This window comes from Erigeron canadensis, chromosome 9 (genome assembly GCF_010389155.1).
Source record: "Erigeron canadensis isolate Cc75 chromosome 9, C_canadensis_v1, whole genome shotgun sequence".
NCBI lineage: Eukaryota > Viridiplantae > Streptophyta > Magnoliopsida > Asterales > Asteraceae > Erigeron > Erigeron canadensis.
The window spans coordinates 37270148-37413223 of record NC_057769.1 but is presented as its reverse complement, the minus strand read 5'-3'; the positions used below and the strand labels follow the sequence as shown (position 1 = coordinate 37413223).

Sequence of the window (143076 nt, the reverse complement as noted above, 5' to 3'; positions counted from 1 at the left end):
CCCATCTCATGTAATAGATTGTAAATACTTTCATGGCGATGAATGACAGCAATGTGAAAGATGCTTTGTCCATCATTATTTCTCTTCCATATGAGATCAGGATAAACACGAATCAGTTCAACTAAAAAGTTGACATTGCCCATTTCCGCGGCAACAAATAGTATTTGGGAAAGGTATGTATCCTTTTCTGCTATTCCAACGACCGGTCCATTTAGTATTGCATCAATTTTATCCTTAGGCTTTACCACAATGTTTCTCCATATCTTTCTTAGTACTTGTGTAGCTTTACCGTCCTTTAAGGAAGGTCCTACCTTCAAACCAATGACTACCATTAACCGAACACAACTAATTAATTAAGCTAGATAATCTAATATAGCTATAGTCTGCATAATTGTAATTGTATATGTTAGCTGATGAATGCACAATACGGAAAGAAACTCACGAGAATTGAGAATACCCACGATTGAATCTGGTTGTTTATCCATAAATGCATAAGGCTTTTGAGCAAATACCTGCAGCATTTTCCTTACACGCTCATCATCATGACCGAGTACAGACTTTTCATGGTCATGTAATATTCGTAATGCAACATCTACAAAAGATTTGAAATTAATTAAGGACTAGCCATGAGGATGAGAAGCATATATATACAGAACATCACAAGTAATCAAGCAATACGTAGAAATCAGGCCTATAGCTAGCGTACGTTGAAACATGAAAAGAGGTTGGGAATGTGTACATGGATTTATGAAATCACATACCGAAGAGATCAGCCTCAATGCATTGCAAGAATATGTTGCTCCAGTCGTCTTCTATCCAATAATAATTTGGTATATGTTGATACTTATCATAGAGATAATTCACCATATCATGTTTTCCATCAACTACGGCTAGATAAAGTGGCATCATGTTCCCACTGCCACGAATCGTCAACACTTCTTGATTCATCTGAAGCATATATTCAGCTATTTTAGTATTCCCAGTCATTGCTGATAAACAGAAGGCGGTGTTTCCCTCTTCATTCTGCAGTTCCAAATCGTCCTTGTCCATCATGCTTAAAAGATGAACAACATACTCGGTGCATTGGGCCATCGCCGCAACATGTAGTGGTGTTTCCTTATTTTCAGTGATACTATACCGCACCAGATATTCATGACCCTTAAGGATGTCTTTTGCAGCTTCCCAATCACCTCGGATTGACGCTTTATAAAGAGGAACACATATATTAAAATAGTCTCTTCTTCTTGATCCTAGTCATTCCAAAATTTAGATATTAGAATCCAATGTTTCCCAAGGTAAGTGCTATATATATATATACATGCCATATAGAATTTTTTTTTTTTGCATATAATGCAAGTAATTAAAATATTCCGATACCAGCCATCAATAGATGTATTAGTTTTGGATTCAAATTCGGGTGCATGAGCAAAATGCTCCCCAGTGAGAGGTTTTCCCATTAAATAACCGGGTTAATTTACTCTTGATGAATTATTAGAGTCAAGTATATGAACATGCAATGTCGTTGAACCCAAATCTACTTTAAAAAAAAAAAAATGATTGTAGTAACTTACCATCGAGTAGATCCCCGCAAGGATGATTATATGTTGGTGCATATGGAGGAATCATCTATATATCCAAATGCTTGTTGCCGTGGACATTCATACTACGAGTATTTGTTACTAAAATGGACAATGGAAACATATTTGTTAATTAGTTATGATGATGAAGATAATCTATCTGTAATTAGTTGACTAATGAGTTTTATAATCATAATAATCTAAGTAGAAAAAAATATTAAAATGATCAGATCGAGTTGTAAGGAATCCAATGAGCATAAAAGCAACTAGGCATTTAAATTGAAGCATTGCTCTTTCATGTAGTTGTAAGCCTCTACAACTATGAAAGGGACATTTTGAGGCTATTTGGTATTTTGGTGTTTATAATCGGGCCGATATTAGTGATGTTTCTATGGGCTACTTGCAAAGCCCAACAGTTATCTTAACATCATGTTTTGTTTACAGAAATCATGAATAACATATTTAGGCATTTAGCCAACAATACTCTCTATAATTATGATTATGACAAGATGAAATATACACAGAATTGTAAGAAATATAAGTTTACCTTATCTCTGTATAATAATAATAATAATATAATAATAACTTAACTTAATCTAATTTAATGCTCTGTATCTTTCTTCGGTAGTAAGAAATAAAACAATTCAGATGACAGACTACATTTTAAAACTTAGTCAATGACAGATACAATATTATTTTCTTAATCCCTTTTAAGAAGAAACGTGTTATATATGTTTTAAAGAGAATAAAAGAAAAAAGCATATTCTTTACATATCCGATTTTTTAGTACAAATGAAGTGATTTTGTTTACGTGTCATCTCTTAAATTTATATATTTATTAACTTTTAGTTATCTTAGTTTATAGTTTTTGGGCACCAAAAGTGGAATTTTGGGACAAAGAAAAAAGGATGTTTGTAATCGCACGTGTTAATATATTGACGTGTCTCACATTCGTGCGCACTATGATACCCGTGTTTTTCCTTCATGAAGACTTCTTTTCAATGTTCACCACCAAAGAGTTAATTTCACAAATTGTCCTTGTAGTTTTACCAAAAAATCACGTTTCATCCTTTAAACTTCAAAATGACACTGGTAGTCTTTTATACGTGGATAATGGTCACGTTTCGTCCTTTAATCTAACAGATGATGATCACGTTTCGTCCTTTAATCTAACGGATGATGGTCATGTTTCGTCCTTTACACAGTCGACTAAAGGACGAAACGTGACCATTATCCGCGTATAAAGGACTACCAGTGTCATTTTTAAGTTTAAAGGATGAAACATGATTTTTTGGTAAAACCACAAGGACAATTTTTGAAATTAACTCACCACCAAGTAGACCAGAATTTTATTTTTTTTCGACCATTCAGTCGGTATGCAACATCAGGGAAACCTCACCTTATAATGGTGAAGCCTTACACGTATCCTAGACAATGAGATATTGACTATGGGCCGTTACAAGTAGTCGGAGGAAAAAACCCCAATGTTTATCATCCCTAAGGATCGAACTAAAGACCTTGGGTAAAACCGGAATTACAATTGTCATCAGTGCTGCTTTCTTAATATATTTGTCGTTCTGTCTTACCTTTGCATTAGACAGAGCGACAAATAACACAACAATTAATCATGGCATAATCACAAGTGTTATTGTTATCATTGTGGACTTTTAAATACTAAAATACATGAACTTAACCGGTTATTATATAATAATAATAACTTGATTCTATTTAAATTGATAACGCAACTTAAACACCAACTGTAGAGGAGCGGAATTCAATGAAACCCTTAAAATCTACTTTGTTAAAGGGGCTAGTTTAAAATATAAAATTATTTTTAGATATATTAGAAAATTAGTATTAAAAAATAAAATTTCATAATATTATAAACTATTTAAGTGGCTTTAAACGAGATTAATTTGTGATTTTTTTGAAGTCTTCAACAAAAATTCTCCTTTATGTGAATTTTGAAACCAGCAACAGAAAACAAAAAAGTTTGTAACCGAGTAACTTATAAAAAGCTAATCTATTTTTTGTACATAGATGTGAAAATGTTTTAAATACTTGTATAAAGGTTCATTAGCTTTTTTGTAAGTGAACTCTTTCATTAAATTTTCTAAAATAAATTTTATATAATGAACAAAATAGTTGTTCATGTATATGAAGAGACAGTTATTTTTGTGATGGTGAAGTTTTAGTTGTTAGACCTTAAAATCAAATTAGTTATAAGAGAAGTGCCGAATAATATTTTCAATCTAATACGAGTCGTATCAAAATTAAAGGCTTTAAAGGCCTAAAGGATCGCATGGTCATAACTCATAATGATGATTTTCATGTGAAGGTTAATCTAGCCGGATAATTATCTTTGATGGATAAAATATGGAACTTTATATATAGTGAAGGGACAACTTTTAATAATCTTATATTAACAACTCATTAAAGGCACTTCCAGAAGCCAATACCTTTGTTTCAAAACCGGGACTTCTCTGCCGTCACGTGCTAAAGTTTGAATAAATCCCCCAGAGTTTTGGAAACATTAAGTTCAAATCCTTTAACTTTGCACAAGCATTAATCTCCTCTATAAAATGCTTTTTTGCTATCCATATTGGACAATTAATTAGTAAAGATTTCAAAATAGTAAAATAAAATAATAATCATATCAAGCTTCTAAATATCCCAATGAGCATGGAAATTGTTATTACTTTAATTTAACGATTATCTATAATTCTATATGAAATATATATTAAGCTTTTACTGCATATTGCACAAATACCTTAATTTGGAATAAATAATAATTCATTGACTATATATAGAGAAATAAAAATATATAGTTCTTAGATAAGTTTGGGTATAAAGTATCTCACATCTTGATAATTTAATCCATAAAAAACATAAATAGTCTAATAATTTATCAATTATAAATTAAATATTAAAAAACAATGAATGAAATTTGATCTCCAATATATACAATGTATGCTAAATAAATTAAATCATCTCGAGAAAATATCAAACTTATTTGCTTCTACACTTTTTTTTTTTTATCATCTTGTATCTACCAAATGTATCAGCTTTTTTACTTTTAAACTTGTTTTGTATAACGTTGTTTTTCATTTTTTTTTTAATTATAAAAATATCAATACTAACTAATTTTGTCATCTTAAAGTGATTTGGGAACTTGTTTGATAAATTGATCAAAACATGAGGGGTGCAATATACAAATAGTCAAAAGAAACTTTCCCTTAAAATGTATTCGTTTTCCAAATGTCACACGTCACGCCGCGTCGAAAGTCCAAAAAAAACGGAGGTAACTTTCCGTGTTTGCATTTTCAAAGTACGCCGTCTTTCAAAGACAAAAACACAACAACTATTTAAATTAATTGCCCAACACAAAAACATTCTCAAAAAAAACAATGGTTGCAAAGATGAAAAAATGGTCACCTTGGCAGCATAATAATAATAATAATAATCCACAACAATCCGCCACATCAAAAAAGTATAGAGTGAAAGTGGAAAGAATAAAGCTGGAAGGATTATTTGAATATGGTGGTGGTGAGAAAGTTATGGGAATTGAGGTAAAATGGAAAGGCGGTGGTGGTGATCAAAAGAAACGTCATCATCAGGGGTTCGGGTTTCGAAAGAAGGCGGGCGGGTCGTCGGGAGAAAGGACGTGGTTTAAAGAAATAGTTGTGAAGAAAGGTGAAGTTGTTGTATGGGAAGAAGAAGATGATATCAATTTGGAGAATGTTTGTCAGTTTTTGAATGGTGATGGATTTAATGATGATCAACATTATAAGCTTTTTCCTTGGATTCTCAAATTCAAATTCACTTATGTGAGTTTACATTTTATTTTTATTTTTAAATATATTTGTTTTTCTTGAGATTTTGTTATTTGGATTGCTATTTTTTGACTTTGTAAACAATTTAGCTAGATGTTTGGTGTAGGATATGATTAACATTTATAAATAATTCTTAAATTTGGGAGATGTTTGGTGTTTTGGGCTAACTTTATTGTTGCATTTGGATTAACCTAGAAGCAATCTAGAGTGCCTGTTTATATGATTTAGCTTAATTATTTGAAAAAATATTACAATAACTTTTTTAAAGGATTAAAACTTGTTGAAATGCTTGTTTATTATAATTAGTCGCTTTTTAAAAATATATATATACGAGTATAATATATATATATATATATATATATATGTCCTGTAATAAGTTAATCAAAGGGGTATTGTATTTGGCATAGCTATGTATGGGTTTAATGAAGCCAACATTGTGACAAATTATTTAGCCCAAGCTTTTTCCAAACACCCATCAATTGCTAATATAGTAATATATATTTTGATCTTCTTGATTGTAACTGAACGATAAATGCGTGCAGGGAGAGCACAACAAGGGGAAAATGGCGGAGATAGGAAAAGTGTCATTGAATTTGGCTGAGTTCACTTCAAAAATAGAGTCTCCAGTTATTGAGAAAAAGCTCCCTGTTGATCTCCAGATTGCAGGATTGACAACACAAGCTACGGTCTCAGTTTTACTAAGTTTTGTGGAAATTAGGGACTCTGGGGAACTTGTTCCTGAGCTGACTCTGGCGGATGATTTTAAAGCTGTAACAGAGAAGAAGAAATTGAGTTTGGAGGAGGTGTTTCTGTCTGACTCGGATAACTCAGTCACATTTGACTCTGATGAGTCTTCTGAGTCACAGTCATCATCTTCGGTTACTGTCCAGGCAGGCCCAGACAAAAAGGCTGGGTTATTTGATTGGAAGAGGCCAAGATTAAACCTTAAACTGAAGAAACCAAAAATCAAGGATTCACGACCACCCACATTGTTCTCAGGCGACTCAAGAGTCTCTGGTCAAGAGCACAAGACCTTGACCCATAACACATTATCAAATACATGGGAAACAAGGGAATTCATTAGTCGAGATAGAGAATCAGTGCTCAATACACAATCATTTTTCGCTTCTTTTGATCAATGTAGTGACAAAGCCGCTGGACCAAGTGCTTGTACAGCCTTGGTCACGGTCATAGCCCATTGGCTAGGGTCAAACGACTCGACCACCATGCCGACAGTTGAACAGTTTGATAATCTCATTATTGATGGTTCATCCGAGTGGAGAAACCTTTGTGAAAATGTAACCCACGTGGCTGAATTCCCTGACAAACATTTCGACCTTGAGACTGTGTTACGGGCAGGGATCCGGCCCATATCTGTTTCTCGAGAGAATTCTTTTGTCGGGTTTTTTAGTCCAGAGAAATTTGACTCTTTGACAGGAGTAATGTCATTTGATGATATATGGGATAACGAGATTAGTCAAAGCCAAGGGGTTTACATAGTGAGTTGGAATGATCACTTTTTCGTGTTGAAAGCAGATGAAGATGGTTATTATATCATTGACACATTGGGTGAACGGCTCGTTGAAGGATGCAACCAAGCATATATCTTGAGGTTCGATAATGGATCGTATATGACCCACAACCGGACTGGGAAAGTAATTTGCCAAGGGAAGGATTGTTGCAAAGAGTTTATTAAGATGTTTTTAGCTGCAATACCACTTAAAGAGCTTGAAATTGAGGAGCAAAAACAGGCTGTTCCTTATTACTCATTGCACCACCGTCTGCAGATCGAATTCAACTTCTGTAGTATGGCGTAGCCATTAGCTTGGTTTCTCTGAAGTGGTGGACTTGTATATTTATGTATATATAGTTGTGTATATAACAGACTTAGTGAATTCTAACTTGTTATGATTCTGTTGATTAATGAAAACATAAATCTTGAAGGTTCCTTTACTTGCATCTAGAAATTTCTGGATATATTAGAAAAATGTTTGATGTTTGATGATGAGACTTTGTTTCTAGTTGGTGGATTACCAACGAATTTGCAATATTTTCTACATGTGAAGTTGCAGTTTCCATATTTGGGATAACCGTGATTCATAAGTATTTGTATTCCTCGTGATATTTTGAACTGCAGGGTGGACCCGTTACTGGTGACTGACCCACAGCAGCTTGTTGTTTATCAAGCACTGAAGAGCAGATATGAGCATCTAGTAAGTTGAAAAAGAGCTGTTTCCAATTTGGACCCATCCCATGTAAGCGGGTCAATTTTGGTTATGTTTCTATCTTGAATGGGTCAAAAGGATAGGATTTAATGTAGTAAATTTGAACTGGTATGGTATGGGTGAAAGTTTCCCAAACTGTAATTTGAATCAAAATTTCACCTAAATCATATTATTTATTAAATTAGATAATTTTTGAAATAATTTGATAATACCATACACATCTGTTTAGTTTTTGTAATTTAGGACATTATAGATACTTGAGTATACATTGCCTGACTTTAAACCATTTGACCTGCTTCTCTTTATTTTTCTGAAATTTTCTAATTTTACTTGTTTGACTTTGACCATCTGCAGTTGCACCTTAGTGTCAATGATCCATTGGTGCCTCTATTTGTTTATTCATATTATCTTGACGCTTACTCTGATCCTATTGGTGGCAGCAATCAAAAGTCATACACATGGCAGCTGTGGTTAAACCATTAATGGATTACGTTCATGGAAGCGCTGCATTAACAGAACTGGAAAGCGGAAGCTCTAGCTGGAGAAGCCAATGGACCATCACATGGTCAAACCTTGGAACCAGCAAATCCCTGAGATTAAGCCACCAAGGTACGTAGATATCTGTGCATGTTGTAAATTTTCAAGTCATTGCTCCAAAAATGGCATGTTGTAATTTTGGTCTTATAAAATACGCTTTTGATTTATAGGTGTAAAGAACTAAAGATAAATTCTGGGCTTCATATAAACGGATGACTATATATGTTCTGATTTACTAAGTAAATTCAAGGTCAACCTTTTGATCTTATCAGCTGACACTTTGAAATAGCATTTGGTTGCAACCCAAGTAACGTGGTCATCAGTTGGGATTATTGGATACTTGATCAGTACCTTTTGATGGAAAACACATTGAAATAGCTAGCATTCCTTAATCAATCACAACCACTCATATTTCACACTATAACACATCATTGGAAAAATGACTTGGCTAGCTACAGCTTTATTTCACTTTCACTTTTACAATGAGACATTGCTCCAGTCTACGTACCTCCAAGAAACGTTTCCCTGACAGACTGCAGTTGATCAAAGACATTGCTCATGTCTATCCGAGCTCTGGGCGATTCCATGGAGCAAGAAATGCCAATTTGATAAACTGCAGTTAGGGACTTCTTGATTGATCTATGAGTTTCATGATAACTTGTATTTTCCTTTTGTCTGGTTTCCAAAAGTTTGGGATCAGTTATCTCCATAACTCGATCAGGTAAAGCCATCTTCACAAAATCATGAAGACTCAGGCCATTGCTGAACATATCGTGAGTAGGGCATTTGGCTGTAAAAGTCTCTAGTATGAGGATTCCGAAACTGTAGATATCTGCATATGTTGATGTTTGACCTCCCATTCCATATTCTGCATGGTATAGACATGAAACTATAAAAGAGATATCTTTATCAAGAGCGGATTATATTTTGCAAAAAAACTACCATTATATAGATGAGGAAGAAAAATTACCAGGTGCAGCATAACCTATTGTGCCTATTATACCAAGGGAACTTGTGTGGCTTGCAGAAAAATCATGGGAGGTATATTGAAGAAATCTTGCCAAGCCAAAATCACCAAGATGAGCAACCATGTCAGCATCCAACAAAATGTTACTAGGCTTAATATCACAATGAACCATCGGTGATCCACACTGGCAATGAATATAGTCAAGAGCTCTAGCCACATCGATCACTATGTTCAACCTCTGAAAGAAGTTTAAACATCTGGTTTCCTCCTCGATCTCTAGACCAACTACCGGATATTGATGCAACCAGTCTTCCAAACTCCCATTCACCATATACGAATAGATAATTGCTTTAAAGTCATTTCCTTGAAAATCAATACCTGAACAGGAAGTTATGATTTTCACAAGATTCCTGTGTCTGATCTTTCTCAAAGCTTCACCTTCGGCAATAAAAGTCTTGTGAGCACCATGAACCGCAAGTTTTAGTACCTTCACAGCAACAACTTGTGGTCCATCTTTTTGAGACAGTACTGCCTTATACACAGAACTGAACTTTCCGGAACCTATCAAGTTTTCGGAAGAAAACCCATTGGTTGCTTTCTGTAAGTTTCTATAAGATACGTGTGGAAAACTTTCGATGTTGGAGTCACTCCCTAGAGATGTCTTCTTACCATACTTTCGTTTATATACCCAATAAAATGTTACTGCTATGATTAGGAAACACATCACACTTACAACTGGTATGATGATTCGTAAGGAATGAGTTCTTTTTTTCCGTTCTGGTTCTTCAAGAGTACACTCATGCAAATGAAATTCTTGAACCCCGCCACAAAGGTTAGCATTTCCAATAATGGAAACAATGCTTGTGTTCTTAAAAGCTCCCTGTTCTGGCAACTTTCCCTCAAAACCGTTGAAAGATAAATTTAAAGTGCTGAGAAACACAAAATCTCCGAAGTACGAGGGAATTTTCCCTATTAAGTTGTTGTGGGAAAGATCTAGAGCTTCTAGTCCTTTCAGTGAGCTAAATGTATCTGGAATTTCCCCCTGAATTGTATTTCCGGACAAGGATAAATCAACCAAATTCGTGCATTTTCCAAGACTAGATGGAATTACCCCCGAGATGTTGTTGTTTGAAACAGAAAACTGTTGCAAATTCTGCAAGTTGCCTATTTCCAAAGGCAGAGGACCCACAAAATGGTTGTAAGAAAGGCCAAGACCTAATGTCAATGAAGATAGACTGAAAATCTCTTTAGGTATGGTACCATTGAGGTTATTATAGTCAAGTTGCAACAGCTGCAACTCTCTACAGTTTGATAGACTATACGGTACAGTCCCCTCAAGATTGTTGTAATATAAATCAAGTATAACCAATAGTGAGAGATTTCCCAAGGAGAAGGGTATGGAACTTGATAATGAGTTATTTTGGAGTGACAATACTCCCACTTTTCTAAGCTTCCCAATTGACTCGGGAATTCTACCAGTGAATTGGTTGGAGTGTAGCCTCAGTATCTCAACGTTAACTATCTGCCCGATTTCAAAAGGGATATTACCAGAAATTAGATTTGTATGTATAAGTAGCTGAGTGAGTTGGGTAAAATTAAACAATGATTTCGGCAAGACACCTCCAAGATTGTTGTTATCGAAAATCAAAATATTTAAGTTAGTACAGTTGGCCAAAGATGATACAAAGTCTAGATTATTAGGATTTCCATCCCCAAGTAGATTATGACCAACCGCAAACCATGTCAATCTCGTTAGCTGATTGAAACCTGGCACAGTTCCAGTGAATAAGTTGTCACCAAGGTCCAGGAATTCAAGATTCGATGCATTAGTTAATGAAAGTGGAATGGGTCCAGTAAATTTGTTTACTGGAAGGTTCAAATATTCAAGTCTAGAGTATCTTTGTGCAATGTCTGCAGGGAGATTCCCTCCAATCTTATTGTCAAGCAAACTTATCAAAGTCAATGACGAAAGATTGAAAAACGAAGATGGTAAAATGCCTGAAAGGTTATTTATTGGGAGCCCAAAATACAACAAATTGGACAACTGACCAAGAGTATCTGGAATGCTTCCATGGAAATTATTTGACCCACCAGATATATACTTAAGGGACGTAAAATTTCCAATAAACTTGGGTATTTCTCCTGTAAGGTTGTTAAGGTGGAGGTCTATGACTTGAAGCTTAGTGAGTGATTCAAACTCATTAGGAAAAATCCCTATGAACTGGTTCCCACTCAGATTAAGAGCCAAAAGATTTAGACATCGAGATATGTTCGAAGGAATCTCACCTGACAGAGAATTGTTGGAAATTCCTAGCCTCCTTAATCTTGATAACCTGCCAACTTCCTGTGGGAGGGTGCCTGTGAAGCTATTGTTGTTAAGGAGAAGCTCCCTAAGAAAGGACAGGTTACCAACTGCGGGTGATATTGAACCAGAAAGGCCACCAGACCACAAATTCAGGGTGACAACTCTCTTGTCTCTTAGACTGCACGCGATACCTGTCCAGTTACAGAAATGGATCGAATCGTTCCATGATCTCATGATTTGATTTGGGTCCAAGCTTATGTGTTCTTTGAACGAGAGCAAGGCTAAGCGGTCTATCTCATCACCATCAACGGCAAAAGAAACTGAGGGAAATATACAAAACAACAAAATGCAAGGAAGGAAGATGTGCATCTTATGTTGGATATTGTTCATGGGTATAATGCTGTTAAAAATTGTCATTTTAGTTGAATGGGGCATAACGAGAACATTAATAAATACTCCGACTCTATTGATATATATGATCAAACACGTAGGTTCACTGGTTTAAAATTGCAATCGTCACGTATATATTTTCTTTGATTTTCTCCCGTTGTAATTGTAGACGACTTGAATCCATGTGACAAATGCAGCATATTTTTTAGTTAGCTAGTCTTTGGTTGAAAAGAGTTTAATATAGATAGAAGTCATGTCATGATCATGTCACTATATGGTTGTATCATAATCAAGTGTATCCGATTAAGGTTGACTATTTTATGCTGTTACATATTTCCCTAGTTTAAGCTTGAACAATAAGTTATGTATTGTAATCAAGTGTATCTAGTTTAAGATTGACAATTTTTTTATTGGTAGAAAAGAAGATACGATTTCCCTTTTGTTCACTTCCTAAACTTTTTCCTTTATCCCTTTTTGCGTTATATATACACAGAATCCAGATATTTCACTTAATACACACACATATATATATATATAAAATATATATATTCATATTCGATTATACGCACAATTAAGCTCTTTAATCTAACCAATCTACACAATTATTACATACATATATAAGTTTGCAAACCCAAACATCACTATTTTGCTTGTTTGTCTTCTGAAAGTCAAACTCCATATAATTTGACTTTAACAATTCAACACTTATATCTCATAAAAACTTCATCCAATCGCTAAAGTCATTTTAAATATAAGTTTATAAAAAACTTGAACATAGCGGCAACCTGTCCAGCACAATGACTTCCACATGACCTCCCAAAAAGTTGCAAACACGACTAACTTTTGTATGTTTTCACTTTGCAGGCTCCCCAATTAACCATTCTTCCAAAGAAGTTACAGTAATAAAAGACCACCAACATCACAAAGTCATAAATAAATGAAATTAACGGCCTATTTCCCTTTTGTTTTATTTTTTTTATCCTCATTTGGGTTATACACAGAATCGAGATACTTCACTTAATACATATGTTCAATTATTATTATAAGCTTAATAATAAAAGTCTTCAATCCAATCAATCTACACAAATACGTACATATATAACTTTTACAAACCCAATCATCACTACATTGCTTGTTTGACTTTTCAAGTCAAAGTAGCTCGATATGGTTTGACTTTGACAATTCAACGCTTATATCTTTCATTAAACTTATAAAAACTTCTTTCAATCGCACCTGTCACTTTCATAACTTTTATAATCATTTTCTCTAACAACCATAATCATATGGTTAAACAGGAACTAATCAAATATAGGCTCATCCAGACGGTTTTATACAATTTACTCTTAAACTAATATCATTTGTGTAACACTGTGACCTTGGTGACTTTGTTACACAAACTTTAGACTTCATTAACACATAGTTTCCAAAAAAAAGAAATATTAAGCTAAAAAAGAATAAAAAATTATGTGGCCCATTCTTTTTTTGCGGGCCAAGTTTCTTAAGTTGATATTTGGTTCATTTTTTTCATAAGTTATATTAGCTAAAAGGGCCAACGTTATTAGGAGTTAATTAGCGTTAGGGTTAAGCCTAATCTTATTCTTTGATTTTGTTCGAGAGGCTGCAGGTATACAACATCTTTCTTCTAAGCTTAGTTAAATTAATTAATCTACAAATATATATATATTCTCTCATATGATTTCTGGTTGTTGCTTATATGTAATTCTAATTGTTAAAATCACGAAATTCTATAGCTGTTATTTGATAGTGCATAAATATGGCGGGCGTTGATAGACTACCCGATGACATACTTGACAATATACTTGCTCGACTTCCCACCAAGCCATTGATACGGTGTAGATGTGTATCAAAACATTGGAACCATTTGATTAGAGATCCTAACTTTATCAAGTCAATTAGAGCACGTCGAATGATCATCTTAGTCACATCCAATAAACATCTTAATCTTGTAGATGCCAATGTGTAACACCCCGAGCTAGGGCTCGAAATATTACGGAAATTATATAGCGCACAGTGGAATTATCGTAGAACATAAACTACATGAAAATAAAGGATTCGGTGAATCCAAACCAACATTTAAGGTGCAAGATACAAAGTAAACAAGAAGTCATGAATGAGAAATAGACGGGTCATTACAACTAATTTCATAAGTACCAAGCATAAACCTAAATGGACAACGGATCACGGATCCATGGGAGTCCCAATCCAAGCTCTAGCAGAAACAACAAGTAGCCAATCAATACTCCAACTTCACATAAATACCTGAAAAGTGCACTAAACAAAGTCAACACTAGGTTGGTGAGTTCGTAGTGATGGATCACAAGGAGCCATCGACAATAATCACAATACATATAAGGAAGATCCAGCATACAAGTAGCCTTCACGTACCACACTATCAACCCATCATGATTTCACAATCTAAACAAGCGTGTGATGGTAAACACATAATATGCCAATGCCAAATAGGAATCGTATGCAAGTCAAAGTCATAATGCGTATGATATGCATGCCAATGTCGAATGCGTATGATATGCATGCCAAAATCCAAAGTACTCGTATAGTGGCCTTACGGTTCAACAACCTGCCTTTAGAACCATTAACAACCAACCAATGCATCCCAAATGCATTTCCCCAAACCGCCCCAAACCTTGATTTACCACAAAGTCCCATAAACTAGCCAATATCCATATCGAAGCTTAAGTGTGTTGCCTCTATCACAATTCCATCAATAATCATCCATCAATCCAACCAACCGAAACCATGCGTACATACACTTAAGAGGATTCTACTTCCAACGAGTTCTCGATGCTTATATATAGGGTCACCCGCAGCCTTCCCACCACATACCAAACTCTTTGAACGTATAATCGACATCCATGTATGCACAACTATCCTAATAACTACTATAATCCAAACATATGCATAATCAATCAATCAATTCATCAAACAATTCATAATTCAATCCACAATTCAATCAACATTTAATCACACAATATTTAATCATAACAAGTGCAAATAAATTAATTAGAAACCATCAAACCATTTATAAGTCAATCAAACAAACAAACACGTATGGGTGCACTTTCCAGCCCGAATCTCGAGCGAGTAGGGAACTACGGAACTCACCTTGGTTTCCAAGCAAAACGACAAGTTAAATTTGGGCTATAAACGTTCAACGATTGCCACGTGTCCACAACCTATCAATGTACATCACATTACAATCAATTCCAACTTTTATAACCTTAACAAGTTGGTCTAGCAAGTTCAAGTTGAGTCACAACCCCACTAACGCTTAAACAACCTTCTCGGGTGTAAATAAGACACTTAGACTCGACATTTTTAGAAATGGGGGAGGTCTCATCCCAAATGAGGGTCATTACAAGAAACTAGACTCTTTCACGAATCCAACGGTAGGTCACACGTCTTGATTGGGCTTACGGTTTGAGAGGTACGACTATTTTAAGAACAAGTGAGTTTGCGATGTTCAGGGGTCAGGTGCGGCGCACCAGAAGGGTGGTGCGACGCATTTTTTGTTTAGAAAACTCACTCAGACCCTGGTGCGATGCACCTATGCCCAGTTCAGTTCCAGATCATCCAAACACGAACCAAACTCGACCCAAACTCAATTTTTGACCTAGAAATCGATTTAGGAGGCTTCAAGACTCATTTTGAAGCATAATTAAACATGCCTTAACATAAATAAACATAACCCACCTTACAAATCCATTCCATAACTCAAATCAAACTCAAATTCTTGAATTAACTTCCTAAAACCCTAAATGACACTTGCAAGCTTTTCAACTCGATTCAAGACCCGAATCCACTTGACATCAACTAGAAACAAGTAAACCAAGATAAAATAAAGGTTATGGAACAAGTTTAGCTTACCAAATCTTCACCTAGCACTCAAACCCGAATCTTGACCCGTATGGGATGTTTTCTTGCACCTTGGACTTCAAAACCCGAATTTTTGATATGATGCTAAGAAGATGATGTTGATTATTATTCTAGTTCTTAATCTTGCTTAAGTTTTTATAAAAGTGATAGAAATATAGAGAGAGAGAAGTGTGTGTGTTCTTGGAAGAGAGTTAGAGAGAGAAAGGAGATGAAGAATGAGTGGGTGGGAGGGAGGAGATGAGGATAAGGGGGTGGGGTTGGGTCATGGGTTGACCCGCTTCACACATTACTAGCTTAATTAAATCGTCGTCGTAAGTCATCTAATAACGTATTGTTCAACACGTAGTCACGTGACCCGTTAAGCGTTTTGCCCATCATTTAATCTCAAAGGAGCTAAACCCATCATTAATTCAATTTAATAAGCATTTTTCAATTGATGCTTAACGTTTGTGCTCCTAATGCATCTTGGAGGCATAGATATCCTGAGGTCAGAGTTGTTGGAACAATAAATGGCATAGTGGTTTTGCAATATTATGGTGGCGTACGAGCAACTCTTCCTCATACTTGTGCTGGTGATTTGATGCTTTTCAATCCCTTTACCCGTAAGTACTTAAAACTTCCCCGTAGTGAGGGGCAATATTGTATACAACCTCCCTTTAGTTTCCGGGGTGGCTTTCCCCACAACATAACCAGTGCATATGGATTTGGCTACGGTAGTAGTGCAAATGACTTGAAAATAGTCAGGTTTAAAGAGTACAACCTGGATTGTCATAACAATGGTTGTGGCGGTGATGTTTGTGAGATCTTTAGTCTCGAAGAGTTTATGTGGAGCAAGCCACGAGACATGAATATCAAACATATTCGGTTTGAGGAAACTGTGGGTACGTTTGTAAATGGATTTTTGTATTGGATTCAGAGTGGAAACAAACTGGTTGCCCTAGACGTTGCAAAGATAGTAGTTTCGGAAATACATTTACCTTCCCAAACATCATATGATGAAAGCCAGAGCCGGCTCGTTAGTTGTAGAGGGTTAGGCATGGGCCTAAGGCCCCCAATGTTTAAGGCCCCTAAATTTTAGTTTTTTAGGTTAGACATACATTGGGCTTCTTTTTTAAAGCATGTTTATTTAGAAATTATAATTACAAAGAGCCTCCCATCTTTCTATGAACATGAACGACTTTAACTCTTTCCAAACATCATCACTTTTTCTTAAGATCTAAGATACTTTTATAATTGAATATTATACTTGAAGTACTTACCAGTAGAGATGCATCAAAATTTGTGGTTAGTAACTTAGTATCACTTGTTTCTTTGTTTTTTTTACTTACTAGAAATGCATGTAATTTTGTTGTGTATTATATTTGTAGCTACTTGAAGCACATTGTAAGTACTTTTCCTATCAATCCTAATGTGCCAATTATATTAAAAGGCTTTTCGGGTCAACCTTAGAACCTACTACGCTTAATTTGTATGCCAATGAACTAGGCCTCCAAATTGGTCCAGCCTAAGGCCCCCAAAAATGTTAAGCCGGCCCTGATGAAAGTAGACGTCGATTAGGTACCATACATGGACGCCTTTGCTTGCTGACAAGGACCAATTATGACGATGCCGATGTTAAGTTTTGGGTGATGAACGAAAACCACTCGTGGTGTTCAGTTACGTTAGCGTGTACATTAGTTTTACAGGATGTTGGTTGGGCATACCATCAGCACCATATGATTTGCATATTGGATAACGGAAGGATTCTCAAGAGGCAACAAGAATAACTTTATATTTACGACACATTAGATGGTTCGTCTACGTTGTTGATGGACTTTTTGATGACTGAGAACATTACATTGAGCCATACAACACATGGCATAGAGTACGTAGAGACCCTAGTTTCACTTTCAGATATCTCTTTTATATGTTAATTATACCTTCTAGCTAGCTAGCAAGGTTTCCCTTTGAATCTAATAGTAATGCAATTAATTAGTTGTCATATCGATCGCAAAAGCTTCGATCAAATTGTTCTTCAAAAATTAGAGCACTAATTATTTCTAATTGCAGCTCTTGATTAATATTGTGGTTGGCCGGGTGTCTCTTGTATTTTTTTTTTATTGGATCTTATAAGATAATGGCCTATTTAATTGTAAAGTCACTCAACTTGTTCCAAATATCTTTTTTGGGTCCGAACAAAAAAGTTATCTATTGTGAGAAACAAAACCGGTTAAAACGTCTTTAAAGGGTCTGTCATCAAGTAACCAGTCACTTTCTATTTTGAATTTCATTTTGATTTTTTATTGTTAACCATATTAATGACGTGAATTTTTCCACCTCATTTTTTATTTTCTATGTAATTTCTCATATTTTGGCCTTAGGTAACCAACTAACCATCAACAACTTTACAAAAAAAAAAAAAAAAAAAAAAAAACCTAACCATCAACAAAAATTCATATTCATATAAATATGGATAGATCTACAAATTCATTTTTCAAAACCCACGTATATATTATGATATTCACCCACAAGTTTATTAATCTTAAATCCTTACCATCCCCATAACCCAGACATCATAATCTAATTGGGGTTTTCATCGACCAAGATCAATGGTGAGTAAGGATGGTGGGTTTTCATCAGCACCGAGTCAAACTCCATCTCGGGAGACACCGTTTCGAATATTGAAGTTTTTTTGACGTAGTAGGAGGCGACGGCAGATGGCTGTATTTTCTCCGCCTCCACATCCGATTTCAAGATCTCTCCATGGCTGTGGCCAAAAGTTGTAAGCTTTACTGGGTTGTTTGTTTAGCATCATCAGTTCTTTGGCGTCAAAATCAACACCATCAGCGTCGCCACCAGTTCGGGCAACAAAACCTAATCCCCAAATAAACAAAATCAAGCAAAACCCATATCATAAAATCAACAAATTAAAGCTAAATGATATGTACCTTTTTAGAGTTATATAATCTTCTTGGTTCTTGATTTTCAATTTCAAAAAAAAACCCATACGATTTGTACATGTTGTTGTTGATTTTCCAATTTAAACTTCATTATAAATATTGTTGAGCATCTAAGGCCAAAAGTCAACAGATAGCTACCATTGGATTCTTCTTTTGTACACTTTCCAAAGTTTTGTATTCTCGATATTCACATACATATACAAATCTATGTTTCATGAATAATTTTCATAAGAGTGTGACAGTGATGAACTGAGTTTTCAAATGTAAATTTGTATTACAATTTTAATCGTTTTCTTGATACAGAAAAAACTTTGGTGTATGATGTATTTCTAATTCTGGTGATATCCTCAATGTTGTTGAGAGTTCTTATCTATTAGATTTATTATTATTTGTGTGGATTAAATTTATTATTTTAATTATTCATATAATAAAAATAATGTCCATAAGGCTTCTACGTGGTAAAAATAAGCAACAACCGGATACACATCATCTGTCAGCCGGTAGAGACCCTTTAAAGATGTTTTAGCCGGTTTTGTTACCCACAATAGAGAATTTTTTTGTTCGGGCCCAAGAAAAGATATTTTGGACAAGTTGAATGACTTTCCAAACTAATAGCCCTAAGATAATGTAGGGTGTCTTTTAAGACATTGAGAGATCAAGTTTCATTGTTATTGTTACGAATATGGTCTAAAGTAATTTGGTTGCTAAGTACGGGATATTATGATTTATGAACATACATTGAAATCGGTATTGATGCCATATTTTGGTGATTTGAAGGATCATTGACGATATCAACCTGTAACATTCGCGAATTTTGACCTATTTGACAATGTGATTAATTGTAACACTCGTGGTGATGGACCCGTTGACTTTCGTTAATTATGCAGGTAGCATTTGCCTTTTCTTTTCGGATTCATCCTTCATGTGTATAACTCGTGTTTCTAGTAGACTAAATGTGGCGAAATCAGAAAATAGACTAATTCCCAGAGTAATAGTCTAAATAGACAGAGTGAGACTAATTCTTGGAGTAATAGTCTAAGTGTTGGAACCCCACACCCCCTTATCTTAGACTTATTTCCCTTCCACCCATCTCATTCTATCTTACATTTCTCTCTCTACACTCTCTTTTCTCCTCCTTCTCTCTAGAATCCAAAAACCAAAACACCTTCTTAACATTTGTTGTAGATTTTCAGATTTTTAGGTTTGGGTTATCATCAAAAGTGTTAGTAAATTATGTTATAATAATAATATCCTTCCAAAGTCCAAGATCTACTTGGTTTCAAAGTGTTCATCCTCCTCCTAGCTCCAAATTTGGATTTTATGCTCGTAGGACGAATTGGTAAGTGAAACCTAACTTAATTTCTCCATTTCATGTCATTAAACATGTTTCCTAGTCAAATCTTATAGGTTCTTGCTTGATTTCGGGTCAAAAATGGATTTGGGTCAATTTAGGGTTTCATTAGGGTTTTGGTTGAATTTGAGGTGAATCCGGATTTGTATGATGTTATGAATCGAATCTATGATAGGGATTTTGTTTGTTTATGTCAAATGATGTTGGTTTGTGCTTCAAAACATGTCTTGAACCTTCCTTGGTCGACTATGGGGTCAAAATGGGTGTTTTTGGGTCGTTTATGGTGATGAACTGCTGCTGTTGGGTGCAGATTCTTCTCACTGCGGCACAGTGGGAAGGGTCAGACCCCACTGCGGCGCAGTGGCATTTTTCTGGTCACATGTCAATTTCAAACGCTTATAACTTTTGATCCGTAAGTCCGTTTTAGGCATATGATCTATCGTTGGAATCGTGAGAGAGTCTACTTTATCATGGTGTAATCCTTATAGCTTGAATCCACTGCCATTTTCAAAAATGATGTGATAAAGTGCCCTTCTTCATATTCGGTTGAACCAATAAGACACTTTAGGGTTGTGACGTAACCGAGTTAAGTCCCAATTGCCCTCTAGGGTTGATTTGATTTTCTAAAACCTACTTAGGGTTTGACACGTGATTTGTAATGTATATGTTTATAGGTGGTGCACGCTAAGCGATTGTTGGACGTTATAACTCGATTATAACTTGTACATAGCTTGCACATCTAACGCTAAGGTGAGTTTCGTAAACCCTCCCTACTCAACTGAGATTCGGGCTGAAAAGTGTACGTGTTTGTTATTGTTGTTTAATCAATCGATTGATTGTTTGATTAACGTATTGACTTGTTGCTCAGTTAATTATGCTTCCGTTTATGAATACTTGTTGTGGTTTGGGTAGTTGTACATACATGGAAGACGGTTATACTTTCAATGAATAGGAGATGTGGTGGGAAGACTGCGGGTGACCCTATATATAAGCATCAATGATTCCTTGAAATTAGAATCGTAAGAAGTGTATGTGCATTGTGTTGTTGATTGATGGAAAACGTTTTGATAAGGATCGGGACATAGGATCTCGCATGATAACATTTTCCCCCTTAACGTATTATAGATTTGTGATGGTGATAACGATTAAGTCCATGTTGATGGCATAACGATAAGCCACGATTTGTGGCATAACTTTGTTGTTAACGATATTGTTTAACATGTATATTGAATATGAATGCTTAGTTGTAACGTAACGTTGATATTACGCATTTGAAATATATGTAAGTCGTGCCTTGATATTACGCATTTGAAATATATGTAAGTCGTGCCTGGAACGTATTTTACGCATTTGAAATATATGTAAGTCGTGCCTGGAACGTATTTTACGCATTTGAAGTATATGTAAGTCGTGCCTGGAATGTAGTTTACGCATTTGAAATATATGTAAGTCGTGCCTGAAACGTATTATACGCATTGTTTATCATGTAAGTCGTGTCAGTTTATCGCGCATTATTTATTATGTAAGTCGTGCCATTATAACTATAATTGAATGTAAACGTTGACTTGTATTGATTTGTGATAACGTGAAACCTTTTAGAGTTTCCTTGGAACGTGATTAAGTATCCTAATCCTCGTGTATCGCTAACGGTTGTTATCCCAACATACTTGTTTCCTATCACTTGTCCCTACGAACTCACCAACTTTATGTTGATGTGTGTTAGTACACTTTTCAGGTGACAGGTTAGCTCAAAGATGTATTGGATGATTGATTGCCTGATTTTGCTGAAATTGGATTTGGACTTGGACTTCTTGGATCCGTGATTCATTATTCCCGATTAGGGTTTATGCTTAGATGTGATCCGGTTGCTTGCACTACTAAATGGTTCGTACGGATTTACTTGATCCTTTTATGCATTTAGTTTACTCTACATAATTTCTATGTCGTGCTGTGCTTTTCTTGTGATACCCCATGATTCCGCCTTGTTGGGGTGTTACACAACCACACACTCGTCTCTATTACTAAGTAGTTGATGATGCGAGTAAGTGACACCTATTTTGAACGATAGTTTTGACTTTAATTTGTATGTGAACAATAGTTTTGACTTTTGAGATGAAGAGAGTATTATGCTAGGATTTAGAAATTGATGGTTCAATCCGCTTTAATAAAAATTTGTTGTTTAATAAAATATTAGGATTTATAACATTCAAATTTATTTAAATTTGAATAAGTTCGGCTTATTACATGCGAAAACTTAACGTTTATACAAGTACATATTTCATAGACTATAGACACACTTTTATAATGATTTTGTCACCCGGAAATATACCAACAATTATTTTAATATTTAAATAAATTAGCGATAATAACAAACACAATTTTATATACCCATGTTGAACTCACCTTTTGATGCATGCACCAGATGAAGTTTACGAATATGATTTAAATTTTTTGAATCACTCACTTTTACGCATGTAATAAGTCGAACATATGTCAGTCAAAATCGTGTTGATCCACACGAGCTCGTGTGACCCGAGCTCGAATTAGTCAATCTCGTGTTGACCCTAGTCGAGCTCGTGTGACACGAGGTCGACTGATCAAACGAGTTGGCACGGTCCGGTCCATGTTTAAGCCTATATATAAATATGCTAGGTTAGGTTTTTTAAGAAAGTTCAGGTTGCAACTTGTGAACCTCTCATTCGTATTGTCGCCCGTATTTTCATATTCTAAACTCAGTGTATTACTTTTAATTGCATTTACTGAAGTAATATACGGTTCTAGTTCATATATTCTTATTCATATTTGTGATCCTGTTGTTGATTTCTTTTGTATAAGAGTTCTGCACTTATACATTAGTTACTTAATCTCGTTAATCCGGTGTCAAAGGGACTTACAATAATTATGTAATGTAGTTAATATATAAATAAAAGATATAAATGTTAATGCTAATCTTTTTAAATACAAATCTGAATCAATTTCATATATTAACTTCAATTTCAAATAAAACCTGATTATTTAATTAAAGGAAAAAAAAAACCTTTTTTACTAACCTTACATCAGGATTTAAATTCAAAGATTTAAAAGTTTTAAATTCTATATACCAATCTATAAATGAATAAGTTACTCCTATAGATTATTACTAGATTTTAGACTCGTATATATACGGGTATATATAAAATTATATATTTAAACAAAACTAAAATAAGTTTATGACAAGTTGTGAAATAAATATATGAAGTAACATATGTTTGGTTTGTAAAGATCAATTTAGAAATGTATAGATAAAGATATACAATAGATTATTCTATTAGATATTTATTAGTTATTATTATTATTATTATTATTATTATTATTATTATTATTGATATAATATATTGAAGTTATTGGTTAAAAAAAGTATAAATTAGTGATTGAAAACAAAAAAAAAAAAATTAAAGTCATTTTTCAAAGAATCGAAATTTGTGATTGGTCGATAAATTACTTAAACAACTGCCTTTTAATATATAAACATATAAAGATTTTATAATAATTATAACTTAATTATTTAATGAGACCAAAATGTGTATAATATGAAAAACAAAAAGTGTAAATTTATTTTACAAAAAACAATATAAATATTAAAATATTTGGATAAAAATTATTAGGATGTTTAGATCATAATATTTTAGTTTCTTTAAAAGTTATTTTATGTTAACACTTGTGAGGTTTGAAATTACCAAATGGATTTATAACTATACTGTATTTTGAAAAAAGTTGATACGAATTTTGATAAAGATTTTTGATTTAATTTAACTGTCTTATAGTATACGTTAAAATTAAAATATCTATGTATGTGTCAAAATACATGAGTTGTTTATGATTATTTCAACCTAAGATGAATTGTTAAGTATATAAATTTAAATTTGAAAAATGTAATTAATTTTTTTTTTTTAAATTTAGTTTCAATCCAGACGTGCTAAAGACAATTTTAATTAAAATCTAATTAAAGAATATAAGCCTAAACATTGGACAGTTATATTATAATTAACTTTTTGTAATTTTTTCTTTGTAAACATTATCCGTTATTTTTTTTAACATTAACATTATTCATTGTTTTTTGAACATTAATATTATTCATTTATACATATAAATTATTTAATTACATGTTTCGATTTAGTTATCAAGCTGAATATATACAATGTAAAAGAATAAACATATCTGTATTTATATTATATATACATAGCAAAACTACGTACTAATTTCACTTTGAAGTTGGTATACAAGAATAACCCACTCTATATTTTTCTTAATCAATTAATATTAATATGGATAGATAAACTCTTATAAGATATTGGTTCGAATAAAATGGGATAACTTTGTTGATAATGTCAATAAATCATAGATCGATTAATTAATTAATATACAATACTAATAATAAAATATTTTATTATCTACCAATATATATATATAACAAGGTGATAAATTCATTCATAAACAAACAAGAACCCTTGGATGGATTCCATCTTTGATTTATAACCATTAGATCAAATTTAATTATTTCATCTTTGTTAAATGACAATATTAATACTTTTACTTTATATAATTTGTCAAAATATACCTTTCTTAATTTTAATAATATACAATAAATAATATATAAAAAATAATAATATACTAGATTTTAGGCCCGTGTTTAATACACGGACTTGCGACATTATCAATATTTACATGTGTTAACATATTAAAAAGATCTGTATATTAATACTTTGAGTTTATGTTAAAATATTATTTAAAAATATGCGCATCGAAGTTGTTTACCGTGACATGCTTAACGATATTTAAATAGTACAAAATCTTAATATGTCTATCGAAGTTATAGACCATGACATACTTAGTGATATTTGAAATTTTGAATATTAAATTCACAGTATGTAACTATTATTTTATTAGTTTTATTGTTACACTTGGTGTATTACATTCTTATTTTACATATTAAAAATATTTTTTTTTATTTTTAAATGAAAAATATGTTAGATATTTTAATTAGAATATGCCAATATTGTAGGTATTTCCTATAAAGTGACAATTTTACATACTTTGTAATCTTATATGTATCATGATAAATAATAATAAAAAAATTAGAAAAAGATAATTTTATAATTAATTATAAAATCTTAATATATTTACATTAGTTTTTATTTATTATTTAATTCTTTATTTTCTATTTATAAGATAAATAGTACTATTAAGATATATATATATTATTAATCTTGATTTATTATATTTAAACTATTGGTTAAAAATTGTAAATTAATGATAAAAAAATAAAAAGTGTAAGTGATAGTCAAATTGAAAACAAAAATCTAGTACAGAAAATCCCGAACTGCATTTGTCGATAAGTTATTAGAAAAGGATTTAACGTTTAACAAATTTTTTCAAGTTAAAAGTATAACAAACATAAACATTTATATTAAGTTGTTCCCGTTGCATTATTTTAAAAATAATAATAATGTTTGTTTTGGATATTAGTTATGAAAAGATAGATATACATTATTTGTTTTGGATATTAGCTAGCTAAGTAAGATTGATAATTATATGTTTATCTAATAGTTAAATAATTATGATTATTATATGTTAAAGATATCTTTTTCCATGTTGTATTAGGATTGGATCGACATTTTTTTTGCAACTTTTTTAAAGATTTTTAATTAATATTAATTATGACATCATCAATGTTTAATTTGATGAAATTGAACAATTTGATTGGTTAATAAACTATTAGATCAGTTGTCTTTTAGTATGCTGCATTTGTCGATAAGTTATTAGAAGAAGATTTAACGTTTAACAAATTTTTTCAAGTTAAAAGTATAACAAACATAAACATTTATATTAAGTTGTTCCCGTTGCAATATTTTAAAAATAATAATAATGTTTGTTTTGGATATTAGTTATGAAAAGATAGATATACATTATTTGTTTTGGATATTAGCTAGCTAAGTAAGATTGATAATTATATGTTTATCTAATAGTTAAATAATTATGATTATTATATGTTAAAGATATCTTTTTCCATGTTGTATCAGGATTGGATCGATATTTTTTTTTGCAACTTTTTTAAAGATTTTTAATTAATATTAATTATGACATCATCAATGTTTAATTTGATGAAATTGAACAATTTGACTGATTAATAAACTATTAGATCAGTTGTCTTTTAGTATGTATAAAGATATCGATTGTCCAGTTCGAACTCTTTTAAGAATTAGTTTACGTATTGTACTACTAGATGTAACTTAGGATTGTATGGAATTGTAAACTTATGAAAATTATTTATTTATTTAATGATTTAATAATTTAATGAGGGTCTTTTATTTATCTTATTTTTGTTAACAATTTTAAGTTATTGTTTACTTCTTAATTAAAATAAATTATAATTATAGTTATAATCTATCTATTAATATATATATATATATATGTCCATGAAATGCATTGATAGATGGTCTTATAAATATGATATTTATACTGACATTATGTTATGATTATAAAATCAAATTTTAGGTTTTTTCCAGTTTTAATCATTGGATTATTTTTTTACAGTTTGGTTTAATACGTTTTTATCTTTTTTATATCACTCAAAATATTTTTTTTATTGTAAATAATGTTTATAAATTAAGTCAGATAACATAGTTATTAAATTAAAAACCATAAAATTATGTAAAAATTGTAACTGACGTTTGTTTATAATATTAATAGCATTTCAAACAAATATTTTAATTGGTTAGGTTATTAATTACTTAGGAAAAATATATTTTAATATATACATATATATATAAGATAAAAATATAAATAAATTTATTTGGTGGTCATCATTGTAGAAACATCGCAACAATTTACACTTTTGGGATAACAATGCAGCAAGCGATGACCTATTTTATATTGTAAATATTTTGTTTCTTTGGATTAGCACATATCATAACTATTTATTTTCTTAAACCGTGTAGCAAATTAGCCCAAGTCATTTGACGTAATTTTTTCTTATTTTGGTGCCTTGTCAGAACATCTAGTAACAAATTCAGTCGTTTTAACAGAATTTATCTAAAATTGATACCTTTATTATTTTAATATCTCTTATTTATATTTGTCAAAATATTAGTTTATCACATATTAACCGTTTAATAGATTTATTTATATTCTCTCGTATTACGCAGGAAAATAATTTAATTTTATTAAATAATGACATCATCAAATTGTAATTTTATTAAATTGATTAATAAGAATGGTATGTTACGTTACGAGACTAAGCACGAAAAATATATAAACTACTTAAATGGTCAAAATCCGAAGACGAGAAAATTTTGCCATTGGACTTGAATTGTGCATATCTTGTAGACTTTTATTCTAGAAAAACTAGTAATATATAACCGCACTATTGACTCTCCACCATTAACTTTTCTTCATTCTTGTTAAACTCATTGAACACATGCATCAATTCTATAATACATTCATCTTCTCTCTAATTAATATTTTAACAACCTTCTGTTTCCCTGCCAGATTAATTCGCAAACCCCCCCATCTCTCTCTCTTTCTATACTTTCTCTTGGAAAATATAATAATGCAGTAATTGATTCAATTCTTACATCATCAAATCAAATATATATATGTTCAAGAGAGAGAGAACAACTGATCATCATCAATATATATACATTCATTTTCTAAATATTGTCGTTGCGCCTTGAAACCAGTGTTACGTAGGTGCATACGTACATATATGCTCTTTTGGTTATCTCTTTAATATATATATCATATAATGTATGTATGTGTTTTTGTATTTTAGGCGGGGTTCTCCGTTTTTTTTGTTTATACCAGATAATCCCTTAGAAATTGATTGGTATATATTGTTGTAATTTTATAGTATACGTACGTAACCATATCTTATTATAACTACATATATAAGTTTTTTTTTAATATGGAAAAATAAATTCTGAAGCTAGCTTTAAGCTGATTTTACTTCATAATTGATTATGAATTATATGATTTAAGGTTTTGACTAGCTACATGATAATAAACCCTACACATTCAAATTACCAAACATGCCTAATGCTACTTAAGATGTGGATTAGGAGACCACTTGTATGATGAAAGTGTTGGCAGGGCTGTGTGAGTTTGTTGTAGATTTCACTAACTGTCTTTATATGAGGAAGTTTCTAAGGATTAAAATACGTGTTGGAGTGACTTAAATAAATTATGTGTTATCACACGGGCCAAAACGACCCAAATGTAGGTTATGATTGAATCCCAAGAGAGAACAAGACAAGTGTCATAACAGTTTTGTAATCTAAACCAGGGTTTATGCTACATATATTTATTGCGAAAAGTTTTTCTTATTGTAGTTTGCAGCATGAGCAGAACTTTTTCACCCTACTTTGATCCCGAATTTGAATCCCTCTCAGAAAGGATAAACGGCCCATCGTAAGTGATATAATACATTACATGTTTACATACTTAAGGATTGCATTTGTAATGTGATTATCATTGATTATTGTTCGACTGGTTGGCATCAGTTGCAGAGTGACCTTTGACAATGAAAGCATAGATGATTATACCATTGTGAAGGTAATCGAATTTGTGAATCCATGGCAGATAAAAAAAAAAAATCAAATGGGACTAAATGAGCCATCACTAGTTAAGGTCCCACCAAGATATGGACTTAGAGCTCTGCTCATTTAGCGTAAGAAAAGGACATAACTGATTAATTGATCTTGTCTTTTGTATTTGCAGATAGATTGTGTAAAGAAGCAAGACCAACTTCTGGAAGTAGTGCAGGTTTTGACAGAAGTCAACCTAACTATCACAAAAGGCTATATATCTTCTGATGCTGGGTGGTTCATGGATGGTATGTCACAAATTTTTGAATTTCTATATTTAAATAGTCTTTTTTCAAGATGCAAAGATAATATCCATGATTTTAGTCCCCAAACTCTTAAATTGTTATATCTACCAGAATACGTCTTTAACTGGCTCAAGGCGAGGAAACAGGCCAAATTTACCCGAAACCCAAGTTTCTGAGTCTGAACTCCCTTTGGTTTTATATATGGAAGAAGTCCCACGTTAAATTTCGTGACAATCTGGCAACGTTGTCTCATGTTTTTAACATATACAAAGCACCCAAATACCTCCCAACACGTCCTTCCCCTGGGAAACGGGCCCATTTTGACCGCATAAAAAAATTAACTATTTTAGAATCCATTTTAAATTTGACAATTGGAAGTCAAAGGACTAACTTATTCTTTATAATACCTTTTAAAGAGAAGCTTTGATCTAACTTTTAGTATATCCCAAAATACAAACTTGATGTTGTTGATAAGAACTAAATTTGATCTGCAAAACGCATTATTAGCATATAAGAACTTTTATGAGCATATAAATTTACCTCATTTTTGAAGTTGACGGTTTAATTGTGACTTTGATCCTAGTAATATTGAAATACAGAACTTTTTCATATACTTATATGGTTAATGTACTACTATTATGCTATATAATACTTTGCAGTATTCCATGTTAAAGATGAGAATGGTAGGAAAGTCTCCGATCAGAGAGTAATCAACTACATTCAACAGGTAATATTCATACGAGTATAATTTAAGTCAAGACAGTTCAATATGTAGGTTTGGAGATGTCAATTTATGAAGCTCTATTTTTTGGTGTTTTGGTAAAGGCTATGGGTTCAAAACGAGTAGCTGCGTCAAAGATCACAGGTCAGACAAGTAAAGCTCATGACACTGATTTTCATGGAGAGCCGACAGCTATCGAAATGACTGGTACAGACAGGCCAGGCCTATTTTCTGAGATATCGGCAGCTCTAGCAGATCTCCATTGCAACATTGTCGAAGCCCATGCATGGAGCCATAATGCCCGTTTGGCATGTGTTGCCTATATCTCAGATCAATCCTCTGATACACGCCTTGGTGACCATCGTCTTGCTGCAATTGAGCACCACCTGAACACCATTTTGCATGCCTCTAACACACCGGAAAACGCTAGCTCAGATATCCCACAACACAAGGATGTCAAGTTCACTGGTCTTATATGCACAGGAGGTAGCGAAGGCACCATGACCACTGTGGAAAGGCGGCTGCATCAACTCTTGCTATCAGTTCAGGACTTTGATGTGCCATCTCAACGGCCAGTCTGCCCTCCTGGCACCTCACGGGGACAGGATTCAAAAGGCAAGAAAAAGGCAGAAAAGGCGAGTGTATTGATAGAAAATTGTACTGAAAAGGGATATTCGATTGTTAGTGTGAAATGCAGGGACAGGAGAAGGCTTATGTTTGATACAGTTTGCACACTTGCAGACATGCAATATGTGATCTCCCATGCTTCTGTTGATTCTCGTGGAGGCCATGCCTTTCAGGTATGTCACCATCTGACTATTTCATTTTAATTGAACCAATATAACACATGACTTGTGTATATATGGTACTGGGATGGAAGCTTGACGGTTATCATGACTGTCGTGGAATAACTAAAATATAACTTTTTTAACAGGAATATTTTGTAAGAAAGATTGACGGGGGTGCATTGCGCACAGAGAGTGAGAAGAAGCATGCTATGAAATGCCTAGAGGCTGCTGTGGAACGCCGTGTATGTGAGGTATGTCTTCATGTTGCAAGTTAAGTTAAGAAGGTCTCTTCATGTTGCAAGTGTATCGGTGCTATCCAGAAAAGCATATATAATTCTTCAAATTTGGTTATACTTGCATGTGTGTGCAGGGAACCAGGATAGAACTATGTGCAAATAACAGGGTAGGTTTGTTATCAGACATAACTCGAGTTCTTCGGGAGAAAGGGCTGGTAGTACTGAGAGCAGATGTTGCGACAAAACTGGATCAAAGTGTGAATATTACATTCTACGTGAGCGATGTAGTCGGAAACAATGTGGATATGGAGATGGTGAAATCCATGAAGAGAGAGATGGGTTTAATAGATCTAGCAGTGAAGAATGAGAGAGTTGTGAAGCCAAACTCGCCACCTGCTGTGAAGCCCCAATTTTCCATCGGAGATATCTTCAAGTCTCAGATTGAGAGGCTTTCACATATAGTCTTGTGACTTGTATGTAAAATAACTTGCTTCTTTAGGGTTTTGTTCTGGATTTGCCGATTCTGTACATAAATTATAACAAGGTTATGTTAGTGTTCATTTGGTTAGTCATTTCTGCATGTTTATGGTATTTTCTGGATATCTTACGACCTTGAGAAGGAACCTCATTTTTTTTTGTGTAAGGCTACATGTTAGTTGATTAGAAAGATGCAAAAATAGTCACCGATGTTACAGACATATTACAACAAACAGAGGTGGTTTTCAATCTTTCCAATCTGTTCTTGACCAGCCAAATGATCCATATAGCAGTTTGTACTGACACGTCCGTCATCAAGGAGGAGGATTTCGGAAAGGAGCAATATTCAGCCAGTTATTAGCTCAGTGATGGAGTGTTCATGGCACTCGAGGGAGAGGTGTTAAAGGTCTCAATACTATTGTCACAAACAGGAGAGTGTGAGGTTAGAATGAAGGTCAACAGTGTTCAAAGTTTAAATCAATCTGACCCAATCATTTAAACATAGCAGCCCAACATTAAAGTCAATAAGCCTACAACCAAATTAGCCTAACCAAAGATACTCTTCCCCTGCTCAAAACACTTCATGTGATGCTTAAAGATTTATTATGCATCATATACATATATTATAACTTTTGGGACAAGAATATATAAGAATCATTCTTAAATGAGAATAAAAATAGAGACAGAAAAATGAAGATGGAGCCAGAGTCAGAACAGGGGATGTTGCCATCATCTTCACTAGTTAGGTTTAAGTTCACATATCCTAGGTCGTATCCGTTTACATAGCAAAGAATACGGGATTTAATAACCGCCACTGGACTCAGTAAGCAGAATAGGTTTAACTCCACGGAATCTTGGTCTCATTCCGCAACAACTCAGATATATAAACAATATCTAAAATCTGGTGTATTCGCCGCTTACATAGGAAAAATACTCAGCTCCTCTTAATAACCAATATTATGTTTTCATATAATTGGATGTTGGGACACATGACTGTTGGTAATAATAGAAGGATGAAACCGAGTCCAAGCGAAAACAGAGCAAAACAAGAAGTTGTGTTGACCAACATTAAACATTTTATGCAGCAGTCATAGTTTCCTTAACTATAAAACATTTTATGCAGCAGTCATAGTTTCCTTAACAAGCTTCAGTTGGTCTATGACGTTGTTGATGGCTGTTCGTTGTCTGGGTATTTCCACTGAGCAAGCAATCCCAATTCGGTAGACTGAGATCAGGCAATCCTCGATTGGCACGTGTGTTTTGCAATCATGTGTATCTTTAGTCATATTTTCCTCTTGCTTCGACTGAAAAAGAGCAGGATCAGTTATCTCCATAACCTGGTGAGGTATGGCCATCTTCACAAAATCATGCAGATTGAGGTTGTTACTGAATATGTCATTAGTAGGACGTTTGCACGTAAATAACTCTAGTATGAGAATTCCAAAGCTATAAATGTCGCCAGAAGGTGACGTCTTACTGCCCATTCCATATTCTGCATAATTTACACATGAAAAAATCCTAGGATGAACAACTTTACTCCTTTACTTTTATTTTATGCCTGGTTATATTGGTAAACCTATTCAAACTATCTCAAGAAAGACATAGATCTTTAGAATTAAGCATTGCAATCAAAAGATGAAGAAAGTTGAGTACCAGGAGCAGCATATCCGATAGTTCCTTTTATTCCAAGGGAACTGGCGTGACTTGTAGAAGAAACATGTGTCGCTTGTTGAAGTAATCTTGCCAACCCAAAGTCACCAAGATGGGCTACCATATCAGCATCCAACAAAACATTACTAGGCTTAATATCACAATGAACCATTGGTGATCCGCAGTGCTGATGAATATAATTCAGAGCACACGCCACATCTATCAAGATATTCAACCTTTCCAAAAAGTTTAGACACCTGGATGACTCATTCTCCGGACCAACTAGTGGATAATTATGCAACCAGTCCTCCAAACTTCCATTTATCATATAAGGATAAACAAGAGCCTTAAAAGCATTCCCTTGATAATCAAGAGCGGAACAAGCAGTTATGATTTTCACAAGATTCCTATGTCTGATACTTCTCAAGGCTTCACATTCTGCAATAAAGCTCTTTTCAGCACCACGAACTTCAAGTTTTAGTACCTTCACAGCAACAACTTCTGGTCCATTTTTTTGGTACAGGATCGCTTTATAGACAGAGCTGAATTTTCCAGAACCGACTAAATTTTCCAATGAAAATCCATTTGTTGCTTCATGTAAGATTCTATAAGAAAGTTGAAGTTTTTCATTGTCCGAACTAGTCCCCGCAGAAACCTTCTTACTATATCTTCGTTTCAGAATAAGGTAAAAGATCAGAATAAGGGCTAGAATGAAAATCACACAAAGTATTGGTATAATTATTATCAAAGACAGAGGAAGTTTGTTGTTCTTTGATGATTCTTCAAAGGAACACTTGGGCAACTGAAATTCTCTAAGACCACCGCAAAGCTTAGCATTCCCTTCAATGGAAACTTTACTTATATTTTGAAAAGCTCCTTCTTCGGGCAACTTTCCTTCAAAACTATTGAAAGATAAGTTTATACTTTCTAAGAACACAAATTCTCCCAGGTAATCAGGGATATTACCGGTTAAACTGTTGTGGGAAAGATCTAAAACTTCTAGTCCTCTCAATGAGTTAAATGTCCCTGGAATTTCTCCTTGAATGGTATTCCTTGAGATGGACAACACAGCCAAACTGGTGCAAGATCCAAGACTAGATGGAATCAAACCCGACATCATGTTATTCGAAATATTAAAAGAGACCAAATTCTTCAAGACACCTACTTCAGAAGGAAGAGAACCTACAAACTGGTTGTCAGAAAGGTCAAGAGATATTGTCAAGGACGATAGACTGAAAATTTCCTTGGGTATGCTACCACTAAGATTATTTCTAGAAAGATCCAGAAGCTGCAACCCTTTACATTTCGATAAACTAGAAGGTACAGTTCCTTCTAGACGGTTATACTGTAAAAAGAGCCTGCTCAGTAAGGTGAGATTTCCCAATGACGATGGTATAAATCCTGATAATAAGTTTCCTCTAAGAGACATTGCACCGACATTTCTCAGATTCCCAATCGAACTTGGAATCGTACCACTTAATTGGTTGGAAAACAGAAACAATCTCTCAACGTTAACTAATTGCCCAATCTCAGAGGGAATATTACCAGATATCAAGTTCCTTCCTATTGTGAGCTCGGTAAGTTGAGTAAAGTTGAATACTAATTTTGGCAAGACTCCTCCAAGATTGTTGGCACCGAAACCCAATGAAGTTAATCTGGTACAGTTGGCTAAAGATGATACAAAGTTTAAGTCATCGGATTTCCCAAACCCAAGGTCATTATTATTAACTGCAAACCATGTCAACCTTGTTAGCCAATCAAAGCTTGGCACGCTGCCAGTAAATGAGTTTTCATTGAGTGCCAGCACTTCAAGATTCGAGGCATTAGATAATGAATCTGGAATGGGTCCGGTAAATTTGTTTATTGGAAGGTTTAGAAATACAAGCCCAGGAAATCTTTGTCCGATATCTGCTGGCAGATTCCCGCCAATCTGATTATCAGGCAAATCTATGTTTGTCAAGGATGAAAGATTGAAAAACGAGGGTGGTAAGGTGCCGGAAAGGTTATTCTCTGCAAACCCAAAAAACCATAGATTGGACAACCGACCTAGAGTATTAGGAATGCTTCCATGGAAATTATTGCCTAAACCAGATATAAATGTAAGGTTCGTAAAATTTCCAATAAACTTTGGTATTTCTCCTGTTAGGTTGTTTGAGTGGAGGTTTAAAAATTGAAGCTTATTTAACGACTCGAATTCATTAGGAATAGTACCAATGAAACCGTTTCCACTTAGATCAAGTTCTACAAGATTTAGACACTGAGATATGTTCGAAGGAATTTCGCCTGACAGATCATTATTGGAAATCCCTAGCCTCCTTAATCTTGATAACCTGCCAACTTCCTGTGGGAGGTTACCTGTGAAGCTATTGTTGTAAAGAAGAAGCTCCCTAAGAAATGAAAGGTTACCCACTGCAGGAGATATTGAACCAGAAAAGGCACCGGACCACAAATTGAGGGTGACGGCTCTCTTGCGCCTTAGACCACATATGATACCTGTCCAGTTGCAAAAATGGATTGAGTCGTTCCAAGAAGGCAGGATCTGATATGGGTCAGATCTTATATATGACTTGACCGAGAGTAAAGCCAAGCGATCTGTCTCATTTTCAAAATCTGCAGAAGTAACTGAGGAGATAAACCAACAGAAAACGATACAAGAAAGGACTAGATATGGGGTATGCGGATGACACATGTTTGCCATTGACGTAAAGAATCTCAATTTTTTGTACGAGACAATGAAACAAGAACACCGATTATATGGTAAGAGTTGGTTGGACTTTAGTTACTTAACATAATATATAAACTTGATTAATTCATAATTTCCTAATACTATACTAAAAAATTATGCTAAGTTGTCAATCTATCATTTTAGAGACCAGAAAGTTTTGTCTTCATTTTCTTGTAGTCTAATAGATAGTTCATTGCCATATGTCTTCGTGTTGCTTTCTTTTCATCAGAATGTCAAGTTCACAAGAAAAATTTGGCATTGATTTAATAAGTGAATAAGACTTCAGGCATCATGAAAGTGACATGCAATATTTATCCAGCTGGTTTAATTCCCATGTTTGACTTTGGAAAAGAAAAGCCCAAAAAATTGATGCATAACTTTCATCTTTGACTCTTTCAACTATAGCAACTTTATTTTGGAAAAGAAAAACTTAAAAACTCTTAATTAATGTATTTGAATATACTATGTTTTTTCTTTATTCATATATGAAACGTTATAAAAATATATATTATAAAAGAAAGTTTATTTCAAAACCTTATATATACTTGTTTGATCACATGTGTAAAAATAACATAGATATAGTTATTCACAAGTTCACAAAAAGCTATTTTGAAGATTTTTTTTAGAAGTTTGTTTTACAACGTATTTTTTTTATATCATTTCACATGTGAATGAATAAAAAAAAACACGTGATCCAATCATAATTTGAGAGTTCTCATGAATCTTCAAATATATATATGTGTGTGTGTGAAGTGTTCATTTGAAAAACTAAAATTTCTGTGAAACTAAAAACTAGTCAAAACATACTGTGATCAAAATCTAATATAATGTGTTTTAATTGTGTTTTCTAAAAACGCAATGTGTTTTGTGTTTTTATTGTGTAATCTAAAAACACATTTTGTTAAGTTTAAATCACAGTGTGTTTTTGATAACGCGTGAAAATCAGAAAATTGTTCAAACACACTGTGATATGACCTTAACACAATGTGTTATCTAAAAATTAAAATTAAAAACACGCTGTGTTAAATTCAGATCACAATGTGTTTTGGCCAGTTTTCTAATTTTCACAAAAAATTTAGTTTTCAAATGATCATAACCTATCGACTTGCATACATGTGCTCATAGCACTATCCATGCACATGTGATCATAATATCTATTCTTCACATAATTGTGATAATAATCTATGTCTATACATAATTGTAAAATCTAAAATTACACCAAAATAACTCAAAACAATTAAAAAAAATCATCATGTAAATGATAATCAATGATTAGGCTTAATTTAAAAAGTTCCTAAAGGTTTCTGCTTTTTTAAGGGTTCCTAAAATAACTTTTCAGTATATATATATATATATGTGTGTTTTTGACTCAAAGTAAATACTTTTAAAAATATATTTTGATAATTATTTTTATGTTTTATTGAATAGATGTATAAATATATTGTGTTTTTGAACCCATTAATCTAAAATAATTCGGTTGGTGGGTCAAATGGATTGGTGGGTTAACGGGTTGATTTCGGGTCAAACGGGTCATATGTGTATTGGGTTGACGAGTTGATTTCATGTCAAATGGGTAGTGGTTTTTGGGTTGTCGGGTTGGCAAGTCAAATAGATTGGTGGGTCGATCTATTAAAAAAAACTAATATAAACTTAAAATATTTTTAGTTGTCAGTTTGACCTTTTAATTTAAAGGGTTAATGCGAACCTGAACCTAAAAAAAACTCAGTGTAGTAGGTTGTTGACAAGTAAGAAAGTCAACGGGTTGGAATTTCATAACCCTAACCAGGTTTATTCGGGTCAGGTTTAAATTTGGTCCAGCATTGACAGCCTTACTCAAGATGTTATTGTTGGTTATGTAGTTATGTTTTTGTTAATTGTTAGCCAATCTTATTAAATCTAATGTAATTACCAATTACTCTGTAATATATAATATATAGTTTAAGTTTATGTATTGAGTAGATGGTGCATGGAACCTCGGGAAATACCATTTGTTGATCAAATTAATCAATCTAGTTAATCAAATATGTATACCAACCAAATTAACCACCTCTTAAATCTTAAGGGGTGTTTGGTTTGTAGTAATTTCATAAAAATTTATTGGATTCCTTTTCATATTTGGTTGGATGGTTAATACATTTGAAATCTAAAATATTTCATCAAATTCTTTTAAACATAAAACTTTGAAATTCTTTCACATATTTGGATTTGAAATTCCTTTCTTTACGACAAGCCATACTCTGAAGTTTTATGTAATTATAATTTTGATAACTGGGCCCTGATATAATTTCACTGTTGTTGGGCTTGGGCTCCATTCCTAAATTATAAAAACCCATTTAGTTAAAATTGAAAATGATTAGCCCATGGGTCTTACTGGACTCAATGGTGGGCCGATCTGCCTCATTCCTTGAGAATCGATAGGTGCTGTTCTCTGAGTTGGTGCCTGGTGGTATGCATTATGCATAATTGCATAGTGTGTACTTGACAAATCAATAGAGGAAAATACAACTTATTACAAGTATCTAAAGATATGTTGTTTATATTTAGGGTATTTTTGAAGTGTGTGGTTTGGGTTTTGAAAGTGACGATAACAATCACTTGATGTTCAAATGTGTAGAAAACTTTTGAGTAATGATATATCTTATCGATTCGGTAGCTCTATAAAAATTTGATACTGATATATGCATAAGTTTTAACTCATTGTAGTTTTTAATCTTACCCTTAACCTTAATTTTTGATAAGTGATGTTTTAGACATATTTGTATTGCTTTACCAAATTAGTTACATTTATTATTTTTCAAAACTTTATATGCTAAAATCAAGGAAACTGACACTAATCAATCACAACATTAAATAATTGCTTTTAAATTTTGACATTTGTGTAGGTATATAGGTCGACTAGCATTGAAATGAATGATCTAAATTGTGAAAAGTTAGATTATTAATCTTGGAACCTAAAATATCTATGGGAGAGGAGTCATGGCCTCCTAAAATTTCATCTCTCCCAAATCCCACCAATCAAATACCTCCAATTAATTTTTTCTTTTCAACCCTCCCAACCATTTTCAATGGCATTCATATCTTCTCAACCCTTCCAAATTTATTTATTTTTTTCCATCAAACTTCTTCTTTTTTAATAAAAAATTAAATATTTCATTAAAATTAAACTAAACATTGCATAAACATGAATTAAAAAGTACATAACAACATAAGCCGAAACTAAAATTCTACATGATAATTAAGACAACTAAATCAAACTCGCAACTGATGGTGGCTGCATCGCTGGATCGTCAAGGTATGATAAGTCTAAAGCCGATACATGCGCTGTGAGATCATATCGGAGCCGATGATACACATTCTCGTCCATTAACTCCCGATTTGCTTCCGGGTTATAAACTCTTGGCACCGGTGGATCCATAATATGAACTGGTGATATTGTCCGCCCGTTGTCTTTGATGATCATGTTGAATATTTATAGATAAAGAGGTAGGATTTTTTTTTTTTTAATTAGGTTCAAACGGTCAAAAAGTGCACCTGGACCCCACCTCGCACGCTCCCCCCAACGATCAAATGCTCCAAACCGCGCAGGGCTTTTAGCCCGTTGAGACCCATGTCGTCTTCATGTCTGCGGGTTGGCGGCGGTGTTACTTCGGCTGGCTAAGCATGCTGCGTCCTCCACTCCTCTCCCCCTCAGTAGAAAAAAAAAATAACATAAGTTTTTTTATATGTCATAATTTATGAGAGGTTAAAATATAGATAATTTTATCCCTTTTTAAGGTAGAGAAATTTTAGCAACTCAAAATTAATATTGTTATTAGTAAAAAAAGTAATTAAGACGGTGCATGGGGAGGTTGAGATGTCTACAGTTTTCTCCTTATACTTAGGTAGAAAGGTTACTTCTAGTTTCCATCTAAAATAGAAAAGGATTTTTGGCCTTGTAAGACATAAGGATAGATACTTAGCTTAACTTATATTTCAAAGACAATGATATTAATCACTTGATCTAACCTTATTGACTTATTGATTATTATTATAAATATATATAAATCCTTATAGATACCAAAAACAATTTGTATAAATAACTACTACCTCTGTTTTATTTTAATTGTCCTATTTTGACTGATTAAGTCTTTTTATTCCAATTTTGATCATAAATATCTTCATTTGTGTTATATATTAGTTGATAAATGTCATATCAATGAAAAATATATTTAAAACTTAATCAATTCATATATGTTATGTCAAGTGTTATATAACGCAAACAAAAATATTTACGGTCAATGTTGAAAGAAAAAGACCTATAAAGTCAAAATCGTACGCTTAACAGAGGGAGAGAATATTATGTCAGTAGCGGCTCAAACCATGTTGGGCCTAAAGCAAAACTAAAAAATGAAGTCTATTTATAACTAAAACTTATTTAAAAAGGAGAAAAAAAGCCCAAAACATATTACAATTCATTTAATCAAAAGTCCTTTTAAACTACACTTAATTTAATTCTCTTAATTTTAATTTTTAAATTTTTTATATGATTTTTTCACTTCATGCATTATATATAAAATTTGAGGCAATAACACGGGCCTAAAACCCGTACTCCTTGAGCCACCACTATATTATGTAAACAATAAAGTGCATGTATATAGTTTCGTTAAAAATGTCTTGATAAACCATGTACTCGAGACACCGCGCGTGTATTTGCCTCTTTTACCAGTACTGTTTTTTAGAATCAAAATTAATTAATCTGTCATTATGTGTATATAAACTAACGTTTATCAGAGAAATATCTACTCGTATCAAAGAACCACCACTTGTTTGCATGATTGGCTAGACATTTTATTTTATTATTCATTCAAAATCTTTGTATGCAAACGTTGACTAGGAAATAGTCAAACAATAAGTATTTAAACAGTAAATGTGAGGGTGCCTACTTACCAGTGATTACTTCATATATGTGTATGTAGTTATTACCATCCATTTTAGGGCCTTTGAAGTTTTATAACTATAACTTCATACCATACCACTAGCACTAACACTGTCATGGCAGATAGTACTCCAAATCATTTCTTCAAGTTCATCTCCCCTGGCTCCAAGTTTAACCTGGTATGTAAGCTTTACTTTCATGATCAATGCAACTCCATCATGTATATATATGTTTTAGCACACACACCACGTTATTATACATATATGCATGATCATGTATGTATAGTATATGCTTTAGTACTTATCTAGCTTGACACGTATAAAAGTTTTATTCTTTTATGACCTTTGTAGATTCATCTCATGAAGCTCATCTAGTGTTTTACATTACAACCTAGTAAAAATATTGATAAATAGATATTTACTGTTAGTAGGATTTGACAATGTCTGATATATCCATTCTTGTCGTATACAGATATTTATATTTTTATTAAAAATATCTTACTCACAAAAAAATTAATTGGTATATATATGCATGTTTTACAGTCAATTCCAAGTTGTTTTTGGACAAAATTAAGCGGAGAGGGACGCGATAAACCGATATTGAGACGTGGGTGTCGCGAATGGCCAGTGGACATTAGCGACACAGGGGTTTTTGGTGACGGTTGGAGGAAGTTTGTGGAAGACAATGGAGTGCAAGAGTTTGACTTTGTTGTGTTCAAACATCAAGGAAACTTGGTGTTTGACTTTATTGTGTTTGACCAATCTTTATGTGAAAGACAATATCCTGAAATGAATGTAGACGACCATATTACAGAATCTGACTCGATCCACACATTTGGTAAGCTCGATTTTACTGTACCCAGTACAACGTACATTTTGTTGTTATAAAGACGCGATTTAACGGTGATATATGACTAATTTGGTGAAGTGGTCAAATACTCGAATGATTTTATAAACTCTGGGTTTCATTTGAACCACCTGAGTGTTTTGATAAAGAATCCATGTAGTTTTATGTACAAAATAATTTGAAGTTAATTTTAAAAAATCTACTATGGGAATTATCTATTGAACCACCTGAGAGTTTTGATCGAACGTGTGTAGTTTCATTTCGCTCTGATTTTTTTTCTTTGTTTTCGTTTTATCCATTTGGTATATATTTAAAGGCTAGGGAAATATCATTAATATGATTTCACCGTTATATAATGTTTTGTGATAAATTTGATCAGAGAGGTCGAAGAAGCGGTATTCATCCGAAAACATTGACAAGTTTCAACTTGATGATCATTGTTCTTTCGTGTCCAAAATGACGCCTACTAACATCAGATCGTCAAGAGTCGTAAGTCCACTTCGCCTGTTGACTGTTGTATGTCATACGAGTTCATTAGTTTTTGCATTTGATATGGGTTTTATACTACTTTTGTTAAATATCATTCCACTAACCCTGGGATTTTGAATATTACTTGAACTAAAACTTTAGGAAACTGCAAGTAAGATTGGTATTTAACAAAAGTACAACTAAAACGGTTAATGTACTTTATTTCATGCAACTGCAAGTAATCTATATGCACGTTTTGCAGCACGTTCCTATGGAATTCGCTAGGTCAAATGGATTAATTACCGAAAGCACGCATACAGAAATTGTTGTAATGGATGAAGCCCAAAGGACTTGGCCAGCAACACTCAAACTCACTAAAGCTCAAAGTTCGTTAATGGGTTGGCGAGAACTCAGAATACAAAACCACATACAAGTTGGGGACTCGTGTATGTTTAAGCTTGTAAAACATGCAGAAGCAGCCGTTTTCCATATCTATAGTATGTTATCTCTCCCACTTTCACTATATATATTAAGTTTATAACAGTTTACTCATAACAAACTGAGATCAACTGTTACAAACTAGTCTAAAATAGCCACTGCTATTTTGTAGATTTATGTTTCAACTTAATCATCCAGATCTAGGGAAGAAGCCTGTTGAAAACCATATTCAAGTAAAGAATGAGGGTACTAGTACTTCAAATCTTAAAAATCATCGATACTTCACTTCTACTCTGAAGCCTAAAGATGACCGCCCTGATTACATTGGTCAAGTGAAGTCCTACAAGAAAGACAACTTTCCATGTAACGATGATACTTGTTTTGTGACCACAATGACACCTTATTATATCAGATCATCAAGATTGGTAAGTTTTTACAACCTATCTTTTGTGTTAACAGATGGTATTTGGAAATGGGTTGCTTAAGTATGTTGTGGTTTATCGCATTTCTTATAACACAAAATGCACTTTGTTTTAATTAGCTTATTTTGGAACAGGTTTGTTTAGTGCTTATTTCAAATGCGTTCTAGATTATAAGCACTTTCGGAATATGCAACCCCAGACACTGATATGCATTTTTGCACATTAAACTTGAGTGTTTGTGTGTTTTAAGTGTGCCACAATTTTCGTTGTTATAAGTTCAGAATACAAATGCTGTTTTCATTAACAAATGAATATATACAAGTTTTGCAGGCTGTTCCGATAAGATTCTCAAGATCCAACGGATTAATTGTCAAAAGAAAGCAGAATCAAACAGCTCATACAAAAATAGTTCTTATGGACGAGGAACAGCGGACTTGGCCAGCAACATTAAAAGTCGGTACAATTCCAATTCGCTTAACAGTTCCTTTAACAGATTGGCGCAAACTCATAAAGAAAAATCACATCCAATCTGGTGACAGTTGTATGTTCGAGCTCGTGAAACACAGACAAACGCCTATCTTCAAAATCTATAGTATAGTCCTCTCTTACCCTTTTTATGACATTTATGAGATCACAAATTCACAATGATAATTTTTTTTTTTTTTTTTGCCATTCCTACCTGAATGAGATATATAGAACATGATATAATTTGATGAGTTATATGGCATAATGTTCTAACATAATCATACAGATCTAGGAAAGAAGCCCGTTCAGGTTAAGGAGACCAGTTCAACACATATATATACAGATCTAGAAAAGAAGCCTATTCAAGTGAAGGAGACTAGTTCGACTCGTAACCATCATCCTTACTTTATTTCTACTTTGAAGCCTTGTACCTTCAATAAGTTGTGTCTGGTAAGCTTTTATTAACAACGGCCCAAAGTTTAATGCTAAAACAAGGAACTAACTGTGGCTGTTCTCATTGTAGTATCTTCCAGTTGATTTTTCGATACCAAATGGTTTGAAAACCGGGAAAGCCATTCTTACAGACAATAAAAGAAGATCATGGGATGTTCAGCTGAAAAAAAATAGTGGAAAATCTTTTTATCTTACAGGGTATGGTCTTAAAGCTTTGTGCAACGCGAATGGGTTTAAGAAAGGAGATGCGTACAAGTTTGAGCTTGTAGAGAATAAGAATGACAATCCCCCAGTTGTGAACTTATCGTGTACGGTATTTTTCTTTCAACCTCCCATTTAGTTGTTAAATTCTACAAACGTAATTAAAAAAATATGCCCAAATCAGCAATAAAACATATATCAGCACAGGCCTTTTGATGTTAGCCTATTGATGAGAAAAATCCGTTAAACTTAACTTTTTTATATACTGTAAAAAAATTAAAATTGTGCTGTCATAGAGAAAGTCAATTGGTTATATCTCATTGTATGATTTCCAGAATTCTAAACGGTGCTTTTAAGTGATGGAGAAGTCAGAAAATTTTCGACCTTTATTGACCATTATTCCTTTGTGTTAATAGGCATGAAACTGTTCTGATACTTAGATACAGTTGATGTTCATATATATATATATGTTGCAATGATCGTAGGCCCAAGTACTACTTCTGGAAATGATGACTGCAATACTTCATCAACGAGTGAACCCAACGCTGGTGATTAAGACATTTAGTGTCATTATAGGGATCAAGTTCGATTTGCAACGAAATTATCTGTCTCAGACTTCAATAATGTTGGTACTTATTTGGTGTGAACGGTGATTATGATGGATCATACAGAGAACTTAATTACCGCAAGCTCTTTTGTTGTATGTAGTACGTACATTGGATCGATATTTTTGTGTGTTTCAAATGGCTTGAAGGAAGGGAAGGGGTTCTTTTCAAACTTGATTTCTGCACTTTCCAAAGGTCTATCTAACATCAAGTACACTAAAAGCACATCAGTGATCAGTCTAGCCAAATGTACGTAGAAACGAAGTAACAATGACACGAGTCGGATCAAGTTGAAACCACCATACTGGATCATGTTGAGATATTGTAGAGTGTTAAATGAAAACTTAGGCCAACAACTAACCAAAATAATTAAAGGGTCGTTCTTTCGAATTCCTCTTGCGAAACAACTTGAACGTAGGTTTTAACTTGACAGAATCTTAATCTTTTGATGGGATATTGGGATGGGCCAGTCTCCTGTAACGTTTATTCAAATACTAGATGATTATAGTATAATAAATAATGTAAGACTCATATTTCCATCCTCTAGTTTCATGTCGAAAAGATACATACTCTATAAAATCAAATCAGCATGTCATTAGAAAATTGCTAGCATTATATTCAAAGTTTAATTTAATACGGAATATTACTTTTTTAATACACAAGTTTTCGTCTAATTAGCTCAAAGAAACAAGTGTACGATGTACTAATTAACGAAAACAAACATGTATTACTAAATACTAATGATCTACTATAAGAATTGGGCTTGAAATCGAAGCACCGTATGGTTTGAGAAATACATCGGGTATAAACTCTTTACCCCCTCAAGAATTTTTTGTACAGATACAACGAAAATCAAACCTTTTGGTGTAACTACGAACTGTTGATCGAAAGTTTACAAAATTACGAAAACCGGCGTCTAAGACACCGGTGTTAACTTTTTTGGGCAAAGCCGGTGTCTCAAACACCGGTCCTAACATACGTGGCAACCCAAAGTCGGTGTCTTAGACACCAGTCTTTAACTTTCTGACAAAAACGGTGTCTTAGAGGCCGACTTTCATTCTTTTTTCTCCTTTTCTACCAAAGACAAAAACAGTTAATTTTTTTTTGTGAAAGACGACGGTGTAAATGTTGATGTCATCCATTTAGACGGAGAGGTGGAATGTGTTTTTGACTTTTGAGTGTGTACCAAAACTACTGTATTTTTTTCCTTATGTCTACATTGAGGTATGGTAGAGCTCCGGCGGTAGAAACGGGGGAGGAAGGAGATGGTGGGTTTGCGGGAAAATGAAAAGGGTGAGAGGATTGTGTTGTTTAATTGAATATAGTGTTGCTTTAGAAAGAAAAATAAAAGAGTTAAACTCACAGTATGACAGTATGGCCTCATGGGTGATTTTTTTTTTTCCATTTATTTTTTTAAATAAAAGACAATCCAATTTTTTTATTATCGGTATATAGATATAACAAATGTGTAAAACTTTATGTTAATCCTTAAATTTTATTATCAAATTTTTTTATTATCGGTATATTTGGAGATGGGGTTAAAAGTTGGGCTTCTATTTCAATACATGTTTTTATTTTAAAGATCTTTCAGAACTTTTAGCTGTTGAAAAACCAAAAATACTCATCTAATTTAACATTCACCACCATCTCCGCGCTTATCACCGCCCCTACCACCGTCTCCGTCTCCGTCACCATCACCATCACTGCTACCGCTGCCGATACTATCGTCGCGACATGTCGCCTCCACCTCCACCATCCGTTGCTGACACTACTATCCCTACCGCTGCCGTATTATGCGGACATATATCTAGTAATCATAAATGTATTAAGAATACATGTTTGATAATTAAATGATAGAAAATAAATTTTTAAATGTATTACAAATTATGTTGTTTGAATTATTTATGACGGAAGATGAATATATAATTACAAATTGAATTGAATTAGTAAGCTAAACATTAAGCTAAACACTAATATATCTATGATTTTTACAAACAACCAAATAACTTTCAAATCACCAATAACTTTATATTTTAATCTTATTGTTTATATGATACTTTTTAAATATATAGTTTATAATAATATAAGAGAGTAAGTACCCGCGCATTGCGGCGGTGAGATGCTAGGTCATATAGTGTGATATGTCATATAGTGTGATAGGTCATAGAGTATGATAGTCAAATGTCTTAGCCGTACGGGCTCCGCATCGGATTTAAAAATTCGTCGAAAATATATCGAATGACATCTCTAATGAAAGAACATGAAATTTTAAGAACACCCATATAATTTTTATAATTAATCGATATACGATTTTTGAGATAAAAGATTTTTAATGAATTGGAAGAATAAATGATTTATGTAGGAGTGAGAAAAAAAAAAGATTTGTTGAGATATGAGGAGAGAGAAAGAGTATTATAGTTATTTTAGGTAAATATATAATAAATAGCAGAGACATTTTGGGAAAGTACTTAAAATCAATATTGAAAATCTAGATGTTTTTTGCTTTATAATATAGTATAGATATATATAAATAAACAAAAATACAACATGGCTTATCTAGTGCTATTATGTAAGTTATACCTAGGTTTTTTTTTTTGAAAGGTGAATTTCGCTGAAAACTTCATGTCGCGATTCGACAGCGGAAGGTATAGCATACGTTGTCTTAACCGGGTTCGCGCTAGAGAGCTCCCTCGAAGTAGAAATGCCTCTTTCAAATACCCGATGGGGGGGAAACCCCATACTAATCCGCCCGAAGGCACGACGATCAATAGGGGTAAACCCTGCCCCCTCAGACTTGAACATGGGTATAACCAAACCAAACCCTCATAAAGGGACTTTCTTATGTCCTTCCCAAGGCTTGAACTTAAGACCTCATGGATAAGGGGGTGATATTTCAACCATGCATTGAGCTAATGCTCAAGGACAAGTTATATCTAGTTATCTAATATAGAAGCATCGTTATTATTTCCACTTGTTAAATTAAATGTATTTAGTTATTGGGGAAAGGTTAGGTAAAGCATGCGGTACATATCTTAGGTAAAGCATGGGGGATTATGTAAAAGTCAAGGGGCTATGTATGTTTATCAAATTCAAATGTTTAATTTATAACTTTTTATAAAGTGGTAGTACCTAAGCTTAGGTAAAGTCTGCAGTACGGATCATTTTCCCTTAGTTATTAGACGATAATGCTAAACGACATTACTTAAAAAGAATGGGTTTCTTGGAAAAACTTTAAAAACAAAACAAACTATTTTGTCATTGTATTATTGATTATTTGATTGTCTTTTCTTTAAAAAAAATAAAGTAAAAAAGAAATGAAAATAGAAGCAATCACCCATGAGGCCTGTGAGTTTGACTATTTTATTTTTCTTTCCAAAGCAACATTATTCAATTAAACAACACAACCCTCTCACCCTTTTCCTTTTCCTGCAAACCTACCATCTCTTTCCTCCCCCATTTCTACCGCCGGAACTCTACCATACCTCGATGTAGACATAAGAAAAAAAATCCAGTAGATTTGGTACACACTCAAAAGTCAAAAACACATTCCACCCCTCTCTCTAAATGAATGACAACAACATATGCACCGTCGTCGTCTTCCAAAAAAAAAATCACCATTTTTGTCTTTGGTAGAAAAGGAAAAGACGAATAAATAAAAGCCGGCCTCTAAGACACCGTTTTAGTTAGAAAGTTGAAGACCGGTGTCTATGACACCGGCTTTGGGTTGCCACGTGATAAGCCTCAAATTGTACATGTTTCCCTACACCGAATTGGACGTTTTGTACTAGTTTTATAGTCATTTATACTTGTTTTGTGGTGCGTTATGGTATTTGCTAGTGGTTTCAGGCCTACAGCAGGTGTATTGCTCCCAAATGGTAGAAAATAGCTCAGAAGTGGTCCATATGCAATAACGGAAGAAGAACGAAGCTGAAACGGCAACCCCAGGCAAGACCTCGCGGCACGAGGAGGTTCTCTAGCGGCGCGATCTGAGGAAATTCAAGTCAGAACTTTAGCCTGAAGTGAATAGCGGCGCGAGGAGGTGCTCTCGCGGCGCGAGCCAGGGTATTCAACCCAGTAGCGTCACGACCCGAGATACTAGCGGCGCGATTTTTCTGTTTTTCGGACAGAATTGCTCAAGAACACCTCTAGCGGCGCGACCCGAGTTCCTAGCGGCGCGAGATCCATCTGACATCACCATTTTCTCTCTCCTAGGGTATAAATACCATCCACCACTCCATCCAAACCCTAGTCTTGGACACTTTAGCTCACACACTTTTACTTCAGTCGTCTTTCCAAGGTTTTCAAGAATTTTTCACTACTCCAACATCATTTGAAGACTTGAAGATTAATTTTAGCTATTGTTACTCATTGTAGCTCGATTGTAACTTCGGTTTGGATTTGTTCTCTATATTGGGTACATTATGTCTTTCTTTCTATTTCAATCTTTAGCTTTTAACATTATGAGTAGCTAAATCATTATACATCTATGAAGATGAAGTGAAACAATTAGTTATAGTTGCATAGTATTTTGAATTCAAGTTGGTTTTACTTAACATTTTGTCAAGATCTTAATGAAGTGATTTCTTCTACTTAAATTTATGTTCTTGGTGATATTTGTGTTCATCAATAGTGGTACTAGTTGAATGCAAGTATTATTTTAGTTGTTTGTCTATGAACAACTTTTGCTAGGTCATGGTATGATAGTAAAGAATATAAGTTTAATAGAAATTACTTTGTTAAGTGAATTTAACGGTTGGTGGTATCACATTTCTTTCACAAAGATAAAATTGTTATTTAGATAATCAAACAAACTAGTTAGTTCAAAGAATTGTAATAGGGTTGGTGGTACCACTTGTTGCAAGAAATTGGGTTGATTAGGTGATTGAGTGAATTCTACAAACGTTGTACACCCGTTTGTGTTTTGGACTTGTCACGATTATTGTCACCAACATTATTGAATTTTGAGCTTAAACCATATGCAACCTAAACTTCTTGTGTAGCGGATTCGACATAGATGGCTTTTTAATTATTTGTTACAACTCAAACTATTTTCGCATACTCTCGATTGACACCGGTTGAGTATTTCATTTATTTTACTTGTCGATTAATTAGCTTTCTGAAACGCAAAGTGACAACTCGGTCACGAACCAAACTTTCTCTTGATTTACATTTTTACAACCTTAAGTACAACATTCAGTCCTTGTGTTCGATCCTGGTCTTACCAATTAACTATATTACATACGAACGGGTACATTGTCCGTAAGTGTGTGGTAATCAGTAAGCGGTAGATGTCGTTATAAATTATTAAACTCGATTTCACACATCACCACGTATGCTAGGACCGGTGTTTGAGACATCGGTTTTGCCCAAAAATGTTAAGACCAGTGTCTTAGACACCGGTTTTCATAGTTTTGCAAGCTTTCAATCAAAAGTTCGTATTTGCACCAAAAGGTTTGATTTTCGTCATATCCGTACAAAAAAATTCCCCCTCAAAGAAAAAGAAAAATAATGGAATTAAAATTTGTTGATTGTAAACGGCTAAAACTAAAATTTGTAATAGTTCAGGGGGTATGTATAAATTGTATTCATTGGTATAAATAATCCCTTAACTTATATATTTGAAAGACTTTACCCATAACTCTCGTATTATCATATTGAAAATCTCTATTTTCCCATTTTTATATCTAAAAAAATTTCATAACTAATACAAAATTTAAAATCTTAAGTAATATCAACACTCGAATTATATAGAAAGAAAAGAGTGAGTAAAAAAACCATACAAAAACACTGATTAATATTTGATTCTAGATAAAGGTTGATTTTCCAATTCTTTTTAAGCTTTAATTAAGACCTTATGTACATGTTATAAACTAGCAAAATTTTGGACTCGCGTTGCGGGGCATTAGTTGTCGTGTTGAAACGATTGTGTTAGTTAGTATACCTGGGTTGAGTTAACAAACATTTTGTCATTGATAGGTTTATTTAAGGGCAAAACCATGATAGTCACTGTCTGCACGTTGCACGGTTTCAATTAGTTCAATTACTTTTTGTTATTGATGATTTATATTTGTTAAAACTTTGACATATAAAATATATACTTATTCAATATACCACAAAAAAATAATAGCACAAGTTTGTAATATATTGTTTGAAACCTGGAAACGATGTTTTGTTATTGATGATGTGTCGCTATATATGTTTGTTAAAATCTTTGACATATAAAATAGATATTTATTCAAAGGCAATACCACAAAAAAATAATTTTGATATACTATTTGAAAACCCAAAAGAAAAAAAAATATGTCAAAAATCAAGAAGTAACCCGTAATTTTAAACTTGATTTGTTACAAAAAAATAAACGTTTTCAATATAATTATTTGAAAACCCGAAAGAAAAAACATATGGAAAAAACCAAAAAGTAAGCCGTATTAGAAACCTGAACGAGACGCGATTTGGCAAAATCTAAATAATGATGCGGATATAGCATGAACGATGTGTAATTATAAATTATAATTCCTTAAAAAGTATTTATATTCAAAGACTAATTTAATAAATGACTGGTAAATTAAGAAAAATTTCTCTAGTTGGATTATCTAAGGGATGATGAACCATTTTTTGAACTTAATGTACTTACTGAACCTTTTTCTTTTTTGAGCAGTTTCACCTATATCTCTGGTATCCTAAAACCTAATTTAAACTTACTTATTTTGGTGAGAAAACGAAAGTGATTAATCTTCCTAACTCATCCTAAATATATGATCATGACACGTAACATAACCAAAGAATGAGATTAGAAGATTACATTTAACATAAAGTTCATACATTAAGAGGATTATTAAGAAAGATTAATTAAAAGGATTTATTTTTGTCCGTGAGAAAAACATGACTCCGTCCGTGTGCCTAGATTTTATTTAGACCAAATGTTAACGCAATCCAATTCACCCCTAAACCTTAATTGACACATGCTTAAAATATCGAGCTATAATTACCACAACGTGGTAAATTAAAATTGAATCAAAAGTAGAAACAAGAAACATGTGAAACAGTTTTTAAAAAAAAATTTAAATTAAAAAAATTCTATCACAAATTTAAATTTAAATTCTCTCACAAATATAAACACACAAAAATACCGAAATACCACCGGCCTTTGGTTTGGGTGCCCAAAAGAAAGAAAAAAGCCCAGATCGGTGTCTACAATCAATCATCATATATAAACCAAAAAAACAACACAAGAGAGGGCGTCTGTCCTGTTTTCCTTCTTCTTCATCATCATCATCAACGATAATTTCAGTATGTACATATATATATAGATAAATCTTGTATATATATATGTATTTCCAATTATATCGTCATCATCGTTAGATGTTTTTGATGTTTTCTTTTTTGGGTTACAAATAAATTATGTTATTTTTCTCCGGTAACATTTTTAGGGTTTTAGAATTGACCCACTTTTGTTTTCTTGGTCTTTCTTGATTTCTATTAATCAAAAAAGTTTATAACTTTAGCTGTTCTGTTTGTAGGGTTTTGTAACACTTGCTTCCATACATTAAATTATGTTATGTTTATGTATATATATCTGTATATGTATGTATATATCTGTAGAGGTTTAACGGAAAACCAGTCACCGTACTGGTAGCCTATGGGTCTTGGACATGCAGCACAAAAAGAAAGGCCAGAGTTTCAACTCTTGGCCTCGTGTCCTTTTATCCGTAGTGTTTACAGTGGGAGTGATAATTGGTTGGTTATCCGTAAAGGTGAATCAAGAAAGTTTAAGAATTGTTGAAGTTGCGTAATTACGTGTGAAAATATGTGCAAAGTTTAAACCTTTAGATGAAAACAAAATTGACAACTTTTTAAAATACATTGAACGGATTAAGTTACATTTGTATTTGTTTCTTAGTTGTTTGAGTTTCTGTATGTATTTAAATGTGAATTACTCTGTATCATGTCATTTCGTGGTTCTCCATCAAACCTATCACTTATATAGATTTGTATGCGTATACACACCCAACTTAAGTTGCATTGTATTCTATGCATCCAAAACATGCGTTTAAGGGAGTTGGATGAGAGCAAAATACAAAGTTGAAAACCTGTTAAAATACTTGTTAATTGATCAAATTACATGCTTTCTTGTTTGTCACTTGTTTGAATTTCCACATATATTCACATGCGAATGATCACATATTTTGTGGTTCTCATTGTTTTCTTGGTTCACCTCTAAACTTACCAGATACATAGATGTGTGAGTGTGTGTGTCCACGCGCCCAACTTTAGTTGACCTAAAACATTCATTTAAGGGCGTTGTATATTATGAATCTGTATCTTGGCTTTGCAACTTGATTTCAGGAATATATAAAATTCACCATCTATACTGTATGTCTATGTGTGTGTGTGTGTGTATAGTTTTCTATATTCATGTTAGGCTATGCATAGTGATTTTTGTACGGATTGCTATCTATCTTTTATGATTGTTATCCTTATCGTTAATAATTTTCTTGGGCATGATATTTAGACTATGGCAAGCAATCATGGTGGTAAAGATGCTATGGATGTTGAAAGCAGTGAGGGTAATAATACCCAAACCACTGTTGAGATAAAGATAAAGACTTTGGATTCCCAAACATACACTCTGCGAGTAGATAAATGCGTAAATACTATTTCTCTTTCTTTTTTATGTCAGTGTCTCTTAGGGATGAGCCGAAAATCCCAAGTCCTGAGTCCCATACCGGTACCGTCCCGATCCCGGTACCGGGAAGTGGTACCGAGTCCCAAGTGGGATCGGGACCGGTATTAGAATTTGATGGTTTTCGGGATTGGGACCGGGACGGGACCGGGAAAATCCCACGAACTATGGGATTTACCGTCCCGATCCCGCCTTATTTGGGACCGGGACCGGTACCACATTTTTGGGATTTTCGGGACCGGTCCCATGCCCATCCCTAGTACTGTCTCTTGGTTCCAACATGCTATATGCTTCCTTCCTTTTTCTGTAACTTTTTTTTAACTGAATCAAATATTTGGCTCATAGTTTGTAATTCCCTACATGTGTATATGTTCAATTGTTTATATAGGTACCCGTTCCTGCACTAAAGGAACAGATTGCTTCTGTTACTGGTGTAGTATCTGAGCAGCAGCGTTTAATATGTCGTGGCAAAGTTCTTAAGGATGACCAGCTTCTTTCAGCTTACCGTATACTTCTCTATACCTTGATTTTTCATTTAATATTTGTTTGTTTGCAAATGTTGCTTCTAGTTCATTAAAAGTTACTTGTTGCATGTTGATACTGAAGCTTGTTGTTGATTATGGACTGTAGATGTGGAAGATGGTCACACACTGCACTTGGTTGCCCGGCAGCCGATTAGCCCATTAATAGATCATGCAGGTTTGTGGTTCTTTAAGCCTGCTTATCTTTCTTGTCAAGTATAGTTTGCATGAGAGGATACTCCATTATGTTTGCACAAATACCCTATATCATATCCCTATTTCCTCATAAACTAGGTGAAAGTCTAGCCCTTAGTTTCCTCTACCAATCTTCTTAAGTTCTTTTCAAAATTAGAAGGGACGAATAATGCACTACAGAATACAGATATCAACTAGTAAGGTCACTAATCTGTGTTGGTGAGAAATTGGTGATTTGTCAAAAACAAAAGCAAAAAGAAGAACGCTAACTCTTTTGTTTGTGCTACCATGTCTTGAAAGATGAAAAGTCTGTGTGTATTATATAAAGACCCTAAATCTAAGTTGCTTTTTATATAGGTTGCTGCCCTAGATATTTTCTTACTATGTTTTTCATGTTGGGCTTCCTTCTATACTCTTCTTTTTCTCTGACATATTCTTCCTATTGCAGCCAGTGATCCAGCATCAAGTACTAGACAATCTATGGGTAGCCAACATGGGCCTAGTGTAGTGCTTGGGACGTTTAATATATCTGAACAAGGTGATGGCAGTGTTCCGGATTTAAGTCGGGTAAGACTGTGAAAAGTTATCATAAGTTATTAAAAACATTAGTTAGACGCGTATCTGAAGTAATTTGCTTATGATCTCATTTAATATGTAGATTGTTTCTGCGGTCCTTCGTTCCATTGGAGCTGCAAATGCCTCAGGTGGTGGTGAATCTGTCAGTTTGCAAGTAAGTGACAACTTTATAATTTCATTATTTTATGATCATGGTTTAGTACTGTTACTTTGAACAAATACCCGCATCTTATTAATTTTCAACAGCAACACATATCTGAAAGCCTTTCACGTATACCTGGTCTAAACGAAATAAGAAGTTCCAGCGGACAACCTGAAGAAGCTTCTTTTACACTTCCAGCTGATGTTTCATTGGAATCTTTGCAGCTCCCTGTAATTACTAAATTTTGATTGTTATATGCATTGTATTAGACACTTTTGATTATTTATATAGTTATATATTGGATTTAATAATCTGTCTTGCAGGTTATTCCTGATTCTTTGAGTACATTGTCCCAGTATTTAAGACGTTTGAGGAATGAGTTCAATGAAAATGGTCAGATATCCTTTGTCTGAATATTTTATACACTATCGATTGTTTATTCAATTGCTTATGATATGATTTTGATATTTGCCACTGGCAGTTGGACTACAGGGCAACACTTCTCAGTCTCTTGGTGGCGGGAGTGTTGGAGAAGATTCACATGCTGCTCCACATTTAGCCGCTGGCCTGGGATGTTTACCTACACCAGCCTCCCTGGGTGAAGTGACCCAGTCTACCAGACAATTGCTAATTGAACAAGTTGGAGAATGCTTGGTGGTATGCACTAAACACATGACACAAATTATTATTGCAATTCGACACACTTTTAATCTGGTCATTGTGGCAGAATTTGACGAGACAATTAGGGGATCAAACAAATGTCAACAATCCAATGATACGAGTTCAGATGCAGTCATATGCTTTGAGGACAGGTGCTCTTTTGCAAAATCTGGGTGCTTTTCTGCTGGAGCTTGGCCGCACCACTATGACACTTCGATTGGGACAGTCTCCGGTGTGTATTAGGTTTTTTATTATATTTGCATGAGACTAAAGCTATATATTGAACATGAAAAATATTATGTTTATTTCAGACTAATGCCGTGGTCAATGCTGGACCTGCCGTCTTCATATCCACATCTGGTCCTAATCCCATTATGGTTCAGGTAAACCGGTAAAAGTAATTTTTAGAAGTGGCAATTTCAACCATCTACTTATGGATATATATAAGTACACACACACACATAATCACACACACACACACACACATACATATATAGGGGTGGGTTAGATTAGGGACTCCTTATTTTAGGGATTGTTAGGGACTCGATCTAGACCGTCCATTTTCATCAGATCTGATCACCACTCATCATCTCCGGCGACATCTCTGGCCATATTCATCTCCGCCGACATCTCCGGCGAGACTTACACATGTGTAAGTACAACTTACACATGTGTAAGTTGAATAAAAATTATGATTCGGACCGAGCTTCACCCTTAAGGATTTTATAAACCAAAGCTGGTGGAGGTGATAGGTCATAGAGGGTGATAGGTCATAGGGGTGACCGGTGATGGTGATCTACCTAAAAAAAATTGTACTTAAGACATGTGTAAGTTACTTACACATGTGTAAGTCTCGCCGGAGATGGTTGCCGTCGCCGGAGGATCATGGTGGTGGTCGGAGATGATCATGGTGGTGGTGGTCAGAGATGACGGTGGTGGTGGCCGGAGAAGGAGGTAGAAGGAGTCCCTAAAATAAAGAGTCCCTAATTTAACTTTTCCCTATATATACATATAGAGGAAAGTTATTTGTAGTACATGTACTTTTTATAGTATATGTGTAACTACATGTGTAACTTAACTTACACACCTCTTCTTTCTTCTTCCTTCCATCTCCGACCACCACCACCACCACCACCATGAGTGTCTCCGACCACCACCATGATCCTCCGGCGACGGCGACCATCTCCGGTGAGACTTACACATTTGTAACTAACTTACTCATGTGTAAGTACAACCTTTTTTTTTATAGTATTTTAGCGTTTAAAATTTCTAGGTTTTTTCCTTCGCGAGACAACCACCACCAGCCACCATCATCTCCGACCACCCAGCGCCGGCGCCAGCGTCGGTAGCAAGGGCGGAGCCCGTACCGTAGCACACCGCCACCATCTCTTGGATCGCCGCCCATCAAATCCATACGATTCCCATATGTGTCCCTTGACGGTTAAGTATAGAACGGATAAGGGCCTCTGGCCCGTACCGTAAACACCTGAAAACGAACCTGATTCTCGCCGGAAAGTTAACTTACATGTGTAAGTTTCGCCGGAGATGGTCGCCGGAGTATCATGGTGGTGGTCGGAGATGATCATGGTGGTGGTCGGAGTTGGAAGGAAGAAGGAAGAAGAAGTGTGTAAGTTAAGTTACACATGTTACACATGTACTATAAAAAGTACATGTACTACAAATAACCCACCCCTATATATATATATGTCTGGGTTGGCTTTCTGTGACGAGTCAAATTTTACGGATGGGTCAAAAGTCACTTGAAGTGTATTTTTGTGTGAATACAGCTTTCTGATTTTTTTAAACAATTAGATTAAAATTGTAGTGGTAATATAGTACCACTTTTGTTTTTTGTAACAAACAAATAATTATAAAATATATCAGGACAACTTTAGATATTGTTTGCGGTCAAACCCACCTAGCCCGTTTGAACCTTTACATAATTATACATTTTTGATCCCATTATTCAACCCAACCGATTCACCCATTTACCACTCCAGTATATCTGTCTCGCATGACAATTTTAGGCTTCCTTTGATATTTGTTTTTCATAGTGCAGCCTCTACCCTTTCAACCGGGAACTAGTTTTGGAACAACTCCTATGGGTGCAGGCACTAGTTTTCCTGTTGGTTCTGGTTTACGTTCTAGGAATATTGATATCAGAATACGTACAGGTATCAAGGACCATAATTACTGATTTTGAGTTTTGCTAAAAAGCAAAGATTTACACTTTGTATGCTCTCCAGGTTCGGTGTTGGCCTCAGGTGTTGATCAAAGAGATGCACATGATGGAGAGCGCCCAGCAACTGAATCAGCAGCTTCCGATGGTGGAGTTTCAAATAATCAAGCTTCTCGTAGAACTTTGCCTCAGAGCAGGGGTGGTTCTGATGTGCGGGTAGTTCCCATTAGGATATCTTCTCTGCCTCTTGGACTTGCACCATCTGGATCAACTCGAACTTCTATGAGTGTAGTATATCCAGTGCTAGCACGAGCTCAGCATGTTGATTCTGGAAATGTTAATGGCATTAACGGCCGCGCATCAAATGGAACTCACACTGAAAATAGAGCACATGTAGTCTTTAATTCTGCCGCTCAGCAACAACCTCCTGAAGTTCCTGGACTTACTGGTATGCTACATGGATAGGGTCTACATGTGTTTCTGCTTTATTTGGTTATTATATCTTTACGGGTGCTCTTTGCAGGCTCGTCTCATGGTACAATGCATAATGGTGATAGTTTTTCTACAGAGGTTCCCCATGGACTTCATCAACTGCTGAGAAACTTCTTTCCTGGGGAGTCGATTGAGGCCACCGACATCATCTTTGAGGGAGTGAGCAGTGAACCTGTTGGAACTGCTCAAACAGCTGTCAATTCTCAAGAAACATCGACGGTTACTGATCAAGGAACATTTTTGGCTAATTTGCTGCACCAGATAATGCCTGTTGTGTCTCAGCACATCAATGGTGTAAATGATGGTTCATCTGTACCAAGTGTTGATGCAGAAAATGGAGCTACACAACCTTCTTCAAACGTAAGTCTTACTATTATATAGAGATGGCAGTTTCAAACACTTACTCAAATGGGTCATTTGTGTTTTGAATCTAGTGGGGAATATAAATAAATAAAATCTAGCTGGAAAGGGCAGAACCTCCTTAAAATCTATATATTAATGCATTTACATTTTTTTGATTTTTATTAAAGGTAATATATTTTTTCCGCAATCTTTTTGATGTTTTGGCAATTGACACTGCTTACCGAGATAACAGAATTTAAATTTTGGACTAAAATGATTTGGGTCAGCCCAATATGACCCAAACTAAAGTATCCTTTTTGACCCGAACCAGTTTTTTACCCTTAAGCCTCATATTACGTTAGCTCTGCTGCTATGGAACCATTATTGTCACTCATTTGGTCATTTGGGACATCAAATGCAAAATATTTTTCATTACAATTCTGATGCGCTCCATATACATGTAGGTTGAAGAGAGCCAAGGTAGAGGTGCATCTTCTCGACATCCAGGTGGCCCTTCATCTTCTCCAACACCCAAACGGCGAAAGGTACTCCGTACATTTGCTAGTAGTGGATATCTATTAAATTTTAATATATTTATTTTTCTTGTGGGAAGAAGGTGGGGAATGGATGTTGAAATGGGTCAGATTTGATGCATGGAATAGTTGTATTTTAGAAGATTCGTTTTCTATGCCCTTAGCTTGTTAAACATGATATTAAGAGTGGTTATTCCATAGTTCTACTACTTCTAATAAAAAATGATTTTGGAGATTTTATGCATTTAAGTTAATTAAAATGAATGCCTTTGACCTAAGGTAGATTTAGCATGACTCTAAATGACCCATTCACAAATTATGGTTGAATTTGATTTCTCTAGAATTGCCATTCTGAACAATTTTTCTACTCGTGATGCAGACAGAATAAGTAATCGCAAGGCATGTCGCCATCCTCTGTTTCTATGGCGGATACCATGGTCTGCATAGCTAATTTGGCTTGACCGGATTTCAGTTGGCTGCTGATGGGTTATGCAGCGATAGACAACAAATGTGTGATCAATACATATAGTCCTTCCCTTGGACATCTCTGAATCCTGTCTACAAGGCAATCTTTTTGGGTTGAGTAAACAATTGCATAGTAAAACTTTGTTGAATGTCTCATCATTTTATTTATATATAATGTCCAGAGAAATTTTATTTGCCTAACTTTTGTGCTAAGAATCTGAGGGCAATTGGAACATGTGCATTTACATGATCCTTCCTGGGAATGGCTATTTATGTATAATGTGACTTATCATGGTCGAACTATTGGGGTATATATCATTAGTATTCTCATTTGATAGCACAGCTCAATGATGTAGGAGGGCGTAGTATATAAGCACTTTGAAAACTATATACGAAGGTAAAGTCATTTTTAGGTCACAATGCCATACTATTATGTCATCTCATCAACTCTTTCTATGATACGAGTACATTCGATGCTATATTTTGTAAGAGTATGGTATCTGGTTCATGACTACTATATTTTTCCCATGTCCCTTCAGTATAACTTAGATACAATAGCCATGCAATTCATTTTCATAGATGCAATGTAAAGAAGAAGGTGGTTTGGATGCGGGAATAGGAAGACTATATAATTGTTAATTTGCCCAACGAAATCAACGACCTATAAAACAACCATCTTTCTTTTCTTTTCTTTTTCTTATTTTTTTAATATACTTTTTTTTCTCTTTCTAGCTTTTAAATATCTAAATTATGTTTTAACTTTTATTCAACCCGTTTATCCGATATAACCTTAAAATATTATTTAATCTCTGTCTACTTGAATTATCTTTCTCAACAGTCGACATTTATCAATAATATTCTTAATGAAGTTGTTCACAACATATATTCCTCGACCTTTAAATAACACTACAACATATTTTTAATGAAGTTGTTCACAACATAGAGGCGATTTATTTTGGATCTAATCTTTTGTGATGTTTGGGGCCCTGCACCCGTTAAATCATTTCATGGTGATTCTTATTTCTTATTGTGTGTTGATCATTTTACCCGTTACATGTGGATCTTTCCATTAAAAAACAAGTCTGATGTTTGTGCTACCTTTAAAACTTTTCATGCTATGGTTGAAAGACAATTTAACACCAAACTCAAATCTATACAAACAGATTAGGGAGGGGAATTTCGATCTCTTTCTCCTTTTCTCTTTTCCTTGGGCATTATTCATCGTCTCTCATGCCCTCATACTAGTGAACAAAATGGTTTTGTTGAGAGACGTCACCGCCACGTGGTGGAAACGGGTCTTACTCTTCTTGCCCAGTCAGCTGCTCCTAAACGGTTCTGGAACTTTGCCTTTGATACGGCTGTCTATTTGATTAATAGGATGCCTTCTCGTGTTGCTTCCAAAATCTCTCCTTTTGAACATCTTTTTAAACGGAAACCTGATTATTCCTTTTTTAAGGTTTTTGGTTGCCAGTGTTATCCTCATCTTCGTCCTTACAATCCTCACAAAATGGACTTTCGTTCCTTACCTTGTCTTTTTCTTGGTTACAGTCCAGCCCATCATGGTTATCGTTGCCTTGATCTCAAAACAAATCGCCTCTATGTTGCGCGCCATGTTCGCTTTCATGAACAATATTTCCCTTTTCTTCATTCGTCTTCTCCACAGTCTACACACACTACACAGTCCCAACCTGACCCTTACTTTTCCTCCTTTCCACTCTCATGTTGCTCTTCCACACAACCTGCAACAGAATCTGTTTCTGACCAACCAAATCTGCCGTTTCAGACCTGCAAACCAGCCCGCAACCAGCTCAACCAGACCTACCAAAACAGCCCGTTTCAGACCCACAAACCAGCCCCGTGAATACCCAGCACGCTGCACAACTATCCCCGTCTGTTCCCAGCCTACAACCGGCCCTCTCACATAGCACAATCTCTATAGAGACACAGCCGAACCACCCTATTCTAAATCCCTCGACATCCTCGGTCTCTATCCCACCTACTACCTCCACCAGACCAGCCCATCTTCGCCAAAACTCTCCTAAAACTAAACGTTTTGATCCCTCGGCTTATCACACCACCACTGAACCAACTGTCACCGAACCCACAACTTTCACCGTTGCTAATAAAGATCCCAAATGGCAACATGCCATGTATGAGGAATACAGGGCTTTGATGAAAAATGGTACGTGGACTTTGGTTCCGCCTGTCTTAAATGCTAATGTGGTTGATTGCAAATGGGTGTACAAACTCAAACGAGACCAGCATGAGGCTATTACACGGTACAAGGCACAGTTGGTTGCAAGAGGGTTTAATCAACAGGCTGGTGTTGATTATCATGAAACCTTTAGTCCCGTTGTAAAACCAACCACCATTCGGGTTGTTCTCTCTTTGGCAGTTACCTGTGGGTGGTCTCTTCGTCAGTTAGATGTGCAAAATGCATTTTTACATGGTGATTTAAAGGAAACCGTTTATTTAAGACAACCACCTGGATTTATGGACCCAGCTAGACCTGACCATTTATGCCTCGTACATAAGTCCTTATATGGCTTGAAACAAGCCCCTAGAGCATGGTTTCAACGTTTATCTAAAGCTTTACACATCTTGGGTTTCAAGGGGTCTACCACCGATCCTTCACTTTTTATCTACTCTACTTCAGGCACTATTATGTACATGTTAGTTTATGTTGATGATATTATCTTAACGGGCAACAATCAGACAACCATTGATCATGTTGGTAACAACTTGAGTTCCACTTTTGCCCTTCAAGACATGGGTGCCCTATCTTATTTCTTGGGAATTGAAGTTAAACGTGTCAGTTCAGACCTCATACTTTCTCAGCGGATATACATCTTGGAAATCTTAACAAAGGCTGGTCTTTTACACTCCAAACAGGTTCCCTCTCCATGCTCCACTACGACTCCCCTTTCCCTTGGTGATAGTCCCGGTTTTGATAATCCGGTCCGTTACAGTCAGGTTGTAGGTGCTCTTCAATATCTCACTTTAACACGGCCTGACATTGCCTTTGCCGTGAACAAAGTTTGTCAGTATATGCATTCCCCGACAGAAAACCAATGGTCTGCTGTTAAACGCATTCTTCGATATTTACAGGGCACTTTGAATCATGGTCTTCTCATCAAACGATCATCTGGCTCTACTTTGCATGCTTATGCTGATGCGCATTATCGGTCCTTTAAAGCATATTCGGATGCCGACTGGGCTGGCTGCCCCGATGATCGGCGATCCACGGGGGGATATGCTATTTATCTTGGTTCTAATCTTGTATCCTGGTCGGCTCGAAAATAGAGAACTGTCTCTCGATCATCAACTGAATTTGAATATAAAGCGTTGGCTGACACGGTTGCTGAACTTACCTGGCTTGATTTTCTTATGTGTGAACTTCGAGTGCCTGTGCAATCTGCTTCCGTCTTATGGTGCGACAATCTGGGAGCTACATACCTATCTGCAAATCCTATTTTTCATGCCCGTACAAAACATGTTGAAGTTGATTTTCACTTTGTACGAGAGAAGGTTGCTCAAGGTCGACTTTCTGTTCAGTTCATCTCTACACATGACCAGATTGCAGACATCTTTACAAAGCCATTGCCAACGGACAGATTTGTAGCTCTACGGGACAAGCTACAACTTGTTTCCCACGCTTAGCTTGAGGGGGGATATTAGACAAGTTACATATACTTTTGTTATTGATTTATATTAGAGGGTATTAGAGTGTATTTATATAATCTATTTATATGGTGTAATCTTTTATTCACAAACGTAATATACAATACAATCTTTTCATTGTTTATCTTATGCGGGTGATATATGGTGGTGACAACGATGAGTAATAACGGAGTTGATAGCGGCGGTGTGGTGATTATTAATGTAAAAGTTTTTGATACAAAAGAAGGTATTGTAGTTATTCTATGGATTGAGGTATTATATTTACGTGGATATAAAAAAACAATCATTAAAGGACAAAATACTTTTTCTAATTACCTTTTATAGGAAAAATGGAGGGGTTCCACAAGAATTATAAATTACAGGATATGTTACCTTTACATTAACAATCACACCACTATTGTCATCGTCACGACCCTTCACCTGTCGTCTCCATGATTCCATCGCATCACGCGGGTGTCGTTCTAGTATCTTATTAAAAAAAAGGATAAAAAAATGACATAAATATGTATTAATTTTCAAAATAGCTTTATATATTTAGTAGCTTTACCAAAAAACTTAAAAATTATTATTATAAATTTAAAAAAAATTGGATATAAGCACAACATAGGTCAGTCCACACCAACAATCATTTCCCTATTTTTCAACACACAAAAACACAGAGTGGTGGAGTGTGTGTGTGTGTGAACTTCATTCAGCTACCCCCACCACCACCACCTGCTGCTGCTATGACCTGATGTTTGAGCTGCTGCCGATATGGATAACAACAACAACAACAACAACTGGCAGATCAACAAATGCTCTGCTTCCACGTGGCACCCTTCCACTGACCCCTCACCACCTGATTCTGGACCTCACCCACCATTTGATTCTTCTTCTAGAAGCTCGGTATATAATATATTACTTATTGATCTGCAAAGTTAGGTCGCTCATTTCTTATAGAATGTGTGTAGATATCTCCGAACCCAAATATGTTTAGTTTGACATTAGGATGTAATCTCTTTTCTATTCTTGAGAAAATTGTTTATCGTAATGATTTACAAATGTAAAAAACTTTAGTAACACCCAATGAACTCTTTTAGTATGTTTGTAGATCGTTTAATGTATGAAGTTGTACATGGATGGCTATGTTTGTAGATCGTTTAATGTATGTATGTGTTTCAACTGTTCATATTGTCAACATTTTTCCTAAGATATTGTCAACTTGCTTCAATACAAGATGCTAATACATCTGAACATTGGTTATGACTGACATACAAGTTTGAATTAATTTTTATTATGGTATATATGTTTTTGTAGATGGTCGGTTCAAGTCATTACTCTTATCCACGTATCGTTCAAGAACCAAGTTCATCAACTCGCAAAATGATGGCTGATCCCTTGTTTCAAAGCACAAGTTTCAATTTATACAACTCAAACCTGTCAGCGACTGGAGCACCATTTTTCACCCTCCTTTCTGTACCACCATCTTTCTCGCAATATGATTCCCAACAGGTTTTGAGCTCAAAGGCGACCAGTAAAACACATATTTACAATAGCAACTTTATTGTTGGTAACAACAAACATGAAGCATCATTTGTTTCCCCGAAGCCATCATCCCAAAACATTGACATCTGCAACCTCAAGTCCAAAGTTGATATCCGCCCAATTGTTCCGGTCAGGACTTTGGCAAGTAATGGTGGAAACGCTGCTTCTTGTTTGAATGATGTTGTGCAGGCGAGAAAAGCTAATGGTCCAAATGTAGAGCTTGCTAAGGCAGCCAATCATCTCACTTCTCATGGCCTTCAACAATCGAATGGTTTCCGTCCTCTAAAATCTGCAGTTGTTTCTAGTCCAATGCCACCCACTCAGCGTGGGAAGCTTCACAGGCCGTCTGTATCTCATCAATTATCTCCTCATGCAAGTGGTTTATCGCGCGTGTTCTGTCTGTATGCAAGTGAGTGTTTACACCATTGTTGTAACAGGTTTTGCTTATAAGCTCTAATCATGGTTTTGTATATTTTGAAAGGCGGTGATCTGTTTCTTAGCAATAGTGGACTCCTTGGAGTTGTTTGCTCATGCCATGGTTTCCGCATGTCAGTTTCGCAATTTTCAGAGGTAGTATCAAGATGTGATTGTGGATTAATAATGTGATGCTATCAAGATGTTTGTGTAAATAAATTTTATCTTGGTTTATTCTGCTTTCTACAGCATTCGGGTTTGCGGGATGTTAATCCTGGAGATGCTGTTCATATGGACAGTGGTGAGACCATAGCTCAATGGAGAAAGGTCTACTTCACGAAGTTTGGGGTAAGCTTCCTGAGAATTTAATCTCTATGTCATGCCAGGTTGCTGATAATTTTTTTTGGAACAACTTATTCTAAATGAAAATGTAATTTTGTTTATGTGATACATTCATACAACAATCTTATAAAATTACCAAATTTTAAGGCACAAGACGTTGCCTTGTTCCTGTCATGTGATATTTTGCTTCTATCTTAAATTGAACATTGTATTTCTTATTGGCATGTTATTGAAGCACCAAGAACACTGGTTGGTGTTGTTTTTATCGTGCTTTAGATTAAAATTCCAGAAGATCATCATGGATGGCATTGGCCTGAAGGATTATCCACAGCAGCTGATCCGGTAAAGAGTAGCGAGAGAGTACCCAAACCGATGAGAAGTTCTAATCTTTCCAGTTCTGTTGGTCCTCCTAAACCAATTGCGGCATCCACACCATTGAACAACATGGTGTTTCCAAATGACCATCATTCAAGTCAAAGTTTAGTCAATGAGACAAATACTAGAGTTTCCTCAAATATCGAGTTGAGACTAGGGCAGCCTTCTCATCAGAATCAGACGTTAGGGATGTTACAAGTACCAACTTCTAATACTAGTGTTAGCAGAGTTAGCCATCTGATGGAAGTGATTTCCATGCAACCTCAAATTAATAATGGTGAGTTTTTCTGCGTTGTAACTTGTTTCCTCCTTTAGCTTAGGTGGCAATTGTGACCCATATACTTGTGAATGGGTCGATTCTGGTTAGGTCTTATCTCTAGCAGGTCAAAAGTTGCCACCCAAAGTGTAATATTTAAAGCATAATACCTTGTAAATCATTCTTATCAAAATAGTTCATTATTATTGGAATTAAAAAGATTTGGTTTTTATATTTGATATGCTTAAAAGTAAATAGAAAATATTTTATTTTTGGCAACGAAGTGTTTTGGGCCAGCGATCATTCAACCTAGCCGCTGGCTCTAAGCTTTTTGATCTGGTTACCCAACACACCCATTTTGGCACCTGTTGTTCTAATGTATGCATGTCTTCGAGTAGGCAATAACAGAATTATAGAGCGAAGCAAGCAAGTTGTTAACTGTGCTGCTCAAGCAGTAAAGTCCGGTTCAACTGAAGGTAAAAACCTGCTGGGATTATCTAATCTCGGGTTTGGAGCCTTTAGCACAAGGATGGCTATTCAACCCGAGCAGTTGAAAAACGATGAAGTTTCAGGTTCAGATAATTCCATGCTATTTTCAAAATCGGATAGTTCTAAAGTTAAAAAGCAAACTAAAGATTCCCACAGTGTTGCTAATAACCATCATGTTATGCCTAAGCAACATGATGCTGAATCTCGAATCTCCAAGCTGGGTTTAATGAACTTTGGGTGCAATACTGATAACTCATCCAAAGTAAATCGCAGTTCTATTAATATGGAAAGCTACAAGCTTGTGGAAAGAGAGAAAGGAGTAGAGCATGCAAACCATGGTTTCTCTAGACCAGTTACTATGCGACCTGTGACTCCTAGACCACCTTTGACAACAGGATCTCCCTCAATTGTATATACATCTATGGTTATGAATTCTTCTCCTAGCATCACCTCAACAATGTCAAAAGAAAAGGCTACCAGTGTATTGAATTTACACACATCCTCATCTAGACAAGCTGTGCATTTTCTATACCAGGATAGTGTTTCTTTTTCTCATGGATTTGACAAAGACCAAAATATACTGGGTAACCCCTTGAATGAAAGTTTAAGGAGTTCTAACAATCTTCCATCCTTATTAACCGAAACAAGGGATGAATACGGAGTTCACCTTCCAGAACTCGCAACAAAAAAATCTGTTCATTCTGCCACTACTTGGAATGCTGGCAGTGGAGAAAAATCAGCTGTGTTTTCTGGTAAATGCTTCTTTACCAATTTTTTTTAGTCTCCCATTTCAACTTCGCACCTAGATTTGAATAAGTAATGGGATTTTTCTGCAGTCACACAAGAAACACCATTTCAAACATGGAAAAGTGGAGTGCAGAGCAACCTCTTGTGTGATCCATATCAAACTGGTCCTCCACTCTCAAGGTGATTTCCCTTACTGTGACTTCCCGGGTCATGCACTCAATTGTGGCCTACTGTATTCACTTTTCTGTGTTTCTTATCTTGTCTTAAGAAGCTTTATAAATTCAGGACTTCAAAGGTTTAAGTAGGTGAATTCCCCCTTGCTCATAGGCTGTAAGGCTTAAGCTACGGGGTAGACCTTATTAGAATGACTAACCCACATTTTATTGGCTATCTATACATTTTCTTATGCTTCCTTTTCCCTATTAGACAATGAACTTGTATGCCATCTTAATGTATCAAAATGAGTAAGATTAAAGAGCATGCTTAAACTTTAAAGGGTCATATTACCTGTAAGAAATGAATCTTACTGGCTGATACCTTACCACCACTGCTGTAAAGATGTGAACACCCTTACATTTCAGGTTGTTTTCTTTTGCTTTAAAGTTTATGTAGTTTGTTTTATATACACGTGTAGCATCGTGATATCAACGATAAGATAATTACCTGTAAGATTAAAGAGCATGCTTAAACTTTAAAGGGTCATATTACCTGTAAGAAATGAATCTTACTGGCTGATACCTTACCACCACTGCTGTAAAGATGTGAACACCCTTACATTTCAGGTTGTTTTCTTTTGCTTTAAAGTTTATGTAGTTTGTTTTATATACACGTGTAGCATCGTGATATCAACGATAAGATAATTACAAACAAAAACGCTTCTTACTTGTTTATATATCTGTTCATTCATATTGGAGCGATTAACCACCATGCTTAGCCTTTTGTTGCAAACATGTTGTATGGCTTTTGGCTCAGTTCATGCTGCATAATTTTATGCCCTCTGCCCTTCATAAGATGGTTTTTAACTATACCTAACCATCATCTTATGATATTTGTAATTCTAGGATTCATAGAATTGAAGATTTTGGTTCATCATCTACGCATGGAACCTGTTGTCATGGGACATCTTGCACATATGTTCCAGACAAGTGCAGCTGTTGGGTGCAAAAGAACAGTATGATTAAAAACTCCACTCTTGAGGTTAAGAAATTCCTAAGTGCTTTTGGGGAACCATCGCAAATCAGAGCCTCTACTTTATCTGCTTCCAACTTGGATAACAGCTGCACTCTGCATGATAGATCTATTTCTGTCGGTCAAAATGAAGAAAAGGTGAAGCCAAGGTTGAAGAAAGTTGAATTTAATGCTTTTCAGTGGAAAGATGTGCCTAGCAAATTGTCAGGAAGGTGCCACGTGCCATGCGGAGGAAACCTGACTGGCAAGGTTCCAGAGGAAAGGGTTGATGTCAATGACCAAACTTCTCATGTAGCTCCCAAGTGCTTTGATCAACCTACTATGAAGGTTGATTGCATGAAGGAGCAGGTTATGTCTAATATATCATCTAAATGTTCTGCCCCTGCTCTTACCCAGGCATCTGTCAAAAACAGCAATGGGGATTCATGGACTGATGATGCACAAGACACAGATTGTGCAAAGAACTTTGCTATAGATGAAGGTTCAGGAACTCGAAAGAGCTGGTCCCCTGATGATGCACATGCCAGTGATAGCAACTCTGGATTTGATGGTTTTGCTTATAAAATCAATTCCAAAAATGAAACACGGTCTGGAGTGGTTTCTGAACGACCGATTCGTAGTCTCGTTGACGAGCTTAGGGTTATAGACTCTTTAAGACCGAAGAAAGTACAGAATCAACTCCATACTGGACTTCCTGAAAATACTGGATTAAACAAAACCATTGACAAAGATTCCACAGTTCGCAAGAGAAAACGAGAAACAAAATTCAAAATGCTTAGCAAGTCATTCCCTGCCTCCGCTGTTTCTTCGGTATCTACTGGAAATTCAGGGCTGTTCTTCAGCATGGAAGACATAGATAAACTCGATGAATGTACCAAGGAATTTCCATGTAAGACACCAAGAAGGGTATATGATGATTGTCTCAAAATTCCTGAATCTTCACGTGAAAAGAAGGTAACATTGAATTTAGAATTTTCAAAAACAAAGGACGTTTGGAAACAAGAGCTGCCTTGTAGAAGATTCACTAGGCCAATAGTATCTGGCAGGTATGGTGTTATCTCAAATGGTGATACATCTAAGCCAGCTAAGATATTTCCTCTGAAGAACATTCTTAAAACTGCCAAAAGATGCCCCCCTGCTGGAAAGAAAGCGGTTAAGAAACCACCTGTCAAGACATTACAGAAATCTGTCATTAGAGTAGGCAATCGACGCTCGGGAAGACATTCTACTGTTAAGAAGAATAAATACCAAATACCTCAAAAAGCTGTAGTATTCAGTGATGATGATCCTATGGAAAGCTCAGACAGTGATTTAGGCACCAGAACAAGGCATATGAGTAAGGAGATTCGCAAACGCAGCATACACGAGTTAATTACAAAAGGTGTATTATCTCTACACAGAACACCTGGAATTTCCATTATTCTTCAAACAATCTTATTCTTGTGCTATCTGATCATCAGGAAATGATTCTGGTTTTGCTACAATTTCGAAGAACATGGCTTCTATACATCAAGATAACTTGACAAATTGTGGAGCTAGTAATGATCTTCAAGAAGTAGACCATGTATCCAGGTAATTATATTTGAATGCAGAGGGCTTGAGCAATTATAGAATATCTGTCTATTGGGCTGTATAAAAAGTTTCATGGCCTATTGTTTAGATACCCTAAGGTGCTATCATGCAAGTCAAATTCAGATGTGAATACATTCTGCAATGTTTGCGGAAGCTTTGACGATGATGAAATGAATTACTTGTTGGAGTGCAGCCGATGCTTGATAAAAGTATGCAGCTTTTCCTAAGTATAGCGTTAGTTTTCTTAAGAATATCACATATAAAGATGTCAAGAATCTTGTGTGGTGTAATTCGTAGGTGCATCAGGCCTGTTATGGCATTGCAAGGGCTCCCAAAAGTTTTTGGTATTGCAGACCATGTAGGGAAAATGCAACTAATATGGTAAGAACCATTACTATGTCTTAGAAGTTTTTGCTTGACTGCTATTAATGCTGCAAACTTAAGTTCTTCCATTGCTATATATCGATAAGTGTGTTTTTTTTGACAGGCGATATTAACAAGTATGATGTTTAGCTACTTCAGTTTCTTCATGTTTAACTTATAAAGTCATAATAATCATAGTTTTTTCGGCATTTAGGTATGCGTTTTATGTGGTTATGAAGGTGGAGTCATGACTCGGGCTCTTCACAGTAGCAACATTGTGGGAAGCCTTCTGACTACATGGAATGTCGTTGCAGAATCACAGGAATACCCAATTGATGCACCCCGCAAGACTTCATTTGAACAAATAAAGGCATCTTCGGTAGCTGATTCAATGGTCAAGAATTCGCCTTATCCTATCAATGAGTCAGTGATGCTTAATAGTGTGACATTGGGAGTTTTTGACTCTACGGTCAAGCAGTGGGTACATATGGTTTGTGGACTTTGGACACCTGGAACACGATGCCCAAATGTTGACACCATGAATGCTTTTGATGTGTCTGGTGCTTTCTGTCCCAAAGGAAATGTGGTAAGAGCTAACCTAATAGGCTTTTCATATAAGAGACTTCTAAACTTTCATGATTATGCTGTGTATCATGTATCCCAGATATTATGATGTTTGTACAATATAATAAGTAATTCTTGATGTTATTTTACTCCCAGGTTTGTTCTATGTGTAAACGTCCTGGTGGTTGTTGCATAAAGTGCAGAGTCATTGACTGTGCCATTTACTTTCATCCATGGTGTGCCCATCAAAAGGTCTTGCTTCTCAAAAAAGCTGGATATGTGTTATATGATTTGATTAGTAGGCTCATTTGAACATCACTAATCACTTACATATTAGTGTTGTTATCTGTATGCCTCATTATGGGTAAGTTGGGTAATAATGGGTCAAATTGCATAACCTTTTTGGTTCGGGTTATCAGATATGCCGGGTTGAGCCGAAATACGGTCTAAGTTGTATTTTTAAAGTATTTGTATAAATAATTAGCATGTCAAATATGATGCGTTAAAAAGTTATTGTGTTTTCGTAATTAAAGCTATCTAATGGATATCATACAGTAAAAAATCCTTCGGCTGACTTTTGGCCCCAGTTGGCCTGCTTATTTCCTAGTTTCTTCAGTAACTTACCTCTTTGACCATTTGTAATACAATGTTAGATAAATCGACCCTTTCGTTAGTAAATGAATTGCGAAAGGTTGATTCTCAGTTTTTCTTTTGTTTCCTGCCAATATAGTTTCATTAGTAAATGAATTACAAAAGGTAGATTCACAGATTTTCTTTTATTTCCTACCAATATAATTGCTGTTTTGGAAATAGGGATTACTTCAAAGTGAGGTTGAAGGATCTGAAAACGAAAAGGTCGGTTTCTATGGGAGATGTGAGCTTCATGCAACAGAAGACCATTGTCACTCTAAGACTATATATCAATGCAAACAAGTCGCAAGTCTTCATAAAAAGGAAACATGTGCTCGGACTGAGGTTTGTCAGCTTAGTTTATAACATGTAAAGATCTGACTTTATATTCTAATTTCTTAACATCTTGGTTAGGTTTATAAGGGACGGAAAAGAGAAGGTTTAAGACATGATAGTCAACAAGACTCTAGTGGTGCTGGTGGATGCTTGGTTCGCCAAGAGCAAGTAGATGCTTGGAATCATATAATAAATCGTCAACGATTATTCAAGAAACAACTTCAAAGGATTCCCCTACTGGTTCAAGATGTAGAATATGATGTCCGGGTATGTTGAAATGAAGGCCATTGATTTCTGTGCATACTTAGCTGCTATTTGAATTTGCATCATGAAGATGATTATCTGATTATTTGGACTTGAAGTTACAATAATCAGTTTTTTAATGTTGGGATATACAAATTTAGCTTCTGATTACTTACGAGTCAACAGATAAGTTTTGGATAATCAGTCTTATATCAGCTGTAGCTGCAATAAAGTAAAATTACCTAGGTGTACCCCTTTTTTGAAATTGATGTGAAAGACTTGACCTCAAATCATATAGTGTCTCCTTTTCGTTTCAAGTCCTTTTTGTTGGGGGTCATTAAAATTTGTCAAACAGTTGTAGCATCTGCTAAGGCACACCCGAACACTATTTTCTACTGCCCGCGTTTTTTTTTTCCGCTGATGTGAAACTGATTATCTTATGTTATCATGGGAAATCTGTTCTCTTATGTCATATTCGATGTTGCAGAAAGAATATGCTCGATATAAACAATCAAAGGGTTGGAAGCATCTGGTTGTATACAAATCAGGCATCCATGCTCTTGGTCTGTACACATCATTGTTCATTTCACAGAGTACAATGGTATGATCGTTAGTAACAAATTTTCATCATTGTTCAAAATTACAATAGCTAAACAGAAACCTGCTTGTCCCTGGTTATACTGTAACAGGTCGTTGAGTATGTTGGTGAGATAGTGGGACTGCGTGTAGCTGATAGAAGAGAGAAAGAATATCAGTCGGGAAAGCAGTTGCAATATAAGAGTGCTTGCTACTTTTTCAGAATTGATAAAGAACATATAATTGATGCAACACGTAAAGGGGGGATTGCCCGGTTTGTAAACCATTCATGCCAGGTATATGTCTCCCCTAGGCCCTATCTATAATATAAAAAAGGCAACTCTTCTCTCTTAAATTTAACTGTTATTAGAAATTATAACTTCATTATTTAGTTATTACATCTTCCTTCTCGAGCTAACTTGTGATTACTTGTTCTTTATGTCCAGCCAAACTGTGTTGCCAAAGTGATAACCGTGAGGGGTGAGAAGAAGGTAATGCCTACTATTTGTGGCTTTTAAAGTGAATTGGTTTGATGTAGGCCTGTTAATGGGTTGGGTCTGCATCTGGATCCGAGCTGATCCAGCCCATGGGCAGAACCCTTAATCTATGTATAGGTTTTGGCGTGAACTGGTTTCGTGTAGCCTTGTCAATGTGTCTACTCTTCACCTTGATCCAACTACCAGTCCTTGCCCAGTTAATCGTGCCAACTAGTTTCGTGTAGGCTTGTCAATTTGTCTACTCTGCACCTTGATCCGACTACACTAGTTTCTTGTTCTATGTATAAAAGTATCTATCTCTTATTTTTTGTTTACGGTGTTTATATCCAAAGAAATGTCGATTTTCAAAAAAAGATATATTTATGATAGATGTTTCAACCACATGCATCGGTTTCTTGTGTATGTTGGTCGCCTATCTATATGAGAGTATCAAGTTTTTTAATTTCTTATATGCAGGTTGTCTTCTTTGCTGAGAGGGACATATACCCGGGAGAAGAGATAACATATGACTATCACTTTAGCAATGAAGATGAAGGTAAAAAGATTTTGTGCTCATGCAATTCAAATACTTGCAGGCATTATCTCAATTAGAAGAGAAAATGTTAGGCATTGCTCCATTGTATAAATTCCACATTCTTCTGTGTACAGTTATTGCTACATTTGTGATATTAGCAACTTTTAAGGATGCTCGTGTTTATGGAAATAGAAAGTAACTCTCTCCTTTCATGTACATATATTATGGCTGCGCTTTTGTTCTCATTATCTTCCTTAAATTACAAATTCATGAGTGACATGTCAGTTAGAAAGGTTTACATATGGGTGATAAGGTTTAGCTCATTTTGGTCTTTTAGATTCGATGAGTATCATTAAAAAATTTACATCTGGTTCAGTTTTGAGAATAACAAAAAAATGTTTGATATGATCACAAGTAAATATGTCTTCTATATAATCAATAGGTGCTTACAACCAACTTCAAGTCAACTTGTTCCCGGTGGCTCATCTGTGACATGTGCAAACTTCCAAAGATAACTGGTGACATGTGCAAACTTCCAAAGAGATTTGATTACTTCCCCTCGACAGCTGCTTTGATACTAGGATAGAGATTGGCCCATCTTGAGTATCCTATGCAATAAAGATAACAAAAAAAGAGCAAACTGAGCTTCTTCTCAGTCAAAAGAAGTGGAAATAAATAAAGATGTGATTCTTCTGTTTTAGGGACTTTCAACATGTTCCCCATGTTTCAATTTATAAAGATAACAAAAAGTGCATACTTAAATTATTATCAGCCAAAAGCAAGAATATATTGTATTCTTTTTTAGTCCAAATGTCCAATCAAGAATATATTGGGAACTTTCAACATATTCAGTATGTTTCAATTTTAGCAGCTTATTTATTTTCCCTTTTGATCAGGCCTTTTTGAGTATAAATGTGTTTAAAATGCCACTAAGGTAAAAGAGGAAAGAAATGTACAATTAAATGTGCAATAAATTTCTCGTTAACAAAATATTGAATTGACTAACCTGAGACAACTATTTGAAGAAGATCTGCTTCCGACTCGCTATGCTGAATAATCAAAATTCGAAGGAGGACACGTTAGGCGTGAATATGACATGTTAATCAATAAGATGAAAAATCAAGTCAAACACCAGATAAGTTTCACTAAAGCCCCACACAAATTACAACCATCGTTTACCATTATCCTTAAAAGCCAAAATGAAAAAAACTTATCCACCATAGTAAATATCACCAAGGAGGTGTTATGACAAGGTGAAACACACAATTCCACCACAAAATTTATCCTAGATGGAAATAAATGCAAGGAGAATCCCAAAAAGGTAACTCTTGCAGCTAGCATGGAATGGAAAGGGTAACAGAAAAAAAAAATAACATAGGAAATACTTGATGCAAACAACTTACTTTACCGTGCGACGCCATACTTCGTCTCATGAGTTGGGATAAACTAATGAGATTATTATGGTTGAAGAGCGGCCTCCCTAAAAGAACTGCCTCACATGTCGAATCTAATATCAAAGCGCAAATGCTTGAAGCCATCATGGTGGTAGACCAGTCAGGAGCATCCTCTGATGAACCACAAGTTAATTAACATCAAAATTGCTTTAATTAATTAAAGCCATATGTAAAAATAAAAAAGCTACAAGACACCTACCTGCCCATGATGACAGCACGCCCAATAGCTTGATAAAACAAGTATCATCCAAATGGAGCTGAATCTGATCACTCTAGCAAAAGGTAAAAAAAAGGACATAAACATATAACACATGTAAGCACTTCAACTAGACCATTGATCATAACAATCACGCTAAAGTTGAGATGCCGTAATACGGAAAATAATGTACCTTCAAAAGAAGATTTAATATTGTATCACAGGCCAAAAAAATTGGACCATTTTCCTCGATTGAGCCAGTATCTTCCGAAAGCAACTTAATTAGGCATTCTACAACCTTCAAATTGACAAAATAATATATGGAAGAAATCAGTAAGCATCGTATGTTACATTTCTTTATATAAATAATGGAGCATCTTAATTAGCAAGTATATATAGTTCCCATTTTCCTCTAACAAAGTGACTTGTCATCTAAATAATGACTTACTGCTTTATACACTCCAGAAGAGACGATAAGCCGGCATCCATCAATCTCCATTGTTATTTGGCATAACATTGGAACCAAGAAGCAAACAGAAGAAAAGGGGCTGCCATTTGCAAGGACCATTATAAGATTTAACCTCCAACTATGAATTAATTGGATATAGAATCATATTAATCAACGAAATGAAAAGTAGAGACAAACAAACCTCGGTTCATCTTCACCTTGAATCATAACCATGTACCCAAGAAGTTCCATAACCTTTTCACTGCAAGCAGCTGGAGTCTCAGCAAGGTAGCTGCAGAAGAAAGGTTATAAATGAGAGGGGAAAAAAAGGAAAAAGGAAGGTATATTACAAAGTGATATAGTTATATAGAAAAATGAAATGATATCAAAAACTGTACATGAAGATTACCTTCCGACAATCCTCACTGAAGCAAGAAAATCATTCCCTATATTTTTTCCATGATCCTGCAAAAAACAACAATAGTCAACCCATGAATTCTATGAAAATGTAAAACCTCGAACACATGAAAGTAGTACCAATTAGTATGCTATTAATAATACCTTGGCATCTCGAAGATACTCTAAGATGAGACCAACTGTCTCGTTAAGCCCAGTGATGAGCTTCGTGAACATTGTGTCACTAATAATATTACCTGTGGAAGATAACGGAGAGCAAAGACAAAATTAATATCAGCTTCTTTAGATAAAAGGTTAGTTGTTAAAACAACTGAGTAAAGTGGACCAATCACATACCTCCGTCTTCAGCAACACTTGAAATTAATTTGATTGTCTTCTCTACTAAAGAATATGAAATGCCGAGATTTCTTTGCTTTACAATAATGGTTTCCACATCCAATAAGTCTTTGGACTTCTCGTACTTCAAATAGGCAAGATCATTGAGAAGAACTGCAATTTCCACTCTAGATGATTCCAGAACAAGCAATGTACACCTGAAAATGATGAAGCTAAGGTAAGGAGAAGTGGAGAACTGGAAAAGTACTACCTGATCTGACAAGAGACAAATGATTTTTGATAACTTAACATGGGCAGCATACCTGTCAGCTGGAATAGAAACTTGTGTTTCGGGCAAATTCGTTTTCCCGATAAGCCACTGTTCACCAGCAATACACATAACAGACTCGGCCAATATAAGTGCCTCCAGCCTTTGATGTGGTGCTGGATTGGATATCAAATTCAATCAGATTGGTGATCAGATGTAAGTATATAACATTGTAAAAAGGAACAATTTTATTACATTAACACAAAAAAACGTGTGAAATGGACACAATTTTTCTACAGACTTATGGCATGTGTTAAATTGTCTAAGTTGTTCATCCTTAGCATATAAAATGAAGTTCAAATCACATATAATAACACTATGAAACATAAACACAATCATAAGCAATTTTTCGCTTGAATTTGTTCAAAAGATGTTTGCAGTGATAAATGTGCAAAAGTTATAACTTGTCTACACTTGAAATGCTAGACATATTTTCATGTATCTGCGTATTGTGCGGAGATTTTCTCCTACATTTTTGTCTTTCTCTTTTCTTATGAACGTGAAGATCGTTAAATGTCTAAGTGCGAACACTAAGACGACTAATTGATTTCCTGACAGAAAAGTGCCTGCAAATCACATTTTTGTAGTAGTGACTCGAAATAAAAGAAATACATATTTAATTTGTGGGTGCGCAACAGGTCACAATCAAACACACAGTACCTTCAACTTACCAACACGATTTTGCAGAACTGCCACAACACCTACACGCGCATAGGTTGTCCAATTCATATCGCTCATTGTATGGAGAGCTTCATGCAAAGGTGCCTGCCAGTACCAAGCAAGCAATTACTTTACAATCAGAACCAAGAGCATCAGAGTGCCTCTTTACATTACATCTCCGCAAGCAATGATCTAACCAATAAGGCAATAACAAGGTGATATGAAATAGGGCTCAAATAATGTAATCATGGCACATCTCAATAATGAAGGATACATACAGCATATGTAGAAGATAGGATCGATGATAAAAGGTGTAGTGCCTCAAATTTTAGTGCATTGTGAGACAACGCAAACTGCTTTGCTAGTTCCGTCACCTGCAACAAGGAGCAATGGTCAATGGATAATGAATAACAATATAATTTTCCAAAAGTGAAAAACACTATGACGTCCCCATGTTTTGTGCTTACCACTGATGACAATTCTGAACAATACTCCTTGGTAATCCGGTCCAAAGAAAATTGACTTATATTCAACTGAAGGAGCTTCATAGTTAGCTCCATAATATGTGAGCCTACACGGGTTTTAGAATTATAAGTCCATATTCACATCGATTAAAAACCGAACACTTTTGTCAAAATTGAAATGAAAACAGATTCTAACTTGAAAAATATCTTGAACATGGAAAGAAACAATACTTTCTAAATCATACCATCTAGTAAATTACACATCTGTGAAGCTAGAACTGTCATGCCTCCAGACTCGTAGAAGATTCGAGTCCCCTCCTTGTGGGCTGTCGACACCAAGTATAAAAATTCAAAGCATTCTTCGACCAGGGTTGGTCCTAATCTGTAGTGCCTAACGATAGCATTAAGTGAAACGTATAATTAGGAAAAACATCATATAACTGCTGAATTATTTGCAAGATACTAAATACATTTGTATAATGTGAACATGATTGAAGATAATAAAACAAAGACATTCTTCACTGCTTACTCTCTAGAAAGAACTTCAAGTATGATTGGAATCTTCTTGAGCATATCATCAGAAGAAGCAATACTAGGAACCCGACAGAATGCGGATAAAATTGTAACAGATAGCTGTAAGTAAGCATCTTGGTTATCTTTAATATTCTCAGTTGAGCTTCCTTTACCCATCCCTGCATAAATACACGCAAAAAAGCATACTGAATACAACATTCGTATTTTCGCCTTCATCTTAACAAAAAACAAAAAATGGGTATGCTTACCAAAACCCAATATCCAAACATTATGATTGATAATCAACCAAACACTCCCAAAAATTAAACTTATTTATTGGGACTGACCAACTAGCCTTGTTGGGTTTTGGGTATGCCTTTTAAAACCATTCACTTTTAACTAACAATAATCAAACCCATTCCCTCATTCCAAACCCACCAACCAAACACCACTAAATCTTTATATTAAAAAATAATAATAAATTTACAAACTTTAATCAAAATCTTCAATAATCAATCAAACCCCAATGAATTAATACAAAACCCACAAACCAAACACCCCCAAGAATCATAAAAAGACAAAATTTAGTACCGGTACGAAGAAGGCGGTCCAAGAAAGTGGGACCGACAGCATTATAAACCCTGAAAATAGATTCGACATCATCGTTTTTGCAGAACTTGGTAGCAAGAAGAAGACCCGCGAGCCGCTGTTCGTCTCGGTCTCCTTTCAAAAGCTTTAAACAGTCATCAAGTGATGGTCCAGATGTTTCTGCTTGCTGTTCCTGCAATATATATAAACATATAAATAAACAATTAATTAATAAAGAATATTGATTTATGGGTGTTTGAAATTTGAGACTGACCATGGATTGATTGTAGCAAAACAAAAAGGGGGGTTGTGGAGAAAGAAAGAAAGAAAGACAGAAACTTCGAGAGGGAACAACAAAAAAGGTTTAACACGTTCGGGGGTTTAAGCGTTTACAAGATTTTTTAAGAGTTCGTGGGTTCGGTTGAAAATTATTATTTAGCCTCGCTTATATATAAGGACACATGAAAACGTATAGAAACAATAAATTATATGAATTATTCCTTAAATTGTGTTCTTATAATGTAGACAATTAATCCACTGGTTACTAGTCTAGTGATAAAAGAAGCCTTCAATGAGTGTTTGAATTTGGGGCGACATACGTTTATATTTGAAGGGGTAAAGTTTTTCTCTAATATGTTTTTAGACAGACTATTAGAAAGTTTTCTCTTCTTAGGGATTTGAGGAGTTTCCACTCTAATGTGGACCCGGTTAAGACAACACAGTATACACCTCCTTCCAAAAACAAATTAACGTAGACAATTAGATCAACGGGTTTGGATTATCCCCGGTTTTATCCAAGGTGACGAGTTCGACTTTTTATAGTGACCTGTCATGAGATTTTTCCTTTGATACATTTGTAATGACTCATAGTCTATAAATCGTAATCTAGAGTACGTGCAAGAATTCACTATTGTATGGTAGAATTTCCTCAATGTCAAACATAGGGTATATTTATAAATACCAACAATATCAAGACATTTTATAGTAACAATCACCAATGATATTAAAAAAGTTAGCTCTCAAAAAAAAAAAAAATGATAGATGAAACAAATTTGAAAAAAAAGCCCACACCACTATATTCAAAGTCTAACGTTCTCCCATACCTTTAGAAACTTGCATTTGTTGCAAATCCAAAGGTATGAGAGATGTTGGACTAGAGGGAAGATAACCTCACAGATAATCTTAAGAACATTCTTTTTATTCGAGTGTACTCATCTCGTTTAGGTTTTGATAGAAAAAGGCAATATTGTAAACATTAGAAGGGCTAATAGTTGTTAATAAATATATTTTACTTATGTATAAACGTTATGTACTATTATAACTTCTCAATCTTCATCTTCGAACTAATTTTGATTTTTTTTTAAATATATTGATCAATTATTTTATAGATCACGGTTCCACTGCTATAGTTTTATTTTTTATTCTCAATTATATTGACAAATGTTTATTAATTAGTTATGCCAAACACATATATCTAAAGATATGTCTAATGGATTTAATGTTTGACACATGTATCATGTGTTTTCTCTTTCTTAATTTTTACCACTCATCATTATTTAATTTTATTTTTAGGCATACCAATTAGCTTTATTAATCATTATCCTAAATCTTGGTTAAATCTAGGGAAGATTGTTATGTGCAAAATGCTTAGTAAGTTTTGAGTTTATTCAAGTTTTCAAAATGAGAGAGGTTTTTTTTTGCGCCTGACATCCCGATCATATTTTTAATAATCCGACCAGACTATTAATGACAGAGGGTCCGCTTTTACTCTACCAGATTTGTCATTACAGACATGGGGGCCCACACTATTTTGAAGCGATATGGTCGAAATACCAAAAACTTTGGTTGGGATACACCATCCGTTTTTTTTATAATGAATCTTTTTGAGATCGAAATTGGATATATAAATCCATAGTACCTTTTGAGGTTCAATTTAACAAATATGTCATAACCAAATAGTACCTAATTATAACCATCTTAATTGATTGGTTAATGAGATTTGCTCATCGTACGAGGATTCAATGTTTTATAAGTACAACATTGTAATAACATGCACACTCACACACATGCACACATATTCAACTTATATAAATACTCGTATATATATTTACCTTATAGAATGGTGCAATTTATTTACCTGGGTCAAATGTAACAATAACTTCAATATGAATAAAGGTGATATACAAAAGTCAATCTGACTAAAAAGGATATATAGACTAAAATAGTAAAATAAGTTGGAACTTGGACCAACAATTGCGATGCTTTAAAAAAGGCTAATGCAATACTAAGTATTTTAAGAACGAAACAAAAAACAGAGCGCCATGGTAGGCGAAGGACATGGTTTCATGGCGATGTACTCATATACATGACTCGGTGAATTGGTGATAGATAGACCTTAGACAATACCATGTACACGAACATGATAAGGAGGCCCTCGGCAGACGATTGGCTCACCAGGTGAAGTACAACGTGCACGAGCTCTGAGAATGTCATTTGGGTCATCTATTACCGCCGCAGCTAACAATGTGTATTCACCCGGAACCATGAAATAAAGAGAGAATGAATGTTTCACTTCCTCAAGTGGAGGAATTTCCACCATCACACCAATCAATGTGCCTGTCATAGAGAGCAAAACCAAATTCATAATCGTGCGGTAATCAACTATCAGTCTTATTAGGTTAGACTAGTTACTATCGGAATATATGAGACTCACAAAAGAAATAATGGGACGAACCCTAAACAAACAACATATGCAAATTGCATAAAAAGGGAATGTACAATAATTCGATTTTTAATTGGGTAGTGAGAAAAGTTGCTACTCATTATTTAGCCCAATCTTGTGTGTTAACCCGCTTTAATTTGCATATCAGCAATCATTATGGGGGAAGAGGTCAACAGCGCCAAATTTACCAACACATCAGCTTCAACATTTTTGTTTTGAGAGGGTAATCGTTCGGATTACTTTAGATCAAAACTTTTGAAAGGATGGCTACATTAAATCAAAAAAATTTAAACTACATTACATTTTTATGGTTGGAAACAACCTTTGCCATCCGAAATGGTAATCCACCTATACGGCTATACCATGTTACGTATTTATGCAATTTGCCCATTTTGAAATTTAGATAGTGCTTGAAGGTGCGCCTTACCGGCCCATAGTACTGTAGGATTTTTCCCGTCAATGCAGTTTTCACCTGCAACATCCCGACATGTAATGCTAAGACTCATGTTAATAGAATCCTTTGTGTTATTTCGAACCAAAACTTCCATGGGAGTCATGTCATTAGCCAATATAGAACCTTTAATTGTTGGAGAATCAACTTTTGTTATGAATTCTTTATCAACTTCTCGTGAACGACTTTTAGCAAGTCTGAAACCAAAAGTTAAAGGATCCGGTAGCAAGACGTCCATTATAGATGTTTGAAGTGCTGCTTGTGTGGCATCCTTGATATGCAATTCTCCAGAGCTGTTTCGCCCCGAATGCCACCTCACCTTGATCTTGGCAATCAAGTCTTTAATAGAAGCACTAACTTCTGCTTTTGTTCTAACACCTCCATTTAATTGTGAATTGTTATTAATTAAAACGGAACCATCAAGTATAGGTAATTTAAAGTGCTCCAATGGTATGAGTACTCTTGAAGTATAATCTCGGTCTATCCTTGTTTTAGGGTAAGTGAATTCAGATGGCTTCTTGTTATTTGTATTCTCCAGCTGGACAGAAACACTGACCTCAAACACGACATCAGTAGGATTATGTAACTCGAATTCAAGAAACTTTAGGCCCCAACTTCCCCTGTTAGGATCAATTTTCATCAACCTACCAATATGGGTATCCAATACATTTTCAGAGTTTTCTCCAACAAGGGCGGGAATTTCCATTGACAGCAAGCGAGCTTTCATAAAAGATAGCCCTTGCAATACACAGATGTTTAAGGGAGTGACTAGGCAGCGACCCGGGGGCACTATACCACCATCTTCTGGTAGCTCTCCACTGTTTTCAGTAGGCCCTGATAGAAAAGAGAAAGGAAGTGGGGTTGGGTAGGATGTGAAAAAATCTGAGCTAGAGTAGCAACACGGATCATCTAATGTCAAATTTGTGGGTGTCAAGGTAACACTTGGATGTGGTCACTTGGACTCATTTACTTATAAACGGCCTCATCAGGTTTCTGTATTATCTCAAGCTAGATCATACAGATCAAAAGTCGCCTAGAGTGTAATTTTAATGCCTGACATCACCTAATCATTTTCATATTTGGTTTTTTATTGAACTTAGTAATGTTTGTGACCATTTATGACAAACTAATTAGTCAAGACAACCGAACGGTTGTCGTCTCAAGTACTGTTTGGGACGAAGTGCGGCAATAATGTAAGAATATTTGCCTTTCCAAACAATTACACATAAAAATCATCACTTTTTTGGACAAATACTGCATTGTTTCAACCCAACTTGTTCCAAAAAAAAAAAATTACTCATTGACCCGTTACCCAAACTGCCCTCCAGTCTTCCCACCCCAAGTAAAGCATTTAAAAGAATGGGAAAAATAATAACCTGCATAATATATAGATAAGACAGGGCTGCTTCCATCTTTAACTTGACTAATTGCACTTATAGATATGCTCCTACTCGCGGTATCAGGATCCAACCCAACTTGCCATGCTTTCAAGGTGACAGGGATAATAATTTGAGCACCAGGCTTTAATGGCAGAGCTGATTCCAAAGTTTCATAACCAACTGATACAACAGAATCTTGATTTTTCCCTGACAATGAGATATGTGCCTGCTCAACTGGAGCTGTGCCAGCATTAGACAAACTAATCCAAAGATCACGAATCTCACCTTCATATAATATTATAGCATTATCACCACCAACAATGTGTGAAACTAATAATGGCAGTCGAGGTATTACCATAATATTTGGAACAATAACATTCTTCATCTTTAGCGACCCACGACAATTGAAAGGGTCACAAATAACTAGCCCTTGTGCCGCTCCAAGGAGTAAATGGTTAACATCTTTAAAAGAATGTTCAGTAAGAACACCAAAACAATGGACGATGCATCCAGGTATACTCACTGGGCCTTCTTTAGTAGGAACACCGGATAAACTAAGTACTTTGGAAGAATTAGATGGAAGTGTTAGACTAACAGGAAATGCATCAAAATTTCCAGAATGGACCGAGAGAAAAATACTGTTGATTGTTAAGTCAAAACCGCAGGGGTTTGCTAATTCCACCAATACCTGGACTGGTTCACCAATAACCCAAATGAGATCTTGCTTAGTGGGGAAGATCAAATCCTTTTTTCTAAATGGTGTGTAAATAAAAGGTCCTGATGGAGCTGATCCCGCCCACCAATCTTCTCGTTTTGGATTTCGTTTTATGATTTCCGTTTGTAATGAATGGAGTGGAAATGAATGCAACCTGGCAATCAAGACTAACATTTAATATTTTTTGCTTTATGTAAAAGATGTTGATATACAGGGCTAAGTGCATAATCAAGGTAAAATCTTCCAAATTTGTTCCATTTTGGGTGATTGGTAGACTGAGCATGACAACACCACCTACCCAAAATAGATTATGATGTAATTGGTGTATGTTCAAGTACCTTATGAAAGGTAAAGCGGGATCCGGGCAATGAGTACCAGAAGGAAGGCGTCCAGCTGAATTGTTAAGGGCACTTGCAAGTCCGTTTTGGCCTGGAGGTGTAATCAAAGGATAATAAGATCTTATTAGACGAGCAGCTGCACTCCATGCAGCAAGAGGATCTCCTGCCCGAATAGCAGACAAAAGTATCTCTTTTAGTACAACCATTTGTAACGTGCTCCATTGAGACTCAAATAGAGATACAACTAACTCATTATGCATCTTCACACCATCAGTACTAGTTTCCTTGTATAATATAGATAAAAGTGAGCCAACTAAATACTAAACGTTCAAGAAGTATCACAAGCAAATTGAAACAAAATGGTGTTATAACTCACATTCAAAACATTGTGTTTAGGAATGGAAGATCTACTTTGAACACGGTAAACTTTTGTCGTGAGTGCCAATACTTGCAAGGCGCTAGAAGCAGACAGATTACTTTGCTGTTGATGATATAACTGAGCCACCTGTCTGGAGAAAAAGGCGGCTTTTCTTTGATAACCAAGATTTCCATATAATCGAGCTATCTCAACATATAGCGTCAGTTTATCATTTATATCAATCAAAGATTTTCCTCCATCTGAGGCATTAGTCAACAACTCAACTACTTCATTAACCAGTTCCGGTCTGCACAACACAAGAAACATCGAATGAAGTTTCATATGGCATATCAAGATATAAACATAGCACAGTACCTGCAGATGAATCTTGCCAATTTCAAAGTAGCTTCAATTTCAAAACTGACAGGCGAGACCCTGCAAACAATAAGTGCTATATTCCATGGTAAGTATGCTGTTGTAAGTACACTTATTGTGCTTAACGATGCATTTATTTATATTCAAACATCAGGACAGTTTGTTTCAAATGCTGTAAATATCTTTTGTATTTAAATAATATAATGTAACAATAGTATATACAAAGTACCCTTGAGGATTTTCTTGTATAACCGATTTCCGATAATGCATGATGACACCATTGTATCGATACTTGACCTCATTCTGTAAGCCTGGATCCTTTTTCCCAGCTTTACTCATCTTTTAGACAATGTGATCATAACAGAACATGTATTAGTGTCAATGATAAGCCAAGATCTTAGACTAGCACATTTTACAAGTGAATAATATAAAAAGCAGAAACGTTTTCGCCTAAATTCAACTTTGGTATTGCTTAACACAATATACATGGATCTTAAAGGCTTTGCTTATACAGCTTAGTTGTGACCGAAAAAATCATGGACGTATTGGCTTCAAATAACAACAAATCTGATTTACAATGTTATGTATCTTTATGTGTTGAGTGTGTTTACCAGAAAAGCACAAACACCACCTTCCAACGCGCCAGCATACCAGAAATAATCACCAGTCATTCTAGTAAGTTCTAAAGCAGTAGAATAATGGGAAGTGGCATCAAGGGGTGATCCAGCAAGTAGACAATAATCGCCTATGGCTTTCTGAGCTCGGGCATTTTTTCTTTTTTTGGCTTTGATTGCCTGAAAAAATTGCTGATAAAAAAAAAAAAAAGTTTGTGTAAGTTACTGTTCTAAAGAAACTTCTCGAGTAAAAAGAAAACGTTCTAAAAAACGATAGTGACTAGGACACCTAAAACAAAACCTCCTCTGAACTAAGACTGGCTTGTGAATCTAAAGGTGTCTTTAGAAGGGTTCGACCCGATTCTGCTTCAACGACCCACTTCTCAAATTCCATTAGAAGTGAAGCAGCAATATCTTGCATCATTGTCTGCAAGTGAAATTCCTGAGCACGCTGATTCGAAGGAGGAAATAAAACCAGTTTATTCCCTTTATTACGTTCACCTTCTAACTGCAATAGGAGAAAACTAAAATAGTTGAGCTGATGACTAATGCCTCTTACACACACACGATTTGAAAACTGATCTAATGTCTCTCATCATTTCTCATCCATAAACTATCAAATAAAAGCATGTAATACACACGAACACACACGGTAATCAACATAGTAAAACTAACAGCTATAGGAGAATTTCCACATACATTGCAAACAAAAATCAATTGTTGACCACAATGAAATGAAATTTAGTCAGATTGTCGTTATATGAAATAAACCATGTTGTTAATCTTTTGATGTAATAAACGTTTATCATATATCAATATATCATTTATAAATGTTGACACCCGCGTCCACATTTTTACAAGCTAATGTGCTATCGAATTTTACCTACACATATCGGTTAAAAAAAAAAGAAAAAGTTGTTTCCTTATGGTCATTTCATATACAATTTTGTGCAATTCACTACATTTTAGTACAATAAACTTCATGTTGGCTTGTGTTTTCAATACTATATTTTTGTCACTACCCTTCTGATGCAACAACCATTTGTTCTGTTATCGATATAGTAATCGACCTAAACCTGTATGTAAAAATGCTGATAGGCACGTCAACGTTTACCTACTAACATGCAATAGAATGTCACTTGGATAAATTGGTCAATGTAAACAAACCGTGTAGGTAAAAATGTATGAGAAAAAGGTTTAGCTCATGCATCGACAAATTGGTGAAGACCATTACATTTGGTTGTTGTTCATTAGTACAATGTAATTGTATATACGTACAACACCTGAGAATCGGCTGGAGAAAAGGCAAAACAACGAGAAACGAGAGAAGAAGGGAATTCTTTACAAGCCAAACCAAATTGAACAGCAACACTATCAAGATCGGGTGAAGAAGGACAATGACATATTCCAATCACACCATGAATTTTCCTGTAAGCATGGAAATCCTCCCACGGACACGGTGGTGATCCACCGATAACGTATTTAAAACGAAGGGTGCCACCGGTATCCCAAGGTAGTTGTGAAAATGGTGATTTATGGCTTTCTGTATAGAATGAACTAATGGATGAAAGTTCTATAATGTGGTGACGTCCAAGCATTGAAATGTAGGTTCGGAAATGGGTCGGGTCGATCGTTCCGATCGGGATCACAGCGATGCGGATCATAGAACATGTTTCTATACTCACATCTGGTTCCATTGATTTGATGTTGGTGAAGGAGATGGTGTTGAAGAAGAATGGTTAAAAGAGAAAGACAAAAGCTATATTTTGACGTCAAAGGATAATAATCTAAAAGTATGCATGTATGCATAATACAGACACATGAATTTCACATATTCTCTTTCATGATCTTTATTATTGGATTTGTCATGTGTTACTCCCTCCTTATTAGGCATACTTGGCCCATATTTTACGCATATTAATATTTTCCTTTGTCAAACTTTTACTTACTACTCATTATAATCGTTTAGGCATGTGTCCTAACCATAACCACATGTCTTTCTTTTCTTTTACAAACTCTCCCAAATTAGTATATATTTTCGTTTGTCAAATTGTAAATGATAGGATCTTTGGTACTTGCTATATTAAAATTTTTAGACACGAATAGTAGTTATCAACGTGTTTTGCTTTTTTTAGTAACTTTCCCAATATGTATTTGTTAAAAGAAAATAAAGAAAGAAAAAATCGGCATACTATACTATTTTATTCAAGGTAGACTTAGGGGGTGCCTGAGATTGTTTTTTTTAACAAGATTATTAAATTATTATGTTTTGAAACCACAAATAATCTATTTTAAGCGTTTGGTACAAAAATCCAAAAAAATTAATTTTTCACGTTATCAATTGCTCAAAACGCAAAAATTGAAAAGTAGATGTCCTCTACTGCTACAAATCACAGGTAATATAGATTGTTACCCCGCCTTTAATTTTACTTTGATACGCTTTTAACTTTTAAGCACTATCCTTTACACACTTAATTTTACTCATAATTTAGCACCTAATTTTTAAGTTTCTAGCATTCTCAATACACCATCAAAAGTAATGAACTTAAAAGTTACCGTACTTAATTTATATTATGCTTAACTTATTTATTAATATACAAAGCTAACGAAAATATAATATTTGAGGATTATTCTTTCTTGATCGACAACAAAGTTTGAGGATGAATTATACTGGCCTCTTCTTTGCTATTGACTTTGCACATTTCTTATATATTACAAACTTATTTACTTGATATTTGAATAATTTTCATTACTTTATATTATCTTCGACTTATATTTTTTGTTATATCACTACTGCTACCTGTTTTTATGCCATGATAATTTGTTAAAATTGTGTCTTAATAGCTTATATTTATTTATGATAATGTGTTTTGATATCTATTTTTTTATTATTGTCTTTTTTAGTCATTTGACTGGTTTAGTCACCAAATTATAACTTACCAAACATTCAAAAAAACTAATTATTTGATTATGGCTATATTAAATAACTTAATCAGTTCCAAAACACTATAATTTTCCAAACACTATAACTCTGATTATACAAACAACATATTCTGATTATACAAACAACATAATCTATTTTTAAGTTTATAATAGATTACATGATCGACATTTGTCTTTATAAGGATCTACTATAACACATAAGAGCTTTAATGGGGATTGTGAACATAAACGTAGTAACCAACCCTTCGCTTTGGGATCCAAAAACATGTCTACGTTTGAAGATAGTCAACAAACTAAGGCTTCTTTTGTTAGTAAACCAGGGCATCAGAAGACTAAGGATTAAGAATTTGCGATTAACGGGTCATGTAACCGAGCTTATATACGCTTCAAGATTGGCGGATAACGAGTCTGCCGTGATATTCATTGCTTTTTTTTGTGTCATACGGCACTTCCTATCATTCTAGGGGACATCTTCCTATCATTTTAGGGGATATACGCTTCAAGACGATGTCTTTATATGTCGTAGTCATTTGTATATCGTAATCCATAAGCCAACCAGTGACGGGTAGCCCAAACATCTACTTTTTAATATGTGAAAATAAACATAGATTATATACTTCACTTGTTGCTCAAAAGAAATCAAACGATTATTTAGTTCACAAATAAGCAATGAATCCTGTCATAAGATGGAAGAAAAACGACAGGAATACTTGTACGGACCGAAACAAATAAGTCCAATTTTCTATATTACCCTGGTTTAAACCAAGCGTTACAAATATCAAAGAAGCATAAGATTAAATGTTGAGGTAAACTACCATTTGAAAAGTAACAAATGTTACAACCACTTTCTGGTCAAAAGTATTTTTTTTTTGTCCTGTTAACTTTGGGAAATTTTTGTGTACTGTAACTTTGGGAAGGAGGGACTGAATAAAACACAGGCCATCCACAAAGACGAAAATAAATCACCATTCATCACCATTCATCCACAAACACATACAAATCTGAATACTAAACAAAACCATCTATCCACAAAGAAGAAAATAAGGTGATGTCAGCCATACATGACCAAAAGACTAGTACAAAGTTTTGTGATTAAAGTCTCAGCCGCTATCGTCTTATTTAAGAAGGCGGGGTTAAAGGAAAAGAACAATCACAAAGAAAGAAAAAAAAAAAAAAATCAAAAAACAGCTAGGATGTTCCTTACAACTCGTAGAGAATGCAGGTTCAGTCTCATTCTCGAGCGGGACGCTTTGAATCGTTTACCCACCAAAAGGGTCAGCCTATACATTTTACTTCCCTCCTTCCTTAGAGCCACCTTTGGTAGATTTTCTTCTACCACGGTTACCAGTTGGCTTTGCTGGTGCAGGCTTGGAAGGACGACCAGCTGACAAACTATGCCCATCAACCAAAGCAGGGAACCCAACAGCAGGGATTCTGCATAATAATCAAAAGTCAATACAAGCTTCACTTCTAGACAAATAGCAATTTCAACTCAATGCCAGCACTGTCGCTTTAACTTAATAATACAAGTAATATAAAATGAAATATAACAATAAAAGTGCAAGTTGATCACAAAGCTAATAAATGCAATCAAAGTAACATATACTTCAAGTTGATCACCAAAGGCTTCACATGGTTACATTAAAATCCCCAATTATGTCATGTTTTCAATCAAAAAAGCATACAAAGAGCATAAAATTAATCCTAATATTATTTTAAGAACTCCAAAATTTGACCCCGAGCTTTTAGCAAACAATGATAGGCAGTAGCATATGATAATTATAAATTCCCTCCTAATATACAGTTAGTCATACTCCATAACCATAATTAGATAAGAAAGATCGAATACCAATCAAATTAAACTCACTACGGACAAAAAATAGAATTCACAGCCATAATAGCAGGCATGATGGCACTGGTGGGAAAATTAAAGAGACGATAATAATATATACAGTGTGTGAAATAGAACATACCCAAGAAGAGCACAGCAGACTCCTGCTTGGTCATGGAAGCATTGAATGCCTTAATACTACTGGTACTATGCAATGAAAAACGCAGTGCTTGATTTTCTGCCATGACACATTGGAGCAACGACCCCAATCGCCTGCATTCCCCTTCAAAGTACCTACTTTTCATCTCAAGATCCTTTACATACATTTTTTTCCTCTCTCGAGATTTTAGAGCCGCGTCTTTGTTCCTCAATTGCCTGAGCACACAATTAATTTTAGCATATCATATAGCATATATCACATACATAACTACCGAAAATCTCAAATGTCATTTTAAATTCAACATTAACATTTTCTTAGTACGCTGTCCATTTCAACTTGAGTTTAAGCATCAACATGATTCTCACTTAAAGGCTTGAACCATAAGCACCATATATAATCATATATCAAAAAGGTCAAACTATAAAGTAGATTTACCCATCTCAGCATGAATTACTATTTTATAGAAAGGGTTGTCAAAATCAGCTGAATTGGCCAGGAAATCAGGATCTGATCAGGGATCAACCATCTCAGGAGACGATTCAGACCGGATCGGACTAAAAAAGGTACTATATGACTTGTTTATAGACGATTCCGATCCCGGGTCACGAGTTCTCAAGTTCCCCAAGACAATTATATATAACAAATATTATTCTTTAAATCCCACACCCCTATTTCTTCCCAAATTTTTTTGAGGATCTTGTGAAGCTTATCCTATTTTTGAGTGAATAATCTTACCGTTTTCACACACTTTCACTCTCCAGAACACAAGTTCACACTATCAACCATATATATCTACTCTCTAGAACCTAGACCACAACCATCTTGTCTTGATAAATAAGACGATAGCAGAATATCTACTTAAGTAATTAAAACCTCTTTATATCCATTTAGGTACTTGTAACTTCATTTTACCTTAACCTTTATCGTTATAACCGTGACAAAACACATAATCTCAACACATGAACCATTGATAGATGAGTATAAAAAAAAACTTGAGTAAACATTAGGTTTTATCCAGTCAGATAAAGTTTTAAACTTTTAACAACCTATCAAAAGAAACCAAAACCCCAATAATCCACTAACAAGCTATTTACAAACTATCCATATTTATATATATAATTCGGTAAGTAATTAAAAAAATGACAACCTTTTACGCTTTTTGGCAAGAGGATCATCATCATCATCATTAACAACAGTTTCGTTCTTGTTTTCGGAATCATCGGAAACATCGACAACTTCGCCACCGCCGCTACCGGAGGAATTCCCGGCCTCTACCGGAGAATCAACGAAAATATCATTAAAAAAACCATCATCAATATCATAATTCAACGCATCTCGTCCGTTATCGTCGTTAAATAGTAACTGCTCTATTTCATCAACAGATAACGGAGGAGCTAACGATTCATTTATATTATTATTATTATGATTTAGTGGAAGGATTATAGAGGAGATGTTGTTGTTTGTTTGAAAATCATGATTATCATCCAAGGATAATAGATTGTTCCAATCGATTTCTTCTTCAATTTCCATACAAAATAGATATATTAAATTATATATGTACAGATTTTTGATTAATTGATAGAAGAAATTGGGGTTTTTTTTGGATTTAGGGTTTGGTCATATGATTTGGTCGTCATATTTGATTTATCGCATATATTTATATTTTTATTTTTATGGGGGAGAATAATAATAAAAGTAAAGAAAACGCGTGTAAGCAAGGCTTCGTCATTCATCCAATCAGATTTCACCATTTCTCAATCTCATTTACTTTCGCACCGTTTTCCTTTTCCTTTTTCCCTTTTTTTTTTTTTCTTTAACTCAAAACAAATACTCCATCCAATGGTTGGCGGTACTCGAGTTATTGAGCTTGAGCTCGTTTAAACTGAATTACAAGTTAATTGTTTCGAGCTCGAATTGAATTTTTGAACTTGAGTGATTAAACGGACGGGCTTAGAACATGCAAAGTATAGTTGAGAATAGTCATAGTCAAAGGAACCCATGCAGTTCGATTCACGACGACAAGTCCGCACAAGAACCTTGAAACGACCTTGACCAAAGTTTATGATGTTCTAAAGTTTTGTACAACTTATATAACCAAAGAGGGTGAAATTATGGAACAATGAATTTGATGATTTATTATTGATGCAATAAGGGCTTTAAATAGCCAATTACAACTTATTCTCCAAGCTAAACATTATTAAATAAATAGAAGATAAAAACACACATATATATATATATATAACATATATTAAGTAACTTCCTTAATACGCCCCCGCAAGATGGCGGACCCATCAGTCACGCCCACCTTGGATCTAAACTTGAAAAATGGACCTTTGGCAAGAGGTTTCATCAGTGCATCAGCTGGTTGATCAACAGAGTGAATGTGAAGAAATTTCAATTTACCGGCAGTTACTTGCTCACGCACAAAGTGATAATCAAGTGCTATATGTTTCATCCGAGAGTGATAGACTGGATTAGCACACAAGTAAGTGGTGCCAGTATTGTAAAAAAAAAAGTCGGGGAACATATGAGAGAGGCACAACAAGTTCTGTAAGTAATCGTTTAATCCAAGTAACTTCGGCTGCTGCATTGGCAAGAGCTTTATATTCTGCTTCTGTAGATGACCGTGAAACTGACCTCTGGCGAGAAGATCTCCATGAGATAATGTTGGAGCCCAGATAAACTAAGTAAGCTGAGGTAGATCGCCCCCCATCGGTTATGCCACCCCAGTCTGAGTCAGCAAAAGTAGAGAGTGACATGGATGAACCACGACTGAGAAATAGACCATGATAAATGGTACCTTTGAGGTAACGCAAAACCCTTTTTAAAGCTTGAAAATGGTTCTGAGATGGTGAATGCATGAACTGTGACAAACGATTGACTGCAAAAGAGATGTCGGGACGAGTAAATGCTAGATATTGAAGTGAACCCACGATCTTGCGGTATAGAGTGATATCAGCCGTAGGAGAACCATCAGATGGAGATAACACTTCAGAGGACCCAAGTGGAGTAGTAACATCCTTAGCACCGTCCATGTTAACATCACGCAAAAGATCATCTATGTGACGGTGTTGAGACAGAAAAAGTCCAGAGGATGTCGGAATGACTTCTATGCCAAGAAAGTGATGAGGCATACCAAGATCATTGACAGAGAAGCGAGCGGCAAGGGTACGAACAAAATGTTCAATGAAGGAAGAGTCATTTCCAGTAACAAGTATCTCATCAACATAAACTAGGAAATAGATGAGTTTGGAGTCACGATTGTATATGAAAAGTGAGGCATCAGAACGAGATTTGGCGAAACCAAAACTAAGCAAAAACGAAGTGAGCTCAAGATACCAGGCACGTGGCACCTGTTTCAATCCATATATAGATTTACGCAGATGACAAACGTGAGTAGGAAATTGCTCATTGACATAACCTGGTGGTTGTTGCATTTAAACCTTTTCATGCAAGGTACCATGCAAGAAGGCATTATTGACATCAAGCTGTCGAAGAGACCAATTCTGAGAAAGTGCAATAGAAAGCACGAGATGAATGGTAGTGGGTTTGGTAACTGGGCTAAAAGTGTCAAAATAATCTTTCCCATATTGTTGGTGAAAACCCTTTGCAACAAGACGAGCTTTATATTTATCAATGGATCCATCGGGTTTGCGTTTAATTCGAAAGATCCACATGCAGCCAATAGGTGTATGAAAAGAAGGTGGAGTAAGTTCCCATGTGCCATTAGCAATGAGCGCGTTGTACTCAGCATCCATGGCTTGACGCCATAAAGGATTTTGAACAACTTGTGATACTGTACGCGGCTCAAGGGAGGGTGGGATTGGATGAGTTGTGGTTGAGTTGACAAAAGACTCATTGTAATAACGAGTATTTGGTTTGCGGGTACGAGAAGAAGTGACAGGTTCAGTAGTAGAATATATTGAACCGGAGTTGGGGGAGGAACAAGGACAGTTGCTAATTCAGTGTTGGAAGGAGGACCAAGGAGAGAGGCAGTATGAATCGGTAGTGATGTACCGGATTCAGAAGAGGTAGGTATGCTTGTTGAGGTTGATGGAGGAGGAATAGGTGGAGGCGGTGCAACAGTAGGAATGTAAAGAATAAGGGTAGGCGTTTGGCTAGATAATTTGGATGATTGTTGTGAGGTTGAGAGTAAAGGTAAAGAGGTTGGAAGACTATTATTGGTTAAGTGATGGAAGGGAAATTTGTGTTCAATAAACTGAACATGACGAGAGTGATATAGACGGTTTGTGGTGGGATCAAGACATTTGTATGCCGATCTAGAGTTGGAGTAGCCTAGAAAAACACACCTGATAGATCGAGGTGCTAGCTTAGACGGAGAATAAGGTTTAAGCCATGGGTAACACTCACAGCCAAAGGGTTTGAGTTTAGTGTATAATGGAGTGGTGCCATAAAGGGCATGAAAGGGGTAAACGATTGATCAGATAGACAGCAGTTTGAAAGGCATGTGGCCAAAAATGAGTAGGGAGGCCAGAATAGTGCAAGAGAGCTAGACCATAGGGCAATGTAGACCATAGGGCAATGTATTCTCCTCCATTGTCAGAAAAGATAGAGACAAGAGGATGTTGGAAATATTTTTCCACCAAAACTTTGAATTGTGGAAAGAGAATATATTTTTCCACTTTTCCACCCCTATATATATATATATATATTACACATTATCACATAGCACATAAAAGCTGATTGGAATTTCCAGCCAACTTCAGGCCCTAATACAACAAGGAAGGAGTCTTCCCAAACCTTAGCAGCAAACTACAAAGTTGTAGCCCATTGAGATGTGAATCTACTGTAAAAAATAGAGCTCCTAACTCTTTAGGTTTGATTTTTACGAATTTTTTAGTGAACATGTGTCAAGAGGGCAAAAATTAAAAAAATTTAACCAAGCATGCATTTAACAAATTATAATCATCGGATTTGCATGTAATATAGATAATCATTAATTCAAATTAATACGAGTAATTACGGTAATCAAGTCAATAAGATTGATTATGTAATTAATTACACTATACGATGGCTCGTGATGCCATTGTTGGAATATAAACATATTAAACTAGTAATAATTACGAGTAAACACAACGGATATAAATAGATCACGTATAGCATACATTAATTAACATAATCAGTAAATAAATAGATAAGATTGCTTACCTTCTATTGTCGTGAATTGATCAAAGAAGCCTCAAATAATACCCGGAAATTGCTAGATCTTGAATCACCAAAAGCCAAAACTCCTGGCTTGCGGTTACTTTAAATCTGTCGAACACATAGAAAACGAAAACTATGTTTCCTTTGAACAAACTCACTCAACAAATAATGCAAATTAAGCTAGTGTTAATATTATAATATATTTGTTCCACGGATGGACCAAGTAATTCTTTGGGTTTCCAGTTTTGTTCGATTGAGAGAAAGTTCATACCATGTACTATATATATACATATGCAACTAGAAAGTGGTCAAACCGTGCAAATACAAATTAACATGCGCATCTAAGGGCTCAGCCCTAGAGGTGCAAAAACAAGTTAACCGGTTCCGGTTATTATTTCTAGTAACCGAAATCGGTTTTTTTTTTTTTTAAAAAATTAACCGAAATCGGTTAACCGATACCGGTTAATAACCGGTTACTGTGCATAAAATCTCAAACCTATATAACCGATTACGGTTAATATTAACCGGTTAACCGGTACCAATTAACCGAAAATAGGTTAAAATTTACCTATGCTATAAAACTGATCGAATAAGCATTGCAAACTTGGAAAACTCGACCTGTGTAATCTATGGACTTTGCAAACTGATCAAATTAGAAACTTATGAACAAGCAGAACAAACAGTAAGCAAAATATAACAAATCCAACAGAAGGCAGTAAGCAGAACAGAAGGCAGTAAGCAGACCAACACATGTTTTAATAACAAAAACATAAGTAGCAGCAACATAAACAGAAACATTACACTCATAACTGAAACATAAGTAGCAGACATAAAAAACCGAAATAGCAGTAACGGAAACATAAAACTAAAGAGTAGCAGCAGCCAGCACTGCAAGCAAGCAGCAACAACATCAGCTGCATCACAAACACAAACAAAAACTTACAAATTGCTTTATCTTTAAACAGAAACAAACACAGCAAGGCAAACAAAATAGCAAAACATAACTTACTCATCAAGTTCATCATCAGAAAGTGGAGCGGCCTTTCCTTGTGATACTTCATAGAGATGTATGGGTTCTTCTATGGCAAGTTGATCTTCAAGACTAGTCACATGTTGTATACGTTCAGCGGCGTCCAAGTAGTCTTTCAAGCAAATGCACGTTTCAAGAGAAGTTGGAGTGAGCCTTGTTCTTCTAACCGATAAAACCCTGCCACTAAGAGAAAAAACTGACTCCGAAGCGACCGTGGAAGCTTGAACACTTAGTAAATCACGTGCCATGGCGGCTAAAACGGAAAAGTGAGCTTCCTTTTCTTTCAACCAAGCCAAATTATCAAAGTTTGAAAACTCTTCGGGAAGCATTGTGGCCAAAAAGTCGATTCCCATATACCTTCCGAGTTCACTACTTGGTGTGTTACCCCGAGACCGTTTATTACTAACATTTCTCAAATTATTATACAAATTTAGCTCGCTACTCAATCTTGAGCTTGATGACTCTGAAGCCATTTTTTGGCGTATGTTTGATGTGGAACCATATTTAACCAAATACAGATCAAACATATCTTCCAAACATTTTTTAAAATGTTGAATTGCATTATCCGAGAAATTGGGATCCTTATCGTTCAAACCCAAATCATAACATATGTTTTCTAGTAACATCTCCACACCCGCAACATTTATACACGGGTTTAACGCGGCAGCACAAGTAATTGTGCAGGGCATTTCTTCAAAATATTTTTTAAACTTTGCTTTCATTGGAGCTATCATTGTTTCATAAACGTTACCCCCAAACTGAAAGTCGTTTAATTTTCCACACATCGAATATAAATGTTTTAGTACCAAACTACTAGTGGGATAATAAACTCCGGACAAAATAGTGGTTGAGGTTTTAAAAACTTCAAGTAACTGGTTTGATTTTACAATACTATCCCAACCCACAGTAGGAAATTGTTCGGCCAAACCTTTCGAAACAAGACCGTCATGAAACAATTCTAAAGTAGCTCTTTGTTGAATAGCACTATCTAACATTTTCCAAGTGGAGTTCCACCTAGTCGGTACATCCCAATTAGGACCAAGACATGGTTTCTTTAAATCCTTACATAACTTCTCATACTCCTTACGTCTTCTTTTAGAAGTTGCAAAAACATCTTTTAACATTTCTTTAAAAACCTCTATTACCTTCTTAATTGCGGGCACCTCTAGTCCATGTTGCACAACCAAATTAATGATGTGTGCAACACATCTACTATGATAAAAACACACCCTTCAGAATAGGTTCATACTTTATCTTCAATTTTTGAACTGCACTTGTATTATTTGAAGCATTATCAAAAGAAATTGAAAATATCTTTTTTTCCAACTTATAAGTTTGTATTACTTCATCTAAAATATCAAATAAAGCATTTCCGGTATGTGGATATCCAAAAATCTCAAACGCAATTGTGCGTTTCATCAGTTGCCAAGTTTTTGGATCAACCCAATGTGCCGTAACACAAAGATACGATTCAGGTAAACCATGGGGGGCGGACCAAACATCAGTGGTTAAATTAACACAGGTTTCTAACTTTTCAAAATCCAAAATTAATTGTGCCTTAGCTTTTTTCCACATGTTTATACAATGCTTTCTAAGGGTAGTACGACTTATATGAGTATAAGAAGGTTGGAGTGTCTCACGAATCAACAAAGTCAATCGTTGGTTGTCAAAGTGATTGAATGGCAAGCCCTGTTGAATTACAAATTCAACCATCCTCTTACGAACCTTTTCCACACTGTAATTAAAAATACCCCCCTCTTTCGATATTTGTGATTGACCGGAAGTTGGAGTGATTTTCAATACCTTGCAATGGTCATTAATATGCGAATTTAAAGTGGAATTGGCACCGGGAGCCAAAAAATTTCCACAATGTTTGCATCTGGCCTTCTGCTTTCCATTAGACATCTCACATAAATCAAAATGTGAACATGTTTTTGGGTTCCTCGTGCAGGGTAATATATTCACCACAATTAGTTCACTTGTGGAAGCAGCAACTTCACAAGAATCGTTAACACTTGAGTCAGTGACCATGGAAAACAAATCGATTGAATGATTATATCGATTGAATGACTGGATAATTAAATCATTCGATCAATCGATCGACCGATTTGGGAATTTAGATGTATGGGTTATTCGATCAATCGATCAACCGATTTGGGAATTTAGAGTGGGATCGATTGGGAATTTAGATTGGGAATTTAGAGTGGGATCGATCGACCGAGGGTTATTAGGTTATTAGGGTTATTAGGTAGATTGGGATCGACCGTGTAATAATATAAATAATATAAATAGTATTAATAATATATAGATTAACCGGTTATAGGTTTTTTTTTTTTAAACAAACCGGTTATTGGATAACCGGTTATTAACCGATTCTTGTTTTGAAAGTCTTGATCGGTTACTAACCTACGATTAATAATAACCTATAACCGGTATAGTAATAACCGGTTAGTAACCGGTTAGGTTAATCGGTTTTGAAACGAATCGGTTCGGTTAACCGATTTTTTTGTCCACCTCTACTCAGCCCTCAAGCTATCAATTTTATATTTTGCTTAAAAGGCCCATATAGCCCAAGAGGAGAAAGTAAACCATTAATTAAGCTGTACAAATTTGATCAAGTAAAAAAGATGGACAGAAATACAACAATTGTCGCTCCAATTAAAATTAAAAATTATTGTCAATGATGGCTAGTTCAACTGGGCAGAGGCATCCCAGGTTTTACCTAAGGTCTTGAGTTCGATACTTGGGATGACAAGTTTTGGGGTTTTTTCTTCCGAATAAACGGTTCATAGTTAACATCTCGTTGTCTAGGATACGTGCAAGGCTTCACTATTATACGGTGAGGTTTCCCTGATTACGGATACCAACTGAATGTTCGGAAAAAATAAATAAATAAAATAAAAAATTATTGACTATATGAGACGCACGCAAAATCAATTGTAAACAATTATACAAGCATAAGATAACGCATAGCAATTGTAAACAATTATATGAGAATGATATGTTACTGATATAAATAACATAACTTCGATAATTTTATTATAATGTGTTAGGAATATATAATAACATGTAGCAATAATACAGATAACATGTGAAAACAATGAGAAAAAAAAAATACAAATAAAAAGAATAACAAACCAAAATCTAGAGGGAAAAAAAAGAGGCTACAAAACAAACCGATCAACCACCTTCTTTTAGTTATAATATTATTGTAAAATATTGTAAATTTGAACTTATAGGAAAAGCTCTAGGAAACGCTTTCTAAAGTCTATATTAATTACGATAAATGATAAATCCTCATAATTCATCCTCCTAATTCATGAGATCATAACATATGTAAATGATGAAAGAAAATAAGTACATTACACATGTCAAATTTTAAATCAATTAGAAGGATTATTAGGCTAAAATTCAGGATTATTAGGCTAAAATTCAGGATGATTTATTAGGCTAAACTTCGAATTAACAGATTGCTTGGTAGGATTTGGGAATGCAGATAGTGTGGCAGAGATGGGGCAATGCAGATAGTGGTGCCAGCATTACAAATTAGGTACTTTCCTCACTTTCATAGGGGCGTTACGGCTTTCAGCCTTTCACCACTTAATATCATTATTTTGCATTGCAAAGTTGCAGCAGCCCACAGTAGAAGTTGATTTCTTGAGGACAAAAACTTGTATTATTGATAGACTTGATTTGAAGAACTTTTGACAAAAACTTGTATGACATAACAATGCCTAAAAACCATTAACCAACAGTCTTGAATGATTCTTAGAAACCAAGACACCTAAAAACTGCTTGTATTCATTGCATAAGCACATTCTTAGAAAACGATAACTGAGTACATGCAAAACGATAACACGGTATTATAGAAATAAAACGGTCCAAAAACTTAAAATTCGACGGTAATGTCTATGAAAAGATGTTCAAAATATAGGTTAAAAGGATAACAATCTGGTAGAAAATGATGCCGCACCGAGATAATTCACTACCTAACAAATTTAATTTTCACCCTCCTCGATCTTTGCCTTGTCACTCACATAGATACCATCAAGAAACTTACGAATATCTTTGTTCTTCACATGGCATTTCTGCATATAACACAAAAACCATCAATGGCTGAAACATGCAAAAAGAAAACATACAAGCTCACATGTAAACAGATGCAAGGGGATCAATGATATACCTGGTTAATAAGAGCACAAGATCTCGAGACAAGTTCAATGTCATTTCCATCAAGTACAAGTTCATCCTTCACCTTCTCAGACCTAACAACAGTGACTCCATCAAGCAGATCAACCTTCCTCACCTGTTCATGAACAAGAATGATACCTTAAACAACTTTTACACAAAAAATATATATTATTAGCCGTTTAATCACGGCAAACTGTAAATGATAGAAAATAAAAAAATCAATCATGATTTTCCACAACCAACAATGCCCAAGTATGAATCAGCTACAGCAAAAGAAAACATCAAGCATACAAATAACTACAACGGTTAAAATATGTTTCATATTAATTTCAATACATCCTGCAATCAATACCCTAACACAAAATAAGTAAGTTTAAGCAAGACTCCCAACACAAACTAAGTTTCGAATAAGATTAGACTTCCACCAACATTTGGGTTTCAAATTGATTTCAATACCAATCAGTGCATCAGCAAGCCATTAATAAATAATACATACAAAGGAATAAAAAAGGAAAACTGATATAAGAAATGTCAGAAATCTTTAAGAAAAAGGGCAAAAATATGATTTGAAACACATTGGAAAAGTCACGGATTTGATTGCAATAACTTAAAAAGGAGATAACGTCAAACACAGAAGGATCAAAACTAAAAATATTAGACTGATGAAACCAAAACATGACAAAAGTTGTATTTAAGAGCATAAAGCAACACTAAAATGTAAGTAAAGAAACACAGCATAAAACAAAAAAATAAAGTAAATCATTTGCATTTCTATTATAACATCATATCATAAATATAAAATTAGCTGATAACACATACAAAACAAAACCTAATACTATACCAAAAAAAAATATAAAAGGACAACATCAATAAAACATGGCATAGCAGTGTATCATGAAAAAAACAACCTCAATTATCACAAAACAACAAAGTCTTCTTAAAGAAAATCATCTAAAACATAACAATATTACAAGAATGAGCCAATAGCAGAAAATCATCACTAATTTACAGTCTAATGTAACCAGACCTTGAAGCATAACTACAAATTGCCTGAAAAAAGGTAAGTAAAGTAACACACAAATCACAATACCGTCAAACACGGTTATGGGTCCCAATAGCGTCTTCCATAAATTACCTATACATATATAGACGCTATACATATAAACAAATTCAAACACATGAGCACTAAATCAAACATACCCATATGACCAAAACTGAGCATATCTTAACATCAATCAAACAATTCAACAGAAACCAAACAACAGCATAGCTATATGTATATATAAACACATAGAAACACCATATTAAAGAGACCAATCAATAAAGGCCTATTTTATCAAGGGATACAGTTTACTGTCAAAACTGCTTCTTCATCATATTACTCTTATTTACATGTAACTTACCATAATGTCTGTGTATTCAACAAGGTGGACTTATTGATTCCATAATCTTGTAGAAGGAATCTAAGTATAGTAGCAGTAATAATAGAATATAATGTGACAATATGTAACCTAATCAAAGGGTAAAAAATTAAACATATAGCTAGCAACTAGTCTTTTATTTTTGTTCAACTCATACATCCCACCTGTCTCTATAATTTTACTTCTCTTTAGTAAGAAAAAAAAAAATCCAGTCCAAACTAACCAAAACATATATGTTTTCAAAAGGGCCTATAAAGAAACAACCGAAACAAATAGATACAAAACAAATACAAATATAAATCAAAGAAAACACCAAATGAACACTAAATTCAACAGACCCAGATGACCAAAACTAATAATTCAACAAAAGATATAGACACAGAACAATATATACATACATATAAAAACAATCAAGATAAAAGGTTAACACAAAAAGAAGGTACCTTTTTTTCACCCAAAAAGTTCCTGATCTCAATAGCTTTGTTATTATTAGTAATACTAGCATTGATAGGAAAATGAGCATACACAAATCTCATCTTGTACCTAAACCCTTGAGTAACACCAATAATGAGATTGCTGACGTGGCTCAAAGCAGTCCTAATGGCGGCAGTAGTTTTTCTTGACCCAAACCATGCATCAACTTTGAGCTTACGTTTGCCATCTTCATCAGTGATGAGCATGAAATCAAGATTCAAGTGTTTGAAGTTGCGAGTGAGAGTGCCACGTGGACCAGTGACTTCAATGATCTTTGCTTTTATTTTGATTTGTATCTCTTCTGGGATGTCCATTGTTTCCGATGACAAGATGGTCTTCATGGTGGTGGGTGGTTTGTGAGGTGGCGGCGGCGGTGGTGGTTTGGGAGGTTAGGGTTTTGTGGGGTGTGTAGAGAAAGAGAAACCCTAGTGGGATATATGGATGTATATATCATATGTATGTATAGTATAGGTCAGGTGGAAATGAATTTGGGCTTTTTGAGTAGGTTATCGGGCCTTGGTCTTTTGTTTTGTATAAGTCCATGATTTCAAAGGTTTATTTTCATAGTTCAAAAAAGGAGTTTATTTTGACATTATTTTTTTCTTTTTGTCATACATAACAAAGTTTTATGTTTTTATAACGTTTTATGCTACGTAATATGGTCTTTGTGTTGATTTCCTATGTTCATAAGTTGTTTGTCTACATATTACTTGTGTTAGATTTTTTAATATTTATGAAAGTAAGAGTTTAAACCATATCCTCATACTTAGGGTAACAGGTTCACACTATAAACTCTGACTTTTAATAATACATTAAATATAATAGAGTCTACTCTTCAAATTGCGCCTCTAAACTTACTATCTCGGACCTTGCTACTAGTAGCGCCAACTATCGAATTCTACGTCCATAGACAACCATCGTCAAAGAGCCTTGAAAACTCACAGACCACCAAAAATTGCCATAAACTATGAATCTCTTATTAAAATTCCATCATATGTGATTGAACGTAAATTGAATTAACATACGATTAATTGTAACATGTACTTTCTTCTCAACGTAATCTTGTGAACCAAATGTATTGCAAGAATCTAAACTTACAAAGCACCCAAAAGCCAAAACATAATGAGTGGATTCTACTCCGTATCACCAATCATATATTCATACAATCATACCTAGTTTTTTGGCTTTTAAGCCTTTCGTTATTGTGTTGTATATGTTTGAGCTTTTGCTATGTCAAAAGCAATCGCACTAAAACTTATGTTACAACAGTGTAAGTCTTTACTTTTAGCATATGAGGATGCTCCCAAATTATAATCACAAGTCACTGTTAGAATATGAGTACATAAACATACATAATCACGAGTATGCTCCCAAATTATAGTCACAACACATATAATACAACTTAAAAAGGTTGAAAAGTCAGGCAATAGGAATATTATGTTCCTGAACATATCCAAACTAAAGAAAGACTAGCATTGTCTACCTAATTCTAGCTAACCAAAAAGCTTTCGGATGCACGTTAACATTTCATGCCCTCCGGGAACACCACCTTGAGAAACATCATTAGTTTTTCTTCTTAATTTTTTTTTTAACGTATATATAGCAGGCTTCATAGCGCAACCAATTCTTCGGAGGCTGGGCTCTCATTTAAATCTGGCAACACAAACCGCCTCTTCCCTGTTTCAACTTTTGATTCACCTTTGCAGGATGTTTGAATAAATATGTTGTTTTCCATCACGGGGTTTTGATGCAAATCAAGCTGCAAAATAAGAGATCCTTATAAAAACTTTAGCGATAGTACAACAATGTATTGTGAAATCAACATATCAGCCAAATAAATCAAACAAAAGGTTTCGATAAAGATTACATTATTAAGTTTACAATTCATTTCAAGGTATAATTTTCACCAAAATTTAAGAAAGATACGAAACAAAGGGAAAAGACAAGCCTATTAATGAGAAACAAACCTTTCTTTTTCTTGTGTCGATAAAAGTGGTTGAACCACCAACCTGCAAAAGTTTATTCCAAATATTACAACTTTAGTCAAATAAGGTAATCAGCTACAATTTCCCTTTATTTACCGTTTAATAACATTTGTTTAGTCTATATCCAAATAAATATTTACATTTACACCAAAAACACTTTCTCCTTTCTACATTTTTAAAAGGTAGACCGACACAAATTTCTTAATAGAATTAACTAAACATTATTTTCTCAAAATTTTTGAAAACACCAGTCTATACTCATTAATACAGCAAAAGTCATTTTTTTTTTTCTTTTTTGAATTTTTAAGCCTTTGGATTATCTAATATATCTTTACTCTAATAACTATTACTATTCATTAATCCATTGAATGTTCCAAAATACCTTATCCCCTAACCAAGCTTTATCACACACACAAACAACAAAAAACAATAACATCATCTACAGTCATCACGATTATATACTCACCCACACAACCACTCTCTTCACTCAACCGACGACTAATCAATTAATTGCCGCTTTTAAAAAATGTTGTCGCAATATGCGGGTAGCCTTCTAGATAGGATAATATTAAAGATGAAATTGGACCAATAAAGGATCCATATATATATCCGAAGGATCCATTATTTATATGTTCTTAAAAGTCATGTCTCAAGCTTCCTTTTTTTATTTATTTCTAAACTAGGTTTTTATTATAAAAAAATCACAAAAGAAAAAACCTACAAGATATCCAAAGCCAAAGTGAAGACTCGTTCTACTTCATTGTAATCCCAAACCAACATCAGGGCCCTTCTCAAATAATAAATTCCCACTTTCCAAATTCCAGAACAACTAGGCAGAACCTAAATAACAAAGATACCCTTTACTAAAATACCATTATTTATATCACTACAAAATATTTATTTATAATGAATTTTCTAACTTGTGTAAATGAAAAATATAATAATATTTATTTATTTATTTATACTTGAAACAAAAATATTTTTAAAAAATGAAAATATGATAATATTCTTTTTGATAAATAAAAAAATATTATAAAATTCTTTTTAAAATATTTGTCACAAGAATCTTGGCACTAAATTTTTGTGCTTGAGAAGCTTTACCGCAAGCTGGATCTTTGTAAAAGAAAAAAAGTAAGTTACTAGCTGATTCAAACAATATTTAACCTTTTCTTTTTTCATCATTGAAACCTTTGAGAAATTCCAAATAATAATTACTTACCATTTTACTTTCCAAGTATAAATAAATTTACCTAAGTATAGTACAAAAAAATGAAAAAATATATATGCTTTGGACAGAAAATTAACTAATGCTTTATATTGTGTACCTCTATACTTTTCAAACAGTAATAAAAAAAAAAAAAAACAACCGGAAAACTGACTTAAGCTATATATGGCAAAAAGAAAAAGAAACACACCTTAACAGATCTATCACTGGGGGAATTCCGGCAAGACTCGCCGTCACCATCACTTCCACCACTCCACGAAGAAAAGGGTGTGGTGGGACTCCTTTGCTGCTGATGCTGCTGTGCTTTGGAGCGAGACTTCCGGTCACCCCAAGTATGACCAAACGGCGTCGTCGTAGTGTTGATGAGTATAGTTTGTGAGGAAGAAGATTGTTTGAGACGTAAGAGAAGATGAGCTACTAATGCGTCGGTTGAGAAAGCTGCAGCTACCCATCCTTCCTGCTCCTTCATTTTATTTATTTAATTACTACTATATACGTGTTTTTTAATACATATGATATATCTTCTATATTTAATTTAATAAGACTATATATATATATATAGGGGCCATATATATATGTAGATGGAAGTGGCGATGTGGGAAAAGGAGAAAAAATGGATTCTCTGTGAAGCAAAGACAAGTGTATGTTTGTGTTTGTGAATTGAATGAACGTGAAACAATCAACATCTTAGTGTGGTTCTTGTGGGGTCGGTCTATGTTTGGGATGTTACGTAAAATTTTGTTCATTAATCACATAGAGAGGGATTCTCTCATATTAGTCTAACATAACTAAGTTATGTTTGGAAAATGAAGGGTCAAGATTTAAAAATAATGATTGAATTTTAGTCCATGATTTTCAATTAAAGGTCAAGATATTCTCAACTTGACTCAACTTATAAAAATAACTTGAGAAAATTCTTTTCCAATCAAAAAATGCTATTCTATCTCTATTCCTCTATATAAATTATCTCATCTTACATTTTTGAAAAGTATTATACTTTAGTTAATTACGAAGGTAATGAATTATCTTTAATGAACACCTCTTTTGAAAAAAATTATATTATAATTGACCTCATCCATGCTTAATGAACTAATTTACACCTTACACTTTTATGAATTTATCGCCGATACTATTAAATCGTCGTCGCCATTATTATCACTAAATTGCGCGGATAGTATAACTAGTTTTATTTTAAAGAGGTGAAATGGTGTTATTGTCTAGGTATTGTCTGTCTTATAATTTTTATATTCATTAATTGTATCTAATAAATAGCAATAAAATGCTTTATAAAAATGCTACAATCCTTTCTTAGGACACTTTACATCACCATATCTATGTTCTAGCCTACGAATAACAAACTTATTAGCTATATAAATAGGAAAATGATAAATCTCCTTAAAATTATAAAAAAAGTGACATGCGTTATCTACTAATTCTCTTTGCTAATTTTGCCCCTTGATTTTTTCACATGTCATTAACTCATAATTAGAAAGATCTTTAGGCTATTTAGTTGGGAGGATTAATTATTTCCCAAATTAAATATAGGGAAATGATTAATCTTGTTAACTAAATAGCTAAATAATCCTCCTAATCATGAGATGATATGTGAAAAAATCAAAAGGCAATATTAAAAGAGAGAATTAATGTTTTGTCTGGTTTTTGTTCCATACGTGATACGTCCATCTAACCATTTCCATCATTGCGTACGTGGCAATCAGTCTTCCGATTAATTTGTTCCTTTATTTTTGTTCCTTAGTGTTTTTTAGCAATCAGCCCATCACACTTGCACAATCTGAAACAAGTTGTTAAAAGTTAACATTGTATGAATTATTAACTAAACGAAATATGTCAATATGATATTTAAATGTATATATTAACTGACACTATGTATTTTTAATCAACAAAACTTTTGAATATGAGTACATCTCTTGTTCCTTGTATATATAGTTGAATATTAGTTTTCATCCTTCCTTTATGTGTTGAGCTTCGTCATAAAAAATTCACGCTTTTTATTTTAGCCAATAATGGGTCCTTTAAACAAAACTGAAGTAACAAGACCAATTATAGAGTATTTAACTTGATAGCACGTTGGTACTATATCGTTAAGTAGGATTACGGATTGTGTTAGTGATGATCCAGTGGATGCATCTGCAAGATCAAGACACATGTGATCCATCATTTTGCGCTCTGCATTCTTTGACACATCACATGCTATTCTTGCGCTGTTTCTACCCCAAGCCCGGCTGGATAACCCGACCCACTGGTAACCGGGTTTTTTCCCCCCTATTTCATTCAGGATTTACATACGTTCTAAACCGATCAAAAACCATAGCTTTTTTCCAAGTTATGAGACCATAGATATTTTATTAAATGTCAGTTGCAGTTGAACCATAAGAACAACTTAGGGATGTTTGGAGACTGATCATACAATTGCAAAAGTGTCAATTCAAATACATTTATCTCACACCGAGTCCCCAAAAAAATAATGGCACATACAATATACCTATATAACTACTTTGGTAGTTGATTTATACAAACAATGTAACTCCAACCGCCCCCTGCAATATTCCCAACAATACCTTGCTACTTCGTCAACCAGTATATCAAGATTAGAAACGTGCAAACGGAAGCGACTAATGAAAGAATGATTGTGTCCATTGACTTTTTCTTCTTTATTGCCGAGAGGATGTTATTCACCTGTATGACCAATGAATAAGTAAGTCTTCATTACAACATTAACTACAGTATTCCTTCACTTTTTATGGATAATGGCGATGCGTACAAAATAATTTTTATCCATACACAAGACACCTTATATGAATAGACTATTTACCATCATGCTAAATTGTGTACACAAAATAAAAAGTATGGGAGATACAGTCAAATTCGTAAAGTGTCTCATGTATGGGTAAAACTTGTGTACATATCACCTCCCTGTATTTATGTGACATTATACAAAATTACAAACCTAGCTGGAGATAAGGTTAAGAACACTACTTTAAAAAAGTTTTACTTACAGTTGGGAGACGACTGCTAACATTGGTAAGCTTTGAATTGATGCCACCAAATGTTGAACGTTGAAACATAAGAGTACCTAAGGTTTCTTGTGCTTGGGATATTACACCATCCATCTGCAATCCACATTAATAATTAGCAAACAATAAACTCCACGGATCTTATTCACTAACAATTTTCCTTCATTTTCTAATAATATTAGCCCCCTAACTTTATTTGTTATTACGTAAAGTAAACAGGACCCACAATATTAGCCCCCTAACTTATTTGTTATAACGTTAAGTAAATAAGACCCACAATCTCGTCATCGTTTTTTCTTACACGCTTGTAAAAGAGCCTGAAAAAAATAAGAATATACAAGATTAACCTGATGTAGTTACACACCTGGCCCGTACTTCTCATGAGAGTAGCTCGTTCCTTTAGTAGAGACTCCTCTTGAGATGCACCACCGTCTTCAATATCTAATCTTGTTCTGTCAAATTCCCTGAAATCCTCGAGGAGTGACGCATGCTCTCTCTTTGCTCTAAGGCTAGACCGAAGCCTATTGAACTCCTGCAACGATATAAAATATAAGAACGAATATTGACATGCAGTGGGTCCTTGGTTTTAAAAGGCGATAGGTGCACAAAAGAGATAGGGTCCATTTCAGAAGTGCAAAAGCGGCAAGCTTTTCGTCCGCGAGGTGCACACTTATGAAAAAAAAATTATAAAATATTAATATAGTATTTATAACACATAAAATACTAAAACACCATTAGTATGAGCCTCCTTTAAGTCCAGCTTTAATCAAAGTTGATGTTTGAAAAGAAACCCCCAAACGATTGTTGGTTTCTTTGAGGAAGAAGAAAGAACAGATCAATCTTGTTGAGAAAGAAAAGGTTAGGAAAAAAAATTTACTCATTTATGAAAAAAATCCTCTTGTGTACAAAAAGCTCACGCTTTTTAGCGCCTGGGCTCACAAAAAAGCTCAAAAAGCGAATGCTTTTTGTACACCATGCGCCTTAGGTACCAAAAAGCTCTAAGGCTTGCGCCTAGGCGCGCTTTTAAAAACCAAAATGGGTCAGATATATATTTTGAAGCCTTGAACCCGTGCCAACATGTAAAAATTAATATCAATTTGAAGGAGTACATACACGATGAAAGTTGTAATCGTGAAAAATGATGTATAATGCTGACAAATTATAATGAATACAATAAACCAAAAAGATAAACCTAACAATCAAAAAAGCTATACGAAAGCTGTTCTTGAATCTCATCATTTTAGGGTGAAAGAAATAGAGTATTTTCATCGACAATTCAAGATCACATTTACGGTGATCGGGGTGAGCAAAACCCTAAAATCCTAGTCATTAGTTCATTGGAGTAGCTTCCTAAAAAGAGCCTAATTGTAGATCATAGTTCATAGATAATAGTTTAAAAACACCCAATTTACTTCAAGACATTGCAGTCCCTGCTTACAAATAGTTAAGTATTAAGCCTACGGAACGGACATCAAGTGATCCAACATTCCAACTAGCAAATGAAATCATTTTTAAGCCTCAACTGGCCACTTTACTTGTAGCTGATATAGACATTCAACAAGATTTAAACATTTCTGCTCTTAATATGACTTAATCAAGTCTTACGAATGAATATACCAATGAGGTAGCTGAGAAGAAAGTTACCTGACTAAGATCATGATGAATTTCTTGATGACGAGTCAATGTATGAGAAAATATTTCTGATCCTCCCGATGACACCCATGCTTGCATTTGTGAAATTACATGACGTAATTGTTTTAGTAATTGTTCTATTCCTGATCCAAGATCATTCTCATTACCATCATTAACTTTTGTTGAAACTAATTTACGATACAAATGCATTTGATCATCCAACTGCGCCTCAAGATTCCTTGCCTACACACAAAACATATAAAAAATTGGACTCAAACCATCAAGAAACATACCTGTGTCAAAATGAAGTATTTTGCATAATCTAAGGAGGTGTTTGAATATACATTCACACTAACTATTGCAATCCTCATAATGACTAATTTCTGGTGTTTCGGTAAAACCTATTATGATTCTGATCCAAAACATCCTATAATCCATACCAATCATTTCAGAGCAACAAGTACATACTAACATACACCCCTTAAACGTCAAAAGGTTAAAACTTTCATAAGAGTGCAATAGTCATTATCGAATTCAAAACGTTGTGGTCATATTATCTAATTCAGAATCTTGAATTGAATCACTTGTTTGCTTATATTATCAACATTACAATATTACTTGTAATCGATTCTGATATATTCACACAAAATCAATGCATCCAATATATCATTTCAAACATATTCAAAGTCCAATAAACATATTCACAATCTATAGATCCAATCATCATTGTTTTCATACACCCTAATTACATTAATTCAAAAGCCCACACAATTTTAGTAATACAAATCTCAAAGTCAGCATTTTTTCAACTAAAGATTGCATAAATCAATGATCCAACTAATACCCACTTGGAAAAAACTGAAATTTAAAAAAAAATAAAAATACAAAATTTACATGAAACTATAGTAAAGGAATATAAAAATATTAAAACCTGCTTTCGCAAGGAATCCCAAGAAGTTGGTGGATCCATGGGGGCAGAGAAAAAGAGAGGTGGGTTTCAGTTGAAAATTACTATGTGTTTTTAGTTAGGAAAACATTTGGAATTGTGATGGACCGACAGATGATTATAGACGAAACCATTAAAAACAAAAGGGTAATGTATTGCTACAACAATAGCCCAAAGTACAAATTTAAATTTTATTGTATTGTTGTAGTAATATCATTTCGACAAAAATTTTATAATATACATAAAAAAAAATATGAACTTTTTTATACTTTAATAATTAATTTTGATAATACTAATGAAATGTGGTAATTAATATAATCTTGATAAAACCTGGTTACTTTTAACCAGTTGGTGTTCAAAATAACTTTTACAGTATTATATGAAGAGAAAATAATTTCAAACCTTTATATTTTTATGTGTTCAATTATTACTTATTATTAAAAACTTAATAGATAAGTATTTGTCATAAAAGATTTTACTTTATTTATCTAACATAAAGGTTTAAAGTAAACAAAAATTTAATGAATATAAGTAATTTTTCTTTATAATAATTACTTTATTTTATTTTTCTCATCCGAAAACTATATTCCTTCCATCTCAATCTCAATTCAAGTGTTCGAATTTCCAATTTAGCTTTTGAGTGTCCATTTTTAATTTTGATCAATCAAAACAATATTATAGATATTTATGGAAAATATAATAATTGCATATTCCTAAATTGTATTTTTTTTTTTAAATATGCAATTAATTTGCGTGACATGTGGACTACCAGTCTAACACAACAAGTCTTCTTAACAACCTTCACTCTATTAGGTGTTCGGTTACTAGGAAGATATTAAAACCAAGTCCATCGTTTCAATGCTAAAATATTATCAACATTTACATTATACGAGGGCTGAAGACCCGTGCGTTGCACGGCATGTGCGAATTTTAACTGATTCCATGGGAAATTTATTTTCTCAATCGTTTCAAAAACAAAAAAATTATAGACTATGGATCCATATTTTGTCGTATGACAACACAACTCTCTTTAAAAAAAGGTTACGGCGGTAGTTTAAGAGGAAGAGAAGGTAACTGTTTCATATTGGATATTCTTAGATGATACTGAACGTCCATAATGCATTTTAAAAATCAAACTGCGTAATTGTTAAGGTAAACAGCCGAGAAGAAAACTCAAGTGTTCTAATGTTAGTCCGAATGAAAGTTTAAGAAAGTAAAGAATGTTTAGAAAATAACGTGATAAGTTTCAAGTGGAATGTATATTTACCTGTTTGGGGTAATAATTAAAAGTAGGAAACAGAAGAGGTATGAGATTAAATGATTCATTATAAAAGGTATATGTAGTTTGTACTCGTAATTGTTAAGAAAGGTGGTAAGACATTCATTAATGAAAATTTGATGAGGAAAGTGTTGCATCCAAATAACACTGTTATAATATACTGAAACACAATCCTTAAACTCAATAAAGCAAAGTCAATTAACTCAAGTAAACAAAGATGTCAACGGCAAGGCCAAATAAACCACTGTTTTCTGGTGGTCGGCATATAGCCAAAACACGTAAACCACAAACACCTTATCAGACAGATAAGGAGTCCCATGACATTATGCAAAAACAAAGAAATATAAATCAATAAAGAAGTTCATAAAAAGTTTTATGCAGAATCCTCAATGTATTGTGTCTCTTACATAGTCCAGATCATCATCAACCACGTCATAATGCTTGAACAACCTATTACCTATGGTCATTGTATGTATTCAGTGCTACCATGTTTACAAATTGGGTGCAAGCAATAATGTGCCCATGATCATGGTGCCTTCTTCTTGTTGGTGTGTTGGCAGGAACGACACTACGACTCAAAGTATCATCAGGCAAACTCTTCGATCATGATTCTACACGACTGTATTCATAAACCAACATGAACACATGTTAGGATATACGTACAAATCCAACAATAGTATACACGTATGGATATACTTACACAACTCAGACCAAATAGGCAAGCACAGACACATGTTATTAGGCAAATTCATAGTACAAACCATGAATCATACAAACACACATAGAAAAAGAGTACTCACAAATTCCGCAACTTGTGATACCCTGCGTGAAGCTTGTCAAGGAAGAATTGTTGCCAAAGCACATCACTAACGCGAGTTTATTCTTGGGCAACATCATTAAGCAGCTCCATTGTTCTTTGCAAGAATCTTCATCGAGTGACTGTGAATGGACTTTCTTCTATGCTTATTATTCGAAAGGTGTGGGTGACATACTGACATCAATGAAATCCTCAATTGCTTATTTTCAAATTTCAGGATCAATTATTGGAAATCCTGCACAATAAAGTAAAGATGATGATCAAGAAAACAAAAAAAACATACTAAAATAAAATAATCTTTAAAAACTATTGGTAGCAATTTCGCTTCCAAATGATTAAAATTCTCCTACTATAAGTCCAAGATATAACTGAATTCGTCAAAATCAACAACCATTTCGTAAAGTTAGGCGATGAATGGAGGCAGAGAACTGAAAGTACTTTGAGCGTCAATTACCATGATCAAATATATATATATATAGCTATATACATATCGAGAACAATTCAGATAAAAGCTTATATATCTAAATCAGAATTCAAGCATCTCACTTTTGATATAAAAGCCAAAACAATTGATTATACAAATCGTTCGAAATAATATATCACAATGATATTAGTTATTCTTAAAAATCTTGATCTTAAACTGGTTGAAAACTAACTTAAAATAACTCGAAACATTATCATCACCAAAAACACATAATATAAACTTGTACTACACCCCATAATGACATCTCAGAAAGGGATATAAATATGGTGGAAAATAAACTTACCCATTGCAGATTTCATCAAATACCTTGTGTGCTCTTCATCAAACAACTAAAAAAAATACAATAGTATCAATATGTTATAGAACAAATAATAATATAAGAATTCGGAATAAACAAATGAAACACGTATACTTAATCTTGAGAAAACATATCCAAGAATACCGATGGAAAACCAAAAGGGTTCACCAAAGATGTAATATTTGATGAGGATTAGATATAGGGAGATAGAAAACATACCTTTTTTGAAAGAAAAAATAAGTGCTTGAGAATGATGATTTATATGTTTTATTGTTGTCCCGATTGGAATCTCAAACGATTGTATAACACCAAAAAAGGTGATTATTAAATTTACTAGAAGTAGAGATATGAGGAACAAATAACATGATGGAATGCAAAAATTTACTGAAGTAGAGATAAGACATCATTAAGAAGAGAGATAAATATTGATTATTAATGGATTAAAGATGTACACAAAGGAGCATGGAAATATGTTCACCTGCCATTACAAATTCTCTAAATGATACTTTAATCACTCATTGATTAAAACTGATAGAAGCTCAAAAGATATCAAATGCATAGGTAGTAAACCACGTAAAAGAGATCCAATAACCTATATCAAACCATTTACATAATCAACTTTAACATTTATCATGATTATTAAACATTAATAAGAATAGTTAATAAGAGAGATGATTTTGATTTGGGGTTGATTCAAAAACTTAATTTTTATATTATATATAATAATAATATAATGATAATGATTTATGTTAGAAAATATCTACAAAAGTATAATCATCCATTTCAATAGTATTATTGCGTTTGATCAAATAAAAAAATTAAAGTAAATAATCATGGTCCTTCAATAAGTAAACAATAGTAAAAAAATTAAAAAGAATCAAATCCGTAATCAAATAAATATTTTTCAAATGTCACTGCATATATTCTCAAGAGCAACTAATGGGTCCAAGTAAAATAGTAACCGTAATTAAATTTAAGGATGAGCAAGAAATGTCAAGTCCAGATCCCGTCCCGATACCAAAAACCGGTACCGAATTTCAAATGGGATCGGGACGGGTGCTCATTTTTCGAAGTTCACGTGATTGTGACCGGGAAACTCACTTACTACCGGGCGATCCCGATACCATCACAATACCGGTTCAAAAGGGACCGGAACAAATACTGGAATTTGACGATTTTCAGGACAAGATGAATAGTTTATAGTCGACTCAATATCAGCGAAATCCCCTCATTTAAGCCTGTTTTCACTATTTGATACCGGTTCTTCCGTTGTTGATTCCTCTCCCGATCGTTTCGCATCAGCAGAAGGAGCTTGTTTTGCAAGCGAACCGCCCTAGCAGAAATTAAAGTCCCTTCAAACGCGTTTTTAAAGTACCATTAGGATTTGTACAAGGGTGGAGGTCCCATGCCCCTCCCTAACCGCACCCATAGGCCCCTTCTTACCCTTTTAATCTATTCTGGAAACAAGTCCAAAACTTTTCAATTCTTTCGAAAACTTATTCTTTTATTAACTACTTAAATTTGGTCATTTCCAATTCATTTGTTACATACTATAACAACACAAATATAGTTATATGTATCCAACATTTTTCTTCAAGTGATGCACCAAACAACAAACATAAGAGTGTCCGACAACTTGAGCATGCCGCCGGACCCTGAACACCTGTGGTATCAACCCCAAAAACCACATGACAGCTAGCCACCGTGGTCCATACCAGGTACTCTAATGCAATGTCAAATTTTCCTAAACCACCCATCCACCAGAAAGAGCCACATGTGATGTCATAATAAATTTCAATATAACATTAATAGTGCGTTAACACCTTGCATAATGTACTAGTTCCTGTGGTCAAAGACCAAGTCAACTATCAAATTAACAACATCAATGTCTCCTTAGTCAATAAATTACACACCCTCCTAATTCTCAAAAATCTTTGATTAGTAGTAAACGGTTGTCATGGCACAATGAGATCTAACCCCACTTTGTATAAAACTTCACAACTCAGAATAATTGACAATTTACATGTTTTACTACTCCAAAACAATGACACCGTCCCCTTGCCTTTTCTCATTTGACTTATCGTGACCATCTGCATCGGGTAATCTATCTTCCATTGCCACATCAGTATTTGCAGTCCCATTGGCTGGACCGGTTTTACGCTGAGGTGGACTTGAACTAGCCACGTTGCCATTGCTTTTCTCATTTTCAGTTTTTATAGGTGTTAGGATTTTGCAGACTTCTTGGTGAATCGTTTCTAGTGGTTGAAGATTCTTTTTCAGGTTAAAAGTTGCAGATTGGTTGGCCATATACGACTCTACAGAATCAAGTGCATTTTCTTCAACTACCTTGCACATCTGCAAATGTAAAGGAAATTTTACGAGTCAGAACATGTCGGGTTTGCGGGGTTTTTTTTGTCTTTCTAAAATGATTATAAAACACATATATATAGGCATATATAAAAAAACAATCCAATCTTAGCGTGATTTGGCATATTATTGGGTAACTCATTATAAATATGATTTAGCATACGTTTTTTATAACAGCATTCTATTCTACCCCTACTCCTATCGAAAAACCCCTATTAATCCACCCCACAACTGTGGGAAGTGGGACTCGAACGCAGGTGTATCCTTCCAAGGTCAAAGACCTTACCAATGGGCCACCAACCCTATTGGCATATGATTCGACATATTAGGTACCTCATTATAAAGGCGGACCATGGCCAGACGATCGGTTTTATCATCAAAGGCAGCTGCCGATATTTCTTCTGGGGCTGTCCAAATACATAGATACATCTTTCAATAAAGAAGAAATAACACTATAAGAAAAACCACAATCATTTTCACTATACTTGGACACTTACATATAAGTTCAATTTTAGGCAATTGACTAATCAACTGTGAAGATGTTTCATTGTGGTTTGCGGTTGGTCTGTCTACAACCTTTTGTTCAGTCTCCATATCGTCGGTTCGATTCTCATTGGGTTTTTCATCACCCTGTTATAATGTTTGACAAACACACAAAGAATTTTATCCAATTAGATGTATTTTCCTTTGAAATGTGTTTACAGAGAAACATTTTAGTAATAGATAAACAATAATCTGAGTAAATGTATGATCAGATCAATAGGTAGAATTTAGAAACTTACAAAGTAAAATTAAAATTAAAAAAGAAAAAAAGAAACAAACTTACAAAGTACTCTTTTTGATATTCGGCATTTAGTCCTTTTTCAAGAAGTAGGACTCGCTTCTTGACAAACTCTACAACTCTTCTCTGCATCTCTCTGAAGTGATATAGAGCATTATTTGCAGCAGCAGAATCTTGTGGCTGAGAAACTCCAGGAGTAGCTGTCTGACCATCAAGACTGCCACCAGGGGCACTAAACTGAGGTTGAGAAGCTCCAGAAACTGTCAGGTTTACACTGGGGAGATTCAACTCCTGACAGATAACTTCTTGAATCCTCAAGTCCTTATCATCAACAATAGCTTGCCATCTTCCATAACCATGCCTTTAACAAAAAGGGAGTGATTAGCAAACAAATGAGAAGATAGCTATATTGTTGAAAAGATTGTAAAGACGCTTACTTCAATACAGCACGGAGTAGGGTCCGATCATGCTCCTCCTTCCAGAATTTTAAACCTCTTAATCCAGGATACCGATATATGATGTCATCCGTAAAAAGGGGTGCAGTTGCATTCTCTGGACCCTTCACCTGTGGCAGTAGAAATCAAGGTCCAGCCAACGATTATGAAAATAAAAGAATATGACACCAAAAAAACACATTTAATTATTCTACATAGTCTGTTACTCTAGGGCTGGACCTTACTTTATCTCTAACAAGAAGTAAGACTGCAATCCTGACAAGAACATCCTCTATTCTTAGCCCTTCTTTTGGAACACCATCTGCATTGAAATGATCATAACAAAAAAAAAAAGAATTAACTTACACATTAATAGGATATTGATAGGGTGACAAAAAATCAAATCTATAACTACACGTCACCTGAAAATGTCGCTGCATCAGTGATATCTTCAGAAATGTGTGACAAGAAGAGAGTTCCATAACTGTATGATATGCCAATAACAAACAAAGAAATAACATTTTCAAAAATGCAATCTACCTGATGAAAATCTACGCAACATTATAACGCTTCTAAAAGAAAAAAAAAAAAACATGGATTTTCATCAACTTCAGTATTCAATCATTCTCCATTGTTTACCTTTTCCTACCATTTAACATGATATTTTCCCAAATATCAGCATCCCAAAACATATACCAATGCCTATCTTTATACTTATAATCAAAGATACGAAATCAGATATAAGAAGTTGAAGACAAACTAAACAACTACGAAGATAGCTTTACCCAAAGTAGTTTTCAGATTTTAAATTAAGAAAAATGTTTTAGCTATTTAGTGATAATATTTTACCATAAAGTGGTGTGCCTAACCTTTTACTACACCTAGAACATCCCGTTATAAACTTAAACCCACCAGTTTAACACTCAATGTCAAATATGAGATTTTTTTTCTTTTCGGGGCTGGTGGTAGTGAAATATTTCTTACGCTTTAATTTCCTCATAGCTCTTCTGCTTCAAGCGTGGAGTAAATTCGGCCCAATCAAAGTCTCCAACCCCAAATCTGCAATATAGTTTAGGCAATTAATACTACCACAAAAGGAGACACTTGATACTACCCCAAAAAGGTGGATGGCTCACAAAAAAAGAAGTAACTAAAATATCTTTAATCATAACAAGTCATGGCTAGACCTCATCAAGATTTGAACAAATTGGGCCCGTTGACTTTGATTGAAACCAAGTACTCTGAAGGCTCTCCCTTCACCTTCCATCAAGGGAAGTAGCTCGGCATTGTCAACTATAATAGAAGAAGATATAAAGAGTCCATCACCAAAAGGTGTCACTCAATAGGGAGCTATGCAAATTATTTTCAATATAAAAAGAGTACCACGTGTTTTCTTTCTGTTAGGCTTTCTAACAGGTGTTGTTCCGGCGGAATTCTCCCCATCAGATAACTCTGCCTCATAATTATCATCAGCATCAGAGCTTACATCTTCCAATCCAGCAAGATCATCGTCTTCAACAGACACCATCTGAGCATTACCAAAAGAGAAGAAAAAACAGGTTCAGCAAATTCAAAAGATGACATAAATGCTGATATTATCATACAGATAGACCAACCTGCTTACGGCTTCTTTTTCCTTTTCCCATGGAATTAAATTCTTCAACTTTGTGCTCTTCATATCTGTCTTTTAGCAACTCTTCCCAATAATTTGACCTTTCTGGATTAGTTGCACCACTTTTGTTCTCCGATAAGGGCTCTTCCACTTCCTCTTCCATTCTTGAATCTGCCTCGTCAATGTACTCAAAATTCGCCACCTACACAAGAAAAATAATCTTTAATCTAGCCATTTACTTGCTGGTAATGTCAATTCATGGTATAACAAAGAAAACCTTAAATGCTTTCAAAAAGCCATCTTCTTGAGCTTCATCCATTGCAGCATTTTCTTCTTCTTCAGTATAATCACGGTTAAGCAATCTAATGAACCATTATAAACGTTAAACCAAAAAATGAAGAAACATGAGAGTATTCTTGACCAATAATAAAACATATATGAACTTTCCAGGGTCATAATAAATTTTACCTATCTATTGCAGCATCATCGTAATGAATTTGTCTCGATTTCATAGCCTCGTCATTTTCATCAGCAAATAATTCCTTTGAGCCATATCTTATGATGTCATCAAGCTCTTCCTACATTAGTAAGATAATCCCAGAATGCATAGTAAGATCTTATTAATGTAATATGCTTTTTAACCCTTGGTTTCGTGCTGTATTGTTGTAAGATATACCTGGTTAATATTCTGATTTTTTAGCTTGCCAACCACCAAATGCTCTAAGACCATCTTCTTCTTGGTCATCTCCATCATCCTTTCTTCAATTGTCCCTCTCGTTATAAGTCTAAATATCATTACCTATAATTTGCAGATAACAAAATTCATACACAGATACATTATAAATGGTAGTTATGACCCATTCACTTATGAAATTGGTCGATTATTGTCTTTTGTATCAAAGGTCCAATTCAAAAAATATAGCTAAAATAAGAACGGGTTGAAAAGGGTAAAAAAAAAAAAAAAAAAGGGTAGAAAGCTTGAAATCATATGAACTCTATTTTTCATGCATACAATGGCTCAATCATTTTATTCAATGAGTCGGGCATTATTGTAATAATTTGCTTTCATAAGCAGAGCTAATGCATTAATTATTAATAACAAATTCAAAGGAAGGATAGTAGGAGTTTGTGGGTCAACCCAACCGATTCCATTTCAGCACATACCAAAAGTGATATGTTTTAACCAAACCCATTGAACATTTTAACCAACCCGCCCATCTTTCCACCTTTAACGTACAGTCATGCCAAGCATTCAACAAGATCAAATCCACTTGTAACAATTTCTAACCTTATTTTTCTGTCCAAGACGATGAGCTCTAGCCATAGCTTGTAGATCGGCATGCGGATTCCAATCACTGTCATAAATAATCACTGTATCTGCAGTGGCAAGATTTATGCCAAGACCACCGGCTCTGGTAGATAACAGAAAGCAAAATCTTGATGAATTGGCAGCATTGAACCTATCAATTCGAACTTGTCGTTCCCCACCACTAACTTTTCCATCAATACGCTCATAAAGCCATTTCTGAAGAAAGAGTACTATGTTAGATTAAGGTCAAAAAATATCACTTGCTGGTTTACCATTCCTACCTTGTAATTGCAATAATCTTCAAGCAAATCCAGCATGTGCTGAAATTGTGTATATATTAAGACCCTATGTCCTTGCTCTTTTAGCCTCACCATCATTTTGTCCAATAACTGCAATTTTCCAGAGGTCTCCAATAGTTGTCTAAAATATGAAACACGACAATTAATTGGTCTAGCTTATAAAGTGTTCTTAATCACAGTAAACAAAAATAAATAAAAAATAAATAAATTGTATGATAATAGTATAATACTTGTAGAACTCATTGGTGTCTTCCGGTTCAACTCCCTCCAGCATGAATGGGTGGCAACAAAGTTTGCGTAGTTCCATAACCACATTAATTAGAGAAATCTGAATATTGAGCAACAAATAACAAATGTTTACTTTAAGCTCAGGACAGTTTGAGAATACAAACACTCTGAGCACGGTAAATTTACCTGACCCCCTCCTCGGCGAGTTAATAACTGATAATTACGAGTCAAAATTGCCTTGTAGTACTCTTTCTGCTTGCTACTTAACTCCACACGTAAAATGAGCTCCTTTTTAGGTGGTAGCTTTTTCATGACATCTTTCTTCACTCCTGTCATTTTTATCACCAAATCATCGCAAACATTATTACAAAGTTTAATGAAAATATGAAACAAAGAAAGCAAAAGTTTCAAATTTTTACTTCTTAGAAGATGAGGGGCCAACATCTTATGCAGCCTGGAAACCTGCTCTTCTTGATTAATATCCTTAAACTCTTCCTGAAACTCCTCCAAACTTGCAAACTGCACATGTTTGTATTAGAATAAAAACCATACTTATACAATAAGACAAACAGTTGGTGCTAAAAAGTAGAAGTAAAACTCACCTTCCCGGCATCAAGAAAGTGCATAAGCATGAAAAGCTCGTCCAAATTATTCTGGAAGGCATTCATTAATCATATTAAAACTAAAACCAAGATAGCATAATTAGCAGAATTTAGTTAAAAGCCTTAATAGTCATGTACATCACTACTTAGAACAAACCTGAAGAGGGGTTCCAGTCAGTAACGTACGATGTCTTGTGTTGAACTGCTTTAGCGCAGAAAACAACTTAGAATCCTTATTCTTAAGACGGTGGCCTTCATCCACTATCTACACGATTGGAAAGAATTATGTAAACAAACAAGCAGATAATCTAAAAAGTGTATTATGAAGTACAAAAGGAGATTACCATGGTCTCCCAGTTTATTGCCTTCAATGACCCATTATCTATGTTAATCATCTCATAAGATGTCAATAGCACATCAAATTTTATCCTGTCTTGCTTACTTTCACCTGACCCGCTTGACTTCTTCTTCTTATCCTTCTTCTGAGACTTGGGAAAATAAAACTCAAATTCTTTAATTACCTGACGAGCAGCAGCTGTTCCAACATACATAACCTGCAGCAATCATCTAATAATTCTGAACTGCACAAAGTGATAAATATTTACTCAAACAAATAACTAGAGCTTCAAAAGATCTTGTCACTTACAACATTCATATGAGGTGCCCATGTGGCAAATTCACGCTCCCAGTTCCTCAATGTAGAAAGTGGAGCTACTACTAAATGCGGGCCGACATTTTCTTCATATAGAGAGGCTAGAAAAGCAATGCTTTGTATCGTTTTTCCTGAAATTTAACAAGATGATTATTTACTGTAAGTACCAAACATGTCAAAAAATTTGAAACCAAAGGAAAACATACCAAGACCCATCTCGTCAGCAAGTATCACATGTGTTTGTTTAGACCATGAAAAACGCAAGAAGTTTAATCCCTCAAGCTGATACGGGTGTAGCTCACCTACAATTATACCACAACACTCGACCAACTTAATATACTATTTGATACTGTAAATATATCGCATAATTAAAATAAATAGTGTACCTCCAGGAAGAAATTCGGGACTTTTTTCGAACTGCTGAAATTCTTTCGATTTCTTTTTGGGGTCAGACAAATCATGAATGTTGCTTTTTTGCTTCCTTTGTTTGCGATATTTAGACTGAAGTCTATTAAAATTTTCAATTTGTTGTTGGAATGATGAGATATCTGACTCTGATTCCCAATAACATTCGTCGTAGTTAAGTCCTACCCATTTAACATAATATTCTTTTTCTTCATCGTCTTGCCTAATTTTAGCAATAAAAATCATACATCTCAGTCTATATCGTCAATTAACAAGATTCTTGAACACTTCTACCTAATAGCTTATATAAAGAGTTTCAAAAGGTTCACCTGCAAGCAAGAACCCTATCAACCATTGTATACTCTGGTCTGATGGCGACAAAATCATCTTCTGCATTGTTGCCCACAGGCATATGCTTCCGGAAATTGTTAACTTTTGTCCTTAGACGAGGCAGTTCCTTGTAAGCTTTTATAAACTCTTTTTCAGGCACCCTAAAATGCAGATGATTATAATATATAATTCCAACATCTTAAATAAAACAAATCTTACAATAAATATAATGTTCAACATAAGAGCTATGAATAGATATACCATGTGCAGTGGAGATAAGATAGTCCTTTCCATTTAACAAGATATTGTTTCACAAATATCTGCTTTGAGCCCAGCTTGGAGGCATCACTATCATCAGCAACAGTAGGACGCATTTCACAGTCCAAAATCTTATCTATGTCATTCAGAGGATTAACCTGTGAGTGCAATACATATATCAAACAAAATTTAGTATTTTGTGTAAAGAGCAAACAGTTCAAATAATGTTATTCAATAACATACACATTTTGGACACCTCCAGGTGGCAGGAAGAGGTGCTTTAAGAGGAGGTAGCAAACACTTAGGATGGTACTCGTAAGTGCACGTTTCACATACAAGCAGGTTCCCTGATTCACCACACGCATTACACGAATCTTCTTTCTGCAAATGACAAAAAAGAAACATAATACAGCTATTATCTTAGCATATTAAAGTGTAGTGAATATGTGAGTTCAAGATCTACAATACTATTAAAGTTTATAAAAGTGAAAAGTTCGCTAAATCAAAACGTACCGAATCATCTCTGACAATCTTCTCAAATTGCTCTGATTTCTTAGATTTACCAAGCAGGAGGTCTGAATCATCGTCAGATTCATCCAAACTATAGCGCGGCCTCGAGTCTGATCTAACACGAAGTCTCTCAACTAAACTACTCATCCTCTGCAACATAACCAATAGATTTACTACGTGTCATTCACGTGCACAAAAGATGCGAAGGCAAATACGATAAAGGATTGACTAATTTTAAAAAATTAATTATAAAGGCACATTTATTGGCTATCATAAAGGTAGTATTTAGTGTTGCCAGTGTAATAACAAACTTTCTTGATCCAATTCCTAAAAGATATTTACATATCATCAAACTAAACCATTGTAGTTGAGATCAAGCGCAAATTAAACAATCTCGGTAGAATAAAACTAAGAGTACGGCATAACTTTGTGCATCCCTAAAAGGACAATTGAAAGATAGGAAACGGGATAGAGAAAATTATAAAAGCCATCACAGGTCCACAACTACCATCAAACAGCAAAAAAGATAACATACACATATACGCTAATGTAACTCAGTGAGATCAATTTTTGCCTGATCGGGAACCTTTAAAATAACCCTAGTAAACAACAGTTATAATGTTGTTGAAACCTTTAAGGCAAGCATGTAAGAGAAAGACCAATTATATTTTTCTATGCAAATTAACTCTACAAAAAACGATACCTGTGAACGTCAACTTCACCTAAACGAATTGGAATGCCAACAGTTACAACATACTATTAAATTTCATGGATAGTATCAACAACTACTAAGAAAATATTAAACAAATTTAAAGCATCAATCATAATACTATCTAAAAGCAACTCAATACCTACCATGATAAGTTAAACCTCAAATTTCTCTCAAAGGGTTTACTTTATAACTAGCAAATTTCAATACGCAAAGAACCCAAACAAAGTAAGAAGATCACACAACCCGGAAGAAATGTTGCATCAAAGATTACGAAGAGGACATTTCAAAATCAGAAAATTTAAAAAGATTCAAGGTTTCTGACAAAAAGACAAAGTCCCACTTCAAAGATTCAATATATACATACAAATGTAATCAATATATAAAAATGTATCTAGCTCAACATAAAAATTACATAATCTTAAAAAGCAAGTAACTTTGAATCAAATAGTAAATTCTAGAAAATGGGTTTTGCTTAAATTACCTGAAAACAATACCGATCTTGTAAATTTAGGGTTTCAGAGCACAAAATGCGCGAAAATTATACAACTGCAAGAAATTTGGAAGTTAGGGTTTACATCAAATCTATAACTATAATAAAACATACAAGCGTATGTATGTATGGAACTATATATATTATTATTTTGTGCTGTAAATTAATAAAGAGGGAAAGTAAAGGATAGATATAGATAATTTTGACCTGTAATGACCAAGATTCTGTGTTTGGAATATGATGAATTTGGGGGAAACCCTGTGCGAATGAATACACTTCTGGTATTTTATTTATTTTATTTTTATAAGTTTTACTGTATTTGTTTATGATTTTCTTTAACTAACGTACTACTACTACTAGGGTTGTTTTTATACAAAAATGAAAATGGATGTGGACATGTGGTAACTAATGGTTGGGTCGTTCAACCTGGAAATTAAACCGAACCAAATCTAAAAAAAAACAAACTAAATTTTAAAATCAGTGTTGCGTTTTGGTTGAACCCACCTCAAGCAAATTTATATTTTTATTTATTGTTTAGAATGGTGTTTAGTTATTGGTTTGAATCATAATGGTAACATCTAAATGGGTAGTATGGTAGTGGTTGAAATTCGAAAGCGCCCCTGAAGACTAAGAGTACGATAACACAGTCAGTATGCGTTTGAAGAGGTAAATGTTCGAAATCATTCAAAATTAAGATTCAATTCCCCATCTTGATACCTCAAACACTAACCAATTAAAACCCGAAAGCTAATGGGGGATCTTCCCCCAACACTAACCAATTAAAACTTGACACCTCAATTTTCCTCAATCTTCTTCAAAACACTGGCGTCACATTTCTCCATTTTTCCCTAATCTCCACCTCATCATTTCTTTTTCATTTATTTTTAATAATATTTCATTTCTTTTTCATTTATTTTTAATACATCAAATCTAAAACTTTGTAAAAAAAATATATACATATATATAAATATAACTAATAATAAACAAAATAAAAGTATAGGGGCTGAAACATAAAATAAAATATACTTACAAACTTTAAATTTTTAACAGAGTAGAGGGATTGAAATGCAATTAATATAAATTAAAAATTAATAAATAAATAATAATTCTAGATCGCATGTTGCTTCTGTCTTCTTCAATGTATAAAGATACTATATATATATATATATCCATCATTTCTAATTAAAAAAAAAGGAAAGATGTTGACCAACCAATCGAACCACTTATCTCCTTCCTTCCTCCCTTTCTCTTTCTCCCTTCTTCCCCGAAATTCTTGTCTCTCACATGCAAGGAATGGCCGGCAGCGATGTGCCCGTGCGGCACCGCTAGCGGGGAAGCCACACCCCGAAACCACTCCCTCCCCCTTAACATCTCCTCCCTAAAACCTTCCAAGAGAACCCAAATTACCACGTGATCTAAGACCAAGTGGTTATCTCCTAAACTAATTGGTTTAAGATTTTGGATTTTGTAAATAAAAAATAACACATATCACCATCTTTTACAAGTTTTAATTTATAATGTTACGACGGTGTATGGCCGGCTCTGATAGTAATTATTAAAAAACAATTTGAAGAAAAGAAAACAGAAAAAATAGAATATTTTTACATGATGATCATTACTTTATAACTTATTATGATAACTCGCGGATCTACCTGCGAGTTTATATAACTGCGGATGACGGACATGAATCAAATACATAGGTACCAGCGAATTGACGGATCATGAAAAACCCACGGGCATGGTAATAAAAAAGGGATATCACCCGTTACCCACGGATGCCATCCTTAATGCTAATTAGATCCCAAAACAAGGGAAATATTGATGGATAGAAGTATAGAACTATAAAAGGGCTTGTATGAATGTCCAATTCAACTCCAGGATCAATGTTTGAAAAGAACCTTATGAATTTGAAACTGATAACTTATAAGGGAACTATGTCAGGGTTACCATATATGTTGTTTGGAGTTCAACTAGTGAAAATACGCCATCCAACAAATTATGCGTTGAAACTTGAAAGTAAATGGCTATTTATATGTTTATGGGCTGCTCTTTGGTGGAAACGCCAACTTTACGTTGCAGAATATAAGAAAGTAAATGGCTATTTATATGTTTATGGGCTGATCTTTTCTAAGCAATTAAATTTGAAGTAAAGGTCCACTGGGCTTGTATGTTGGGTATTGGTCATGGGCTAAGCCTCGGTTCCTATCTAGCAAAATCATCATAGAATCCATTTCTCTTGTTCGTCTTTCAAAGATTTCTTGCCTCATATTTTGAATTTACAATCACGTATCAAGGAAGGCATGCAAATGTGAGATGTTTTCACTTATCGGGTATTTTTTTTTTAAAGTTTAATAACCAACTTTTTTGATTTTTGACATATCCATTCGCATATTGAGTTGAGTTAAGACTCCACAATATTGATTTCTGGTTCTCTGGCAAATTAGTGATGCTCAAATGAAGCTCCTCTTTAACATAGGAAATGCACTTGTTTTTGCTTGAACACATGGCTTTTGGTTTTAGAGAATGCTTGGTTAACTTTTATAATAGAGTTAGTTTTTCTTTTTTTTTCCCCCTCATAATCACGGAGTCACTTTTGCACTAAAAAAGTTTTTTTTTTTTCTCAATTTACAAAATCATAAGACAAGATACATAATATATGACCAAGTCATGATCAAATAAATAAAAACTGTTTGTAAAAAAAATGTTCACACTTCACATCACATGGCTTTTTCTCCGAACCACACCATAAAAAGCCCCACCAAAACAAGTTGTTCCCAATAAACAAGTTTAAAACGAAGACTTTTTGACTATAACAAGTTATTGCGTACTATTGCCTAGTAATTTACCTTTTTTTTTTTCCTTTTTTTTTTTTTAAATCTTTTGAGCTTCTAGTGATTTACCAAATGAAAAATCCGTAATTCGTTATTTCTTCTTTTTTTTTTTTTTTTTTTTTTAAAGCAAAAGAAGAAAAATAAAATCTATAGAGAAATTGTGAGCATTTGAAGACTTAACAGTTACTCGTATTAATTTAAGCTCGTGTTTATAAAAATCTAAAAAGAGTTTCAATTTTAGTTTTCTAGCTATTTTAACATAAAAACTTTTTACGAGACTTTAAGTTAGAGATGACCCTTTGTGAGTTAACTCGGTGTCTAAGATCTGTGTCTTAGGCTTCGGGCAATAAGACGTGAGCTATGGATTTAATAAAAACATACTCATATTTTGGAGAGGTTGCTTTAATTAGTTTTTTTTACATGGTATAAAGTATATGTAATTCTCTATCTGCCTCCTATAAATATATATATTACCCCATATCTCATTTCATTTCTATCGCCCTCTTAATTTGTAATCACACATCACATATTCAATCCAATTAACAATAATAAAATGTCTGGACCTCCATCTTACTCAGCCATGTGGAAGCCTGGCTCATCTACTTCATCATCCAACAACAACAGCAACACTCGTAACAAACCCGTATCCTTTCAACGTCCGATACAACAAAAGGCACCATCACACGAACAAGTCGATCCACGGGCAAAGAAGTCGGATGTCAAGTCAGTTCAAGAACAAGAAGAAGCTGCTTCTAAACCACTGTCCGTTGGAGCTTTAACTCATGCTGACAGCAATTGATGATCTATACTTCTATTTCATTCCAATGATTGTTGTGTTGCTTTTTTGATGTCATGTTACATGAATAAATCATTTGGATCTAAGCGTTGACTTTTTGAACTATCTATCTATTATTTACATTTTACGGTACCAAGTTACATATGAATTATTTGCATTTTAAAATCACCTTCAGTATAATCAACCTCTTTTCATTTCCATTCCAAATGGATTCAAAACCTCCATCCATGTCTGGTGTTAGAAGGATCGTCCCTTCAAATGCATCATCCGATAGTACTAATACACGTGATAATCGTCCGGTATCCTTCCAACGCCCTTTAAATAATCCTCCATCACGTGAAGATGCAAATCCACACAAGAAGTCAGATGTCCAGTCGGGCCAAGCCGCAGGCGACTCTGCCAAGGGGCCGTTGACGTTCGGAGCTGTTATTCACACCGACAAAAACTAATTAATTGTATCTTAATTTCTCCTAATTTTATGCTTGCAGTCTTTGTTCAAGTACGTTGTCGTTGTGTTTATTTGTGATGTGGTGTTAATTAATTTGATTGGAAGTATATGAGATGTCGATGATAGTGTTGCGCTATCATTCAGTCTCTCTTAGCTTGTTCTCTTTTTCATTTGGTAAGATGTACTCAACCCCAAAATCATATATGTTCTATGATATAGTAATTAATACTAGTTTGTATCTTATGGATTAAAAGTCGGTACTGTTTGTGTTTTGACACCTTTCCTCTAAACTTTGTAACATGGACTTTATTAAACACTATATAAATAATAACAAGTAGGTATAAATATTTGTTAATGTGTAAAATTGCTGTGTCATAAATCGAAAAATTAAGATGACCCCAATGATTTCAAATGACTAAATCTTTTTAATTCATAGTATGATTATATTTTCATATTACTCAAAAGAAATTGAACGAATTTACATTTAACGTATTGTGATGGATCCGGCCAGGATTAAACAATACCAATATAAAAGGTTAAATTACAAGGCATACACACTTTGTGCATTATCATTTTCATTAAATCATTACGAGCATACTATCCGTGCAGTGCGGCGATAACAATTTACAACGTGTGATATGCCACTTATTTTCCGTTAGTTAATACTTTTGTAAATTTTTATATAGAATAAAATATAATATATTTATTTTATAAAAATTATATATTTTTGTAATTTTTATATAATTTAACAACAAAACAAACAAAGTTAAATATGTATATCAATCGAAATGTAATTTAATGGATAAAAAAAACTCAATGGAAAATGATTAATTCTCAACTAAATAGCATAAAAAACTTCTTAATCATGAGATGATAACATATAAAAAAATCATAATTTTAAGAGGATTTTTTGATTATTTTTCACTGCATACTTAAAACCAAAAGTCTTCATTTTTATATTATTCTCTCTCATCATTTATCAATCCCATATTTTGTTTTATTTTATTTTGAATGTATCACTTGAGAATTATATTTTGACAAAGAGTTGTTTACATCTAATTTCTGATCATTGAAACTTTCAAAGGCTAGATATACCTATTTAGTCAACATGTTAACCGATTGTATTACGCATCCAGCTTCACCTTATCATTTTATTTTCAACCCCCATTTTACTTGGATGAGGATTCCCTAAAGTTGGGGAATTTGACTAATCAAGTTAAGAAAATCATAACCCTTGCATTAAAACCAAATGTCAAGATTTAAATATCTTATTTGAATATTGTTCCTTGATTTTAATCCAAGAACCATGATTCTCCTAACTTTACCTCTTAAGTTATTTTCAACTTTAGGGGATTCCCATCCTTTTTACTTTCTAAAAAAAAATACTCCGACTACGAATCCATCTAAACCACCATGCCCACCAATCCACCACCGTCATTACCAGCTTACAAATCATCCTTTTTCTCTCCCTTTCTTTTTTATCCTCTTAAAAGAGTTCTTTTTGACCGGGAACATCTGATTTGGCTGGATTTTGACCGGTGTTGAACGATTATTTCGGTGGTTCCAGCTGGCTCATATCCTCAGACCCCCGATCCCGAGTTAGATTCCGATATCTCAGCTAGGCACGGCTCACCACGCGTTGAAGATCTGATGAGCGTCTAATTTGTGATAAAAAGCCCTATCGAAAGGCCTCATTTCTATGTCTAAAATGAGTTAATATTCCGGAACTATCGGTACTTAATGAGTCGTATGTTTATGCAGGTTCACGAAATATGCAAGAGAAGGTAAATGACATCAAGTAACTCAAGATGAAGGCCTATAAAGTTACAAGACACAAGGAGGTGATTCAGGAGCCAAACGAAGACGCACGAGAAGTAGCAGCAGCTGCCAGCGCCGCTGGGCGACCTAGATTAGCAACCAACTTTTACCATTACATAAGTCGAATTAACCCTCAAAACCCTAAAGAGAGAGCCGATTCAGCAGCCCTAGCCGCCCATATTCAACCCTAGGTCAACTTTGCAGATTCCAAGGAGGTTTTGGAGCTTCTAACACCTTCTGATCTTCATCCTCAACCTAGATCTACTCTTTTACTTTACTTTCAGTTGGTAAACAATGTCTTTCATCTTTCCAGACTTTGTTATTCCTTTAATAATGTCAGGCTAAAGGCTGAATACTTGTTTGGATCAATGTGATCACGTAGACGCTTATTGTTTTACTTTATCTATTCTAATCTTTTGGAGTGTATTTTAGTGTTTACCGTATATCCATGTTTTACTAGTTCTTCATATTATTATCGTAACTATATTGGAATATATTAGTTTAATTCTGATGGTTGTCTATGAACATACACTAGGTTTAATATGCTAGGATGGAAAACACTAGTCGGTCTATAACCAGTTGTAAGAAGTGATAACTTGTAACCGAGGGATCCAAAACCATAGTAATTAGGATGAATAGAACATGATGCTTAACAATGTCAAACGCCAATGTCAAACGCGAATACACGATCCTTTGACTTGGAAACGAGCATTGAGGTTACCGGAGATAATTACTATCTGGTCATGGCTTAAGAGCCGGGTAACTAAAAGATGAATTAGTAACACAAACTTTAGGTCCTTAATGCTTAAACAATGAATCTAACGAGAATTTGTTTATATGTTAGTGTGAGTCTAGCGACAGCACTAGTAATTAGGCAAAGTGAATTTAACGAGAATCTGAGCCGTGGTTAAGTTTCCAACAATCTAGCAAATAAGTAGAATAGTATTTGATCGTACCATGAGATCGGAGATGCCAAACAAGTATTTTAATTTAATTACTGTTATTTGTTTTTTCAAACTATTTTCAGACTAAGCCTCTCGTTGAATAAGCGATTGCGGATTCTATTTACTTTTCAGTATTTTAATTAGTTTAATAGGAAATCGTAACAACCCCACAAACGCTAGAATTACACATATTATTAGATTAGGTAGTGCAAGCGTCCCTGCGAACGATCTTGTTACTTATCACTTGACTATACTACACTGACTGAGTTCTTTGCTCGTATGTGTGTGTTTTTTCAGATAATTACTTGTACAACAATTTTATAAATTTAAAAGCTAAAATAAAAACACCATCAAGGTGGTGGCTAAAGGTGAAAGTGACGACGGTGGTTGAAGGTAGTTTTAGACGGCGATGGCTGAAATGATGTACAAAACAGTGGTTAGAGGTGGTTGAAGATGACGGTGGGTGGAGGTGGTCGTAGCCGGTGGTGGTTGGTGGTTAGTGTAAGTGGCAGTGGCTGAAGGTGGTTGTAGATGAGAAATTATAATTGGAAAGAAGGGGTATTTTTGTCAGTTCAAATCATTTTTTTAAAAAAGGGTTATGCTTTATTCGGTACGAGTTATATGTCGCGCAATGTGATGGCAAAGGTGGTAGTGGCACGGGGTGATGGGGGTAGCGGCGGTGGCGATGGTGATCAAGTGGTGGGGGCGGCAATAATGAATGCAAAAATAATTGATGTTGAATGAGGTAGTGTAGTTTTTTTAAGGATTGAGAGATTTATGTTGTATATTATTAAATGTACAGTATTGTAAATATATTAGGTAGAAATGTTTAAATTAATGAATAAAGAGGATGAATATTTTAACTACTTTAATTCTTTAATTAAGATCGTAGAAAGAAAGATTTGTATTATGAATAAATATTAGATGGATGTCTATATATGGTAACTAGATATTTGTATTGTATTTAGAGATTTGTTTCTTGGAGAAGACTCTTCCTTTGTATCTAAATAAACATATGTATTGGTGATGTTAATAATAGATTTCTCCATTGTCTCTACTTCTCTTGTCTTTTTTATTGTTCTGTTTCTTTCGTTTTACAACACAACACGAGTTTCTAACCCTAAAATTAAAATTTTGGCCGAACAAACTTCTGAGGTACTATCTTTTACATTGAGTCAACTTTTTGATCTTCTTGTTGGTCGTTGCTCCAATACTAAAATTTGAGGTACAAAAGTTTTCAACACCACAAGATTGAAAGTTTAATTGTTAATTTTTGATATCATCATATCATAGTTAATATATATCCATAGTTTATTAACATCTTTGATAGCATAATTAGGGTTGCTCGTTTTTCAACAAAGTTTTATTATTTATATTTTATTTTTTATTTGCATATATATATTTCTTTTGTGAATGACCAGATGGGTTATTAAAAATTTTGAGGCAATTGTGTATACTCTATTTATTTTATAGTCACAAATAAAAAAAAAAACTTTCACAATGGTAACATATTTTCATCCGGTTCACACTTGATTGGCTAATTAATCAGGTGCTTTAAATCCTTGAAATTTTCTTTATTCTGTACTTCAACCGATTTGAGTTTACTATGAATAATTGATTTTGAGATCATTTTTTTTTCTGGCATACTTTAATTGTTGTATCCTTTATTTAATATATAGTCAAAGTGATATATTTAAAATAATTTTGTTATCATTTAATCAGCCGTCATGTATTAATAAATATCTATACTCCTTATTAAAAATTATCCACCCATATTGAATGTTTACAATATTTGGGACATGTGATTTTACGTTTTTGTCCTTCCTCACCCCTTTAGTCTTCCCTCTCCCAATAAATAAAAATACCCTTCATCAAAAGCAGACACATTAAGTCGTTAAACATTAATATCTATCTTCTCTATACCCTAAAATACACACAACACATTCATATGGAGTCGGCAATTATGACGGTACAACGTCTATTCATATAGATCCTGATGAAGCAAAAGTCGTAATTAACGAGATCCAAAGATTTAAAGATCAAGAGGAGGTCATAATTAACGATATTAAAAGACTTTAAGATTTCAACAATCGAAACTCTTTCAATGATATCCGCTGCAACGGACGGGTATCATGCTCGTAGTTACTCATCCATGTTAAAATTTAAGATTTATGTTGGTGGATATCCATTATTATTATTATTATTATTATTATTATTATTATTATTATTATTATTATTATTATTATTATTATTATTATTATTATTATTATTATTATTATAGCTTTCAATTTTAATAACTAAGATTAAGATGTTTTTGATGATTTTCTTGGTGAGATTTATAGTTAAGGAAAAAAAATATTATATATACCAAATATATATGCGCATATATATCTTCAAGATAGGGAGCAGTTTGATTTGATTTTAGGTAGTTTAGAAAGCAATTGAGACAAAGTGTGGAGTTGCTGTCACTTAACGACGTACATAATCAAGTTTTGATTTTGGCAAGTTTTCGGTAACTAAACTATTGAGGTAAATCTATGACCAATAAACTTTGAGGTACGATCTACATCTTCTATATATTTAATTATTCCATGATTCGATATAAGCTTTTGATTTTAAACTAGATTGAGGTAAACTATTTTTTTTTTTTCATCTGAATTTTTTTATTTATACTGATATATGCACGATTTTATTATGTCTTAATTTATAATATAAAACTTAAGTGCAATGAATCATTATTGTTGTGTTACATGGATCGAAATATATGCATATAGACTACTAGATTAATTATAACTTTTATTATAACAAAGTTTTGTAAAGATGAGTATGACTAAATTTGATGTTAATGTCAGAGTTGCATGGAAGATTTATATTATTATTGTTCTTGGACGAACATAATATATCCAAGTATATGTTCTAAGTTAATTATCAATCAATTATATTCGATGGAATAAAAGTGTGATCACGAAACTAAAAATCTACATATATTATATTATACGTGAACTTATATTGGTTCTGTTTACAATGCAAATTAAGTTTAGTATATTTTGTGACCATTAATTGTTCATATTCTAGGTTTAGTATATATATGTAGCCCATATATTGTTAATTAGTTTCTATTTTTATCTGAGATTGATGTATACTGGTATAAAATTTATACATGATAAGTCTAAATGGTTGAAAAGGTTAGCGTAAGTTAAATATGTCAAATTTTTGACGACGTGAGTTGCTATTATAGACCAATATGTTCAATTAGAAGATTAAGTAGCGTATGTATGTACTAGAGGGATACCCACGCGTTGCAGCGGCACTTCTGGAAAAAAAAAAAGACTGTTAAATGTGGGGTATCATGAACAAAAAATAATGGGTTGTATTGAATAGAAATACACGTAATGCGGCTAATAATTTTAATCGAATATAAAAATTAAACTGAGATCTTGTTTTCTACATCAACTAACCCTTATCAATCCAGCGTTATAAAGATTAAAATGGAATTGAAAAAAAAACTACTTTCAATCTACATGACTGTACATAGTGAACAACTTGCAAACATCAACATACCACAATATCCATTACCTAAATGTACAAACTTCTCTATTCCAAAAAATCAATGATAGATACGTAGATGCATAAGGTTTTTTTAAGGGTATTTTAGAAAGTTCAGGAATAAAGTGTTTGGAAAATTGTAAGTTATAAGGGTAAAATAGGGAATTTAAAGGTAGAGTGTTTAATTTGGGGAAGGGGTGGTTTGTTTATATATGGAGTGTAGATATAAAATATATTGTTGAATACATTTATTATAGTTTATTTGTCTTTGGTTGTATTCTGTATAGTATGTGAGAATCTTATGTTTTGGAATTTAAGTATTATGTGAAGCCACTAATTGTCTGTTAAATCGAACGACATTAACATGACCTTAAATCTTCAAGATATGCATGCGTCTTGTAATAATTTTCTTAAAAAGTTTCTGATACATAGGCACGCTAATGCTTTAGTTGTGATTTATATGAGTTCCGTTTCAATTGATAATCAATAAGATAAATTATATTTTTGCATACTAATGGACTTGATGTTAAGTATTGTATTCAAATTTAAGAGTACAAGTTATACATTGAAAATGGATATCTGTATTATGGCTAGCTGAGTTTTAAGCTAACCTAAACGGTACTGGATATGTTTTAATATAATCCTCGTTAATTGATACATCGAATGATATGCTATAAAAGGGAGAGGTTTTAAGAATATTGCTTATAAATTTGCTAAAGTTTATATAGAGAAAGTATGTGTGCACTTGATAGAATTAAATTACTATCTATGAATTATGACCACGAATCAAATTAAGTAAAGATACTCGTATTACGAGTATTGATATGTATAGATTTACCAAGATGAATTATACGCTATTGTTTGAAATGTTTTCTCCATGTTAAGTATGTGTACTATGTTGAACTATGTGCTACTTGAATTGGATACACATTTTATGGCGAAAGGCAACATAATGTTATAGTTTATTATACTTAATGATCTAAAAGTTCTAGAAGAGTTCATATAAATTTGTCATGAGAAACAAAATTATAAAAGTATTCAGTGCATTTGAAGCAGATGAGGTTATAAACTAATAGTTTATGAATCATGATTAATTGGCATGATCGGTTGGATCATCCCAGGTCAATGATGATGCGAAATATGTAAAAGAACAACAAGGTTTTTCAATTGATTATTTAGATTGTACTTTATTGCTCTATAAGAAAGTATATGCCAAGTACGATTAGGATTGTATCCTTTTGAATTGTTGGAACATATGCAAAGGAGATGTAAGTAGGCCTATACATCGTTCATGTTGACCATTTAGTGTTTTAAAATCGATGCATCGTCTAAATGGGTCATCAAAGTCGCAACATGATGTTTGCGTAATTAATTGCTCATCTTGTAAAATTGAGAGCATGTTCCAAATTGTATTGGCAATAATGATTAAATTGATAATGATTATTTAGAGCAAAATGAATATGATATGGGGCCATGTTATGTAACATGCAATAATATGAACTCGCATCATGCCAATAGTATTCCTCCCCATTGAAATTGGTTTATGGTCAGAAACCACATGTCTCATAAGAGTTTTGAATGCGCAATATATGATTAAGTTGCTCCACCACAATGCACAAAGATGAGACTTTAATAAATGTTGGAAATAATGTTGGGAAAATAGACGTGCCTTAGAAATGTTTAGGCTTATGCTTTGATTCAGTTTGAAACGGTCTGATTACACTAGACATTAGTATGGCTGTTTTGGTTATGAGTTGAAACATGAAAGAGGTGTACGTATTCAATAAAGCCATCATTGTAATATTTGTTTATGGCTTAAGTTTTCGTTGACATAATTTAGTTTTCCCAACAATAGGGGAGATGTTCCCAACATTAGGGAAAGTGGAAAGCAGCTAATGAAATAAGAATGAATTATCAAAGATCCTCACACCAATGAATATAAGCTTAAAATTTGTGGGATAATTCATTCAAAATATTTAGTAATTGCCAGCAATGTTAACTGACCAAAAAGCTGCTTATGCTCCGATTGATAATGAGTGATAGAAAAGTCGATTCCAAAACAAAGCCTCGAAATAAAAGGAGCATAAAATTTAGATGGTCAAAGTCGAGGCACAAAGTCCCCAAAAGAGATTGATGATGAGAAACTAGACATGGAGGTTTTTGATAAACCCCGGGTACCCGGAAATAATGAGATCTCAATGAGTGTATCATTTCTAGAGAATTGTGGAATCAAAATATAAATAAAAACGACGTCGAGATTGATTGAATATGATAGCGCTAAGAGTATGTATAATGGTGAGGATCTTGAAAGCATGCATGCACATAAATTGATATGTTTGAATGATTGGCCAAGATGAAAAGACGCTAGTAGTTTGGCACATGGAGTCCAAGCACTTAAAAGTGCAGAAATTATATGGTGGAAGCAACTAAATTAAAAGTCTGGCAAAAATGAGAAAGTATTGATTCGCGTCTAGAGCATAAAATTAGAGCTCATTTGATATCGAGATTCCATGAGGGATATAAAATGCATGAAGTATGTCTCGTGATTAAAAATGATTGAAACACGTGTGGAAAATTCTCGAGAATATTGTTTGTCGATGAAATTATTATGGTTGAAATTTATAAAGAAATACGGATTTGGATATGATATAAATTTCATGCAATTTTGATGGAACTTTGAGGGAGTGTCCAATGGTGATTGAATGAATGAATGGGAGATGAAAGACAAGGTTTGTCTTGATTTATGAATTTTAATATCTTAAGAATGAATCAATGTGCATCATGACAAATAAGAGAGAAAGCTAATAAATATACTTGATATTGATAATGAATGACGCTCATGATTATGAGGTCACGTGATGCTTAAAATGTCCCTTTTATGACTTTTTAGATAATGATCACATTATTGGTTTAGAAGTGTCATTGAAACACTAATTATTCTCGCAGTTCAAAGATGGATTATACATCATTTACATTGAGTTTATTGGCAATGTGTAACTTGTGAAGTACGAGGATGTACTTAAATGAGATGCATGATGTATTACAAATCCTCAAACATGGTATGTGAATATATGTGAAGAGAATAATATCTGAGGATTTCATTTGTACGAGAAGCAATTAAATTTATATTGTTAAGATACTTCATATGTCAAGCATTGAAAACATTTGGTAATAATGAGAATTTTTAAGCGATGTGATCATGAGGGGGAGAAGATACGCGTTGCACTCTTTTTCCCTTGAGCAAGGCTTTGTCCCACTGGGTTTTCCTGTCAAGGTTTTTAACGAGGCAACATCCCCAAGCGTATCAAAAGAATTATGTACTCTTTTCCCTCACTAGAATTTTGTCCCATTGGGTTTTATCTAGTAAGGTTTTAACGAGGCATAATGTCTTTAGTCGATGGACATCCAAGGGGGAGTATTATGAATAAATATTAGATGGATGTCCATATATGGTAACTAGATATTTGTATTGTATTTAGAGATTTGTTTCTTGGAGAAGACTCTTCCTTTGTATCTATATAAACATATGTATTGGTGATGTTAATAATAGATTTCTTCATTGTCTCTACTTCTCTTGTCTTCTTTATTGTTCTGTTTCTTTCGTTTTGCAACAATTTCTCCTTTATTATCTATTGTTATTATAAATATAGATTATAGATATTGGGATAACAAAATTGTGGGCTGCTCGTAATTTTTTCACCTTGCTTTTAATTTAACAAAATTTTGGCTTTTTAGGCATTACAATTTACAAATATGCTTTTGAATATATATATATATATATATATCATTACATAAAATGTGAGGTGTCGGGGTTTAACATATTACGAGGAGGGTACCGGCGCAATACAGCGGCGGTGACAACGACGGATGGTGGTAGCGGCGTTGACGGTGTGGTTATAAATGTAAAAGTAATTGATGTAAAATGGTTATTGTGGTTATTTTAAAGGTTAATGAATACATATTGTAAATAATTTTATTAAGAGCATTATAGGTGTAATCATGGACGTATTTAAATTAGTGAATAAATGAGAGAGGTAATTTGAATAGATAGGGTTGAAAAATATTTTGGGTAAATGTGGTGTGTGAGTTGAAATTTGTAAATATGTTTAAAGTTAATGGTATTTTAGGGTTTTTATAGATAAAAAATTATAAAAAAAAGTAGGCGATTTGCTTTACAAGAGAGTATAAATGAGGATCAAATAATAAAAATAATTAAAAAAAAACAATAAAAAAGGACAAGTTAGGTAGTTTGATAAAACTACCACCGTTTGGCAGACCATTCAAGACTGGTGCTCCACAGCGCCATTTTTTGTATTCACAATTAAATATCTGGTGGAGTTCCATGAATAGTCTGGTGAGAATCAGAAGGAGAAATTAGCACTTAAAGGGATCATCATTATCGGCTGTTGGAGTATTTGGAGATCAAGGAATGAAAAGAAGTTTGATAACACCAAGATAAACGTAACGATAATCATTCAAAGCATTAAATCTGTTATCTATTTTTGGTATAGGAATAGAACGAGGCACCATAGTCTAAGCTGGAATAATTGGTGTAAATTCTCTTTGTTGTAAATATGTAGGATTGTATATTGTTTGGCCGCCGGCAATTGCCGAGGGTCTAAAACTCACTTTTCAAAAAATAAAAATAAAAGGTAGTTTGATAAAAGAAAAAAAAAAAAGAAGGAAAAAGATGGGAGTTGACCATTTCTGGAATTCTGATACTCTATTGCAAGTAGTATGTTAAATTGTTAATTTATGTAACTAGAGCCATGATAATCGAGTCGGTCAAATAGATCTAGTAATTTAATTAAATAAAAAAAATAATGATAATATATAATAGAAAAAAGGTTTTCCATTTCCTGACGCCAATAACAAGGTTTGTATTCTAACATTTATGTTTATATTTATATATTTATTGCAAGTGTGTTAATGTTTTATTATTTGTATTTTTAATTTTATTAATTAATGGTATCATTACTCTTTTATAGAATAAAATATATTTTAAACCCGTGTCCAACACTGAACACGAGACTTACGGCATTATTAATATTAGATACTAAGTGTTTAATTCAAATGCCAAGAATGTTAGACTAATAGAAAAAAAAACTATTGTAATAAAAGAATATTGGAAGCATGCACGTACCATTCTTCATCATTTAAAAGACTTCTTTATAGACGAAATTTGTTATAGTGTTTTTTGTCTTCTCATTTTTGTCACATATTTTCTTAACTTAACTCGAAGTTTAATTTATCTTTAATTATATATATATAGGGAAAAGAGAATATAAGGCTGTCCGGCACCTAAACTTAAGTGTGGAACGTCTCACATACTAATATTTTATTATTTCTTTTTTAATGAATAAATGCATGGGCCCCCATAATTTTTATGGATTAAAAAAATAATATGTGAGTGTTCCACATCTAAGCTTAGATACCCGACAACCTTATATATATATAGAACATGGGTAACACTTCGGTGAGAACAGTCTTAAAATAAGAACGGTGAGAACACTTAAAAAACATCATTTTGATGCATTAAAAGTCCATAAAACTAACATAGTGCAGAACTAATTATCATCATTTAAGCGTTTAACAACACATTGATCCGTCAAAATCAAAAAAATCACGTTTTTTGGTGGATGCATCATTTTGAAGAATATGCATCCAAGATTGATGCACAAAACAAAAAACATGATTTTCTTGATTTTGACAGGCCAATGTGTTGCTATACACTTAAATAATGATAATTAGTTATGCGCTATGTTAGTTTTATGGATTTTTAATGCATCAAAATGATGTTTTTTAAGTGTTTTTACCGTTCTTATTTTAAGACTGTTCTTATTTGATTGTCCCCCTATAGAACATATTATTGGATATAGGGGTTGGTGATAGTCCACGAATGCACAACTTATGTTTTAGTTAAGTAGACAAGAAAGAAAGTAAGCAAGTAAATAGCAAGAACAATGTAAAGTTCAATTGCAATACATCAATGCAAGGATAATCATATGTATCATTGATTAAACGATGAATACATGGTTGATCTTACACTTGACTTACAAGAATACAAAAGAACAAAGATAATTGCTAAGTCTAGACACACAAGAAACACTTAAGCAATTACAAGTGACACACACTTTTAAGGTGGCAAAACGCACTAATACAATGTGGCTGTGTTGCTTTATATAGGGGAAGACTTGGGGCAACACAGCCTGCTTTGATTGAGACTTGATAGTGGTTGTCGACTTTTAATTGGCTCATGGTACTTGAATCATGTGCCCATTGTCTTCTATACCAAATCGGGTAAGAGAGAGAGAACCCTTGCTTTGGTCCCAACATGTACATTTGCCATTCAGGGCAATTTACAGTTGGTTAACCACCATGTGACCTTTTTGTCTACATGTAATTTGAATATTTCCCGCCATGATAAACTTAGGTCAGCATCTATCCCGCTGAAGACATCTCTTCATCTGCTGATGACTTGTTAAAGACTTGCTGACGACGTGTGTCAGCGAGCAAGTCTTCTTCAGCGAATCCCAGACTTAACATGTGACACCCGTCACCAAAACCGATAGTTTATTCTAGTATCTATCTTACATTCTTAATTTCTCAACTAGTCGATGTGCTTATAGAGTATAACAAGCATAGAGATGTTGTGATCAAGCCAGTATGCGATTTCTATTAGTTAAATTTCAATGTTTTAGGGTTTAGTCACTCTACCTTCCTAAACTTAGACAGTTATAATTATTTCCGTTGATATCTAGACATATAGTTATAGGTCATATTCATTTCGAGACATTGATAAGTCTCTATACCCTACTTAGTGTGTTAAAGTCTATAATCATCAAAGTAAATGATAATATGTAGTAGAAATAAAAACATATTTACTTATAAGCTAAATAGATAAATAAATGAAACAATTAAAAAGATCATATGCCATTAAATTAGCTTATATCAAATATTAATACACATTGTTTTAATCTCCTGCCATGGATTACGGCTAAAGGGATTACAATCCCATTCCATTTAGAATTCTTGTAT

The 143076-nt window shown here is 34.2% G+C and overlaps 15 protein-coding genes and 1 long non-coding RNA gene across 18 annotated transcripts; 7 read left to right on the top strand and 9 right to left on the bottom strand.

The window, feature by feature from the left end:
• Positions 1-4981: 4981 nt before the first annotated feature.
• Positions 4982-7357, top strand: LOC122582657. The gene is made up of 2 exons (XM_043755080.1): positions 4982-5404; positions 5953-7357. Exons 1-2 carry the CDS (start codon positions 4985-4987, stop codon positions 7225-7227), a joined length of 1695 nt encoding a protein of 564 aa, XP_043611015.1. The 5' UTR covers positions 4982-4984; the 3' UTR covers positions 7228-7357.
• A 1134-nt stretch (positions 7358-8491) lies between these two features.
• On the bottom strand, positions 8492-11678 carry LOC122583775 (probable LRR receptor-like serine/threonine-protein kinase At3g47570). The gene is made up of 3 exons (XM_043756148.1): positions 9143-11678; positions 8681-9040; positions 8492-8559 (listed from the first exon to the last, which is right to left on the bottom strand). Exons 1-3 carry the CDS (start codon positions 11676-11678, stop codon positions 8492-8494), a joined length of 2964 nt encoding a protein of 987 aa, XP_043612083.1.
• A 1930-nt stretch (positions 11679-13608) lies between these two features.
• LOC122583774 (F-box protein CPR1-like) lies at positions 13609-17515 on the top strand. The gene is made up of 4 exons (XM_043756147.1): positions 13609-13814; positions 16227-16764; positions 17117-17132; positions 17277-17515. Exons 1-4 carry the CDS (start codon positions 13609-13611, stop codon positions 17513-17515), a joined length of 999 nt encoding a protein of 332 aa, XP_043612082.1.
• Positions 17516-27765: 10250 nt separating this feature from the next.
• Positions 27766-31198, top strand: LOC122583871 (ACT domain-containing protein ACR2). The gene is made up of 8 exons (XM_043756245.1): positions 27766-27775; positions 28406-28484; positions 28577-28628; positions 28794-28908; positions 29565-29632; positions 29731-30426; positions 30561-30665; positions 30785-31198. Exons 2-8 carry the CDS (start codon positions 28414-28416, stop codon positions 31118-31120), a joined length of 1443 nt encoding a protein of 480 aa, XP_043612180.1. The 5' UTR covers positions 27766-27775; positions 28406-28413; the 3' UTR covers positions 31121-31198.
• A 968-nt stretch (positions 31199-32166) lies between these two features.
• On the bottom strand, positions 32167-35475 carry LOC122583773 (probable LRR receptor-like serine/threonine-protein kinase At3g47570). Its single transcript, XM_043756145.1, has 2 exons — positions 32781-35475; positions 32167-32619 (listed from the first exon to the last, which is right to left on the bottom strand). The coding sequence occupies exons 1-2, from the start codon at positions 35473-35475 to the stop codon at positions 32243-32245; spliced, it is 3072 nt and encodes a 1023-aa protein (XP_043612080.1). The 3' UTR covers positions 32167-32242.
• A 5058-nt stretch (positions 35476-40533) lies between these two features.
• On the top strand, positions 40534-43663 carry LOC122583772 (B3 domain-containing protein REM5-like; the record flags this gene model as incomplete). The annotated part of the gene is made up of 8 exons (XM_043756144.1): positions 40534-40596; positions 40960-41254; positions 41643-41752; positions 41994-42228; positions 42368-42594; positions 42922-43132; positions 43343-43506; positions 43580-43663. Coding segments are annotated over exons 1-8 (1389 nt in total), but the record flags the coding sequence as incomplete, so codon positions are not given.
• Position 43664: 1 nt separating this feature from the next.
• LOC122581036 lies at positions 43665-44435 on the top strand. The gene is made up of 2 exons (XR_006320957.1): positions 43665-43817; positions 44196-44435. It is a non-coding gene; the product is annotated as an uncharacterized LOC122581036 (long non-coding RNA).
• A 7027-nt stretch (positions 44436-51462) lies between these two features.
• LOC122582438 (ubiquitin-like domain-containing protein CIP73) lies at positions 51463-59445 on the top strand. Of its 2 annotated transcripts, none has more exons than XM_043754828.1 (16): positions 51463-51605; positions 52828-52962; positions 53387-53504; positions 53629-53697; positions 54163-54281; positions 54373-54444; positions 54537-54662; positions 54756-54825; positions 54914-55089; positions 55160-55324; positions 55404-55475; positions 57152-57266; positions 57339-57719; positions 57840-58123; positions 58570-58650; positions 59018-59445. In XM_043754828.1, the coding sequence occupies exons 2-16, from the start codon at positions 52831-52833 to the stop codon at positions 59024-59026; spliced, it is 1989 nt and encodes a 662-aa protein (XP_043610763.1). In that variant the 5' UTR covers positions 51463-51605; positions 52828-52830; the 3' UTR covers positions 59027-59445. The 2 variants fall into 2 exon arrangements, with proteins under 2 accessions (XP_043610763.1, XP_043610762.1); XM_043754827.1 differs by having other exon boundaries at positions 57795-58123.
• A 4022-nt stretch (positions 59446-63467) lies between these two features.
• On the top strand, positions 63468-73632 carry LOC122582981. The gene is made up of 19 exons (XM_043755413.1): positions 63468-63669; positions 64081-64717; positions 64790-64878; positions 64972-65070; positions 65341-65716; positions 66094-66936; positions 67021-67111; positions 67993-69500; positions 69580-69691; positions 69780-69900; positions 69989-70072; positions 70269-70640; positions 70775-70870; positions 71432-71593; positions 71663-71851; positions 72315-72428; positions 72517-72699; positions 72850-72894; positions 73357-73632. Exons 1-19 carry the CDS (start codon positions 63538-63540, stop codon positions 73489-73491), a joined length of 5388 nt encoding a protein of 1795 aa, XP_043611348.1. The 5' UTR covers positions 63468-63537; the 3' UTR covers positions 73492-73632.
• Positions 73633-73716: 84 nt separating this feature from the next.
• Positions 73717-79205, bottom strand: LOC122582982 (neurochondrin). The gene is made up of 18 exons (XM_043755414.1): positions 79072-79205; positions 78801-78990; positions 78226-78388; positions 77942-78087; positions 77700-77803; positions 77511-77606; positions 77244-77337; positions 76568-76688; positions 76266-76462; positions 76074-76165; positions 75922-75977; positions 75715-75804; positions 75513-75612; positions 75258-75362; positions 75068-75140; positions 74818-74981; positions 74421-74463; positions 73717-74022 (listed from the first exon to the last, which is right to left on the bottom strand). Exons 1-18 carry the CDS (start codon positions 79072-79074, stop codon positions 73964-73966), a joined length of 1896 nt encoding a protein of 631 aa, XP_043611349.1. The 5' UTR covers positions 79075-79205; the 3' UTR covers positions 73717-73963.
• A 1952-nt stretch (positions 79206-81157) lies between these two features.
• Positions 81158-87446, bottom strand: LOC122583008 (trafficking protein particle complex II-specific subunit 120 homolog). Its single transcript, XM_043755441.1, has 10 exons — positions 87033-87446; positions 86051-86257; positions 85747-85929; positions 85365-85474; positions 85136-85195; positions 84779-85067; positions 84403-84686; positions 83347-84218; positions 81947-82804; positions 81158-81413 (listed from the first exon to the last, which is right to left on the bottom strand). The coding sequence occupies exons 1-10, from the start codon at positions 87444-87446 to the stop codon at positions 81193-81195; spliced, it is 3498 nt and encodes a 1165-aa protein (XP_043611376.1). The 3' UTR covers positions 81158-81192.
• A 2269-nt stretch (positions 87447-89715) lies between these two features.
• On the bottom strand, positions 89716-92319 carry LOC122581687 (bZIP transcription factor 60-like). Its single transcript, XM_043753938.1, has 3 exons — positions 91831-92319; positions 90666-90898; positions 89716-90126 (listed from the first exon to the last, which is right to left on the bottom strand). The coding sequence occupies exons 1-3, from the start codon at positions 92211-92213 to the stop codon at positions 89870-89872; spliced, it is 873 nt and encodes a 290-aa protein (XP_043609873.1). The 5' UTR covers positions 92214-92319; the 3' UTR covers positions 89716-89869.
• An 8399-nt stretch (positions 92320-100718) lies between these two features.
• On the bottom strand, positions 100719-103402 carry LOC122582548 (60S ribosomal protein L9-like). Its single transcript, XM_043754952.1, has 3 exons — positions 102935-103402; positions 101063-101185; positions 100719-100967 (listed from the first exon to the last, which is right to left on the bottom strand). Exons 1-3 carry the CDS (start codon positions 103304-103306, stop codon positions 100878-100880), a joined length of 585 nt encoding a protein of 194 aa, XP_043610887.1. The 5' UTR covers positions 103307-103402; the 3' UTR covers positions 100719-100877.
• Positions 103403-104276: 874 nt separating this feature from the next.
• LOC122582668 lies at positions 104277-106815 on the bottom strand. 2 transcript variants are annotated; one of them, XM_043755095.1, is made up of 3 exons: positions 106366-106815; positions 104933-104974; positions 104277-104724 (listed from the first exon to the last, which is right to left on the bottom strand). In XM_043755095.1, exons 1-3 carry the CDS (start codon positions 106642-106644, stop codon positions 104575-104577), a joined length of 471 nt encoding a protein of 156 aa, XP_043611030.1. In that variant the 5' UTR covers positions 106645-106815; the 3' UTR covers positions 104277-104574. The 2 variants fall into 2 exon arrangements, with proteins under 2 accessions (XP_043611030.1, XP_043611031.1); XM_043755096.1 differs by lacking the exon at positions 104933-104974.
• A 1768-nt stretch (positions 106816-108583) lies between these two features.
• Positions 108584-111896, bottom strand: LOC122582357 (Golgi SNAP receptor complex member 1-1). The gene is made up of 5 exons (XM_043754735.1): positions 111774-111896; positions 110855-111085; positions 109575-109742; positions 109193-109306; positions 108584-108872 (listed from the first exon to the last, which is right to left on the bottom strand). The coding sequence occupies exons 1-5, from the start codon at positions 111810-111812 to the stop codon at positions 108759-108761; spliced, it is 666 nt and encodes a 221-aa protein (XP_043610670.1). The 5' UTR covers positions 111813-111896; the 3' UTR covers positions 108584-108758.
• A 4550-nt stretch (positions 111897-116446) lies between these two features.
• Positions 116447-125955, bottom strand: LOC122582588 (CHD3-type chromatin-remodeling factor PICKLE). The gene is made up of 31 exons (XM_043755004.1): positions 125863-125955; positions 125647-125711; positions 124457-124603; positions 124187-124324; positions 123947-124101; positions 123685-123846; positions 123337-123578; positions 123157-123252; positions 122945-123081; positions 122643-122852; positions 122456-122563; positions 122299-122349; positions 122116-122215; positions 121883-122025; positions 121699-121796; positions 121451-121589; positions 121149-121385; positions 120537-120659; positions 120329-120438; positions 120138-120222; positions 119865-120062; positions 119632-119776; positions 119436-119541; positions 119233-119307; positions 118671-118732; positions 118494-118570; positions 118252-118379; positions 117860-118175; positions 117531-117663; positions 117367-117440; positions 116447-117021 (listed from the first exon to the last, which is right to left on the bottom strand). The coding sequence occupies exons 3-31, from the start codon at positions 124598-124600 to the stop codon at positions 116698-116700; spliced, it is 4116 nt and encodes a 1371-aa protein (XP_043610939.1). The 5' UTR covers positions 124601-124603; positions 125647-125711; positions 125863-125955; the 3' UTR covers positions 116447-116697.
• Positions 125956-143076: the final 17121 nt, after the last annotated feature.

What these genes read in the sequence shown, in the direction of transcription:
- LOC122583773 (XM_043756145.1), bottom strand. Translation starts at nt 35,475, where the DNA reads ATGGCAAACATGTGTCATCCGCATACCCCATATCTAGTCCTTTCTTGT. An exon ending in TATCGGATATGCTGCTCCTG is followed by an intron (nt 32,620 to 32,780) that starts GTACTCAACTTT and finishes TAAATTATGCAG; the next exon opens with AATATGGAATGGGCAGTAAG.
- LOC122582657 (XM_043755080.1), top strand. Translation starts at nt 4,985, where the DNA reads ATGGTTGCAAAGATGAAAAAATGGTCACCTTGGCAGCATAATAATAAT. An exon ending in TCAAATTCAAATTCACTTAT is followed by an intron (nt 5,405 to 5,952) that starts GTGAGTTTACAT and finishes AAATGCGTGCAG; the next exon opens with GGAGAGCACAACAAGGGGAA.
- LOC122582588 (XM_043755004.1), bottom strand. Translation starts at nt 124,600, where the DNA reads ATGAGTAGTTTAGTTGAGAGACTTCGTGTTAGATCAGACTCGAGGCCG. An exon ending in TTTGTTCAAATCTTGATGAG is followed by an intron (nt 119,308 to 119,435) that starts GTCTAGCCATGA and finishes ACTATATTGCAG; the next exon opens with ATTTGGGGTTGGAGACTTTG. An exon ending in TGATGCAGCGACATTTTCAG is followed by an intron (nt 118,571 to 118,670) that starts GTGACGTGTAGT and finishes ATTTCAATGCAG; the next exon opens with ATGGTGTTCCAAAAGAAGGG.
- LOC122582357 (XM_043754735.1), bottom strand. Translation starts at nt 111,812, where the DNA reads ATGGATCCACCAACTTCTTGGGATTCCTTGCGAAAGCAG. An exon ending in GGGATTCCTTGCGAAAGCAG is followed by an intron (nt 111,086 to 111,773) that starts GTTTTAATATTT and finishes TTTTGTGTGTAG; the next exon opens with GCAAGGAATCTTGAGGCGCA. An exon ending in TTCATCATGATCTTAGTCAG is followed by an intron (nt 109,743 to 110,854) that starts GTAACTTTCTTC and finishes ATATCGTTGCAG; the next exon opens with GAGTTCAATAGGCTTCGGTC.
- LOC122583008 (XM_043755441.1), bottom strand. Translation starts at nt 87,446, where the DNA reads ATGGAACCAGATGTGAGTATAGAAACATGTTCTATGATCCGCATCGCT. An exon ending in ATACAAGAAAATCCTCAAGG is followed by an intron (nt 85,196 to 85,364) that starts GTACTTTGTATA and finishes TATTGTTTGCAG; the next exon opens with GGTCTCGCCTGTCAGTTTTG. An exon ending in CTTATCTATATATTATGCAG is followed by an intron (nt 82,805 to 83,346) that starts GTTATTATTTTT and finishes CTTTTCTATCAG; the next exon opens with GGCCTACTGAAAACAGTGGA.
- LOC122582438 (XM_043754827.1), top strand. Translation starts at nt 52,831, where the DNA reads ATGGCAAGCAATCATGGTGGTAAAGATGCTATGGATGTTGAAAGCAGT. An exon ending in GTGAATCTGTCAGTTTGCAA is followed by an intron (nt 54,445 to 54,536) that starts GTAAGTGACAAC and finishes AATTTTCAACAG; the next exon opens with CAACACATATCTGAAAGCCT. An exon ending in CTACACAACCTTCTTCAAAC is followed by an intron (nt 58,124 to 58,569) that starts GTAAGTCTTACT and finishes ATATACATGTAG; the next exon opens with GTTGAAGAGAGCCAAGGTAG.
- LOC122582982 (XM_043755414.1), bottom strand. An exon ending in GGACCGCCTTCTTCGTACCG is followed by an intron (nt 78,389 to 78,800) that starts GTACTAAATTTT and finishes GTATTTATGCAG; the next exon opens with GGATGGGTAAAGGAAGCTCA. An exon ending in TATTAAATCTTCTTTTGAAG is followed by an intron (nt 75,141 to 75,257) that starts GTACATTATTTT and finishes ACCTTTTGCTAG; the next exon opens with AGTGATCAGATTCAGCTCCA.
- LOC122583871 (XM_043756245.1), top strand. Translation starts at nt 28,414, where the DNA reads ATGAGCAGAACTTTTTCACCCTACTTTGATCCCGAATTTGAATCCCTC. An exon ending in TAATCAACTACATTCAACAG is followed by an intron (nt 29,633 to 29,730) that starts GTAATATTCATA and finishes GTTTTGGTAAAG; the next exon opens with GCTATGGGTTCAAAACGAGT. An exon ending in GTGGAGGCCATGCCTTTCAG is followed by an intron (nt 30,427 to 30,560) that starts GTATGTCACCAT and finishes CTTTTTTAACAG; the next exon opens with GAATATTTTGTAAGAAAGAT.
- LOC122583775 (XM_043756148.1), bottom strand. Translation starts at nt 11,678, where the DNA reads ATGAGATCATGGAACGATTCGATCCATTTCTGTAACTGGACAGGTATC. An exon ending in AATAGGTTATGCTGCACCTG is followed by an intron (nt 9,041 to 9,142) that starts GTAATTTTTCTT and finishes TATACCATGCAG; the next exon opens with AATATGGAATGGGAGGTCAA. An exon ending in CAGGGAAACGTTTCTTGGAG is followed by an intron (nt 8,560 to 8,680) that starts GTACGTAGACTG and finishes TGATTGATTAAG; the next exon opens with GAATGCTAGCTATTTCAATG.
- LOC122582548 (XM_043754952.1), bottom strand. Translation starts at nt 103,306, where the DNA reads ATGAAGACCATCTTGTCATCGGAAACAATGGACATCCCAGAAGAGATA. An exon ending in ACTTTTTGGGTGAAAAAAAG is followed by an intron (nt 101,186 to 102,934) that starts GTACCTTCTTTT and finishes GTTCATGAACAG; the next exon opens with GTGAGGAAGGTTGATCTGCT. An exon ending in CTTGTGCTCTTATTAACCAG is followed by an intron (nt 100,968 to 101,062) that starts GTATATCATTGA and finishes TGTTATATGCAG; the next exon opens with AAATGCCATGTGAAGAACAA.
- LOC122581687 (XM_043753938.1), bottom strand. Translation starts at nt 92,213, where the DNA reads ATGGAAATTGAAGAAGAAATCGATTGGAACAATCTATTATCCTTGGAT. An exon ending in CTTGCCAAAAAGCGTAAAAG is followed by an intron (nt 90,899 to 91,830) that starts GTTGTCATTTTT and finishes TTGTGTGCTCAG; the next exon opens with GCAATTGAGGAACAAAGACG. An exon ending in GTCTGCTGTGCTCTTCTTGG is followed by an intron (nt 90,127 to 90,665) that starts GTATGTTCTATT and finishes ATTATTATGCAG; the next exon opens with AATCCCTGCTGTTGGGTTCC.
- LOC122583774 (XM_043756147.1), top strand. Translation starts at nt 13,609, where the DNA reads ATGGCGGGCGTTGATAGACTACCCGATGACATACTTGACAATATACTT. An exon ending in AATCTTGTAGATGCCAATGT is followed by an intron (nt 13,815 to 16,226) that starts GTAACACCCCGA and finishes TTGGAGGCATAG; the next exon opens with ATATCCTGAGGTCAGAGTTG.
- LOC122582668 (XM_043755095.1), bottom strand. Translation starts at nt 106,644, where the DNA reads ATGAAGGAGCAGGAAGGATGGGTAGCTGCAGCTTTCTCAACCGACGCA. An exon ending in CCAGTGATAGATCTGTTAAG is followed by an intron (nt 104,975 to 106,365) that starts GTGTGTTTCTTT and finishes AAACTTTTGCAG; the next exon opens with GTTGGTGGTTCAACCACTTT. An exon ending in TCGACACAAGAAAAAGAAAG is followed by an intron (nt 104,725 to 104,932) that starts GTTTGTTTCTCA and finishes CTTATTTTGCAG; the next exon opens with CTTGATTTGCATCAAAACCC.
- LOC122582981 (XM_043755413.1), top strand. Translation starts at nt 63,538, where the DNA reads ATGGATAACAACAACAACAACAACAACTGGCAGATCAACAAATGCTCT. An exon ending in CAGTTTCGCAATTTTCAGAG is followed by an intron (nt 64,879 to 64,971) that starts GTAGTATCAAGA and finishes TGCTTTCTACAG; the next exon opens with CATTCGGGTTTGCGGGATGT. An exon ending in CATGGTGTGCCCATCAAAAG is followed by an intron (nt 70,871 to 71,431) that starts GTCTTGCTTCTC and finishes TTTTGGAAATAG; the next exon opens with GGATTACTTCAAAGTGAGGT.